This window comes from Bombus flavifrons, chromosome 18 (genome assembly GCF_040668555.2).
Source record: "Bombus flavifrons isolate JBK064 chromosome 18, iyBomFlav1_principal, whole genome shotgun sequence".
NCBI classification, from domain to species: Eukaryota; Metazoa; Arthropoda; class Insecta; order Hymenoptera; family Apidae; genus Bombus; species Bombus flavifrons.
In genome coordinates, this window is record NC_138459.1 from 4,422,268 (window position 1) to 4,550,536 (window position 128,269).

At 37.2% G+C, this 128,269-nt stretch overlaps 1 protein-coding gene and 2 long non-coding RNA genes across 3 annotated transcripts; 2 read left to right on the forward strand and 1 right to left on the reverse strand.

Moving 5' to 3' along the window:
• The first annotated feature begins 26,741 nt into the window (after positions 1 to 26,741).
• LOC138189095 (uncharacterized) lies at positions 26,742 to 27,610 on the forward strand. The gene is made up of 4 exons (XR_011175890.1): positions 26,742 to 26,771; positions 26,860 to 26,950; positions 27,044 to 27,265; positions 27,339 to 27,610. It is a non-coding gene; the product is annotated as an uncharacterized LOC138189095 (long non-coding RNA).
• Positions 27,611 to 49,322: 21,712 nt separating this feature from the next.
• On the forward strand, positions 49,323 to 117,953 carry LOC138189015 (homeotic protein proboscipedia). Its single transcript, XM_069131167.1, has 3 exons — positions 49,323 to 51,248; positions 114,476 to 114,618; positions 114,711 to 117,953. Exons 1-3 carry the CDS (start codon positions 50,720 to 50,722, stop codon positions 116,592 to 116,594), a joined length of 2,556 nt encoding a protein of 851 aa, XP_068987268.1. The 5' UTR covers positions 49,323 to 50,719; the 3' UTR covers positions 116,595 to 117,953.
• LOC138189053 (uncharacterized) lies at positions 85,226 to 88,026 on the reverse strand. The gene is made up of 3 exons (XR_011175839.1): positions 87,335 to 88,026; positions 87,040 to 87,275; positions 85,226 to 85,941 (listed from the first exon to the last, which is right to left on the reverse strand). It is a non-coding gene; the product is annotated as an uncharacterized LOC138189053 (long non-coding RNA).
• Positions 117,954 to 128,269: the final 10,316 nt, after the last annotated feature.

A 128,269-nucleotide genomic window follows, 5' to 3' on the forward strand; every position in this document is an offset into this window, starting at 1 on the left:
ATTTAAATAACAATAATAATAATAATAATAAAAATAATACAATACTAATAATAAATAATATAATAAATAAATTAATAACACATAAATACATAAATAATATATATATATACACAATTTATATTAATATAAATATTCACTTTTAACATTTATAAAAATAATAGTAATAATAATACAATTTTACTATAACTTTTAAAATTAAATTAAAATCCAATAATCTAATTCTTTAAAAATCATTCAATTAAAATATCAATATATAATAAATAAAAAATTTTAATACATAAATTACTTTAATATTTACAATTTTAATATAATGCATGGTCGTTCATTTCGCCTTCTTCGGATCATTTACAAAAATTTCATGGAAAGATTCATTAATAAATAATTACGTAAATAAATAATTGGAGAAATCAATGGAAGTTGGAAATAGTTGTGTTAGTTCTTTCACGATCAAAAGATTCTCCAAATTGAACCATTATAATTCAAATACACAGGATAAACTCGTAACTTTGATCCTCTCACTGACACAAGACTTTCTTAAGATTTTCTTAACCTCTTCAAGAACAAAATTAGAACGAAACAAGCTAAACATTTTTTAATTCTCTATATAAAATAACAAGCAATCGTTACACGTGAGAATTAATTACTTACATTGTACATTTCGAATAACAATTTCGCTGAATCCCTGCAGAATATTATTAAACATTGCATAAACAAGTTCTCAAATGAATTCAATCGACGAGCCTTCGAAACGCACGCTCAACTTTCTTCTTAACTCTCGCGCATCTCTAATTACAAATTCCAATCGTTGGAATCTGAAACCAGGTCTCGTAAGATGCTCTGCGACTAAATCAAAGACATGAGAAAGCGAGTGTCGAAATAAATCATACAGCAAGGCGACTTGAATACTTCGATTCGCATAAAATCAATAACCAGCGCTCATTATCCGCATTCACAACGTTCACTTATCCCTACCACTGGTTTCCTGCCGGCGAGCAAAATTTCCCGATCGGCCTGTTAAATGTCGCCTTCGACGTGGCAATCTAGATTTCCCAATGACCGGTGGCGGCTAGCGCAGAAATCGTGCAACCGCGCGAAATCGCTGGCTTCCTGGCCACGCGCAATTACGCCTGCCGTGATTTCAGCAGGAAACCCGCCTTGCAGCAAATCTGCGTGAGAAAGAAAACCGTGTCTCTGGTAGAAACACGCGACTCGCTATTACCACCTTTCCCTTCGCCTCTCTTTCCCTTCTCTCTTTTTCCTATCTCTGTGTTTCTCGTCCCTGGTGATTATTGATAATTACGTAACGCGAAGTAGCAGCGTTTCACCTTGGAATTCCGTTACAAAAGCTCAGCAGAACAAACAACAGAGAGAGAGAGAGATAGAGAGAGAGGCAGAGTGACAGAGAGAGTGAGAGAGACGGGACTCGTGTCGGGCAGCGTAAAGAAATAAAAGTGGGAAAGAGAGGGAAATAGGAGAAAAGGATAAGAAGGGAAAGGAAAAAGAGAGAGTCGGTCGCATTTGCAAGTAGATTATCATTCCGAAAAGAGCCGAGACTTCCTTCTGCCTCGAAAACAACTGGGCAACGTCTTTGCGGCTGACGTTTGACAAATAAGAAACGGGGTCCAGCCGTATCATTACCCATCCTTCGCGGTGGATTCGTCCCTGGCCGGAGCCGAGGCATCCTCAAAAACTCTTTCGGCGATCTAATAACGTCGAGGACGCGCCGCCTCATTAGTCAAGTCCGAGCTGCTCACCCTCCGGCTCTCTCACCCTATTACAGTTGGGCCGCGTGTAACCGGTACCACGCTACAACCTGTATAACTCGTCGCACGAGCGGATACCTCTGTCTTTTTCCTTCTGGTCTTCTGTTAGTTTGCTATGGTCTCTTTCCACTTTTCCTCTTTTCCTGCTCGAAGAAAGTCCGCAAGATTTTGAATAGACCATCAACAGTATGAAACAGGTTGCTGGGAAAATTGTGATTTGACATGGTACGATAGGGTTTTAGAGTGGAACAGATCATTGTCCGGTTTCAAGGATACTTTTCGCAACATTTTGACGGCTATTGAGAAAGATAGAAACGTTTGGAGGTAATACTGTGATTTAACCCTTGTACGTTAATACGTTGCGTATGGCGCTGAGCGCGCTTAGCGCGCCCCCAGGACCCACACTTTTTTGAACGCTGTAGGAGCATGTTTGGCATGCAATTGGATGCAAATATGCAGATTTTTAATTTGTATTTGGTTATTATATTTTTTATTCAGTCTTTTTCTATGTCTGATCGCATCGCTTGATTGAAGAACGGTGCTGCTATCACTGAATTCATTTTCGTCGCAAGTGCTTCCGCTTGCTGAAAACCAGATAACTCGTGACTCGTACGCAGTGTGTTAATTTGTCTGCAATTTTTGTAAAATACTTTTCAGTAAAATTGTATATTTTAACTTTAATTAGACGAGAAGGGAGAGACGCGATCTCAAGGAAGTGCGTCAACGGGAGTCGTAAATTCCCGTTACGATTTTATTATCGACGCCGGGAAACTGATCGATGATCTATTTTGTTTAAGATAATAGAGGTAGTTGAAACATAATATACAGGGTGGTACAAGCGGAAAGGGGGTGATTCTAAGCGAAAAAGAAGTCGAAAATATAGAATAAAAATTTTTTTTTTTTTTTAATTTTTTCCATCGAGACAACGATCTACAGCGAGATCTGTTATAACGTACCGCACGCGTACCGAGCGAAAATTCAAAGTCGATTTTCTCGAAAACAAAGCCTCAAACGAAAAATTTGTATTCTATATTTTCGACTTCTTTTTTCACCTAGAATCACCCCTGTTCCGCTTGTACCACCAGTTACCAACCACCCTGTATATATAGAAAATTTATATTAATATAAATATTCATTTTCAATGTTTATAAAAATAATAATAATAACAATATAATAACTATTAATAATATAATTTTACTCTAACTTTTAAAATTAATATAATAAAATTGTCTATTAATTTAAAATTAACTGTCTAATTAATTTAAGCTCAATAATTTAATTTTTTAAAAATAATTAAATTAAAAAGCTAATACATATATTATAAATAAAAAATTTAAATAACAACAATAGTGATAATAAAAATAATATAATAATAATAATAAATAATATAATAAATATAATAAATAATACAATAAATAAATTAATACCATATAAATACATAAATAATATATATATACAAAATTTGTATTAATATAAACATTCATTTTTAATATTTATAAAACTAATAATAATAACTATTAATAATATAATCTTACTATAACTTTTAAAATTAATATAATAAAATTGTCTATTAATTTAAAATTAACTGTCTAATTAATTTAAGCTCAATAATTTAATTTTTTAAAAATAATTAAATTAAAATACTAATATATATATATTATAAATAAAAAATTTAAATAACAACAATAATGATAATAAAAATAATATAATAATAATAATAAATAATATAATAAATATAATAAACAAATTAATACCATATAAATACATGAATAATATATATATATATATACAAAATTTATATTAATACAAACATTCATTTTTAATATTTAAAAAAATAATAATAATAACTATTAATAGTATAATCTTACTATTACTTTTAAAATTAATATAATAAAATTGTCTATTAAATTAATTCGTACTCAATAATTTAATTCTTTAAAAACAATTAAATTAAAATACTAATATATATATATATATTATAAATAAAAAATTTTAAATAACAACAACAATAATAATAATATTTAGATATTAAATATTCTAATTTTTATCTTATATACACCCTACAAGTATAATATAATAAATTAATACCATATAAATACATAATAATTATTATAAAATACCCTTAATTAAATACAAAATTATTCCATAATAATAATAACAATAATAATAATAATAATAATAATAATAATAATAATAATAATAATAATAATGTCCATGAAAGAGAGGGGCGCGGTTGTCAGGCGGAAAACCGCGGACAGGAGCAGAGGGCGAGAAATACAGGGGAGAAAGGGAATGCAACGACGCGTAATCCGTAATCATAATTCAAGCCAGCCTCCGTGCTACCAGTTCCGTTGTAACCGATGACTGCTCGCTGGTCCGTCACGTTTCCCCGTCCATCTCCTGAAATCACGGCTCTCGCCGGAATTTTATGTAAAATCCGATGCGGCTGTTAGTTTATGCGGCCAGCATACATTGGCGGCGGTCCCACGGACGTGCCCTACGTACCAAACCCAGCTCTTTTCCTTCCTTTTTTCCCTTTTCTTCCCCTTTGCCACCCTATTCGCCACCTCCTGCTCACCTTCGCCGACCCTATCGTCGATTTGGGGCATCCTCGATATTTCGCCACCGACTGCATCCAGATTTAACCATATTTTGCAAAAAATTCAGCATCCTTTAGTTAACATACAAGAGATTTATATTTATTTCATGGATAATATTTTGTTTCCTTGAGAATAAAATGTTTTGTGTTTCTTAAAGCGTAGGAGAAAAATTGATCAATTTATCGGAAATGTAAGGAAAAAAATAGTGGAAATTATAATTAAGAACGTTGCATGTTTTTCGCAAATTTTTCAACACCGGTTTTATTCCACGATAACCTATTGTAAATATGATATACTGTATGTGTAAGGAAAGAAGCTCAATCTTTAGAAATCTTGTAAAGAAAGAAATTGAATCCCTAGAAATCCAATGATTTGGAACAGAATTCATTGGAGATATAAGAAAAGAAATTTTCAGAAATCCACTAATTTTACAACAATTTGTATATCATTCACTTTCACAAATAAAAATACAATCAACTCGAAAGAAATCCTCTCTATGTTGGCAGCAATCGTCGGCTAACTTCTCGTAGTTTCATACTGACGAAGTGATCGTATCATGGAAGGGCTTGAATTTCCATGAAATTCAGGCGTCGTAAAGTAGAGATTACGCAATCGGTTGCGAATCGGTCGCGTCACGTAGCTGCCGTATTGCAGAAGCAACGGCCGTGCTTTTTAATTGTAAACCGCTTCGAGGTGGTATTCTCCGGCGAACAGAGGGTGGACAGAAGCGAAACCTCGTGGAAAAAAAGAGGGCAAGGAATACGGAAACGGGACGAACGGGATAGATGGGGGAAAAGGAACAAAGGGATGAGGGGGAGAACGTCCCATTCGCCACGATCTCACCGGCCGGACAGACCGACGGATAGATGGATGTGAATGCAATTGTTTAATTGGGGAAACGCTACGTGGCACGTATAGACGAAACTGTTCGAGCAGAAGCCCATCCATCACCTCGAAGTCGCCGCCGCGAGCGTCGATGCCCATTCTACGTGGCGTCTTCCGAGCCTCTGTCTCTCCCGGGACGGAGATCCGAGAGAGTAGTTCGAATTGGATATCAGAGATTGGTTACTTTGCAGAAGCTATACAAGATCGTTGATGCAGGTTTTATAATTGATAGTGAGAAGTAATAGTAGAGATATTATTGGGTTGGTAACTAAGTGATTGGTAACAAAGTGACAGACTTTGTCAATACCATCTAGTGACAAAATCCGCAATCACTTAGTTGTCGAACAGGTAATTGTGTTATTAGTATTTCAATTGGTAAATTATAGTACAAAGATAACTTGTGTTGGTCGTAGTTGTAAAGAAGTCAAGGTTTGCATATATCGACTTGGAGAAAATTAGTCAACTCGTTAATCGGAATCCCAATCTCTTAAGTGTAATATTATAATTACGTACTTGTTGCAGAACCAATTTTCTAGTTAACAGATTGACAAACATGATGCAGATGTAGAGAACATATTAGTTTGACACTCATTCGGTGTCGTATATGATATTAGGTTGGCAACAAAGCGATTGCGGATTTTGTCATTAGGTGGTATTTGACAAATACGCAATCGCTTAGTTGCCAACTTAATATATCCTTCACACGAATAATTCTCGTTTGGTATTATATTTATTATTTGGCATTGGAAAATGACGATTGGATGAGTGGAATTTTGTCTTTGAATTGCAAAAATATTCCTTGGAATTTCATGTAATATTTAGTGGTATTGTGGTTTATATCAGTTTCTATGTATTACGTTCAATCTGTTAGGTTGGCATCTAAGTGATTGCGGATTTTGTCATTAGGTGGCATTGACAAAATCCGTAATCACCTAGTTGTCAACCCAATAAATATTTGAACAAGGTAATTGTATTATTAATATTGTAATTGCTAAATTATACTACAAAAATAAGTGTCCTGGTTGCAGTTGTAAAGAAGTCAAGGTTTGCATTCATCGACTGGAAGAAAATTAGTCAACTCGTTAATCGGAATTCCAATCTCTTAAGTGTAATATAATAATTATGTACTTGTTGTATAATCGATTTTCTAGTCGAGTTAACTCGATTAACAGATTGACAAATATGACGCAGATGTAGAAAATACATTAGCTTGACATTGGTTCGGTTTCGTAAATAATATTAGGTTGACAACTAAGTGATTGCGGTTTCTGTCAGTGCCACCAAATCACAAAATCTGCAATCGCTTAGTTGCCAACCTAATATACTCTTGCTGTTTTATGTATATGTTTCTATATATTTGAATATGATTTCGCTGAAGGATGTTATCTGTATAATAAGTAATCGTTATTACGTGTAGAAAATGGGAATTTTCGACCACAATTTATCGCAAGATTTAAAACCAGGCGTGCAGTTTTAAATAAACCATATCGCGCAAAAGTGACATATTTCTTGACATAACCTTACTAATGCGTCCGGTAAACAGTTCAGATATTTCATATATTTTAATGTAACATATATTTTAAGATATTTTCGATATAAATGATTTTCATGCGATGCACAGAGTATTTTGAATAGACAAAAATCGAATGAAGAGGGCGTTAGAGAAAAAAAGAAAATTGAGAGAGAGCAAGAAGGATCGGCTTGACGTTTGACGTTGGCCGCCGGCCACTGACAGTGCTCCTCTCCCTTTCCAATCGTCTGACAGGTCGCCGTTAAAAATGATGCGCCGTCAGTGGCTCGGCTAAAGCACAAAATAGTTTTTCACTCTCGGAAAAACACGGTTTTTTGTCCACGTCGACGGCCCTGAATCTGTCTCTTCCTTTCTTTCTCATCGTTATTCTTGAATCATAGGGAAATTTAGAAAGAAGAAATAGAAAGAAAGGAATAAATTTATGCCAAATTCAATGAAATATCATTGGGAATAAAATAATAACGTTTTTACCATATGAAATATCTTTTTTATTAATTTAAGCAGCTTTCAAATTGACCCGAAATCTCGAGGGGAAAAAAGCAGGCAAACAGGGTCGTTTCTCTGTTAAAGTTTGTCTCGCTGGCGATTCCATGAATGGCACTAGAGACCGAGGAACCCTTCCGGACAGACATTTAACTCGCTCGCGTTAAATACACAAAATTAATGCGGCGCCTGGACACGGCTTGACTCGGAAGAAAAGAGATTCCAGTAGCACGCACTGCGCGCAAGCTTTCACAAAGATAGGGTGAATGAATCTTTCTCTTCTAATAAAATTTCTCTTTACGAACATTATCTACAGTTGCTTTAACTTTACAAAAATTAATTTGATATTCTATAATTATTTCCAGGAAGTGAAGAAAAGTAGAGCAAAACTTTTGTGACTAAATAATTTTATTGTTAATTCTCCTTGAAGCATAGTCGTAGCAATGTTAAAACTGTGATTAGGACAATGAGACCAAAATTACTCTCAAATTCTGTTTGTAATTTCTACCTGCGATAATTCTTGTAATAAAAACTTCCTTTTTTAACATCAATTTTTGTCATTTTACAGAAATCAACAACACCAAATATTCTATGTCTATCCTTGTGCGAGAGAAGAAAATTGAAGAAATTCATATGACTAAATAATTAATTAACTTTTACTACTTTCTACCTGCGATAATTTTTGTAATGAAAACTTCCTTTGTTAACATCAATTTTTGTCATTTTACAGAAATCAACAACACCAAATATTCTATGTCTATCCTTGTGCGAGAGAAGAAAATTGAAGAAACTCACATGACTGAGTAATTAATTAATTAATAATAACTAATCTGTTTACTAATTTCCTGTGATAATTCTTGTAATAAAAACTTCCTTTTTTAACATAAATTTTTATCATTTTACAGAAATCAACAACACCAAATATTCTATGTCCATCTTTGTACGAGAGAAGAAAATTGAAGAAATTCATATGACTAAATAATTAATTAACTTTTACTACTTTCTACCTGCAATAATTCTTGTAATGAAAACTTCCTTTTGTAACATAAATTTTTGTCATTTTACAGAAATCAACAACACCAAATATTCTGTCCATCCTTGTGCGAGTGAAGAAAATTGAAGAAATTCATAATATGACTAAATAATTAATTAATTAATAATAACTAATCTGTCTACTAATTTCCTGTGATAATTCTTGTAATGAAAACTTTCTTTTTTAACATAAATTTTTATCATTTTACAGAAATCAACAACACCAAATATTCTATGTCAATTCTTGTGCGAGAGAAGAAAATAGAAGAAATTCATATGACTAAATAATTAATTAATTTTTACTACTTTCTACCTGCGATAATTTTTGTAATGAAAACTTCCTCTTTTAACATCAATTTTTGTCATTTTACAGAAATCAACAACACCAAATATTGTATGTCTATTCTTGTGCGAAAGAAGAAAATTGAAGAAATTCATATGACTAAATAATTAATTAATTTTTACTACTTTCTACCTGCGATAATTTTTGTAATGAAAACTTCCTTTTTTAACATCAATTTTTGTCATTTTACAGAAATCAACAACACCAAATATTCTGTCAATCCTTGTGTGAGGGAAGAAAATTAAAGAAACTCACATGACTGAGTAATTAATTAATTAATAATAACTAATCTGTCTACTAATTTTCTGTGATAATTCTTGCAATGAAAACTTCCTTTTTTAACAATACAATTTTGCCATTTTGCAGAAATCAACAACACCAAATATTCTGTCAATCCTTGTGTGAGGGAAGAAAATTAAAGAAACTCACATGACTGAGTAATTAATTAATTAATAATAACTAATCTGTCTACTAATTTCCTGTGATAATTCTTGCAATGAAAACTTCCTTTTTTAACAATACAATTTTGCCATTTTGCAGAAATCAACAGCACCAAATATTCTGTCAATCCTTGTGTGAGGGAAGAAAATTAAAGAAACTCACATGACTGAGTAATTAATTAATTAATAATAACTAATCTGTCTACTAATTTCCTGTGATAATTCTTGCAATGAAAACTTCCTTTTTTAACAATACAATTTTGCCATTTTGCAGAAATCAACAACACCAAATATTCTATGTCCATCCTTGTGCGAGGGAAGAAAATTAAAGAAACTCATACGACTAAATAATTTGTGTTTTGTAATTGCTGGACAGTGATAGCAAAGGGTGAAGAATGGAAACAGCCACGGGCCGTGGACAGAGGGATGAGGATAGTGGGAAGGGTAGGTGCGGTATTTCTTGTCCAGTCCAGGCTGCTTGCTCTCTGGTCAAACAGTGTGTCGCCTTGGGTATTTATCGGGTAAGTTCTCACCTCAGGCTCATTTGTCTTTTCGCCGCGGGGAGTTGTCCAAGAGGGGTTAAACCTAGAGGTGAGAGTTCTGTGGCAGCAAAGAGAACACAGGTTATTCCTCCACGTATATCTGCTATTGAAATTCTTTGCTTACTATCCTCTTCAACAATCTCTTCTGTATCTCTGATTCAAATTCATCTTTACAGAAATGGCATCGAAACAAGACAATTTAGAAGAGCGAGACAATGTACAAATTATACAAATACTTCAGCGAAGATGACGATTAGACGAAGTTGGAATTAATCGCAATCACTCGTCTGCCTCGTGGTTACCAACAGTCGCTTACTATTGAAATTCCTTAGTCTTTACAATACAAAGATCTAGACAAAGTCTAGTAAAAATCTATACAAAGTCTAGTCAATACAAAGATATTATTTCTTGAAGTAGAAAAATAATTTTTCACATAAACAAGATTAATTATTACCGCGTGTTAAAAATATTAAAAATATCAAAATATCAGAGTGCAACGAGATATTTAATGTCAAATATATAATACAATATAGAATAGAAAAATAATTTTTCATACCAGCAAGATTAATTATTACCGATATTTGATATTAAATATCTCCTTGCACTTTGATATATCAATATCTTTTATATTCCATATTTTTAATATTTTTAATACGCGGTAATAATTAATCTCATTGGTGTGACAAATTATGTTTCTATCATATATTATATTATATATTTAATATTAAATATCTCCTTGCACTTTGTTATTTCGATATTTCTAATATTTCTAATACGCGGTAATAATTAATCTCATTGGTGTGACAAATTATTTTTCTATCATATATTATATTATATATTTAATATTAAATATCTCCTTGCACTTTGATATATCAATATCTTTTATATTCCATATTTTTAATATTTCTAATACGCGGTAATAATTAATCTCATTGGTGTGACAAATTATTTTTCTATCATACATTATATTATATATTTAATATTAAATATCTCCTTGCACTTTGATATATCAATATCTTTTATATTCCATATTTTTAATATTTGTAATACGCGGTAATAATTAATCTCATTGGTGTGACAAATTATGTTTCTATCATACATTATATTATATGTTTAATATTAAATATCTCCTTGCACTTTGATATATCAATATCTTTTATATTCCATATTTTTAATATTTTTAATACGCGGTAATAATTAATCTCATTGGTGTGACAAATTATTTTTCTATCATATATTATATTATACATTTGATATTAAATATCTCCTTGCACTTTGTTATTTCGATATTTCTAATATTTCTAATACGCGGTAATAATTAATCTCATTGGTGTGACAAATTATTTTTCTATCATATATTATATTATATATTTGATATTAAATATCTCCTTGCACTTTGATGTTTCCATATCTTTTATACTCGATATTTTGAATACGCAGTAATAATTAATCTCATTGGTGTGAAAAATTATTTCTCTATTTCAAGAAATAACATCTTTGTATTGCGAGGTATAAGGAATTTCAATAGTAAGCGACGCTTTGAGGTTATACATTGATATTTCGATATCTTTGTACAATTCTTATATAGAAAACTTGCGACTAAATATCGAAAGTATCTAAATGTATTATAAAACGGTCACATTGGAAAAAATGTGAAGCCGCGTACGCGTTATCACACGCGTCACCTTGTATCTTATCGAGGCGAGCTCGAGCGCATAAACTCGGCTGCTCGCGCGCATGCAAAGCGGCTGGCTCTTTTTTTCCCAAGGTTTCACTGCTTAGACGTAGCTCGCGCGCATAATGTACGCTTGGATGCGAAGGAAAAAACAGATTACGCGGCCGTGCCGTGGACGTTATTAATGACACGCGCGCCGGCCGCATAATATTCATTACCACAAATAGTTGATTATGTACGTTGGCTCATATTTTACCAACGGCCGACAAAGGACGTTGCTACGCGGCGGAGGCCATGACGAATTAATCTACTGATTAAAGCAATCCCTCTGACACCACTGGCTGCTACCACACATTTAATACGTCACCGGGAATCAAATCTCGTCCGCCCTTGCCGATTTTTTGCCAGCATCCGCGGTCAGCATCTCGCTTCTTCCTCTCCGCTCCACGACCACGCGAATTCCTTTCTTCCTTTGAGAATCGAGTCTCGGCCACTGTTCGATCTCGTTAGCCTCGAGAGAGTACCATCGCCTTATCGCCATTAACTCGCGCCCGATTCCGCCGCGTATCGTTGGATAGATTTTCCTGGCGAGGCGGTGGAATGTTGATACCGAGACGCTGATGGCGACGTGCAACCTTTGATCGGTAAGAGAAAAATGGTGATCGATGACGACGAGGATGCGTGAGTGAATGCACTAGGTGAGTCGAGATCGCGTTGAGATTCGCCGTGCATGATGATTGCATCATGCGTTTGCTGGCCAGATGGAATTCTGTTTAGATCCTTGAAGAATCGTGGAATTATGCTGTTGTAAATCGTTGCCGCGGTATTGTGGCTCTCGGAATTGCTATGGATATTTTATTGAACGAAGGAGAGGAAGGTAGTTGATAGATATAGGTACATAGAATGATGAATTGAAAGTACACGAATACATAACCTAACCGTAACCTAACCTCAATGATATACATTTGCAATTTAGGATTTATATAACTTTTTGTAGGATTGCAACCAGGTATAATTGCGTAAATGAACGATGCTAGTTAACGCTTTAATTTACGACCCTGTTATAAAGATTCTTCTTGACAAGACACATATACAAACGTATTGTAATGTAACAATTTGAATAGTATAAGGTTTAAACTAGATTATACTCTAAACTAGATTAATTAACATTTAAAAAATTTAGAATGGAGAAATTGTGACGGGGGAATATAAAATATGGAAGATGCAGTGACCGATTCCTAACCTAACTTTCCTTTCGCGCATCGCCAATTTGCGATATCAATTAACAGTTGAAGCTTGCAATTTGCAGGATTTGCATTGGAAAGGTAGAAGGGAAGGCTTACAAATCGCTTTTAAATGAATGAACTGGCGGCGCGAGACAGAATCCGCCGGGCGGATCGGCCACGAAATGTCCGTTTTATTAAGACGCGCAGCGGGATAACTTATTACAATTCACGTAACAGATTCCGTCAATGTTTATAGCCGGCGAGATTTCATCCATCACCATTTTTCAGTATATCTGCGATCATCCATCACGAACGCTCCGGAATCCCGGGGTGGGCTTGACGCGCTAGCCTGCCCTTCCGAGCTAACAACTTGTTCCTGTTGACACTATCGAAAGCGTAGCCACTTATGGATCATCATACACGATTTATCTCGCGACTGATCACGATTGTCCACAGGAGCGGTCAGTCTGCATCGAAAGAAATTCGTTCGAATCGATATCACACGCTGTGATAAAAACCTGAGAAGTTTGTACTACTGAAAGTTTTCAAAGATATGAGAGGTCTGCAGAATTTCTCGTTTCATTGTTACATGTTGTTTCATTGTTAAATGTATTGATACTTTGTAAGATTGTTGGAATAACTTTCCTCGTTACAAGGGAGATGTTGAAGTAATTGCTTCAAGAAAACCTCTACACCTTTTTCTTTTATATTGCAGTGTCCTGGAGACTGCTGTTAAGAAGAGAATAGAATATAATGAAAGGAAAATTCAAAACAAACAGATGTCCATATTATTGTGGCCTTGAATATAAATGTTGTTTTGGGTTACAAAGAGTACAAACAAAACAGCTATAAGTAGATTTCTATTGTTGTTTCTGGTAGCCTTCAGCTAGAGTTACACACCAAGATTAACTTTTTGGTAATGTCCTTTGCTTTAAATATATCAACATGCTCCCTATTATATTCTTTTGTATTGTAACATTGTATTGTAAAGAGTGAGGATGTGGGTCAGCATAGACTATACCTATACTTATACTTATTTCAATACATTTTTCTACTACAAATGCATCCACTGGTTCCTCTATCAGTTAACCTCAACAATATTATGTATTAAATTAATAAATAATGATAACAATTTATTTGATTTTTACCTCATACACTATACCTGTGCCTATACTTATTTCAATACATTTTTCTATTACAAATGCATCCACTGGTTCCTCTGTCAGTTAACCTCAACAATATTATGTATTAAATTAATCAATAATGATAACAATTTATTTGATTTTGACCTCATACACTGTACCTGTACCTATACTTATTTCAATACATTTTTCTATTACAAATGCATCCACTGGTTCCTCTATCAGTCAACCTCAACAATATTATGTATTAAATTAATAAATAATGATAACAATTTATTTGATTTTGACCTCATACATTGTACCTGTACCTATACTTATTTCAATATATTTTTCTGTTACAAATTCATCCACTGGTTCCTCTATCAGTCAACCTCAACAATATCATACATTAAATTAATAAATAATGATAACAGTTTATTTGATTTTCACCTCATACACTATACCTGTGCCTATTCTTATTTCAATATATTTTTCTATTAGAAATTAATCCACTGGTTCTTCTATCAGTTAACCTCAACAATATTATGTATTAAATTAACAAATAATGATAACAATTTATTTGATTTTTACCTCATACACTATACTTGTACCTATACTTATTTCAATATATGTTTCTACTACAAATTCATCCACTGGTTCCTCTATCAGGCAACCTCAATAGGAGACAATAGTAATAACGTAAGTTAATCCACTGTTATTTCTCAGAAAATAATATCCTGCTTCTGGAATAATATTAGGTTGTCCCAAATGTTTCTTTCGTTTCATAAGTGAAATAATAGATGCACAGCATGTTTTATTTTATATTATTTCATTGATTTATGTGTGATCCATTGTGTAGTAATAGAATAAAGTGGATTAAACGTAATTCAATAAAATAATATAAAACAAAGAATGTTGTGCTTCTACTCTGCCCTTATAAAACGAAAGGAACTTTTGGGACAACCTAATTTATAAAAATTTATTGCATTTCGTTGGAATCATGAAAACGTATCGAGCTAAAGAATAAAGATATATTATATAAGTAAATATGGAACAATACTTTTCACTTACACCATTATAACTTTCAACTCGTTATAAATTTATGCATCCGAAGAGAAGAACTGAAAATTCCTCTAATTAATATGTATCAATACATATATGTATCAATACAATATATCATACAATATAAATAATACAATAAATTAATAATACAATATTAATATCTATCAATACATATATGTATCAATGGAAAGAATTTTCTACCTTTAATAGAGAAGATAATATACTTTGACCTTGGAGGAACAAATTTCTTTAAAAGTCCTTTAATCATAGATGTCTATCAAGAACCACCTAATTCCCGTCTAACCAATCAAACGTCCTTTATCTTCCTAATATCCAGCCAAACGCATTATCATTATCCTATTAATTTCAAACCGAATTAATCACTAGTACCATACCAGTGGAGAATCAACTTTCGTTGCCGTAGAAAATTAAAAGCATCGATAGGACCAGGTGATAACGGTAGGGAACAAGGTGACACCCATTTTGCTATCGAGCCGGAATCGAGGAAAAATTCGTCGGTTTGGCGATTAGGCGCGATCGTTAACACCGACGAACGACATTTTCGACGATCTTGACGCGAGAAATAGGGTGGGAAAGGGGGGGCGGGTGGAAAGGCGAGTCGGAAGCGGTGTCCTTAAAGCTCCACCGCGAGAAAAGAAGCGCGTGCACACGCGAAAGCGCACTTAGCGTCACGAATTGATATCGAGTCGCGGGTCACGTGACTGGAAACATCAAAGCTGCACGCCGTGTATACTTTATATTGGAGTTGCCTCTGAAAGCCGATTGGTCGAGCCGGCGATTCGCGTAGCGTATCACGTGGCACGCCTTCTGGTCACGCGAGTCGTCTTTGTTTCAACTTGGAAAGGGGGTAAAAAGTTTCGTGCGAGCCAAGCTACGTCCTACACCCCTACTCTCGAAGTATAGTTACACGGGGTGGGCGATCGATTTACCCTCCAACTTGGCAATTATTGAATTTCAAAATTCATTTGAAAATTGGGCAACATGGTTTCCTACTTTTCTCTTTTTCATACGATATTTCAAATGTTTTCATCATCCTGAATCGAACACAGTGTTTTATCGGTTTATTTTTTCACAATAAGCAACCTTCTTGGCGAGAGTCAATTTTCAAAAGTTATTGGAAATTATCATTCATGAAATAAGAACGCTCGTTAACACTTTGTCTGCCACGTGGGTCATATATGATCCACGATCTCTCCTCTGAAGCCACGGTGGTCATTGGTGACCGGAACGCTCCAACTTCTTACAATTGTAAAAATTATATGAAAATTGACAGTTAGAGCATTCTGAATATAACCGATAAATAGAAGATACTTTGAAATAAAAAGTGCCCCATTGAACGATTAAACATTTTTATTAGAACATCAATAAAAAACAAATGAGGACAAATCTTGCATCTAACGGTGCTCTGTGTTTGCATCCATATGCATGTTGAAGGGTAATCTACAAATATTATTATAAACACACCTTAGAAAATAATTGTGAATGCTGCTTTATAATCATATAATTGAGGTTAGAAGTGTGAATATACCTTACTGTTATATATAGAATGAGCTTCATCTTCTTACAATTGTAAAAATGGAATCAAAATTGACAGTTAGGGCATTTTGAATATAACCTATAAATAGAAGATACTTTGAAATAAAAAGTGCACCATTGAACAATTAAACATTTTTATTAAAACATCAATGGGAACAAATCTTGCATCTAACGGTGCTCTGTGTTTGCATCCATATGCATGTTGAGGGGTAATCTACAAATATTATTATAAACACACCTTAGAAAATAATTGTGAATGCTGCTTTATAATCATATAATTGAGGTTAGAAGTGTGAACATACCTTACTGTTATATATATAACGAGCAAATACTGTTTACTAATATCTTCTACACGTTCAACAATATATTCTGCACGTTTTGCTTACGACGAAACAACGAATGCGAATTGTTTGTTGAAATAAACGAAGCCTTGTTATAATATGTCGCTATCAACTGTTAGCAAGGCGCCACGGTGGTCACCCGAAACCATCAATAAGATAAACGGTCCATTGGGGAAGCACGTTGTCTTACGTCATCAATTTATTATTAGTTTGCCATTACATGCTTTGAATAATAGAAATACTCCCGTGGCGCCCTCAGCGAAACGTGTGATTTCAAAGTGTTAAATTATTTCTATTGCTACTGAAGATTTAGAAAAGTTACTAGAGCTACATACGACATCGTTGCGAAGTTATCTTCAATTCGTCTTGATGTCGCTTAAAACATTATATACATGATATAAGAAATAGATATTGACACGCAAAACTAAATTGATGGCCTTGAAATTATCTTCAAGGTATTCTCACAGATACTTTGTAGGTTAGTTAGATGCTGAATTTAAGCGAGACCCGGTATATGAATACGTGAACAAGACAGGCATGATATTGTCTGAAATTAGAGCAACCGATAATTACTAAAGCAGTACTTTTGTCCTTTTATATCCGCTTCCTCGAATCCTTTGCATAAACCTCGAAAGCACGTTGCTTCGTACGAAACCGATGCGGAAATCCAAATGCAATTGGCAGGCGATTTTCACATAAGAAAGCTAAAGCCGTGGCGTTCTAAGCAAAACATGTGATTTCCGCGTGGCAGTCAAAGTGTTAAATGAAACAATGCAACTCCACTCTTCTTTCTGATCTCTCTGTATGAACTTCGACGCCTAAGGTTCCTAACCACAGAGAAATTACAGATAGAACTTGTGATCGTCTTGTGCGATTAATTGCGCTATGAATTGATGGTTAGGTTGGCGAAGTGGAATTCTGGGAAGTGACATAGTCGTCGCTGAATGGGTACCTTTGAATAAACATTTGTTTGGAAAAGTTTGAGAATTACAGAAATGCTACTATACTAATTATTCAAATACCTTCGAGTGCCTCTCATTATATTTATTTATATTGCGAAGATCACGCCTGCCCGAAGATTATAGATGCAACAATAAACAGTAATTTAAACTATCGTTTTTCCAAGCATTCAGGCACCTTCGATATCCCAACGGTAGGGAAGATACCAATGCCAAACAAACCTTTCACGCGGAAACACTGGCTAAACTGAATAATACAAGCCATTGCAATTAATTAGCCTTAACAAGAATTATAGGAAGAATTGCAATTATAAGAGACAAGAGAGCAATTATAAGAAAGAAAAAGAAACAGAAAGTCCAAAGTGTTAAGAAAACTTGTTGAAAAATTTGATAGAACGTTGTAAAAGAAAAAGAGGCACCGTGTTTGTATTTCTAGTGGTAACTTTATCCTGTCCGAGTGCCTTAAAAATATTCCTCCGCCGCCTCTTTCAACGACTGTAACGTATTCGACGAATATTCGACGAACCTTGTTATTAGCTGGTATCGCAATCTCGTGATCGAGTGTGTGTCGGTTGGTCCTCGATGGGCTGAAATTGCTCGAATAACAAGCAGCATAGCTCGTTTCCGTGGCCGAATGGTCTTCCACATATAACACAAGCCTGGGACGATAGACGCGTAATTATATAGCGACCAACGTCCCACCCCGTCGTATGTATTGTATTACGCGTGCGATTCCGAAAAACAGATATTAGAAAAACGGCTGGCTCGCGATTCCAGATAACCGGCTAGCACCGTTGACAGCTCGACTTTGTTTCATCCGATATATCTAGCTTCTCGTTAACAATCTTCTTCCATTTTGATATTGATATGTAAAATTTCCTTGTTCCATTCAACGATGGAACAATTATCTGTTTATTAAATTTGCTCATTTGAAGATCATAGGAAGAAAACACGATAAGCACATTTTTGTAGATTTTCTCAGTTTAATGTCACTTTATAGTTGAGCAACGTTAAAAGATGTAAGTTTTTTAAAGGTTAGCTGACAAGTTGGTGAAACTTTATGTAACGTTATAACGAGGCAAAAATGTATTCGAATGTTGAGAATTTTGGATCTTAATAGCCGAAATAATAGTATAGGAACACTAAATTTACTCTTAGAATTCACATTAGAATAGTTATATATTTATTTGATAAGCGATTTCAAAGATATTCATCGATACACACTTGTACGCGTCTCGGTACTTTCTTCCATATTCGATTGTTAACCGACTGAACAGTTCACATTCATTTGTTTTCGAGATGCACACATATACTTCCACACACTGGTATTCACATACAAGTGTCACTACTACGCAGCTAACCTAGTCTAGCACATAAAATTATACATATCTCAATAGTGGTACAATGTCTTCTGTTTGTAATATCAACTTTTAGAGAACGTTGAAACGAAGATTGATATAAATTTCATTCTGTGTCTTGCATTTTACGATATTTTCACTTGTATTATGTCATATCCACTGTTTCGATAGTATTAGGTTGTCCGGAAAGTTTCTTTCCTTTCAGAAGGTGATAATAGATGAACAACAATTTTTGTTTTATATTTGTTGAGAGTTTTGGATCTTAATAGCCGAAATAATAGTATAGGAACACTAAATTTACTCTTAGAATTCACATTAGAATAGTTATATATTTATTTGATAAGCGATTTCAAAGATATTCATCGATACGCACTTGCACGCGTCTCTGCACTTTCTTCCATATTCGACTGTTAACCGACTAAACAGTTTACATTCATTTGTTTTCGAGATGCACACATATACTTCCACACACTGATATTCACATACGAGTATTACTACTACGCAGCTAACCTAGTCTAGCACATAAAATTATACATATCTCAATAATATTTTATTGAATTAGGTATGATGCTCAAGGCTCAATAAGGCTTAATAAGTAATCATTCATTCGATTCAAACTGAAGTTTGTCGAGAATCTTGAAATAAAAATTAATATAATTTTCATTTTCTATGTTAGAAGATTTCTGTTTCCTTGCATTGTGACAATGAACAACAACAACAATGTGAACAACAATGTCTTCCGTTTGTAATATCAACTTTTAGAGAACGTTGAAACGAAGATTGGTATAAATTTCATTCTGTGTCTTGCATTTTACGATATTTTCACTTGTATTATGTCATATTCACTGTTTCGATAGTATTAGGTTGTCCGGAAAGTTTCTTTCCTTTCATAAGGTGATAATAGATGAACAACAATTTTTGTTTTATATTTGTTGAGAGTTTTGGATCTTAATAGCCAAAATAATAGTATAGGAACACTAAATTTACTCTTAGAATTCACATTAGAATAGTTATATATTTATTTGATAAGCGATTTCAAAGATATTCATCGATACGCACTTGTACGCGTCTCTGAACTTTCTTCCATATCCGACTATTAACCGACTAAACAGTTTACATTCATTTGTTTTCGAGATGCACACATATACTTCCACACACTGATATTCACATACAAGTATTACTACTACGCAGCTAACCTAGTCTAGCACATAAAATTATACATATCTCAATAGTGGTACAATGTCTTCTGTTTGTAATATCAACTTTTAGAGAACGTTGAAACGAAGATTGGTATAAATTTCATTCTGTGTCTTGCATTTTACGATATTTTCACTTGTATTATGTTATATTCACTGTTTCGATAGTATTAGGTTGTCCGGAAAGTTTCTTTCCTTTCATAAGGTGATAATAGATGAGCAACAATTTTTGTTTTATATTTGTTGAGAGTTTTGGATCTTAATAGCCGAAATAATGGTATAGGAACACTAGATCTACACTTAGAATTCATATTAGAATAGTTATGTATTTATTTGATAAGCGATTTCAAAGATATTCATCGATACGCACTTGCACGCGTCTCTGCACTTTCTTCCATATTCGACTGTTAATCGACTGAACAGTTCACATTCATTTGTTTTCGAGACGCACACATATGATTCCACACACTGATATTCACATACGAGTATTACTACTACGCAGCTAACCTAGTCTAGCACATAAGATTATACATATCTCAATAATATATTATTGAATTAGGTATGATCCTCAAGGCTTAATAAGGCTTAATAAGTAATCATTCATTCGATTCAAATTGAAGTTTGTCGAGAATCTTGAAATAAAAATTAATATAATTTTCATTTTCTATGTTAGAAGATTTCTGTTTCCTTACATTGTGACAATGAACAACAACAACAATGTGAACAACAATGTCTTCTGTTTGTAATATCAACTTTTAGAAAATGTTGAAACAAAGATTGGTATAAATTTCATTCTGTGTCTTTCATTTTACGATATTTTCACTTGTATTATGTCATATTCACTGTTTCGATAGTATTAGGTTGTCCGGAAAGTTTCTTTCCTTTCATAAGGTGATAATAGATGAGCAACAATTTTTGTTTTATATTTGTTGAGAGTTTTGGATCTTAATAGCCGAAATAATAGTATAGGAACACTAAATTTACTCTTAGAATTCACATTAGAATAGCTATATATTTATTTGATAAGCGATTTCAAAGATATTCATCGATACGCACTTGCACGCGTCTCGGTACTTTCTTCCATATCCGACTATTATCCGACTAAACAGTTTACATTCATTTGTTTTCGAGATGCACACATATACTTCCACACACTGATATTCACATACGAGTATTACTACTACGCAGCTAACCTAATCTAGCACATAAAATTATACGTATTTGAAATCCGTTTGCTTCTAAAAAAAAAAATAGAAAATCTGACTTATCGTGTTCTTTCCTCGTAGCCTACATTTATCACGCATTTACATTTAATGGAGAAAGATAATAGTTAATCGATGGTGGAGTTTTCTTGGAAACATATTAATTCAAAGAGTAGCTATATCATAAATGATAATGCATGAAAAGATATACAGGTGAATTTAAATGGAAGAAAATATTGCAACGTGTCACGCTTGAACTGTGAGACTTGCATCTGCTTGCAATTTTTTCTGCAGAACCCGTGCTTAAGCAGTCGATTTATGCAGGGTTGGATGCTTTCAACGTGGCCGTGCTCCGGACGGCTCTCATCAGGGCAGATGTCTTCATTTTTCTGGCCAAAGGCTATTCTTATATCGACGTTATAATCACGAATTTCGTCGCTGAACGACGCTGAACTTTTAATGTGCGCATCTGCCCTCTTGATTGTATAATCACCTGGTTATAAATCGGCCGCGAGCACGTATCATCACAATTTCAGGCTGCGTGTAACTCAAAAACATTACGACGAATTTATTCCCCTTTATAATCTTTGGGGTTGAGAAACCTTCAAATTGATATTTCTTCTAAGAACAATGATTTTCAATTACACGCCAATAGAATTCTAAACTCCTAGACAACATCAAACCTATGCAATTTAAATAAATGTTCTTTCATTGGGAAGAGATTCACAGTTTTGCAAATTAAAATGAGAATTTGTTTCTTTCATATGTTTCCCACACATAATAAACTTTCTCATGTTAGAAAAGCACAATGACAAAAAGAAGTCCCATAGAATACAAATCTTCCCCTCAAATTTAATCAATGTCAAGCTCTATCCCAGAAGCTGTTTGATATTTAAAATTCCTCCCAAAGAAACTTACATTTCTTAACGATAGGAGACCACCTTTTCTATTTCTCATAAAAAGAATTTCCTAAATCTACATTTTCCCACACTCGGTCCAAACCACCTGCAAATAGAATCAGAAATAATGGGAAAAATTGGTGAAAAAAGGTCAATCAGAGACACAAAGAGCAGAGAAAATTCCGCTAGCCTGGAGCAAGGACGATAACACGGGGGCGGCTGACGGGGATGGTCGGTGAAAAATACTGAAACCGTTTGGAAACGATACGTTTCTCGTGCGCAGCTCTCGTACGGCCAAAGTACAACTTATCTTTCCGCGGGCTAATAGAATAGCGAGCTGTGTACCTTTAGCAAGGGGTGGGGGGATCGACGCGTTCTCGCGGCAAGGCGAGCACCGGCTGGGGCTTCTTCGCCGCGGTTTCCCGTCCCCGTTTTGTGGCATTCGAATTGCAAATACCAGAATGTTTGCATGTTGTTGTCACCGCATCGGTACCCGGAGGGGACACGCAGAGAAGCGGCATACAGAAAGAGCAGAGTAGGAGGAGGAGGGGGAGGAAGAAGAAGAACAGGGAGGCTGAGACGGAGGAAGAACTCCTCAAGAGGAAATGGAGAGGAACCGACTCAAGTCTCAGATAAAGACGAATAAAAATAGGCGAGTGAGCGGAGAGATAGAGGGTGCAGGATGGAGACGGTGTTTCCTGCCCGAGGAACATTAGCGCCCTCGATACTCACCCCCCAAACTCTCCCTCTTCGTTCCGCCACCCACGCCCGCAGGACCAAGCTCCTCTGCCCAACCGTGTACCTCTCTTTTCGTCCGCCTGACAGATGCACGACCATCCTCTCGATCCTTAGATTGTTCTATTTATTTCTCTACCTTCTTGTGTATTTTATTTCTGTATATTTGTTTTCTCTCGGTAATGAAGAAGCTGCACTTGTTTCGTTTAGTATTTCTTTTTTTTTTTTGTGTGTGAAGGATACAGAGTCGCAGGATTTAACTGTGATTTTAAGTGCGTTCGTTTGCGGTGGATCAGAGGGCAGACGATGGTAGGAGAAATAAGCAGCATTGTTTTAGATTTATTAGGTTGTTCGAAAAGTTTCTTTGGTTTTGGAAGGTGGTAATAGATGAACAACAATTTCTGTTTTATATTATTTTATCCATTTCGTTATATTTCTATTATTATGTTCGTGCATAATTAAACTAATATAAAACAAGAAACTATTATTTGCCTTTTGTATAATAATACAGGGTGGTTGGTAACTGGTGGTACAAGCGGAAAGAGGGTGATTCTACGTGAAAAAAGAAGTCGAAAATATAGAATACAAATTTTTCCTTCGAGGCTTTGTTTTCGAGAAAATCGACTTTGAATTTTCGCTCGGTACGCGTCCACTTTATCGCGTCTCGTTAGAACGGATCTCACTGTAGATCGTTGTCTCGATGGAAAAATTAAAAAACAATTTTTATTCTATATTTTCGACTTCTTTTTTCGCGTAGAATCACCCCCTTTCCGCTTGTACCACTAATTATCAACCACCCTGTATATTGTATATTAATGTTTATTATTTGCTAATGTTTATTATTTGACAACCTAACGATTGATTGATTCGATTTTATCGAAATGGTTCAAACGAATGGATTAACACGTAAATAGAATATTTCATATAGTTTTCAATATTATGTTCAGTATGTATTCTGCAGCCATAAATAAATAACCATCGAATTTGTTGAAAAGAATGATTTACCATAACGGGGATCTTTGAAAATTATCACATGGCTTTGGTATAGAAATAGATGTACTTTCGATTGACAGAGACACTTCCATAGTAGTTTCAAAGTATTTGGTATTCATTTCTCTGAAATACACAATACCGTAATGTACACGTATTTTTCAGTGATTTAGGCTTCTTGTTTGAAGCTTCGCTGATAAAAAGAAATATAAAACTCAATTATTTTATATTTGTATCTTCCCTCGAAAATTGGCGTATTTCGTTCGAATTTCTTTTTTCGCCCGAACAGTTGATCGTGTTTGGCTGAATGAAATATTTGTGCAATGTCTTTACTTATCTCGACTGCAGTGAAATCGCCTGTCGTTACTGGAGAATCGATAGGGAGGACGCTAGTTTTTAACGAACTTAGCCATCGCTAAGTAGAAACGAAACCATGCTACAATCTCTAAACATCAAAGTCACTAAACACCAAAGTCACTAAACACCAAAAATTCTCACTTTTATTTTTATTATTTCACTGAAGAATCCATAGACTGTTTTTTAGAAATCGTGGATATAAACGATATTAAATATAACATTTCTGAAAACTATAAATTTTATGCTTTCTCGTTTGACGAATATCAGAAAGAGAAAGAGAGAGAGAGAGAGAGAGAAAGAGCAGTGGAGGGTGTCGGCCAAGGAAACCGGATGTCTCGCGAGATCCAGTCGCACGATTTGTTTCGCTGTTGCTCGTAGCCAAGTTATAAAGTTCCCCCTATCTGCCAGAGAAGATACGTCTTTCCTCTTTGCCTGGGGAGCGTTTATCGCGCGATTCCATATTGAAAAGCGCGGATACGCCAGGAAGGATCTCGCACCAAGTCTCTTTGAACTTCTTCGCGACTACTTATTGGGAGATCTAGATGTCGCAGTTGAACAGACTCGTGCTCGTTTTTTACGAGATTCGCCGTATGTTCCTCTTCTGTGTATATAAATAAAAATGTATGTACATGTATATGTATTTCAGAAATATTCTCTCCATTCTTGAATAAATCATTATATATGATGAAACTACGTGATACGAAAAGACAGCATTTTTTGTTTCTTTGATCCTTTTTTTTTTTTTTTTTAGGTTAGCTGGGTTTTGATCTTTTGTTATTACGATGTTTATATAGACAGCTAAGAATATTCGGAAATATTTTCTCTATCCTTGAAACCATTACGCATAAAAATGCTACGTGATACGATAAGAGATATTTTTAGCCTCTTCGATCTTTTGTTATCGCGATATGAAATAAAACAGCTAGGAACCTTAAATCCCCATAGCATGAACTCACAAACAGACCTATCAAAGCAAAAGTTGGCCGATTAAACGAAGCGAGTATACGAGGCACGGAATTCTTTCTAAAATTTCAGTAAAATTCCCGGTCGTGGCACGATAATCGCACGGACAGGATGCTGCGAGGTAAACGCCGGATATCTGGCGTCTGTCCCTATTATGGCAGCCATTTCGCTGGCCCCGGACATGCTGGTCGCCGCATTACAGTAATACAGCCTAATAATAGAGTGGCTAAGAAACGAGAAAGATGAAAACAGGGGAAAGAGAGAGAGAGTGGAACTATGTCGTGAAAGAAGAGAGGCCCCGATTGGATGCCCCAGGCCCGTAATTGCAGCCGTACGATGATTATTGGTGGCGGAGGGGCTCCGATCACGATCGAGAGACTCCGCAAGCTTGGATCTCGGCCGATCGTTTCTTCCAACCGTCCCTTTCCAAACGTGCACGACCGGCTAAACACACCCATTACACTGAAAATGCGACTTTGATGATTGGGTGCGAGCCTCTCCTTCGCGTGTTCCCTTCATGGCGGACGCTTTATCGCCGATTCAAACCGACGATCGCTGTCGTTCACTCTTACTCTTTTGGTATCGTGTTGATGATTCCGCCGGTGGACGTGGGAGGGCTCTCGGTGAATTGTTTCACCACCATGGTGGTACGGCATTTTTCTTAATGCTTTTTACCTCGTGACGTAATCGGTGGATCATTGACTGACGGAGGGAGCCGGAGGATGGCGTTTGTTCGACGAGTGCTACGTGTGTTTGATGAGCTCGCTAGATAGTAGAAATTACACAGCTTCGGGGGGAAATGCGTGGAATGGGTTTGTAGACTTTTCTCCGAGTCGCCGTTTTTTCTACTTTGTGACGTAACTGTTGTGGTATTAGGTAGTGGGAGGAGCAATTGAGTCATAATTTGGTGGAACGATCGTTATTATAGAGAATCAATTTGTTATGTTCTTCGATGGAATATAGAAAGATACATTGAATAGAAGTTTCTTTCTTTGGAATATTTCAAATTTTAACCGGCGTTCGAACATCTCACGTTTACGTTACTTCAGCTTTTTTTCTTCAATTTACTTGACGCTTAAGCGTTTCACGTTCTATTGAAGTGAAACGATTTACGAATACACTGAAAATACCGACAATTTGTGAATCTAAAGACGAGTCAATAGTGAAGAAATGATCATAATCGTGATTTCTGTAACTGTACAGGACAATCAGAAGATAAATAAATAAATTCATATCATGCATAAGCCGTTGAGGAAAATATTAGGTTGGTATGATCATTAGTTCGTGCATGCAAAGTTGGTACGACTTCTAACCACGTTCTTTTGTTTTGGCGTCCGCCATGTGTTAATTATCTAAGAGTGTCCGGTGTGTTCATATGGCTTAATCAATCAATTAAATATCGAACTCTAAAACCTGTTTAATAACATAAGCGTAGCAAAATAAATTAGAATAATATGATAAAGATTCTATAGTTGTGGCGGATACAATGCAGTTTTGTCAAAAAGTGTATCGTAATTATGAAATAATAGACTGAGTGAAAAGTGCTTATGACTTATAATTATAACAAGTAATATTTATAAACCGAAATTTTAATTTTAGAAACTATACTAATACGTTTTCATCGAACTTCAAAATTATTAAATGCTATGAATTTCCAGCAAAAATGCCACTTACCTTGGTGACGTCGAGGGTCAGTTACCTTTCGGTTTTCGCCGCCTTAACGTTATTTTAACGTTTGTCCGCACAACAGGCCAGTTGCTGCAAGTTCTTGCTTTTATTACAGGTCACACGGAAGCGCGCGGTCAACCTGCAATTAATTTCAATTATAAAAATATCATTGCCTTTTATGGCAGTGGCAGGTGCTTAGCGGTCAGAGGTTAGGTTTTTGCTTGAACTGTTCTCATGGTCTCCGTGTGTCTTTGCCGAAATCACGCTCGAGAACCCGTTCTCGTTACTGAGATTAATTTCGCACGGGCTGCTTCCAGAAAAGACGACTACTTTCCCAGTAAGTTTGCTTTTTCTCGAAAATATTTCACTGGAAAATCCTTGTGTTTTATTGATAATAAAAAAATTTCTAGATCGCGTTGGCTGACATTTCGAGGGAAATTCAGAACACGTTACGATGATCGTTAAGATAAGAGGAAATTGAAGGATTAAGGCAAAACGTATTTTACATTTACATTTTATGCTTACGAGTCATATTTTCATAGAATATTTATATCTTGTATATAACATAATTTGCATTCAAAATTACAGTCAGTTATTGTACCAAAAGTTTCTTTCGTTTTATAAGGAAATAATAATTATAAAATAATAATTAATAATAATAACATTTTTTCTTTTGTATTATTTTATTGAATCGCGTATGATCCTTTTTGTTCCAAAAGAATTTTAATCGCTCACCAACGCAATAAAACTGGATCACATATTATTCAATAAAATAATACAAAACAAAGACTGTTGTGCATCTATTATTTCCTCATAAAACGAAAGAAACTTTTGGGACAACCTAACGTGTTCTGTGTATGTTACAATTCACAGAACGACTGTTTACATTTTCTAAATGAAAGTTGTTACGTTTTTTTTTTCTTTTTTAGGATTTCAATCAATTTCCAAAGTGAAAATGTTTGTTAATGCTCGATTGAGGTTAGGTTAACTGAATTTCACGTTCGGATGTGAAATGATTATTTTAACGAGAAATCGCAGCCAGGGAGAAGAAGGAACGAATTGCTATTAAGACGAACTCCAGATACCTGAACTAATTATCCTCCTTCCACTATAATTAATACAGTTCTACCGTTATTTCTGTATTCTAAATATCGCCAACATGCTTGGAGGAAAATTAAATTACGAATCTCCGCCACTTTTTACACCCTCGTCCTTTCAACCCCTTCGCAACGATGCTTTAAACCAATCTACACCTCGGATCGTAGTCCGCAGTACACTCCCTAACTGAAACTCGGTGAACATTTACTTTTTCCTGGCTTTCAAAGCGAAACAGACGAAAGCAAGGCGGCAAATTAACCGCTTAAAGTCCGTTTGCTACAATCGCTTGGGGGTTTCCAGTGAACTGGCGTTACATCGATCCCATTGTCGTCGAAAGACGGCCCTCACCGGCAAGAAAAAGGCTCCATTGTTCCGCCGCTAATAGTCCGTTAATTCCCGGCGTACATTGTGCGCGATATTCCTCGGCGGCTCTGGGGATCGGTTAAATCGAATCATAAAAGAATCATAATTAACCGGTCTTTTGTTGCCGCGGTAGAGACGCCGAGACGAGAAACCGCCTCGCGTTGCCGCTCTCTCTCCTCTTCTTCGTCCGCCAAATTGCCACTTCCGACTTTCGCTGGCCCGCTAATTTTGAATAATATCTCGCGCGGTCACCCGTACCGGATGTAGATTTATAATCATAAGCGGCTGATTTGCGGCTGGACTACGACGGAATTGATGAACGACAATCTTTTCAACTTTCTTGAACTCCATATTCGCTTTCTCATATTCTGTAACCTTATTTCGATATTCCTAACCTATATCATCTATCCTGATTGCCATAACCTATATCTCCATTTTACGTGTAACACTTGAAAATTCCATATTCTTCATGCAATGTCCAATATCTGTTAGCGCTGGAACTACCACACTAGTCAAATCAACTGGTTTTACAATTTTATTTTAAAATTCCTACTTTATGTTATATGTTTTTCCACAATGATGTAACGACTTTCGCATAACTAAAAGAATAATGTAATGAATTTTATATTGCTTTTTGTGTATTCAAACTGAAAATAATTTTGTATCAAGGCTACTTGTACCTGATACTGATACTTGTCAAAGTGTAAAAGGGTACTGCAATCTGTTTATCGAACCCCAATTAACCAGTTTTCTCGTTTTGTACAACTTGCCACGCGTTTTTGCAATTTTTACCGCGTATCATTCGATATGACGATGTCAGTTATCAGGAAAATTCCAGACAGATCGCTGGATGTTGACGCTAGAAATACCACACCAGTGGAAATGACTGGTTCTACAGTTTCATGAATGTGTCGACCCTCGTTGAGGGATGATGGTTCCAGGTGGATTAATAATACGAAAAATGTACCGCATAACATGGAATTGCTGCTGTGAGAAAGTAATAAATCAATAAATATAAAAATATTCTATTAGGTATTTTTCAAAGACCATTTTGACTGGTTTTTTTGTAGAAATAGCTTCGTGTTAACTATCTAGTTCTAGTATCTAGTTCTAGTATCTAGTATCTAGTTCTAGTATCTGTTTCTAGTATCTGTTTCTAGTATCTGTTTCTAGTATCTGGTTCTAGTATCTGGTTCTAGTATCTGGTTCTAGTATCTGGTTCCAGTATCTGGTTCTAGTATCTGGTTCTAGTATCTGGTTCTAGTATCTGGTTCTAGTATCTAGTTCTAGTATCTAGTTCTAATTCTAGTTCTAATTCAGACTATAATTTGAATTTGAAGAAACTTTCCGTCGTAAAAGCACTAACAAATTCACAAGTATTTCACGTCATTTCCAATTTCCTCTGATTTCTCCAACTATTTATTTACGTAATTATTTATTAACGAATTTTTTCATGAAACTTTTATAAATGATCTGAAGAAGGCAATATGAACGACTATGCATTCTATTCGAAGAGTATTCACTGTCCAAATAACGGTATATATTTTCTTACTTCCGCACCAGCACTGGAAAGCAACTGCGTACAAAACTGCGCTCTAGAAAGAACGAAGAGAGAGAGAGAGAGAGGGAGAGAGAGCGAGGCCGATCGAAATAAATCCGAGGCACGTATCGTTGAACCCGCAGCGTCTGTACTTTAAAACAACTAAAAGAGGAAAGCGGTCGCGAAGCTCCGGGGCCCATTTAAATCTGTTGAATGGCTGGAAGGAGCAGAGCAACCTTCTCTTTCAGCGCGGGGATTCGGCAACAAAGGCAGAGGTTTTACTTTTAAATTTAGTACACGCCTGGCTTCCTCCGCCTCTCCGCGGCGCTCGCTGCTCCACCGTAGCCTTGCGACCGGTTGGTAAGTAAAATAGGGATTTAGATCCTGCTCGAGTTTATTACTCGAACTTAGTCTGCCGGTTGAATACGATAAATCAGCTTTCGGTAAATTGTCTGCAATGATCCAGGCATGAATCAGGATCAGCCTTGTCATTGTTTTTAACCTGAAGATCAACAAATTATGCGAACCCTGCAGAAAAATAACGAGATAAATAACCTATACCTTCTTATTTTTTAAGAATTAATTAAATAGTTAGTAAAGTATTAAGGGTTCATTTTGGTATAGTGTGTACAATAATATAGTCTGATATTATACTGGAAAATTTAGTGTTGTTTTAGGCAAGGTTTTTTCGCAAGGAATGGATCTAGTGTCTCTTTGATTTCAATTTCGTATCTGTAAGTTTCATACAATTTATAGCTACCCTTATTTCCAATGGAACATCCCTCCATCAAGTTCATTTCATTTTCATGGCATCAAATTTCTGTAGTGATATAGAAGTACTGCTAAATGATGCAGGAATTAATATAACTGGATGTAATTAATTAGTATGTGGCTGCTATAATAAATACAATAATGCACTATGACACACTATACCTGTACCTATACTTATTTCAATACATTTTTCTACTACAAATGCATCCACTGGTTCCTCTATCAGTCAACCTCAACAATATCATGTATTAAATTAATAAATAATGACAACAATTTATTTGATTTTGGCCTGATACACTATACCTGTGCCTATACTTATTTCAATAGATTTTTCTACTACAAATTCATCCACTGGTTCCTCTATCAGTCAACCTCAACAATATCACACACTAAATTAATAAATAATTATAACAATTTATTTGATTTTGACCTCATACACTATACCTGTACCTATACTTATTTCAATCCTTTTTTCTACTACAAATGCATCCTCTGGTTCCTCTATCAGTTAACCTCAACAATATCATGTATTAAATTAATAAATAATGACAACAATTTATTTGATTTTGACCTGATACACTATACCTGTACCTATTCCTATTTCAATACATTTTTCTATTACAAATGCATCCACTGGTTCCTCTATCAGTCAACCTCAACAATATCACACACTAAATTAATAAATAATTGTAACAATTTATTTGATTTTGACCTCATACACTGTACCTGTACCTATTCCTATTTCAATACATTTTTCTATTACAAATGCATCCACTGGTTCCTCTATCAGTCAACCTCAACAATATCATGTATTAAATTAATAAATAATGACAACAATTTATTTGATTTTGACCTCATACACTGTACCTGTACCTATACTTATTTCAATATATTTTTCTACTACAAATGCATCCACTGGTTCCTCTATCAGTTAACCTCAACAATATCATGTATTAAATTAACAAATAATGATAACAATTTATTTGATTTTGACCTGATACACTATACCTGTACCTATTCTTATTTCAATACATTTTTCTATTACAAATGCATCCACTGGTTCCTCTATCAGTCAACCTCAACAATATCATGTATTAAATTAATAAATAATGACAACAATTTATTTGATTTTGGTCTGATACACTATACCTGTGCCTATACTTATTTCAATAGATTTTTCTACTACAAATTCATCCACTGGTTCCTCTATCAGTCAACCTCAACAATATCACACACTAAATTAATAAATAATTATAACAATTTATTTGATTTTGACCTCATACACTATACCTGTACCTATACTAATTTCAATCCTTTTTTCTACTACAAATGCATCCTCTGGTTCCTCTATCAGTTAACCTCAACAATATCATGTATTAAATTAATAAATAATGACAACAATTTATTTGATTTTGACCTGATACACTATACCTGTACCTATTCTTATTTCAATACATTTTTCTACTACAAATGCATCCAACTGGTTCTTCTATCAGTTAACCTCAACAATATCATATATTAAATTAATAAATAATGATAACAATTTATTTGATTTTGCCTGATACACTATACCTGTACCTATTCTTATTTCAATACATTTTTCTATTACAAATGCATCCACTGGTTCCTCTATCAGTTAACCTCAACAATATCATGTATTAAATTAATAAATAATTATAACAATTTATTTGATTTTGACCTGATACACTATACCTGTACCTATTCTTATTTCAATATAAGTTTCTACTACAAATTCATCCACTGGTTCCTCTATCAGACAACCTCAACAATATCATGTATTAAATTAATAAATAATGACAACAATTTATTTGATTTTGACCTGATACACTATACCTGTACCTATTCTTATTTCAATACATTTTTCTATTACAAATGCATCCAACTGGTTCCTCTATCAGTTAACCTCAACAATATCATGTATTAAATTAATAAATAATGACAACAATTTATTTGATTTTGACCTGATACACTATACCTGTACCTATACTTATTTCAATACATTTTTCTACTACAAATTAATCCACTGGTTTCTCTATCAGTCAACCTCAACAATATCACACACTAAATTAATAAATAATTATAACAATTTACTTGATTTTGACCTCATACACTGTACCTGTACCTATTCTTATTTCAATACATTTTTCTATTACAAATGCATCCACTGGTTCCTCTATCAGTTAACCTCAACAGAATATGAAACTAACACCGACTAATCTGTGAGCAGCTTCAAGGAGTTAAATGTAAACTTCAGTGCGTTGCGCGATACAAGAATGGATCCTAAGATTATGTTAAACAACACATCCTTGTCCTTGACGAAACAGAACAGAGTTTATCCTAAATGTGGCCCCAAATACATTATCCTAATGAATTAGAAGCCGGCCGAGCCGATTCGAGCTACGGCCGAAGTTCAATTAACTTTAAGAATCAGGTGACATATTTAATTTCCTTGGAATAATGAGAGTGGATTCGGGAAGGGTGAGCAGGCGAGATAGAGCGAGCAGGAGTGCCGGAAGGAGACGCCCGGTCCTTCATGCCGCTGTGTTGGCTGGAGAGAGAACAGCTGGAAACTTATCGCCGTGCAGGAAGAAACCCTGCGAGACTTATTTAGAAAATGGGAAACGGTCCTGTTAATCGGACCGCCGTTGTTACTTCGTCAAACCTACCAGTCGTTCAATGCGAGAATTTGTAGATTAAAATGGAGCTCGAGATCAGTTGAAAAATATTATAGACAATTATAAAGAATTGTTTCCGGAAACGTTCATGGTGCACAGATGGTTTTGAAATTTTCATTAGGACTAAAACTGAAATTGAAAACAAGTTTCGCAAGTTTTTTCGAACCATTAAATGTTGCACGAAAGTAAAATTCTTTGTAAATTAATATTTATAAAGTTGGTCACAAAAGTCTTCTTACATTTCATAAGAAAACCATTTTCGTTCGCATAAAATGATACAAAATTTTACTGCTAAATTAGTGCACTCTGTTAGGTTGGCAACTAAGTGATTGCTGACGTTGTCAATACCACTTAATGGCAAAATCCGCGATCACTTAGTTACCAAGCCAATATTTCAAAACAATCAAAAGCAGTTCAATTCTATCTTTATAGGTTAACAAATAAATACAGCGCCTAGAAAGCTTACACATTTTCTTACTGTTCATCGATATCCGCTTCATCTGAACTAAAATCACTTCTTTCCAAGATGCGGCGAAGACCTTCGTATCTCACTGTATACACACGTGCACGACTTATCTGCTCTAAACTAAAACTTCATTCTGCGTAACTTCAGTCTGAAATACTATTTTTCCCTATATAATACTAAATACTAAATTCCCTATTCACCATACACTAGAGAGAAAAGGACAACTTGGCCAGTTGAAACTCCCGGCGGTAAGTCAGAGCGGTTTTTGTGCCAGATGGAAGTTCGAGTCGTAAACTTTTTTGCGGGACGATTAGTCGCGGGAGAGAAGCAACACGGTCGGGACGGCGGGATCCGCTGTCACAGCAGGATTTTGTCAGGAAGCTTTTATCCCTTCGCAAGGAGTAAATCGTGCGGTCGCCGCGTACATCTATTTGTCACTTGGCCCGCCTCGTGGACGTCACGACGTGGAAGACGGCAGTGGCGAGGGCCAAACACCACGTAACCTTCCTCCAGGAGGCTCGCCCTCACCCCCTGGGACCACTCCATCTTTCCTCCTCCGGTTCGATCCTCCAGCAAGAGGAATTGGTAACCTTTCGTTAAAGAGGTAATTTGTGCCAACGTCGATCGACCGTCTTCGCCAAACTTTTGTACACCTTCGTTCTACCTTGTTTCTCGTCCAACACGTTACCTGGTCAGTGACTGGCTGTGTATCCAAATGTATTTATACAAATGCATTTTGTTTATGAATATGAATTTTATATGCAGTTATATGAAAAGGAAAGTCTGAAGGTATGGAAATGCACGTTATATGTAAAAATATATAAGAATAGTACTTTCTGTATGTTTCTTTCTTTTATATATTTTATTAATTAATATAGTATATGTATTTGAGTGATTAATTTTTAGATTAAATTCAATAAGGTTTAATTTTATTTTAGTAATTAGTTTTAAGTTAATAATACTTATGTTTCTGGTAATATTAATTAGTTGGATAATTTGAATATACAAGATTAGATATATGGATTTAAATAATGAATATTTGATTAATCTATTTTATTATTTAACATTGTTATTTTTAATATTAATAATTTTGTCCATTTCAAGATCTAATATATTAACTTTATTATTAGGATAACACAGTTTAGCTTTAATTTCTCATTATCAAAGAATAAAGTCATTTAATTCCGCCATGTTTACAGTTATTTTAAATCCATTGGGAGATTCAAGTTTATTAACAATTATTTCTTTTATAATAATTTCAGCAAGATGAAACCTCGTATCTAGCAGATAAAGTTTCTACCTAGATTTCATCTTTTTAATTATGCACATGAAAATATGAATTTGCATAAATATCCATACTCTATTTATCAACGTAAAAAGCGTGTTAAATGTAATAAGAATTATCCCACTTCGGACAACTGGTATTGTAGGCTTTCTATACGATTCTACGTGCTTTGTATCAGAAACTAACCATAAAACCGCTCGTTAAATTTAATTCTATGTGCAAACGATGCTTAAACACATGTGTATGTCTTAATCCTTTTACATGAATTGCCCCAGCCTTCATTTACATTCTTTGTTTTTATTTACATTTACTTATTATTATCTTATTTATATTCTCTGTCTATTTTTATTTATTCTTTACTCCTATCACTCATTTACATCAATTTTACTCCATCGTGCAATCCACTTGGCGGAATCTCAAATTGAACAGACCAAGACTAACAATAGGAAAGTACATTCCACGATTGACGATTTTATTTTCCAAAGCATAGACAAATGGACCTGTGAATCGGGTGAACAACGCGAACGCGTGGACCAGGGGGCGATATATCGACGCCGTCCCTGATGCCAAGTCACGAGCGTGCAAGTCACCAAGCTCCATGAAGGGACGATGAGACGACTAAAGTAGAGCCGCACTGCTGGGGCCGCGCATGGATAACTTGATACACCTAAACGCGCCAACACGAATCATGATTGCGTGTATCTGACAATCGATTCGGAAAACGAGTGTTCGAGGGTGGCCGATTGCGATGGACGAAAGCAAAGAAGAAATCTGATACTTTGGATATTTTTTTTTTTTATTTGCAAAAATTTTGTAATCATTGATAATTATAAGCAAATTATTCTGGCGTCGTACTGTAACGTGAATAATAAATGTTTACCATTTGTTTGATTCTAGTTGAATCTAACCTTTAAATCCAGAGGATAATGTAATTAATTTAAGTAATTGATTTAAGTAAGATTAATTTAAGAATTAGAAGAATTAGAAGTAATTTAAGATTTTGATTTAAGTAATTGAGTAATTAGTGGGTGTTAATTCTTATGTTATATCTATCACTGAATTTGGATATTTCTTCTTTAACTGTGTATATCTTAATGTCGCGATGTATTGCTCCGCTGGTAACATAGCAAGATGCATCTATTAAGGATCCTAGAGTTTTTAATTGGAATCGTTGAAGAATTTCTATGTTGGCATTACTCGCTGTTCCCTATAGATGACTTTGGATATTCGCTCGATAAGTAATTTTTTACCTAAGTGTTGAGGTGGTATGTCGTGATGGATGCGTAAGGAATACTCAGATGTTTAACGAACAATAGTTTATTAAGAAACGATTTGACAGATACAGTCAACAAATAACAATTAACAGATATGATCAACAAATAACTGGTAACGATTAACAACTAACAACTGACACGAAGAGTTCAATCGACGCGTTTGCTACGCAATGGTACTGAGGACTTTTCTATTTCACGGCTCAAGACAGACTGACTGTCCTTTTGTTCCGAATCGAACGGATTCTTCCCTTTCTTGCCCATCGATATCCCCCACTAGCGTGCATTCATTAGATGTGCCGCCGCGGTTGCACGTGTATGCTCTTCCAAGAATTCGGCGGAAAGAGCGTGAAGATATCGATGGCGCATTGGGCACGCGATGTTGCCGCTTTGACGGCGTAGCGCTTTGTCTCCGGAACCGTTGGAAAGTTCCGTGCCGCCAGTGTCTTTGGTAATAATAAACAGTAATTTGGTAGTGTTAAAAGGAATTTACACTTTTGTTAATACCTATGAATATCAGGTTGTCTATGTCATAATTTACATCAAAATTTTATGATGGTTCTTTATTATTTTTCTTTCAATGGTCTTGCTAACTTTATGGTTCTCTTAAAAACTTTCAATGATCAACAACATTGTAACTACGTATAATATCTTTTATAATTTTAATATAATTAAATATAATTAATATCTTTTCTATAAAATCTTTTTACGTTGCCGACGAAATTTGTTTACAGTTGAGGACGTTTATTATGAAGCGGCTGGTTTACGTCTATTTTTCCGAGCGATAATCTTATACCTATTTATTTATATTATTTATAGTAAATTAAACAGTATTATGTTTCTGATGAAAGAGAATTGGAGATCTTTAGCGATGATTCCTATTTTCCGTTTAACCTAAACTCTGCCGATGGTCGAGCCAGAACCAAGTTCAGTTTTTCAACGACATTACCAGACGAATCAGCAAGCTTTTTATATATTTTGTATATTTTTTGTAATAGCTTATACATGATGCCTAAAAGATGCAAAAGGTACATATTCGATAACGATATTATTGACGACGAATATTATTTTGAATCTATTGGGTTGGCAACTAAGTGCCAACTTCAGTTGGTTAATTTGGCATTTATTTATTAAGTTAAGTTGGCACCTAGTTGCCAACCCAATAACAAGATGGAAGAACAGACCAGCGTACAGCTACATACTGTTTAATGCGAAAGTGGCAAAACTGGTAGGGAAAATTATTTCTTTGAGGCTTGGAAATATCAACCATATGTTCTTACCTATTGTATAACGCAAACCAGGAGAAACAGAATAAAAAGAAAATAACGCATTTGCCATACGTACATCGCTTAGTTGATCAATTAGTTGGAGATTTTGTATCTCCATCAATTTTTGGAACAGTAGAAAGGCTTCTACACATCATTCGGCGAGATGATACAGAAAGAAGTAAAGACTGTGTGGTATGTTGCAATCGAAAAATCAAATGTGAAAGAAGCTGGTCAACGTACCATTGTGCTACTGGTTCGGTTAAACCAGACTCGCAAATAGACGACTGTTTCGAGAGATACCACACCGTGCAGGAATATAAAACGAGTCATACATTCACTTTATGGAAATTGGATATTATTTTAGTATTATTATTATTTCATATATTTATTATTTTAGTAGTTTTCTTAGATATTATTTTAGTATTTTTAATATATACATACCAGGTATGTAGATATGAAACCGGAATTTTTGTATAGAAAATACACGTTTATTGTATGAAAATAATTAAAAATATTTAAACCCCTCAAAGCACTGTGATTTACCAAGAGCATGCTCACCGTAAGCTTCGACAAGCATTCGATGCGATTCTGCAGCAGTTTTCTTCAAATGGTAACAGAAAAACAATGCTGTCCGCAAATCGTAGTTTCCAGGCACAAAATTTGACATGTTCAACGCCATTACAAACTGTGCTGTTGTATGAAACTTGTATTGTATCCGAGTCGAAAATGTTTGTGAGATGTCAACAAAGACTTTTGGCGTCAATGACGCAGTTTAGTAATAACTACATTATCGGCTAGGGCCATCTATAGGCGAATTCCGGTTTCATACTTACAGACCTGGTACACGCTTTCTAATTCTTTCTGATTTTCAACGAAGCATGAATCTCTAAAAATTAGTCATTTCATATGCTACAACCTAAAATTTGCAATTCTAGCCGTTGATTGCAAAGGAAATTGGCTAGTGTCCCGCAGAACGCGAAATGCATTTCCATGGAAGGATCATGCAAGCCAAGTGCGGGTTGGTTCAGTCGCGGCATAAAGGATTCATTGGATTCGAGGAACGGATTATCGAGGCCACAGCGAGTCCCGCGGGCTGAATATACAAATTTCCACAATTATTCGTCGACTTACGACGTCATTATATTGCAATCTGGGAACACCAACGTGGATAGACCGGCGAGTGATTTCGCCTAATATCAAGCACCCCCCACCGCACTTTCTGATACCCCGGTATACCACTTCCATTCGTGTCTCGAACAGCACGCTGCAATCGACGGAACTTGCTAATCGTACTGCTTCGAACTATGCTTGCATGAATTCTTAAACAACCTGCGAACTATTCTCAGCGTTAGTTGAAATTTTCCCAAAATGCAGAAATTGTCGTACATCGTCGTCAATTTTCAGAGAGGTTATTGTCATCATCAGAGGCTTTATGCAAAGTAATCTATCCGAAAAGTGTTTTCACAAAAGTGCACCTTTATACAAATGTGAAAAAAGTCGTATAATTAGTGCTTTCATTAAGTAACAATTGCCTGGTATAATATCTAAACGGCGAAACAAACATTAATTTAATTTCTATTTCTTTAGTTACGTTCATAAAAATTCGCAATTAATTTGTGCACTTCTGTTGTACAATTTTATAAAATGTTTTATAAATTGTCTAGACACGCGCAAGCGATAATTTGCTAACTAATATTATTAACGAATTAACAAATTGTACATTACAGATGGACTGTTCAGAAATCACGTTATATACAAAGATATATAAATTTTTAGGTTATCCGGAAAGTGTCTTTTTTCCGCAAAAGTGTTTTTCACAAAAGTGCACCTTTATACAAACGTGAAAAAAAGTCTGTGAAATGTCGCGGTGTTTATCTCAACAAAACAAAATGGATCGTACGTAATTTTGAAACTTTCCGGATAACCTAATACAATAAGATAAACGCAAGAAACGATATGTATTTTTCCTATGTGTATATATGTATGATTCCTATCTTTCGAGTCTTTATGACAGTAAGGTTATGTTATGTTTCGAAACGTAACGATTTCTGTACTGCAGTAAATCTTGAATAAATATGTTTTCTATGAGAATCGATTCGAACACCTTGTCAATTGTTTATTCCCAATGGATTGTTCCAATATTGTCCCAATGGATGGTTGTTGGAATGGATACAAGTGAAAAAAATTCGTTTTTGAAGAATTATTCAGATTATTGGGTTGGCAACTAAGTGATTGTGTATTTTGTCATTAGGTGGCATTGACAAAATCCGCACTTAGTTGCCAACCTAATACGAAGAAAAAAGAAAACAACAAAGAAATAATCGCGAAGAATAAATACAAAACGGTATTGAATCGACACCATTAATTACCCTTGCTCATCACCGGCTATCGAGTTCCATTAGCCGGTGCCTGGTCGACGTAATCGCTCGCAATTTATTTAATCGAATAAAGAAGGGTTTCTCGGGTACTCGAGTTCCGGGAATGCGACACGGTATTCGCATTACGCAACACCAGCCTCCGGCCACGTTCCTCCGAGCGACAAGTGCGCGCACGTTACGGTTAAGGTGGCCGGTTAAGGACAAAAGGGTTTCGAGGGATTCAGTGACCACTGAAGAACGGGTTGAAAACTGTACAGAGGGTTGAGTAGCAAGGAAACATTCTGCAATCTCGTGACAGCATTTGCTTCTGAATAAGTTCGGTTTTGCAAACGTTTTATCTTCATTCTTAATTTGTTAATTAAGTCGATTCGTTATTTTAATTATCTTAATTCGAACTTTCTGGAAATGTTAATGCAAGTGAGAGAAAATTGAAACTTTTCACGGAGAAAAATAGAAATTTGATTGGAACGAAATGCGAATGGAATTAACTTGCAGTGTAAATTAAATTCACATCGAATAGGATAAAACTTAATTAGAAGAAAATTCTTGAAAATTGAACTATCAATTAAGTTCACGTCTTGTAAGGTAAATCATCGAATCTAAATACGAATAACACAATTCCATCTCTTCCCAACAAGTACCGACAACCAGAACCCTTACATTAATCTCGTACAATAAAAGTGATTCGGAGAAATTGAAGATGGAGCTGGGAACACCATCATCGATGTCTCATCAGTGTGCACGCTGCACTTATGAGGAACTAGCTGGTCACAGTTAGAAACGAACGAGGCGACACGCGCGGCGTGGCAAGAGAAATACCAAAAAGGTTTCGGGATGTGCGGCGTGTCGAGGGTTTACGAGAGGAACGCGGCCACCGCAACACACGCGGTGGCCGAGAGCAAACCAAACCAAAGATTAATGCACTACACTTACTGGGGCAATTTGCGCCAAGTGTCGGCCCTAGACCTGCTCTGTATACCTCCGGGGTAGATTTGTTCCAGGGTGGCGTTCTCGCGGGGAGATCCCTCTCTCTTTTGTAACAGTCACCCCTGAGAAGATTCTCCGGTGGACCGTTTCTTTCTTTCCAATGAGGAAGCATGAGACTTGCTGAATCGATGACTATATCGTCGATCGAAGATGTTTACAAGAATGTTAGTGTAGTGTAACACGAGTCAATAGAAGATTCGAGTCGCGAGAGACTCGTATTGTTGTGCTTCGAGTGGCAACGCTGTTTTGATTTGCTGGATTCAAAGGTAAACAAACTCCGGACAAAATATTATCGCCGCTATTTGTAATCGTCAACCGGAGATACATTCGAACCTTTACGATACTATAGTTCGATACAAATATTGGGTTGGCAACTAAATGATTGCGGATTTTGTCAATACCACGTAATGATGACTTAGCCGCAATCACTTAGTTGCTAACTGTTACGCCATGCGGCTTGCCATAGGCCATATTCTTAACCGTCGATCGTGGCACTACAATATCGCAGACGAATCGTCGCGTCTGCCCGACAAATAAACATTGTAGTGGCAAGCGCATGGTTCATTAAGCAGGGCGACTTCCAGAAACGTCGACTCGTGGCCGTTATTTTACCTCGCGTAAAAGAATGTGGCGTGATCCGAACGTAGTGGGGGTCGTCTTCCAGAAAAGACGAAAAAGATCGAAGGGCGATCGGAACTGTTCGAGAAGTCGAACCGTCAACACATGTCATACGTCGCGCATTTATATTTTTGTTCTATGTATATCTCTCTAGTTAATAAGTTGTTGGATTAAACATTAATTTATTTGTGTTAAATCTGTGCAATTTTATTGAACTACCCTTATTATCATAATAGAAATAAGGGGATCGGTCAGTTCGTGGCGTCGATTATTTAATCGTAACGGGAAGTTACAACTCTCGTTGACGTGCTATCTCGCGATTGGTCGAAACACTAACCTAATATTTCGCAGATTTTCAGCGTAGACGTTTGGAAGAACGTTCGTTTAGAAATGAGGAAAATTGAATAATATATTTGACGAAGATTATAGTTAAAGTGTTGATGTCCATATATTTATTCGTTAGAACTCAATATAAACGCAACGTTTTTCTGCAGCAATGCCAATTCTTGAATATTAGGTTGGCAACTAAGTGATTGTGGATTTTGTCATTAGGTGGTATTGACAAAATCACTTAGTTGCCAACCTAATAAATGAACGTGCTCTCTAGTACAATTAATATAGCGAGTCATAGAGTCGAATAGCGAGCGTATAGTCGAACAGTAGCATTGATCGAGCGACGATTACGACGCCACTATCTCTGTACTTGTACTTAAAGTGATTTTAATATAATCGTCTATTGCTTTATTATTATTTTGTAACTGGTCACTTTAATTAACCACCTAATTAATATGACGATTTATTTGGGAGTGGTAATTTACGTATAAGTAAATTGCGGATATTTATGCGGTTATGAGAAATTGAAATATGTAATAATATAATAATGAAAATATATAAAGTGAAATATCAACTTGTAGCATTCAGAGGATGAAACGAATTTCTATGTGTATTCTATCTCTTTAGTTACTTTTATGAAAATATATTACAATTTTAAAAATATTGTACTCTATAAAAATATATTACAGGATTAAACATTATATTAATTGACATTAATATTCATAAAATATTTCACAAGCAAAGATTTTTATAAATATTCTGAACGAATCTGAAATAAGAATTCTAACAATCTTGAACAAATATATTCTGCATTGGAATCAAGTTAAACTCATGTCACTAAATCAAAGCCTCTAGACAGCATTGTAAACGAGGCTGCTAACGTCACCAACTAACGGTTTTTCTCAATTTCAGCTTGGAAATCGAAGCTCGTATACCCAATCGACGAAGTCTGGCATGGAAAAGAGAGGAAAACACGTGATGGAAGGACGAAGACGAGAGACAGAAAGACAGAGGAGGACCCCGGTTGAACGGGAGTGGCAGTTCTTGCGATTAGCGAGCGACTAGGGGAAGCTCGGTGCCAGAGTCTGAGGTTTTAATTAAGCATTCACTGCGGATGATATCGCATGCCTCTTTATACTTCATAGCGGCCAGATGTTGCTACGAGGACCTTCCTCGCCTTAGGTCCTCCGTGCCCCGCCACCGCGCCACGCAAGGAACGTCGCTATTTCGTTTTAATTATGCATGTTTAATTTGCTTATATCCTGGCCGCCGCTGATACGCGGCGCGACTAGACGTTTCTGCCCGAGTTTCGCCACAGTTTCTCCTTGCAACCCTACTGACAAAGATTTCTCGTGACCTGACGATTCATGGTAGCTCTGCTCCACGTTGCACCGTATTTTAGGAAAATTTGCAATCGAAATTTCCAGGTAATTACATGGAAAATTACGTTGTATAATTTATTATTAATGTGGATACTTTCTAAAATGTTTAATATAATTTACTATTGCTACGTTATATATTACAACGTTATAATTTTATAATATTATACATATTCTTTTTTAATATTTTAATATATGCCTTCTCACACAACCATTCAATTTAGGTTATGAACGCATATATGCGTTCTCACATAACCTAACATTTTTACCATAACATTTTTAGGCTAAAAGTGGCGTGATAAAGAAGACGTATGGATGTTATCCACCTGACATTCTGATGATTTCGTTGAAAACAAAAATTAATTATCAAACTGGCGAAGCAAAGCGAAAAGCAAAGTGTGTGGCAGACCACAATGCCTCGATGGGCGCAGTCGATAAAATCGATATGATTTTGAGTTCACTTCGCTGTGTTCGAAAAAGCGCAGAATGGTATAAAAAATATTTTTTCCACCTCTTACACCTCGCTATATATAACGCATATATTCTTTACAAAAGTGCTAATAATAAAACTGGAACATTTGACAATTTTCATCTGCTTCTCGTAAAAGATGTTTTGCAAAAATACCCACCACTCAGAGTGGGGGCTAAAGGAGGAAGAGTTCGTTCGGGCGGCCTTCCATTTCGGTTAACGGAGAGGCATTTCCCTGCATCCTGCGTAACTAAAGAAAATAATAAACATTCTTCACGACGAAGATGCGCTGTTCGCACTAAATAGAATCGCAGGACTGACTCGCGTTACCAATGCAAAAAATGTATCATTGGCTTATGTATGGAACTCCGCTTTCAGATTTACCACACAATACGAAATTATTAAATTTTCAATTTAAAAGATATAATTTCAAACTTTGATATTGTTCATGTTATTAGTGCTTAATGAAATAAATGGTTATTATGGCTTTTCAGGTCACTACATAATTTATTTTAGTTACAATCGATATATTTTGCAATGAAAATTCAGTCTGCTCAACTTGCGTTCTTTTGTAAAAAATACGCAGCCCACGGTGTGCTTCTTCGTAAAGAGTGGACAGTACACGGCGCACGCTTAACGTCGGACAACGCAGCGCTCAAAGGGTTAAGGTCTGTTGTTTCAGTCGTATACTAATTACAATTTTCAAAACGTTACTTATCGACGATAAAAACCACGTAATTTTAGAAAATCAAGTGTAGAAGAAACATGGAATACGATTCTATTGAATTTGAACATTTTTAACGCTTATTCACAAGCTCACGTAGGATAATTAAAACACATTGGCCGTGCAGCCTGAAAGGGAAAGGAATGACAATTCCACGAAGTTCGGACGTGGAGAGCAACTGAAACGTTTGCTGTGGCATGCGAGCGAGAAAGAAGGAATAGAGAAAAAAGGACAATTTTATTTGGAGTCTTTAACGAGTTCGCTTTTACCTCGAATGTCGAAGAGGAAAAAGTTAGAAAGGATGGCGGGGAGTCGTGTTTCATGAACGAAGGGCGAAAGTTTCCTTTGCGGAGAGGACTCGTTTCAGCGATCCGGTGATTGACAGATCGAACCCCGCTAGCAGACCATGCTAAAATGGCGACGAAAGATGGTTTATTTTTAATGGCGGATGTGAACCACATTGAAAACTGTGTTTTAAGACTCACGCTCATGATGCCGGCTAAGTCGAAACAAAGCATCCGATCCTGCCCTTAATAATTTCTAATTAATTGCTTAATTGTCGTAAAGAAAGAAATAATCTAAAATTAGAATTCCAAATTTAGTAGATATAATAAATAAACATTCATAAATAAATAAATAAATAAAATCAAATAATAATAATAACCTAAGTTTCAAATATTCAAGCTTCTCAGAAAGAATTTTATAGCAAAAGTGAACTAGAATATCAATCACTCATAAATAAATAAATAAATAAAATCAAATAATAATAATAACCTAAATTTCAAATATTCAAGCTTCTCAGAAAGAATTTTATAGCAAAAGTGAACTAAAATATCAATCACTCATAAATAAATAAGTAAATAAAATCAAATAATAATAATAACCTAAATTTCAAATATTCAAGCTTCTCAGAAAGAATTTTATAGCAAAAGTGAACTAGAATATCAATCACTCATAAATAAATAAATAAATAAAATCAAATAATAATAATAACCTAAATTTCAAATATTCAAGCTTCTCAGAAAGAATTTTATAGCAAAAGTGAACTAGAATATCAATCACTCATAAATAAATAAATAAATAAAATCAAATAATAATAATAACCTAAATTTCAAATATTCAAGCTTCTCAGAAAGAATTTTATAGCAAAAGTGAACTAGAATATCAATCACTAAAAAATCAATTTTTTAGGAAAAATTCAAAAGTGTGTAGAAAAACGAAAGATCGAAATGAAATTCCATGTACGCAAAATAGTTTCAGAGTACAAGGCACTCACTAGGCAAATCCATTGAAAAAGCCGCTTGAACACTGTACATGGGTCTCTTTATGCCACTCGATAGCCTATATATTAGGCGTCTTGGCGGAAGGTATGGCGGTGTCAATATATATGCAAACGCCGACATAACGATCTATCGGTACGTAAATATATAAGGGGTGCGAGGAGCAGAGTGGAGAGGTCGGGAAAAAAGAGGGGCGAAGGGGATGAGCGAGCGCAAGAGCCGAGAAAGGGAGAAGACGAAGGAAGGAAAAGGGAAGAAGAAAGAGGAAAGTCGAAGCTTAATATAAAACTTCATTTCGCAATCGGTGGCAGCCGGAGGAAACGGAGAGAACTGACAGACAGAAATTCCAGTACCGTAAAAAGGGGCCTCGCTTGGAATCTCCCATTTTTCTAGTATTAAGCTTGCCCGAGATAAGATAAGCGCGAACGTTCGTGGATTCGAGCACGCGGCGTTACTGCGAAAAAAGAGGAAATTTCTCAGCTGAAATAGAATGGCGGGACGGTGTCGATGAAAATTCTTTTCCATCTACGTTTTCGAAAAAAAGAACCCTGGCAATAGGATGGACCTTGATCTCGGTAAAAAATATTTGCAATTATTCTACTATCTAAGAATTTGTTTAATTCTACGTCTATCTTTCATACTACTCTAATACACCGCAACTAAATATCAATTATATTATTATAATACATTAATATATAATATTAATTATATTACTGATGCAACTTCATTTTAAAATACGACACATAAATTTAATACTCACAATACTATAAACTTGTAATACTACAAACACTCACAATCTACCTATCATAATCCACCATAATCTACCATTGTGCCTCGATATTATATGGCAAGGGATTGAAAAGGATATAAATATAAAGCCATAGTAAACAGGATAATTCAAATAAGAAGGGACATTCATCAGCTACTAGCTGCAAAAAGCAATATGTAATTTAAAACTGCTATTTAAAATATAAAGGCGAAGCACCGTTTTACGAAGCGAGGTATCGACGCACATAAGGAATCAGAGTTTCGAATCGATCGCAAGAAGAAAGATCCTGCGAGTCTCCCGGGACTCTGCCACCCCTTGCATCCGCCGTATTCCTCCTTTGGAGAACTTTTCGTTCGTATATTTCGAGCATCCTTGCTATATTCTTTCGGTGCGCAGCAGAAAGAAGGGGTCGAAACGGAGCGGCACGGTGCGCGCGATGAAACTTTTAATAAATGGCGGAGTCGATATGAAGTATAGGACTTTGACATATCGTGTGTCTGTAATGTATAGTTAAATCTGGCGGCAGATGTGGCGCTGCTCGCCTCCCTCTCGCGCTCTCTCGCTCTCCTACTCCGCTCTGAGCCATCCGCGCCCTCGTTCGCGTTACGACTCGGCTGTCGCCCTTTCAATCTCACTCTTTCTCGCTCTCTCCGTGGCGAAAATTCCCGATTCTAACCTAACCCGCTGCTGCATACATCTCGATACATATTCAAAGCATACGTTTCATAGGTCAGATTTGCCGAGTACACAAAACATCAATTTTCTGGACAACTGCCTATTTACGATAAATGAATATAAATATAAATTTACAATCTAAATAAAATGAAATTAATATCTAGAAGACTAATTGGAAGGATAGATTTTACTGGAATTCAAATTTCGAATATTCATTTACCAGGCGTTTAGAAACTTTGATCACACAGTCGTGAAATTAGGTTAGGATGAGTAGAAACGAAAATAATTTCCCTTGCTATCATCTATCATTTTTTCCCCACGTAATAAAAGATTTCTGTAGCTACCTGAATTTGCAGTGTGTTCTGATCCACCCTGAGAAAACGCATATTATTCCATGGTATCTTTAACGCAGCAGAAGCAGAGAAAAAAAAGGAAGTAGCAAGTAGTAGAAACGAAAATAATTTCCCTTGCTATCATCTATCATTTTTTCCTCACGTAATAAAAGATTTCTGTAGCTACCTGAATTTGCAGTGTGTTCTGATCCACCCTGAGAAAACGCATATTATTCCATGGTATCTTTAACGCAGCAGAAGCAGAGAAAAAAAAGGAAGTAGCAAGCAATTCATCTATATCGTAGGCTGCATCGTGCAACGAGGGTAGTGGCACGAATTTTTTGTTCCTGCAAAACGGTGGCAAAGTTTTCGATCAAACCGGCTGTCTAAATGAGAGCTTCTCCACAAAGCGGATCAGGGTAATCTGTCATCAAAACTGCCCCATGGCAAGTCGCCGTAACACCAGCCGGTGCCCCCAGCGGCCGGAAACCGTGGCGACAACGTCGAATCCGCACCGTTCCATCCCTCAATCTACTATCGAATTTACTACCCTCGTAAAATTCTCAACGATTTTCTCGCCACTTTTAGCGATTGCAGCAATGTTTTCACAGTGTTAAACGTCAGACGATCGCATTCCATAATCTCGATGGACTGTTTTGCATAGATTTTTCCCTGCGATTATATTTCTATTCAAATTGTACCATTGGGAAATAAAATTCATTGTTGCTGTACGAGAAATTGTTGCTTGTATCGCTCGTCCTTGTTTCGGAAAATACGAAGACAGGCAGGTAAAAGATTGGACTTGTTAAAATCCATTTTAACAAAAGCCGCTGGCTATTTACCAAGAAAATTAGCATTACAGGCGAATGAAGAAATACGTGATGTTAAACACGTCACTAGATGGTCAGAAACGCTGGGGAAGGGAGAATAAGTAATTAGCGAAAGCAGATTTAATGGAAAGAAGAGGACATAATGAAACAAAAGTAGGGTACTACAGGTAGCGACGGATACTCAAGCCCAGGAGTAAAAATAACAATTGGCGGATAAGTGGAACGGTACAAAAGCGATATAACGGTAAACCTATGCGTTTAAGAAAAGAAAAAATGTTTTAACCCAAGCAAATTTCTTTACAATACAAACGGTCCTCGTTTGCTTAGGTTAAGTTAGGTTAGGTTAGGTTAGGTTAAGCTAAAGCCTCGATTCATTTACAACTTTATTGCTGCAGTAGCACAGTTATCTCGCCACGAATTCACGAAACAATTTTTCCGCTATTCAAACTATGTCTTGTGAAACGTATAAACTGGAAACAAAGTAAAAAGCTCATAGCTGATAATTAATTCCCATGAAAATAGGCCGATCACTGGACGCGAGAATCAGATTCTTACGATGGAAGTTAGAAAATCGAATATGGAAAAATCACATGGAATTCTTTCGGAGAAACATATTGCAAAACGTTCCACAACCTTTACCACTCACAATACTCATCCGCATGCCAAGAATCCATTTCACGGAACGAAGAAGACCCGATGGCCATCCTTCGACAGTCGGATCTTTACCTTCTCCTCGGCCGTTCCCCCGAAGGAAGTGGAACCGCGTGGTCGAGCACGTGATAACGTCCCCTCCACGTCGCGTGTCGACGGAAGTGGCGCGCTCGCGCGGCCCGCCCACAGTTGCGCCGGAATCCATGACCGCCCAAGTCGGCCTCGTGGTCGTGGCAGCGAACAGCAGAGAGTCGGTCGGCCACACTGCCGCGTCGAGGCGAGCAGAGAGGAACAGCTACGCAGTGTCTGTTCGTTGTACCCTGGCGGTTCCGTGCCCTCGGACCTCGATACGGCCAGCCCGCCTACGACGCCGGAGGGCTGTGCCTCCGCTGCCGCGATACCGCTACCCCATTGGTCGATCCGTTCTACTGGCACCCGGTCACGTGTCTCTCCCACAAGCACGGTGGCACACAGCGGCGAGAAAGAGTCGACGCTCGACGACGCGAAGAACCCTTGGGCCACCAACCGCCGAGGCCCCCTGCCCCACGGAGCAAACGAGACAGCAGTAACAACAGAGACACGCCACGGAGAACATTGGAGAAGCGAAAAAGGCCACGGTGGAATTCGTCGGGGTGCCAGCCTCGAGTGGAAGTCACCGAGAGAGTCTCTCTCTCCTCTTGCCCCCTCTACACTCCTCGTGTACCCTTTGCTTCCGCCACCATCGAACTCGATCCTCCAAGGCGACTCCTACCTATCCTTTTTCTCCCACCATTTCGCTCTCTGTTCCGTTCTCTGTCTCCCCCTCCTCCTTCCTCTCTCGCTCTGTCTCTCTCTCCCTCTCTATCTTCTCTGTCGATTACAGTTTACCTCTGCGGCGTTGCCCTTCTCGAGCCCCCCACCTCCGCTTCTTTCTCCTCCTCCATCACGTCACTCGGCAAGTGTACATTGCGCTCGCTGGCTCGCCTGCCTAGCCAGCCAGCCAGCTAGCCTGCCTGCCTGCTTGCCTGCCTGCCTGCCTGGGTTCCGGCCGATCGGAACGCTCGTGGTAGCCGTAGTGTATGCGAACGAGTGCGCGCCAGTCTCAGTGCTGCCGATTTAGCGTAACGTCTGTTTATCGTTGCAGCGATTTGCTCTGTGAAAGTGTGCTTCCGCGTTATGTGGTTCAGCCGCACGGACCAGGTTATGTGATGCTACGAGGTGTGATAGCTACGGGGTGAGTTTTCGCGGACATGCGAGTGTTCTGTGTGCCGACGTGCTTCGATCTGCAGTGAACTCGACAGAGAAATGGCCCCGTGAATGCACCAAGTGGAAGCAGCTGTCGCGAACGACGGGTTGGACCTGGCCAAGGTCCTTCTGTTTTCCTATATTCTTATTCCTCGTGCTAAGTGAACGCGCGATTATGACTCGTGGTGTATGCTGAAACTGCAGTGCGAAGGATTCTTTCAGGATGTAATATCATTCTCGTGTTTCTGATGGCACAGCTAGACCAAGGTCGTCAGTTACGGTGAAAATAGAGACTACAAATAGTAGAAAAATATTGCGCAACCAAACTACCCCATTATCCTCACGCAAGCAAGGAAGAATATAAAAACCAGTGTACCCTCGTCTATGCGAGGCAAGCAACAATTGTCGTCGCATCAGCAAGAGAGCCGCGAGGATCCAACGCAGCTGGACGGTTGCGGCAGCGTGCAGCCAGCCGGAAGGCAGCTCGAGGCGGTGGTCCACGCGGGTAAGGAGATCGCGAGCGTGAAGACGAGGCCGACGACACCCGTCCTGGCGAACGACGGAGGGGGTGGCTTCTGGCTGGCCACGGTGGCCGCGGGGGCAGGTGCCCCAGCCGGGCTGCCCCCGCACGGGACACATCACCCAGCCATGGATCCGACATGCGGCTCCGCGGAGACGGGCTTCATCAACAGCCAACCCTCCATGGCGGAGTTCATGACCGCGTTGCCCCAGCTGGCTGGCGACGCGAGCCTTCAACACTCTCCAGGAACCGGAGGATCCATCAGCCCTGGATCCCATCATCCTGGCTACCACGCTATGATGGACCCTCATGGGGTCGCCGATCCGTCCGTCAACGTGCCCGAGTACCCGTGGATGAAAGAGAAGAAGACTACGAGGAAAAGCAACCAACAAGGTAAGTAAGTGAGAATAGTGAAAATTGGAGATAATCTTGGAAAATGGCGGACTTTTGTCATCGCGAGATTTCGAAGGAAGTGGGAAAATAGGGGCTGTAATTCGAGTTCGAAGAATATTTAATTGCGTAGGTGGAATGATGGAAATAGATTTTAGCCGAGGGAAATGATAAATTTTAGATCATCGTGCCAGTACTGTTAATTAATACCCAATATTTGGCACCCTCTTGTAAATTGATGTATTTATTGTTACAACGGTTTTGAATTATTTAATGGAAAGAAATTCGGGAAGGAGACGAAAATAGACGTAATTTGGTAGTATTTAGAGGTGTTTTGGAGAAATAGATAAAATTGAGCAGAGTTCAATTCTAAATGAGTTCCACATGATGATACAACGTTGTATGTTGAGAGGCAGATGAATGGTCCTAAAAGGCACCCCGCTTGTAATTCGACAGACACGATTACACTGTACCATGTAAGTTACAATGTCAATTACGAGGACCCTACGAACGTTTCAGGGGTTCGTTTGGTCCAAGTCTCGTTGCGGTGAATCGATGAACGTTCGAGTCAATTAACGCGAGCCCATAGGATTCGATTACCATTTTTACTGCACGCGGCTTTACAACCTCAGAAATCCCCCATTTGTGACTCAAAAAGCGTTACAATTATCCTTAATATTCCCCCAGCTTCTCAACGTTATTACAATTGTTATATATTAATCTTCAATCTGCCCATAAAGACTGAGTCAGGAATCAGGCCACTAGAACATAAAATCACCCCTTTTACACATTTACAAACGTGTCATTGTTGAGAAAAAACGTCCATTGAAGAAAGATCAGCGATCCGTCATTCATCAACACCTATCAAACTTCTATTCACTTCGGACAGGACATTTAATGGTGTGCAGTTGTAGGGTATAAATCAATTACAGAAGAGAGCTCGTAAATACAAGTGAAAATAGTCTTCTAGATGCTCTACGTTTGCTACCCCTAACAGACCTCCGATCGGACCGAAAGCTACTCCATTTAACCGAGCAATTACCAACACCCACAAACGTCGGCATAATAGTTTACGGGATAATTGAACCATCGACCAAATAACGATGAATATACCGCGAATGTTCATGCACTTTTAGAGAACTTAGGAATACAAAAATCTGCAGAAGTATAGTCAGTGGAAGTGTAGTCAATGAAGTTTAATTAGCACTAGTGTTATACTTAGTTTTTATTTATTTATAGTACGTAGATTATTTGGCTAAATTTACGATAAATATACCGCGAATGTTCATACACTTTTAGATATTAGGAATACAAAAATGTGCAGAAGTATAGTCAATGAAGTTTAATTAGCACTAGTGTTATACTTAGTTTTTATTTATACATAGTACGTAGATTATTTAGCCAAATAACAGTGAATATACCGCGAATTTTCATGCACTTTTAGAGAACTTAGGAATACAAAAATCTGCAGAAGTATAGTCAGCGGAAGTATAGTCAATGAAGTTTAATTAGCACTAGTGTTATACTTAGTTCTTATTTATTTACAGTACGTAGATTATTTAGCCAAATAACAGTGAATATACCCCGAATGTTCATGCACTTTTAGATGTTAGGAATACAAAAATCTGCAGAAGTATAGTCAGTGGAAGTGTAGTCAATGAAGTTTAATTAGCACTAGTGTTATACTTAGTTTTTATTTATTTATAGTACGTAGATTATTTGGCTAAATTTACGATAAATATACCGCGAATGTTCATGCACTTTTAGATATTAGGAATACAAAAATGTGCAGAAGTATAGTCAATGAAGTTTAATTAGCACTAGTGTTATACTTAGTTTTTATTTATACATAGTACGTAGATTATTTAGCCAAATAACAGTGAATATACCGCGAATTTTCATGCACTTTTAGAGAACTTAGGAATACAAAAATCTGCAGAAGTATAGTCAGCGGAAGTATAGTCAATGAAGTTTAATTAGCACTAGTGTTATACTTAGTTCTTATTTATTTACAGTACGTAGATTATTTAGCCAAATAACAGTGAATATACCCCGAATGTTCATGCACTTTTAGATGTTAGGAATACAAAAATCTGCAGAAGTATAGTCAGTGGAAGTGTAGTCAATGAAGTTTAATTAGCACTAGTGTTATACTTAGTTCTTATTTATATATAGTACGTAGATTATTTAGCCAAATAACAGTGAATATACCCCGAATGTTGATACACTTTTAGAGAACCTAGGAATACAAAAATCTGCAGAAATATAGTCAGTGGAAGCATCTGTGAAGTTTAATTAGCATTAGTGTTATACTTAGTTTTTATTTATTTATAGTACGTAGATTATTTAACCAAATAACAGTAAATATACCCTGAATGTTCATGCACTTTTAGAGAACTTAGGAATACAAAAATCTGCAGAAATATAGTCAGTGGAAGTGTAGTCAATGAAGTGTAATCAAACTAGCACTAGTGTTATAGTACACAGATTATTTAGCGAATAAGCAAAATTAGTACTGAGATGGTATGTTGGTGAAGGTGCCCACAAGAAATACTGTTGATGTTCAACAATAAGTTTATTAATTTATTAACAATCAACAGCCAACAATTAACGATTAACTATCAACAACAAATAACGATTAACTATCAAGAATCAATAATCACATATCTCTAATTGTGTTTGCTTCTCTATGACGCCTAACCTATCGCACATCGCAGCTCAGGGCACAATGAATCTTTGATTCCAAACCAAACGAATTCTTTTCATACCTCCACTACGCACGCATTTATTAGATGTCCGTGACGGTTGCCGCGTACGCGATCTTGCGAATATTCGGCGAAAGAACCGTAGAGATATCGATGGTACGTTAGGAATGCCGGCCTTACGCTTTGAAGATACAGCGCTTTGTGTCGCGAAGCCATTGGAAAGTTGCATGATCGGGTGCCGCCACACTACTTACTTATTTTTGTTACATTTAATAATAAACAATATTTAATGAAACTTGCTTAGTATCTGTCCGCTAATTTCAGTATATATAAAATATATAAAATACGTGAAACAGAGAATTTATAACAATTATTAGAAACGCGAATTTCTATTCGGATATTATTTTTTTAATTACATTGGTAAAAATATAAAATTGCATAAATATCCGCAGTCCACTGATCAAGCTACCGCACTGCCAGTCAATTAACGCTATGATTGCTGTAGCGCGTGTATGTGGAACGTCTGTCCGGCGACACGTTGCGGCTCGCCACGGGGTGCCCGTTGTCCGACGGCTAATGACAGCCAGCAGCCACTCCTTTTCTCGACGGGACGGCATCTGGACCTCGTCACGTGCGAAAACCGCGCGTTTCCCAAGCATTCGTAAACATTCGCCGGCAAATTATGATGTATCGTTGGACGAAACGTGAGCCTGCCGCACAGACAATCGATGGACGGATGGCTAACACATGCGGGAATTCCGAAAACTCTTTCAATTGAGGGTGAATTGTTGCCTTCCGGAACGAGAATCATCGCGTCCACATGCTGCGCAGAGTTTGGAATCCAGTGTCTTTGAACCATTCATTGTGTCATTCGTTCTGGTTTACTCGACCTTTTGGTCAGCGTCGATTAGCTTTTTCGTTTGGTTGTCATCGACATTTGTCGATGGTTTGACGATAATGAAGTATGGTGTATCTTGGTCACGGTTGTCAAATTTCGTACAAAATTAGCGATGTTTTTTTGTTTATTTTAACTGTTGTATGTTGATTGGCATCTTTGTTCGAAAGGTTTAACACCCGAGGAAAAATTGTTATCGAGGACGTTGTATTTGACGTTAACGCAATTTCCTCTGTTGTTAGCAATCGTCGTCTTGAAATTGTGCAACAGGAAACGCTGTAATTCCGAAGGATCGTGTTACGACTGAGCATCGATAGCGGTGTAATTGACTTACTGTTTGTGTCATCCTGACCTTCTGATGAATTAATGGAATTGCGAAACGTGCGATTTTTGATATGAACTTTCTTCTCGAAACATCGAACGAAGTTGTTAGAGTCTGTGCTTTCTTCACATTCTTCGAACGAAATTACAGCAGAAATGAAAGATAAACGCTGCTTTGGTTGGGTCAATCTTCACTAATTAATTCTAATTAATTCTTCATTAATTATTTGAAATAATTAATATCACGAAATATAGGAATATTTTTAAGAAATCCCAGGTGTCTCTTATCTACGTGAAATACGCATAAAATGCACCTATTTATACGTACCATATCAGAACATGTTCTGATTTCCAAGATTTATAAGAAACAACATAACAACAGCGACTTCTTCGCGGTACAAAATTGATAGAATTGAACAATGCAATCGTCCCGGAAGAAATTTCAAATTCTTATCACAAGAATATAGCAACAATAATATAGCAAATATAAACAAGAATATAGCAAATATAGCAAGAATATCGCAATTGCAACATGTGATTGATAGAATTGAATAACGTAAATTGATTTAGTACAAGTAAAATTTCCAGTTGACGTAATGTCAACGTCCTGATTTCCAATTTTCCTAAGAAACAACACAATTACAGTGATTTCTTCGCGGTACAAAATTGATAGAATTGAACAATGCAGTCATCCCGGAAGAAATTTCAAATTCTTATCACAAGAATACAACAATCACTGTTTCGCAATCGCAACATGTGATTGATAGAATTGAATAACGTAAATTGATTTAGTACAAGTAAAATTTCATCTAGCTGACGCAATATCAACGTCCTGATTTCCAATATTCATAAGAAACAACACAATTACAGTGACTTCTTCGCGGTACAAAATTGATAGAATTGAACAATACAGTCATCCCGGAAGAAATTTCAAATTCTTATCACAAGAATACAACAACAATCACTGATCGCAATCGCAACATGTGGTTGATAGAATTGAATAACGTAAATTGATTTAGTACAAGTAAAATTTCATCTAGCTGACGTAATGTCAACGTCCTGATTTCCAATATTCATAAGAAACAACACAAGTACAGTGACTTCTTCGCGGTACAAAATTGATAGAATTGAACAATGCAATCGTCCCGGAAGAAATTTCAAATTTTAATCACAAGAATACAACAACAATCACTGTTTCGCAATCGCAACATGTGATTGATAGAATTGAATAACGTAAATTGATTTAGTACAAGTAAAATTTCGTCCAGTTGACGTAGTATCAACGTCCTGATTTCCAATATTCATAAGAAACAACACAATTACAGTGACTTCTTCGCGGTACAAAATTGATAGAATTGAACAATGCAATCGTCCCGGAAGAAATTTCAAATTCGTATCACAAGAATGTAACAACAATCACTGATCGCAATCGCAACATGTGATTGATAGAATTCAATAACGTAAATTGATTTAGTACAAGTAAAATTTCCAGTTGACGTAATGTCAACATCCTGATTTCCAATTTTCCTAAGAAACAACACAATTACAGTGACTTCTTCGCGGTACAAAATTGATAGAATTGAACAATGCAATCGTCCCGGAAGAAATTTCAAATTTTAATCACAAGAATACAACAACAATCACTGTTTCGCAATCGCAACATGTGGTTGATAGAATTGAATAACGTAAATTGATTTAGTACAAGTAAAATTTCCAGTTGACGTAATATCAACGTCCTGATTTCCAATTTTCCTAAGAAACAACACAATTACAGTGATTTCTTCGCGGTACAAAATTGATAGAATTGAACAATGCAGTCATCCCGGAAGAAATTTCAAATTCGTATCACAAGAATATAACAACAATCACTGATCGCAATCGCAATATGTGATTGACAGAATTGAATAATGTAAATTGATTTAGTACAAGTAAAATTTCATCTAGCTGACGCAATATCAACGTCCTGATTTCCAATATTCATAAGAAACAACACAATTACAGTGACTTCTTCGCGGTACAAAATTGATAGAATTGAACAATACAGTCATCCCGGAAGAAATTTCAAATTCTTATCACAAGAATACAACAACAATCACTGATCGCAATCGCAACATGTGGTTGATAGAATTGAATAACGTAAATTGATTTAGTACAAGTAAAATTTCATCTAGCTGACGTAATGTCAACGTCCTGATTTCCAATATTCATAAGAAACAACACAAGTACAGTGACTTCTTCGCGGTACAAAATTGATAGAATTGAACAATGCAATCGTCCCGGAAGAAATTTCAAATTTTAATCACAAGAATACAACAACAATCACTGTTTCGCAATCGCAACATGTGATTGATAGAATTGAATAACGTAAATTGATTTAGTACAAGTAAAATTTCGTCCAGTTGACGTAGTATCAACGTCCTGATTTCCAATATTCATAAGAAACAACACAATTACAGTGACTTCTTCGCGGTACAAAATTGATAGAATTGAACAATGCAATCGTCCCGGAAGAAATTTCAAATTCGTATCACAAGAATGTAACAACAATCACTGATCGCAATCGCAACATGTGATTGATAGAATTCAATAACGTAAATTGATTTAGTACAAGTAAAATTTCCAGTTGACGTAATGTCAACATCCTGATTTCCAATTTTCCTAAGAAACAACACAATTACAGTGACTTCTTCGCGGTACAAAATTAATAGAATTGAACAATACAGTCGTCCCGGAAGAAATTTCAAATTCTTATCACAAGAATACAACAATCACTGTTTCGCAATCGCAACATGTGATTGATAGAATTGAATAACGTAAATTGATTTAGTACAAGTAAAATTTCCAGTTGACGTAATGTCAACGTCCTGATTTCCAATTTTCCTAAGAAACAACGCAAGTACAGTGACTTCTTCGCGGTACAAAATTGATAGAATTGAACAATGCAGTCATCCCGGAAGAAATTTCAAATTCGTATCACAAGAATATAACAACAATCACTGATCGCAATCGCAATATGTGATTGACAGAATTGAATAATGTAAATTGATTTAGTACAAGTAAAATTTCATCTAGCTGACGCAATATCAACGTCCTGATTTCCAATATTCATAAGAAACAACACAATTACAGTGACTTCTTCGCGGTACAAAATTGATAGAATTGAACAATACAGTCATCCCGGAAGAAATTTCAAATTCTTATCACAAGAATACAACAACAATCACTGATCGCAATCGCAACATGTGGTTGATAGAATTGAATAACGTAAATTGATTTAGTACAAGTAAAATTTCCAGTTGACGTAATGTCAACATCCTGATTTCCAATTTTCCTAAGAAACAACACAATTACAGTGACTTCTTCGCGGTACAAAATTAATAGAATTGAACAATACAGTCGTCCCGGAAGAAATTTCAAATTCTTATCACAAGAATACAACAATCACTGTTTCGCAATCGCAACATGTGATTGATAGAATTGAATAACGTAAATTGATTTAGTACAAGTAAAATTTCCAGTTGACGTAATGTCAACGTCCTGATTTCCAATTTTCCTAAGAAACAACGCAAGTACAGTGACTTCTTCGCGGTACAAAATTGATAGAATTGAACAATGCAGTTCGTCCCGAAAGAAATTTCAAATTCTTATCACAAGAATATAGCAACAATAATATAGCAAATATAAACAAGAATATAGCAAATATAGGAAGAATATCGCAATCGCAACATGTGATTGATAGAATTGAATAACGCAAATTGATTTAGTACAAGTAAAATTTCGTCCAGTTGACGTAGCATCAACGTAAACAGGAGGCTGAATAGGACCACCGATCCATTTTCCAGCAACTTGTTGGCTATTGTCGTCCCATCGAGGACCAATAAATCTACGGCGGAGGACCCCGACGCGGTCGTTCGACGCAAGGTCGCGCGATCAAAGGGGTGGCCAGTAGTTTATGGGCCAAACGAAGCCAAAACAAGCACCGTGTTCTGTTTCCATTTATCTCGAGGCCATTGCTCTGTCGTCGGCTCGGTTATCCGTGGAAAGTCGCGGGCCGATTCGGTCGCGGGACACGTCGGAAGATTAAGTGTTCGGCAGGAAGGTTAACCAGTCGTTGGCCAGGCGGTAACACGCGGAATCATCTGTAAATTGAGCCCAGGGCCAACGGGAGAGAGCGTCGGGACGGCCATAACTCACGGGGCCTGCTCTCTGCCACCGATCCTCTCTTCGTCGTCTCTATCTACCTCTTCTCCCTTTCTCTGTCACTCTATTTCCCTCCCCCTGGCCGCGTTTTGCCTTCCAACCCTCTCTTGCCGGACCTTATCGTTACGCTGGACGATACCCCTTCGCGATGACCCGACCTTCTATGTGGAAATTTTAAGATGTAAAATATTTGGCACAGAGACGAAGTCGATTACAAGTGGATTATGAATTTTTACGCGTTTGTGAGAAATTCAGGCGTGGAAAAGTGTGAAGAATACTCGTAAGATGTAAAAATGTACAAAATGTTCAGGGTAGTGTGTTTGTTATAATATCGTTAGAGGGTTGGTGTCCTCTTATCTGATGTAGTTTTTTTTATTATTAATTTGATCACAAGATACTGTTAAATAATTTTTATGACTCTTCATTGTAAGTTTTAGGCAGAATATTGTCAGAGGGTTGATTTTCTCTTATCTGATGTAGGTTTTTACTAATAATTTGATCACAACATACTGTTAAATAATTTTTATGACTCTTCATTGTAAGTTTTAGGCAGAATATTGTCAGAGGGTTGATTTTCTCTTATCTGATGTAGGTTTTTACTAATAATTTGATCACAACATACTGTTAAATAATTTTTATGACTCTTCATTGTAAGTTTTAGGCAGAATATTGTCAGAGGGTTGATTTTCTCTTATCTGATGTAGGTTTTTACTAATAATTTGATCACAAGATACTGTTAAATAATTTTTATGACACTCTCTTCATTGTAAGTTTTAGGTAGAATATTGTCAGAGGGTTGATTTTCTCTTATCTGATGTAGTTTTTTTTATTATTAATTTGATCACAACATACTGTTAAATAATTTTTATGACACTCTCTTTATTGTAAGTTTTAGGTAGAATTTTGTTACAGCATTGGTTTTCCCTTAGACGTAATTTTTTATTAATAATTTGATCACAAGATACTGCAAAATAATTTTTATGACACTCTATTCGTTGCAAGTTTCTGATACATTTGGCTATTTCTTCTATTTAATCAATGAATAAATATTTTGAATATTATGACGCAGAGTGAATTTGATATCTCACACTGCAACTGTTAGATAGTCGCAATAGTATTTTGCGAACGAAATGAATCTCAGGTTAGGTTAGTTACATTTAGAAGGATCAAAGAAGCGACCAATGGTTTACGAACGAAACAGAATCAAGTAGGTTGGGTTGTTTAGGTTAGTTACATTTGAAATGAATCTCAGCTTAGGGTAGTTACATTTAGAAGAATCAAAGAAGCGACCAATGGTTTACGAACGAAACAGAATCAAGTAGGTTGGGTTGTTTAGGTTAGTTACATTTGAAATGAATCTCAGGTTAGGTTAGTTACATTTAGAAGAATCAAATTAGCGACCAATGGTTTACACGAAACAGAATCAAGTAGGTTGGGTTGTTTAGGTTAGTTACATTTGACATGAATCTCAGCTTAGGTTAGTTACATTTAGAAGAATCAAAGAAACGACCAATGGTTTACGAACGAAACAGAATCAAGTAGGTTGGGTTATTCAGGTTAGTTACATTTGACATGAATCTCAGCTTAGGTTAGTTACATTTAGAAGGATCAAAGAAGCGACCAATGGTTTACGAACGAAACAGAATCGAGTAGGTTGGGTTGTTTAGGTTAGTTACATTTGAAATGAATCTCAGCTTAGGTTAGTTACATTTAGAAGGATCAAAGAAGCGACCAATGGTTTACGAACGAAACAGAATCAAGTAGGTTGGGTTGTTTAGGTTAGTTACATTTGACATGAATCTCAGCTTAGGTTAGTTACATTTAGAAGAATCAAAGAAGCGACCAATGGTTTACGAACGAAACAGAATCAAGTAGGTTGGGTTATTCAGGTTAGTTACATTTGACATGAATCTCAGCTTAGGTTAGTTACATTTAGAAGAATCAAAGAAGCGACCAATGGTTTACGAACGAAACAGAATCAAGTAGGTTGGGTTGTTTAGGTTAGTTACATTTGACATGAATCTCAGCTTAGGTTAGTTACATTTAGAAGAATCAAAGAAGCGACCAATGGTTTACGAACGAAACAGAATCAAGTAGGTTAGGTTAGTTAGGTTAGTTACATTTGAAAATTCGTTAATTAATGATCTATTGGAAAAACATTATGAAACAAGGTGAAGTAAGTTTGTTAGGATTTTATGATAATGACAAATAGTTGAATCGAAAAAGATTTGTTATTTCTGCAAGGGGAAAGGTTCTCTGTTTGATCCTTTCAGAGAGGCTCATTTGACTCTACACTTTCCCGTTTCTTTCTGCCACACTTTCCCTCGTTAGTACATTTTCATTGTTTCCATGTACTTCATTGTCACGGACTTTGTAATTAGACAACAAAGTTAGATCGTGAAGATGCGATGAAATGTCAAGCAATGCGTTTATGGCTCTTAACTACCTGGAAATCTGACTAAAGAATTATATCCAGTTTCTTCGGGTTGTCTCCATTGTTAACTGGATCACAACTTCGATTGTCCTTCGTTTAATTAAACTCTTGGAAATTCACGCTTCAAATAATCACTGTCGATGAAATAATACAAACTTACATCTAAACAATTTACGAGTATTAAACAATTATGGAAAATTTGAAGACGCAAAATATGCAATCGAAGACGAAACAGAAGTCGAAGTGTATTTCTTCAATTCTGTTCATAGATTTACCAATAACATTTCAAATCATACAAAGCTTCATCACCATCATTAATCATCATTTCTCAGAACTATTATACATTCCATACAAAAACTAAGCGAACATATGCACGTTCATCAAAATCCACTTCTTCCAAAAGCATCTCTTCAACCACGTCACTTGTTGTCAAATTCTTCTTCGAAGAGATTCTTCAAAACTGTCACACGACGCTCGAATAAGCCACGGAAGAATCGCGTGAACACTGCGAGTATCGCGAAGATATTAATTGCAAAAGGGGTGACGACGAGTAGCTTGTCTGCTTGCCACGAAGACAACATCTCCGTGGGCGCAGGAGGAAGATACCGTGTCTGATCGTCAGGGTGGCACATCCTTGGGAGGAGATAGCAAGGAGGGTAATGATAATCCAGCCTCTAGCCTAGTCGTATCCCGGGGGATGCAGGGATTAATTGACACATCGGCGTTTCGAAGGAGAGTCTTGTGGGCTGGCGCCTCCGCTTTGCTAGCCGGCGACGTGACTGATGAGACGCCTGGAACAAGCCATCGTGAAAAACACCGTTGGATCCGTGGCCTTTTTTGCCAGCCATGGATCCGCCAAGAATTACCGAGCAAACCATCATCGGTTGGCGGCTCCTTTCGCGCCCCCAGCCGAGTAACTCGTCTAATCAGACGTCGTCCACCCTTCCCATTTTCTTCGAACGTAGCCCAAAGCGTGGAAACGAACGCACGTCGATGTTACAGATTGGAATTTAATGCGAGCACGGTGACGCACACGGAAAGCAAACTAGGGTTGTCTTGAGAAGAGAACGTGCCTCCAGGAAGAGTCCTCCAGGAACAGCCGGCGAGGCTTCTAATTGAAATTTTCTGATGAAGATTTGCAGGCGGATGATGGGGGTTGTGATAGTTGACGATGCGATGGAGGTAGATCTTTTTTTGTAAATTTAAAATGCTTGCAAGGCAGAGCAGATGTCTATTAGCAGCTGGGATTGTGGGTTTAGTGTCCAAGTTTAGTTTTTAGAATTTAGATGGAAAGCGAGACAGGATGTTGCTATGATTAGGTACGATGAAAGGAAATTTGAGATTGAAAAGGAAGAAGGACATTTGCAATCGACAGTTTTCATTTCTGAAATTTGCGTACAATGAATCTGAGATTAGAAAAGAAGAAAGACGTTTGGGACTGGTGCTATTATATTGGCTTGGCAACTAAGTGATTGGGGAATTTGTCATTAGGTGGCATTGACAAATTCTGTAATCACTTAGTTGCCAACTAATTGTTTGAGTATTTAAATCTTACACGTATTGAGTGTTAGTTTTAAATGTGATACCGAAGAGAGAAAGAGAGAGCTGCTGTGATTATCGTTTTAGAGTCTGAATTTTACGTATGGTGGATATTTCTGGAAAATTTGAAGTCGAATAAGTTGAAGGATACTTGGAATTGCAATTACGATCCTATTGTCAGTGTATTGAAATTTTAAAACAGTAGAAATTCATTTCTTCTTTTGGGATTGATGAAGATAAAAGTGTTCATCAACAAAATTGTGTTGAAGATCACATGCAAAATAAATATGTTAGAGACTGACAGTGCACTGTACGTAATCAGTAGATTCACAGGAAAATCAGCATGGAAACAAGTAGAAATTCTTTTCTTCTTTTTTGAAATGATGAAGATGAAAATGTTCATCAACAAAATTTTATTAAAAAGTCACATGCAAAATAAATATATTAGAGACTGACAGTGCATTGTACGTAACCAGTAGACTTACAGGGAAATCAGCATGGAAACAAGTAGAATTTTTTTTCTTATTTTTGGATCGATGAAGATAAAAGTGTTCATCAACAAAATTTTATTAAAAAGTCACATGCAAAATAAATATATTAGAGACTGACAGTGCACTGTACGTAACCAGTAGACTTACAGGGAAATCAGCATCGAAACAAGAAGAAATTTTTTTCTTCTTTTTGGATCGATGAAGATAAAAGTGTTCATCAACAAAATTGTGTTGAAGATCACATGCAAAATAAATATGTTAGAGACTGACAGTGCACTGTACGTAATCAGTAGACTTACAGGAAAATCAGCATGGAAACAAGTAGAACTTATTTTCTTCTTTTTGAGTCGATGAAGATAAAAGTGTTCATCAACAAAATTTTATTGAAAATCACATGCAAAATAAATATGTTAAGAAACTATACGTAACCAGTAGACTTACAGGGAAATCAGCATCGAAATAAGTAGAACTTATTTTCTTCTTTTTTGAAATGATGAAGATGAAAATGTTCATCAACGAAATTTTATTAAAAAGTCACATGCAAAATAAATATTTTAGAGACTGACAGTGCACTGTACGTAACCAGTAGACTTACAGGGAAATCAGCATCGAAACAAGTAGAAATTTTTTTCTTCTTTTTGGATCGATGAAGATAAAAGTGTTCATCAACAAAATTGTGTTGAAGATCACATGCAAAATAAATATATTAGAGACTGACAGTGCACTGTACGTAACCAGTAGACTTACAGGAAAATCAGCATGGAAACAAGTAGAATTTTTTTTCTTCTTTTGTGAAATGATGAAGATAAAAATGTTCATCAACAAAATTTTATTAAAAAGATACATGCAAAATAAATATTTTAGAGACTGACAGTGCACTGTACGTAACCAGTAGACTTACAGGAAAATCAGCATGGAAACAAGTAGAATTTTTTTTCTTCTTTTGTGAAATGATGAAGATAAAAATGTTCATCAACAAAATTTTATTAAAAAGTCACATGCAAAATAAATATGTTAGAGACTGACAGTGCACTGTACGTAACCAGTAGACTTACAGGAAAATCAGCATGGAAACAAGTAGAAATTCTTTTCTTCTTTTGTGAAATGATGAAGATAAAAATGTTCATCAACAAAATTTTATTAAAAAGTCACATGCAAAATAAATATGTTAGAGACTGACAGTGCACTGTACGTAACCAGTAGACTTACAGGGAAATCAGCATCGAAATAAGAAGCACGTGAAATCGGAGGGAAGAGATATTGCCGAAAGAAGGTAGCCGAGGTTCCAGTCGATTCGGTGATAAAGGTGATTGAACGATTAGGAGTCTCGGAAAGAGGAAAGCACTGGTGAAAGAGAGAGGAGCATCTAATTTAAAGATTCATTGGCAAGTAAATCCGCGGCGAATTAAAGATAACTCTCCTAGGAAATCCCAGCCAGCAAGCTCCTTAGAAGCCACTGCGTTTGCTCGACGAAAGAGAAAAAGAAGAAAGATGAAAGGGACGCAGAGGGGTGGTCTTAAGACTATGATATCACGTAGAACGTATTTAACCGAGGGATAAAGCACACTTTTGAAAAAGAACATTCTTCAGAATTTCTTCAATAGTTATTGAACACGTAATTAAAGAAACAAGTAAAAAAATACAATACTTTGATTTAACTCAAAATGATGATACTCTTTGTTTCATTGTACCAAAGAAAGGAAGAAGACTATGGTTTCTGTGAAATTCGATTTTTCTAAATTTGCAAAGATCGTGGGTGGCTGAATCGTCGAAAACAGAAGGCCAGGGTGGTTGGTTCGGTCATAAAATCCAACGATAGTTCTTCAATCCTTCGACGTAAATCCTCGTGAGCTCTTCTTATCAGCTGCTCTACAATGCTGTACAAAGTAGAATGGAAAAGTTTCAGCGACTCGTATCAGAGGGGAGATTTCTTCCGCGTTCTCGTTGCCAAACACGTCTATTTAAATTCCTGCTGTTCTAAATTAATTCACTGATCTGTTTCTTCAAATATGCAATTTCAAAGGTACACGTAGTTTTGTCAAAATTTATCGCAGTCTCAAATATTAAATAAAATTAATTAAAATAATAAATAAAATTGTATAAACTGTAGTAAACAATTGTACATACTATTAGTATATGAAAATAATTTCTATGGAATTCAATGGAATCTCTCAATCTGACATTCTGATCTGATTGAAGAAAATCCTATTGCCGAAAATAACTAGAAAAATAAAAAAGCGACACTCAACTTCATCGAATAAGAAAAGCACTCGACAAAATAACAGGCTGCGCCATGAATCTGCAACAAATAAAATTACAGCAGGCGCCCTATAAGAAGAAGGAACACCCTAACAAATTTACGAGAACAGTTACCGCAGTTCTAACACTTGGCAAACGTCGGTAAAAACGGGAATCGGCAACCTATAGATATACCACGTTACAACGAGCAACTGCACATCTGCGTGAAACCGGTGCTTGAATAATAAACACGGTATAACAAATTGATAATCCGGAACCCCATAATCGTGCGCATATTTCGGCTCGGGGAATCTGTGGACCGACACTAAAAGAACTTTCCACGCTCGTTGTTGCGCCAAATGGGCCGCTATAAAAGCGTGGGGGCGCTCATGGCAGCCCTCTTCCTTCCCGATTCCGTTTCACCCTCGTCGTCTCCGTTTCCGCCTCGTCTCGTGCCGCTTTCTGCTACCGTCGCGTGGATCAAAGTGTCCGGCATACGATTCTCGCCTTTTCGTTCTCACTTTGTTCATTTTATTGTCCGTCGCTCGGTTCCGATCTTTCGAACGAACGATAAAAATGTTCGATAAAAATGTTTCGACAACCGCTGTCGAAGATTGACAAATGGCGGAAAAATGGCGGGAATCTGATAGAAAAAATGGCCGCCAGTGAGATGTAAATAATAGCAGCGTGGATACACTGTATGGTGCGCGAATGGTTTTTCCAAAAGAGTATTCGATCGCTGGCTGTGTAAATCGCTCGTTTGTTGCATATTTTGTAATGAATGTGGTTTGTAATTGTTGAAGTTGAAGTTTGTAGAATCTTTGGAACACTGGTTTAAAAGCGAGAACCTGTCAGGAACATGTGACAGTATTTGTGAAACGATGGCAATTTTAGGGGTTCGATGAAAAAGTGGAAAATTTGTGTCAATTTTTTCAAATTTCATAAATATTGGAAATAATAATATCGGTGTTTGCAAGATTTAATTTCTGAGCCTCTAGACGTCAGCAATACTTTTCTATTAACAAGATTTTACTTCCAATGACTCGTGGACAATATTTATTTATTCTGCAATGGTCGTTCTTTAATTTTTCATCCGAGTCTCAAATAAAAATTGAAGAATTATACCGTAGCAGTGTAGTTTCCTTCACATATACGCAAATTGTTTGCAAATTGAGACAAAGCACGATCGCTAGCTTTAGTAACAAGTTGATGGAAATATTCGAAGGCAACGGAGACATCAGAGCCATATTTTCGTTCGCAGAAAACAGCCACCCCTGGTGAGTAACTCATCAAGTTTTTCCTCTGACTTTACTCTAGCGATTCGTAAATCGAGGATAGATGTTCCTTAAAGAAAAATTGTCACAACGAGGGAAATTTCTCTTGTCTATAGTTAAAAGAAATTTGTGTTTGTGTTGTAAATTTTTAAAAGAAACAGAAACTTGAAACGCTGCAATACGACAGATTCGAGGACATATTAAACGGTGCTTGATTTTCTATGCTTCTCTCTTAATTACACGCTGCTATTCACACTTTCGCTGAATTTCACCGATTAGATCAGCTTCCACGAGTGGTGTGAATTATGCTTTCGCGATGGTAACTTGCATACAATTTTCATTTATCTATTCGAAATCGTTGGATTGTAATGGAATATACAATGGCAGAATTTTGTCATATACGGAAGGGAATTTAATAGAGATCTGCATGCAATTAATAGACTGTGGATGTTTATGCACTTATGGGACATTTAAAGTTGCAAAGACTGCATAGAATATGCTACAATATAAACAATGTGCAAAGTACAGTACTCGTTGGAGGATGAACAAATAGCCATCTCTTCTATTAATTTCTTCTATTTATTAACTTGGCAACTAAGTGATTGCGGATTTTATCATTAGGTGGTATTGAAAAATCCGCAATCACTTAGTTGTCAAGCTAATAAGTATTTAAATAAGTTAATTGTATCTCTTGATAGCCCATTTTGAAAATATTTTATTAGGAAGAAATTAGTGTTGCATTTGAGTGAGACAAGTTTGAGAAGTGTAAAAGGATGAAGAATAAGGAAGGGGTGCACTTATAGGACATTTAAGGATGCAGGGATGCAAAGACTATATAATATGCCAAAATATATACAATGTGCAAAGTATAGTACTCGTTGGAGGATGAACAAATAGCCATCTCTTCTATTAATTTCTTCTATTTATTAGCTTGGCAACTAAGTGATTGCGGATTTTGTCATTAGGTGGTATTGAAAAATCCGCAATCACTTAGTTGTCAAGCTAATAAATATTTAAATAAGTTAATTGTATCTCTTGATAGCCCATTTTGAAAATATTTTGTTAGGAAGAAATTAAAGTGCTGCATTTGAGTGAGACAAGTTTGAGAAGTGTAAAAGGATGAAGAATAAGGAAGGGGTGCACTTATGGGACATTTAATGATGCAGGGATGCAAAGACTATATAATATGCCAAAACATATACAATGTGCAAAGTATAGTACTCGTTGGAGGATGAATCAACAGCAAAGAGATCTAGCCAAGCCATCTCTTCTATTAATTTCTTCTATTTATTAGCTTGGCAATTAAGTGATTGCGGATTTTGTCATTAGGTGGTATTGAAAAATCCGCAATCACTTAGTTGTCAAGCTAATAAATATTTAAATAAGTTAATTGTATCTCTTGATAGCCCATTTTGAAAATATTTTGTTAGGAAGAAATTAGTGTTGCATTTGAGTGAGACAAGTTTGAGAAGTGTAAAAGGATGAAGAATAAGGAAGGGATGCACTTATGGGACATTCAAGGATGCAGGGATGCAAAGACTATATAATATGCCAAAATATATACAATGTGCAAAGTATAGTACTCGTTGGAGGATGAACAAATAGCCATCTCTTCTATTAATTTCTTCTATTTATTAGCTTGGCAACTAAGTGATTGCGGATTTTGCCATTAGGTGGTATTGAAAAATCCGCAATCACTTAGTTGTCAAGCTAATAAATATTTAAATAAGTTAATTGTATCTCTTGATAGCCCATTTTGAAAATATTTTGTTAGGAAGAAATTAAAGTGCTGCATTTGAGTGAGACAAGTTTGAGAAGTGTAAAAGGATGAAGAATAAGGAAGGGGTGCACTTATAGGACATTTAAGGATGCAGGGATGCAAAGACTATATAATATGCCAAAATATATACAATGTGCAAAGTATAGTACTCGTTGGAGGATGAACAAATAGCCATCTCTTCTATTAATTTCTTCTATTTATTAGCTTGGCAACTAAGTGATTGCGGAATTTGTCATTAGGTGGTATTGAAAAATCCGCAATCACTTAGTTGTCAAGCTAATAAATATTTGAATAAGTTAATTGTATCTCTTGATAGCCCATTTTGAAAATATTTTGTTAGGAAGAAATTAAAGTGTTGCATTCCAGAGAGACAAGTTTCAGAAGGATAGGTTTGATGTAGTTACTCATTGCTTGATATTGTTTTACTGTTTGTTGTAAAGCAGGTAGAGAAATTTCACGTGGAATTTTTTTAATTCAAGTGACTATTTGTATTGGGTTGGCAACTAAGCGTCGTTAATTAAAAAACAATTGATTATGCTACCTTTGTACAGTTAATTATATTACAGCCATTAAATTTTCATCGTTGGGCCTAAAATTAAAATCAATAAACCAGGTTTTTGTTAAACAGGTGAACATATTTAATTTGTCTAATTCCTTACTTATATTAAAACTTATTTATTTAACAAAAAGTATTACTAATCTAATCATTATATTTAATTAAAATAAATTACAATTTATTTTTTTAAGTAAATAAATACATATATAAATTCATTAATAATTTAAACAAAAATTAAATCTTTAATATTTCAATCACCTAATATTTAATATTGTCATCACCTAATGACAAAGTTCGCAATCATTTAGTTTCAACCCAATATATACACAAATTATACTATTTATATACATAACACAATTATGTACACAAATCACGTGTCATTAGGTCGTCCGAAAAGTTTCTTTCGTTTCATAAGGCGATAACAAATGAACAACAATTTCTGTTTTATATTATTTCGTGCATAATTCAATAAACTAATATAAAACAAAAGACATTGTGCGTCTATTGTTTCCTTATAAAACAAAAGAAACTTTTGGACAACCTAATATAAGCATGTGATAGCTATAAGAAAAATATTTCATTTATTTCATCTGAGTTACATAAACGTAGACGAAGAGGGGGAGTATAAGGCACGCGAGCGCATTTTTCGTGTTAGTTTTGAGCAACCTCCGGCTAATAAATCGCCGGACCGCCACTGTTTATAAACCGTTTAACCGTTGGCAGGTTTCGCGAAGTATCACGGAAAAGCTACGGCGAAAAAGTGGGAGAAACGCGTGGAAAGTGAGCGAAGCAAAGGGAACGAGAACTATGATGGATGAGAGTGGACGACGAGCCCAAAACTCGTCTCGGTCTCGTGCGACAATGGAAACAAATTATTAATTGTTTACTTAGCTACACTTTCGGTTCAATGTTAATTACCGCGAATCTGATAATTTTTCGATTTAGCATTTCGATCTTAGCGTTTAAGATAGATTCTATAATATTGGTAATATTAATCCGAAAAGTTTCTTTCGTCTCATAAGGTGATAATAGATGAACAACAATTTCTATTTTATATTATTGTAGTATCGTAGACTATTATAATTAGTTTATTAATGATGAATGGATTAAACAGATGTTAATTAAACAGAAAACAATGGTTATTCAACATGAACTAATTGCAACAAACGTATAGTAATTAAAACAACTGGATAATTAATTAACAATTCTCGTCAACGCAAATTCAACTTTCTCTTAACAACGCTAACAACACTACAATTCGACAACATAACCCGCACTCTCCGACTTCTCAACTCATACTGCTGTTAATTCGTTTACTGTCCTTTAGCAATGGCTGCCTTTCGTCTTAACCTCACTACGCACATGCTCAACAACCGCTTGTTTACAATCCGCACGACACCCCACAGACCCCTCGTTCACGATACTACATTACTTATTTTATATTATTATATTCGTGCATAATTCAATAAACAAATATAAAACAAAAACATTGTGCGGTTATTGTTTCCTTATAAAACGAAAGAAACTTTTCGGACAACGTAATACCTTCTGCTTCGATGGTCCTGCATCAGAGTGTTGAAAGAGCTGCGTCGTTACATGTCGACGAGAAAATGATCGCTGATGTAATAATTTCCCTTTGTCATTTATTACACTATACACATTATATACATTTACGATTAGACGTTTCTAATTATATCTTCGCTTTATGATCTCGCTTGTATATTTTTCTTTTAAATTATGCTTTTGTCACTACACTCTGTTCATATTGTTCCTATTGTCCTTGTGTTTCCACTATGTTCACATTACTCTGTTCTTTTTCAAATATACACAGATTTCCTTCGTGCACAGTTCTTCCACTTTGTCTCCCACCTTAGTGTACTTTTTAACATAGGTATTTTTTATACAACTTTTGAATTCGTTATTTCTTAATTTTTTAAGTAAAAATAGAGATTCAAAGCTATAAACATTGTCTTCTAATTTGCAACTTCCATCACTTGGTGGCAGCAAAAGCGCAGCCCACAGAAAAAACGACTGAACCTTGGTATTTTTTTACTCAATTTTTCCTTTGCCTATTTTTCCTTTTGTTACGACCGTTTATGGAGAGACGCGGTCGCGAGGAAAACGCGTCAGCGAGAGGCGTAAAATCTCGCTACGATTCGGATAACCGACGCCGCGAATTAGTCGTTCCCCTGTTTCGATTAAGATAACAGAGGCGGTTCAAATGAGTTTAACACTGAATTAACAGGGTTAATGTAGATTTGTATATTTAACAATATTTAATATTATAACGAGCACATCACAAATTATTTAATGATAAATACAATTAGTTTGATACAGGAATTCGACCCGACTTTATGATATTTCTCAATGTATTCGGTAGACTAAGCGACTTTAATTTTATTCGTCACAACCTCTCGATACATTCCGTTTGAATCCTCAAATAATACTGATTGCCCTTCGATCTTTTCTTTGTCTTCCCTGGGAGACGACCCCCACTACTCTCGGGTCACGCCACCGTTCGCGCCTATGATCACGTATGCCACCTTCTTTGTGTAGATGAAATAACGGACCAAAGGCGAATCGACGTTTCTAGAATTCGCCGCTTGACGACAACTATGCACTTATCGCTACATTGTATATATATATCGCTGGTCATGTAAGACGATCCTTCTACGACACTGTAGTACCACGAGCGACGGTTAGGGACACGGCCTATGGCAAGCCTCGTGACGTAACATCTTTGCTGCTAAATGAAAATACATCTTCCAAATTATCGTGCAAAACAATCATCGTGCTGAAGTTCTAATATTCTAACGTCCACTTTCTTCGTCACAACAAAAACACACGCAATCTTCCTACAGTAAACAGTGGAATAACGACGATTAAACTAGCGGCTATCGATTTCCAAATCGTCCCCCGTCGATTCGACGAGGGAGATCGGAGAGAACAGCGCGCGTGGATCGTGGTGTTCCACCCTCCGGTCGATCTCCCCGAGCGCGATTCGACGTAGCCGGTGCTACCGGGGGAAAATAATGCATCAGAAATTCAGATGACCGACGGAGAAGATCGTAGCGCGATTTATCAAATAAAAGTGCCGCTACAGTCGAATGCCTGTCTGCGTTGGTCGTTGGAAGCGACAGTTCATTTTTAATATAAAACGAGACTCGCGCGAACGAACGGGAATAGAAAAGAAGATTCCTCGGCGTGACGGCAAAAAGGCCGGGGCTGATATCGTTGCCGATGTTCGCCAAGCGACTTTCTCAAGGAAAAAACCGTGATTCTCAGCGGAGATTACGACTCCCGACGATTTCTCGAGCTCGCGGCTCGTTTGGTCGATACTGGACCATGAACGGTATTGTTTTTCTTTAACGACGATTATGGAAGATGTCCTCTGCACTTTTGGTGGTCTCGTGGTGGCAAGGCTCTGATGTTTCTTCGCTAATCACGCAGCAATGGAAGGAACAGTTTTTTCACCAGCTAACGTTCCGACGAGTACGCCGGAGAGTAGCTGCAGCTGCTCACGAAACTATTCGAATATTTGCAAATATTCTTTTTGGTTATATCGTTGCGTGTCTTTTAGGAAACGTTAAAAAATTTGAATAGCGCTGTAATGAAACTCCACTGTTATGTTTGAAATATACTGAGAATATACAGGGTGGTTGGTAACTGGTGGTACAAGCGGAAAGGAAGTCGAAAATATAGAATAAAAAAATTTTTTTTTTATTCTTCCATCGAGACAACGCTCTACAGTGAGATCCGTTATAACGAGACGCGATAAAGTGGACGCGTACCGAGCGAAAATTCAAAGTCGATTTTCTCGAAAACAAAGCCTCGAACGAAAAATTTTTATTCTATATTTTCGACTTCTTTTTTCGCGTAGAATCACCCCCTTTCCGCTTGTACCACCAGTTACCAACCACCCTGTATATCTACAAGATATTCAATACTCAAAATAATTAGGGGGTGTCTTTCCATGTAACCTGGACTTTTATACTCGTTCCTTATGTTAATTTAATTTTACTTTTAATGTGTGTCTTTAAACCAAAATCATATCAATCTATCAAGCTTATAGGACAGCCTGTCTTTCATTCGTTTAATTGATATCATAGAACCATTGGTAATTGCAATTCTCTAATTGTATCCAGCAGTATATTAAAATGTAACAAACCTAATATACCTTATACAAGGTGAAATATTATTACTCGACGACGTACAAAGTACACTTTCGAAAATCAACAAATCATTTTCCTCCAAAATACAAAACTAACTGAAAGCCAAACAGCCAAATAGCACCATTCGCATATGATTGGAACTCTGCCAGTTATTCAAGCGTCAATCTCAACGAGAGAGTAGCAAACGTAGAAGTTCCGGTGGGATACACGTGAACTAAAGTTTGCTTGCAGAAGTGCAGCACATCTGAAAACACACTAAGAGGTAACCGTTAAGCGTCGCTGTTTATAAAGACAATGTTCCTGTTATATTCAAAGCTATAAGAATCTTTAGTGCAATAGGTCGGTTAGAGATGCGCTTAAAGCAGGATAATCGAGAAACTAGCGTGTCCCCGAGGATCGTGCAAAACCTGTTGCCCGCGACGGGCCTCACAACGCGATAAAAAGTTGACTTCGCGGGAGCTTAGTCCGCGCGCTTCTTCGACGCGAACAGTTTAGCTTCATAATGCAAAGTCGCCAGTCATTCACCGATCAAAGTGTTAAGCCCCTTCCTCTGACCGCCTTCGCTCGACAGCGCCGCTTTCAAAGGCCCTGCCTGCTCTGATGGCCGTTTGATTCGTCGTCGGTTCTGCGCGCAGGACGTTGACACGAGGAAACAACGAGCGAAAAAGAACGAAGGTCCACGAGCGATAGCGGCCATTCCTTTTGTCAAATCTGAATGGGGATGCAGAGGTTGCAGCGGCGAGGCAGGAAGTCGAGCCAAAAGAGAGCAGAAGACAGTTTTTGTGGATGTAGAAAGCTGGCTTGCAAGATTGTTTCTCGGATAGTTTAGTTTTTTATTTAGAGTTCAGGATATATTCAAATTGTGACTTAAACAGTGATTGATATCACATTGATATGATACGTCGAGAAATAAACTGATATTTTGGATGAGTGTGAGCGATCGCTAGATTGAGGGTGCTTGCGCCATTTGTTAGGTTGGCAACTAAGTGATTGCAGATTTTGTCATTACCATCTAATGAATAAATCCGCAATCACTTAGTTGCCAATCTAATATAACGGAATTTACGTAATATACGATTTTAATATAAAATTTTTCTCTAAATTTTCGATAAATACTTCGTATATTACGTAAATTCTGTTATATTGGATATTGTTATATTTGAGGTTAGGAGAAATAGGTTTCTGCATAGTTGAATTTAAGAAAATAAAAATTGCATCGACTTTGCTTGTTTATTATTTAATATACGAAGTACTCGTTGTGAAATTTGTGAGACAAAAATTTCTCTCTAAATCCCATTTTTTTAGCTGCATTTATAAAAATATAGAAATTGCGTGAATAGTCGCCATCTATGTAAGTACGTGACCACGTAACATCTGTCACTTTTTTTATCTAAAAACGGTGAAGTTTTCTAAAGAATATCCGAGAAAAGAAACTACCAAAAAATTACAAAATACAAAGATCAGTATAAAGGGGAATCATTAAACGAGAAAGTACCGTATGTATAACTATTTCGGACTTCTTCAGGCAGTTCAAGATAAATACAAATGACAAGAGGCTGATAAAAGCCCGAGACAATTTGTGATTCCTCTGAAAGCAAGCGAACAATAGGAAGAATCGAGCGTGGCGTGGAATAGGTGGCTTTAAAACCAACTTAGCAGCGATCGTCGGCAACGTTACAAGCGGCTACTATTATAAGCACTTTACTTTTAAGGAACATTAGCCGCGCTCCCTTCTTACGCGTCTTTTCTTTCGCGGAAACTGCGCCACGCTGCGAACGCCGTCGCCTCCAGGGAGAAACGGAGACGCGCACCATGGTCATGGGGGTGGGGGGTGGGTGACAGTGGCAGGAGAGGGGATTGTCTGAGGTAATTAGCCGATGGTTGCGTTGAAAGATCTCCCAGTGGCTGGCTCGGCTTGTCGTGACGGGTCATGTCCAGAATACCGAGCTATTCTGTTTAGAAAATGTCAGGCCACCGATAAAAAGTCATGCAACATGAACCATCCAAAGAGAGTATAAAAAAGGGGAGCGAGAGAGTTTCGTAATTTAATTATCGAAGCGTGATCACCTTGAAGGCCCCTGCGTTTGATATGATGGCGTTTTGAAAGAGGATTCCCGAAGGGTAAAGTAGCTTGAGAGTAGGATGAGAGCCGATGATATAAAATGTAGAGGAAGGTTATTTTTCCCTTGGAAGATGTGTCATTCGACATTGTGTGTTTTTTTTTCTTTTAAATAGAAAATGTGGTGGAAAAGTGTTAAAGTCACCGAATTTTCGATTTGTAATTATAAATTGTTTTCTGTAAAGGAAAATCGTATTATATAGAGATCAGGATATTGATAGAGCTTTCTGTTGTTTGAAATATCCGAGGACTGAGAAAATTATAATTCGTTTTAATTGGGTAGTTCAACCATGTAAAAGCTCAGATTTGTAATTATAAATTAATTTATGTAAAGGAAAGCCGTATTATATACAGATCAGGATATTGATAGAGCTTTCTGTTGCTTGAAATATCCGATGACTGAGAAAATTATAATTCGTTTGTATTGGTAGTGCAACCACGTAAAAGCTCGGATTTGTAATTATAAATTAATTTATGTAAAGTCGTATTATATACAGATCAGGATATTGATAGAGCTTTCTGTTGCTTGAAATATCCGATGACTGAGAAAATTATAATTCGTTTGTATTGGTAGTGCAACCACGTAAAAGCTCGGATTTGTAATTATAAATTAATTTATGTAAAGTCGTATTATATACAGATCAGGATATTGATAGAGCTTTCTGTTGTTTGAAATATCCGATGACTGAGAAAATTATAATTCGTTTGTATTGGTAGTGCAACCACGTAAAAGCTCGGATTTGTAATTATAAATTAATTTATGTAAAGTCGTATTATATACAGATCAGGATATTGATAGAGTTTTCTGTTGTTCGATATATCTGAGGACTGAGAAAATTATAATACTTTTAGATTGGTAGTGCAACCACGTAAAAGCTCGGATTTGTAATTATAAATTAATTTATGTAAAGCAAAGTCGTATTATATACAGATCAGGATATTGATGGAGCTTTCTGTTGTTCGATATATCTGAGGACTGAGAAAATTATAATTCGTTTAGATTGGTAGTGCAATCACGTAAAAGCTCGGATTTGTAATTGTAAATTAATTTATGTAAAGTCGTATTATATGCAGGATATTAATAAAAGTTTATATTGTTTGAAATATCCGAGAATTGAGAAAATTATAATTCGTTTGTATTGGTAGTGCAACCACGTAAAAGCTCGGATTTGTAATTATAAATTAATTTATGTAAAGTCGTATTATATACAGATCAGGATATTGATAGAGTTTTCTGTTGTTCGATATATCTGATGACTGAGAAAATTATAATACTTTTAGATTGGTAGTGCAACCACGTAAAAGCTCGGATTTGTAATTATAAATTAATTTATATAAAGCAAAATCGTATTATATACAGATCAGGATATTGATGGACCTTTCTGTTGTTCGATATATCTGAGGACTGAGAAAATTATAATTCGTTTAGATTGGTAGTGCAACCACGTAAAAGCTCGGATTTGTAATTGTAAATTAATTTATGTAAAGCAAAGTCGTATTATATAGAGATCAGGATATTGATAAATGATATTGTTTATGTTGTTTGGAATATCTGAGGACTGAGAAAATTATAATTCGTTTGTATTGGTAGTGCAACCACGTAAAAGCTCGGATTTGTAATTATAAATTAATTTATGTAAAGTCGTATTATATACAGATCAGGATATTGATGGAGCTTTCTGTTGTTTGAAATATCCGATGACTGAGAAAATTATAATTCGTTTGTATTGGTAGTGCAACCACGTAAAAGCTCGGACAAATCCAATACTCTCAAAAGCATAATCCGTAGATCCATGTATTACTACCAATACCTATCACAAATTAGAAACAACTAAACACCGAGATGAACCATTTACAAAGTGCTATTCAAAGAGCAACAGTAATCTTAATCAATTTTACAAGTGTGAAACACATACGAACCGAATAGAACTTCACGAAACCGCAATCCTCTACACAAACTTGAAATTTGAATAGCTGAACGACACGATAGGATGAAACACACGATTGCACCCAAAGCAATATACAAATCCAACTCTGAAACAACGTAAAACCTTCGCAACTCGAACTTCCCCTAACCCATCTCCGTCTCCCTCTTTGTTCACCGACACATAGGAAAAGAAGAAGCGGAGAAGCGTAGGTTAGCGGCACGGATCGATTGTCAGGGGCCCCGGTAGTCGAAGCATGACTCGCGGATTCGTAGGTAGATGCGTTCCTCGCGCGAAACTCCGTACGCGTTGGACGTGGCTGACCAGCCGACCAACCGACGGACGGCTGACTGCCTTTCTGATTGATGATCGCTACCGGACTCTCCGCCGCCATGCATACCCTATCCTCGACCTCCACCTACGCTGCTCACCATCCCACGAGTCAACCCTTCGCTCGGCCAAGCGGAGAAATGCCGGCCGATTCGTTCGCAGAATCTCGCACCTCCACCCCCTGCCGCCGCTCTTCTGTTTTTCGTTGTTTTCGTCGTTACACGAATTCAAGGCTTGTTTTCCAACCAGACTACACGCGCCGTTTCGTGAATCTAATCGAGGATTTTCCGGTTCTGGGAAACGCGTCGCTAAGCACCTGTCATGAGTTTACTGGAAAACGATCGCAATTCGTGAGAGCTTCGTGAAATTGCTGGAAAAGGGAGAAAATCTTTGCGGCAGATTACCGACGCTTTCGTTGCTCACGAAAACTGTAGAAGGTATTTCTGTATAGTGCAGCACAGTATAATGTTGGATTGGCAACTAAGCGATTGCGGACTTTTTCATTACCACCTAGCGACAAAATCTGCAATCATTTAGTTGCCAACCTAACAGATTGAACGTAATACATAGAAACGGACACAAAACACAATACCACTAAATATTACATGGAATTCCATGAACTATTTCTGCAATTGAAAAACAAAATTCCACTCATCATCCTCGTTACAGCTTGAAATTTATTCATCATTTTCCAGTGCCAAATAATAAATATAATACCAAACGAGGATTATTCGTGTGAACGATATGTTAGGTTGGCAACTAAGTGATTGCGGATTTGTCAATGCCACCTAATGACAAAATCCGCAATTACTTAGTTGCCTACCCACTAATTTAGGATATTTCAATATTTTTATATATTATAACTCAAACTTTATATTATAACTCAAATTCTGCATATATTGGGTTGGCAACTAAGTGATTGCGGATTTTGTCGTTAGGCGGTAATGAAAAAACCCGCAATCACATAGTTGCCAAGCCAATATATATATAGCGAGAGTGTAGAAAATATTGGGAGTCTGAGAATAATTTGAAATATAAAATATCCGAAAGAAATCGTTTGCTGAGATTTTTATTGCTGAGATAATTGGTGCAAATCTTTGAAACTTTTTCATTTTCCATAACCTAACCCCAATCTAGTTTCTTAGTTTTCTTGTTTGTCCATAAGAATTGGAATGGAAATGATATTTCTAGAGTATAAAGTGAATCAGTAAAAAATGTGGAGATTCTTGAGTTTTCAAGGAAATTTTTACTCTAATCGTTAATTTGTAATTAGTCCATAAGAAACCAAATTGGAACAATTTTTCTAGGATGGGTATACTATGAGAAAAGATGTCAAATAATTGAAAGTATTAGAAGAATAAATTTTACAAAATAAAATTATCCAAGTAGTAGAGTTTCCAGGTTTTTAAACAAATTCGTTGTCTTCTTGTTATTCCAGAAGAGATAAAATAGGAATAATTCTTCCAAAGTATAATCAGGGAGAAACCATGGAAAGAATTGAAAGTTTGAAAGCAGTCGATATTCCGTGGAATGTTATTGTTAAAAAAAAATTCCAGAAGTTTCTGCGTGAAAATTAATTAAAAGTTGAATCGATTCGAAGACTCTACTGTCATGAAGAAATTAAAATCCTTTGGAATCTCTTTTCGCAATGAATAATTGGAAACTTTAATTGAAGAAACTTTCTAAAAATGTTGTGGTAGCAATGAATGTTAAACGTCCGTATAATTACGTGAACAGTCCATTATTGATTATCGTTGGCAATGCTGTGATATCATCGGATCGATGTTAAAATAATGAATTGGAATAAGCAACGAAAGATGGGACACGATATCGGAGTGATGAAACGTGACTGGACGAAAATCGAACTTCCATCGTGTTTTCCTAGCTAACAGCCCTGTACGTCATGATATAACAATTTCCACTCCTGTACTTCCACTGTAACCATCGATTCTTTAACAATACTACACGTTGAACCACTTAAAAACACATTTTGAAAAAAACTGTACCCAACCATGTCGATTTATCATCTACCAAATTCAAATTCCGTCAGTTCAAATCAGTTGAACGAAAAGCTATTGAAGAAATCTATTTATATTTCTAACCATTACTTTTTTATACATATTTTATCATTTTTATATCAAATTTCTCAAAAACAATTGGAATAAATTACTAAATTCAGCAGTTTGTTATTTACCAAATCTATTGGCTTGGCAACTAAGTGATTGCTGATTTGTCAACACCATCTAATGACAAAATCCGCAATCACTGAGTTGCCAACCCAATAAATCCACTTAAGAAAACTGTAACCTACACAATGTCTGCTTTCATAATCGTCGATTCATTAAAAATATTTTCTTATTCCAACAAACTACCAAATTCACGTACCAGATGTAAAATTCCTTCGTTCTGAGGACTGAATTTTTCACTGAAAAAAGGTTTAAGAAATCCAGAAAGGCTGAACGCGTAAGATGCAGCATACGATGAACCCAGATGAAAGTTCTATCGGAAAGAGAAACACAGGGCGCTATTTGTTGTCGAAAATATTAGGTTGGCATGATCACTAGTTCCTACATGCAAAGTTGGTACGACTTCTAACGACACTCTTTTGTTTTTGGCGTCTGCCACGTGTTAATTATCCGAGTGTATCCAGTGTGTTTCAGTTAGTGACTGTGCATGGTGGTGAAATACAGAATATACAAAATTGAATCTGTGTGGATCAATTAAATATCGAAATCCAAAACCTATTTAATAACACTATTTAGCTGCTAATCGAGCAGAATGCGTACACGGATGACCTGGCACGACCTAGTCGAAGAAGAAGAGCGGTTACGAGGAAAAAGAATTCGCTTCCTCCCCGGGGGCCAAGCGTCGCTCGATCCTCTTCGTTCGCCTACTTCCTTTCATTCGGGGCAATATTTCTTTTCGCGAGTCCCCTCACAGTGTCCTTTATCTAACAAGGAGCAAATCATTTCCCTATTATTTGCTCGCTATCGCGTTCTCACTCCTTCGAGGCTTCCTGGTCCGGCCTCGTTTCGCTTTACCGTTCGAGTGTTCCAGGCTGACTCGTTTCTCTCGTTACGAGAGCCAAGCTTCCTCTCTCTTCTTTCTTTCATATTCCATTTCTTTCTAGCGCGCTCTCTATCGCCCCCGTTCTTGTCTCGCTATATTTTTTGGAGGCCGTCCAAAGTCTATTCATCGCGTTTCATGTTCGCTTTCGAGCACGAGATACAAGACTCGCGCTCTTATTCTTTTTTTCGCCTTTCTATTATTTTTCGATTTAGTCTACGACGATATCTTTACGTAGTTTCTCAATTTCAAGTTTATGACAGACGATATTTTTCTCTTGTTTTTTTATTCCTTTATTAAAATATTTAATAGAAAAAGAATGGTCAGTGTCGAGTGTGGTAATGTAGTGAGTGACGATATTGGTCGACTTGATCGTAAGTGATATTGTGTATGATATTGACGTGAATATAGGACACTAACCAAAACACATGAAGTTGTCTAAAAATATTCCATAGCGATTCGCAGCAAACATCTGTGTATAGTTTTACAATATGGAAACAAGTATCGTACGAAAGTTATTTGCTAGTAAATAGCATTAAACGTAATGAATAACTACGAATGGAGAATTTATGGTTAGGTTTATTGGGAGATTTAAGTGTGCAAAAATACATAGATCTCGCGCAATAATTAAACAAATACATTAGATTATTCGAAAAGTATCTTTCTTTCGCAAAAGTGTTTTTTACAAAAGTGACCTTTATACAAACGTGAAATCAAGTCTGTGAAATGTCGTGGTGTTTATCTCAACAGAACAAAATGGATCGTACGTAATTCGAGAAAATACTATAAAACAAGAAACGTTGTGCGTCCGTTATTTCCTCATAAAACAAAAGAAGCTTTTCGGACAACCTAATATGTGTATCACTAATAGTGTTGCTAACCGTGTCCCACTACTAAAGAAATTTCAAAATATATTAATTAGCACATAGAATGCAGAAATAAAACTTTTCCACAGCAAATATTCGAATACTATCGTGAGCCTCCACAGACATATTTACTCTCAGAATATGTATCGCTAATAGTATCGCTAACCGTGTCTCACTACTAAAGAAATTTCAAAATGTGTTTCTACAGGCATATTTACTTTGAATATGAATATGAATTTGTAGAAATGTACGAAATGTAATCGTAGAGGAGAGGAAAGAAAGTTTTCTGAAAGAATTTCTGCAACCGCGACGGGACAAGCAAGACCAGCGTCCATCTTTGGGCGATTTATTATCGGCCTGCCTTCGAAGTTCGCCACGGGTTTTAAGGGGAGTAATTTAATCGTAATTAAGTACCTACACGCTTGCCTCTAAGTACATAAAGTTTATACACGAACGCGCGACGCCCGGAGCGACCGGCCTCGGTCCTTTCTGCTAAAAGGGGTGGCCAGTGGTCGGTTTAAACAATTATCACAAGGGTTGCAGCTTGCACGAGTTGACAAGGGTGATAAGTTATAGCGCGTGTGGGGTTGCTTAGGAAATGCTGCGTGGTCAAGTGCCGCCGGCCACGATGAATTACATCTATTACGGTAATGCAACTCTCTTTCTCTTTTTCCTACTCTTCTTTCTTGTCTTCGATGCGAGCTTTTCCATTTAATCGGAACGAAATGACGCCTCGCATAATTTACTCTAGGCCACGGTGTGGCGTGGCCAATTAGCCTGGAAAATGAAATTCTCGCGAAACCGCGCCCCCTCTCTTTCTTCTTGCTAAACCTTTTGCCGTGTTCAACAGCCGCGAACGGATCTCTGTATATCGTCAGTGACTGTGAGTTAACCGTGAAGGTCTTCGTGTATTATGACCGACTATGCTCGATATGAGCACGAAACAGGGCGATCATACTTTCTTAGACAATTTACGGTGAAGGACACGGGAACACGTGTTGTGGTTACTTTGAATTATCGCGTTAGATATACCGTCCTCTTTAGTTGAAATATGCTATCTAACATTTTTTCATTTTTCATGATAATTTGAATTATTTGAAGCTTCCTGTATTTCTTAACTGAAGCTAGTTTTCTTTTTAAGTAAAGTTATATCGTATAGGCTGTTACGAAATAACGAATGAATGAAGAAAAATAGAGATAGTACAGAAAAGGTAATAAAATTTAAAAATTTCTTCGATTTCATAATATGGAATTATATTAATATTATTGTTAAGAGAAATTGTTATTCAAGTGATTCTTGACTATTATACAGTCAGTGCAGCTGCATGCTACAGTAGAAACATCCATCGTAGTCAGACAAAGACATCGTAGTAGACAAAGCTGGCATCGAGTTTCAGAATTTTTCTGGTTGGAAAATGATCTTGTTTTATAAGTATTGTTTCTCAGTTCTAATTTTAGATGCACGTACAATAAACTGTTTTGGGAACGACTAATGCTTCCAAAAACTTGCATATTATCAAAGTTGTATCCATAAGTAAACTACGATACCTAACCTCAATCATCAATTACAAACGTTGGAATTACTTTTCAAGATGAGTTGCAGCGGATGCTTGTACATTCTGTGGAAAATTTAGGTACGTAAAAGTGTACAAATTTCATACAGTGTACGAAAACATGCAGAATATACAGATTCAAACACCTGTTACAATATCTACACTAGAAGCTTCCTGAAATTGAAACTTCACAACAATACGTAAAAGTGTACAAATTTCATACAGTGTACGAAAACATGTAAAATATCCAGGTTCAAGTACCTGTTACAATATCTAGACTAGAAGCTTCCTGAAATTGAAACTTCACGACAATACGTAGAAGTGTACACATTTCACACAATGTACGAAACCATATAAAATATCCAGGTTCAAGTACCTGTTACAACATCTACACTAGAAGGTTCCTGAAATTGACAAAGCACGCAAAATATCCAGATTCAAGTATCTGTTACAATATCTACACTAGAAGCTTCCTGAAATTGAAACTTCACAATAATACGTAAAAGTGTACACATTTCACACAATGTACGAAACCATATAAAATATCCAGGTTCAAGTACCTGCTGCAATATCTACATTAGAAGCCTCCTGAAATTGAAACTTCACAATAATACTTAAAAGTGTACACATTTCACACAATGTACGAAACCATATAAAATATCCAGGTTCAAGTACCTGCTGCAATATCTACACTAGAAGCTTCCTGAAATTGAAACTTCACAAGAATACGTAAAAGTGTACACATTTCACACAATGTACGAAAACATGTAAAATATCCAGGTTCAAGTACCTGCTACAATATTTACACTAGAAGGTTCCTGAAATTGACAAAGCATGTAAAATATCCAGATTCAAGTATCTGTTACAATATCTACACTAGAAGCTTCCTGAAATTGAAACTTCACGACAATACGTAAAAGTGTACACATTCCACACAATGTACGAAACCATATAAAATATCCAGGTTCAAGTACCTGCTGCAATATCTACACTAGAAGCTTCCTGAAATTGAAACTTCACAAGAATACGTAAAAGTGTACACATTTCACACAATGTACGAAAACATGTAAAATATCCAGGTTCAAGTACCTGCTACAATATTTACACTAGAAGGTTCCTGAAATTGACAAAGCATGTAAAATATCCAGGTTCAAGTATCTGTTACAATATCTACACTAGAAGCTTCCTGAAATTGAAACTTCACAATAATACTTAAAAGTGTACACATTTCATACAATGTACGAAACCATATAAAATATCCAGGTTCAAGTACCTGCTACAATATCTACACTAGAAGCCTCCTGAAATTGAAACTTCACAATAATACTTAAAAGTGTACACATTTCACACAATGTACGAAACCATATAAAATATTCCTATTCAAGTACCTGTTACAACACTACACGATGATCGCTATTTAAATTCCATTTCTTCTGTTGTATTTATAAAACTGTAAATTTACATAATCACCCACATCATACACGCAATTACAAGTAGCTGGAAGCTTTCTAAAATTGTAAAATAAAATCTTCACAGCAATTAGCTTAACACATCGCTCACACACTACATCAACACTCCAATAAAACTCTGCTAACTAAAATCCTGTATCCCCCAACACTATGAGAAATATCTATAATTTCGCGCAAGTCGAATCGACAAAGAAACTCTTCTCGAAGGATCACAAATTTTCGGCAGAAAACTGCGAGAGGGCAGGCGATTCAAATAATATTTTCATTCATAAGCGATCCGCAGGCGGCTTGCACCCTCCATGTCGCTGAGGAGCGTTACATAAGAATCGGGCGCGGAAAGGAGCGATCGTAAATCTGGTGGTGGCGCGTGTGGGGGGTGCGAGACACGGGCCGAGTGTCCTTTATAGCATTGTTAACAACTAATGTATGCGGCCCTCGAAACCCTCGCACATTTAACATTCTTTAACATTATTATACACATGGCGACCGTCTGAGCCGCTTGCCATCGGCCGGTGTCTTCGTGCCTTGCCATCCAAAAACGACCCTTCGCGCCCTCCCCGGGGAAGATTTTTGTCGGTTTTATTTAACTGCAACCTCGGAACCCTTTTCCATTCTCCTTCTGTAAGTCTGCTACCATTCCCCCTCCCCTTCCTTTCTTTTCCCTCCGCTCTCTCTTTTTTCCTCTTTCGCTCTTCCTCTCTGTTCGAAGGTTCAAGTTTCTGTCGTTTGGAATCTAGTCACGTTTTAAGACTTACGATCGGCACTGTAATTTCGAAGAACAAGTGCCGCTTACTACTTTCTGATACGACTTAAGAGAGGATGTAGGGGTAGAAACGACGCGTACAAGTGCGTCCTGGTCCCCGAGTGTGATCCAGGTTTACAAGCAAAGGCTGAATTGAAGATGACAAGTGAAATGGATCTTGGAAAATGTTTCATAACTGGATGCACGGCGTTAGTTCGAAGTTAGTTAGTTTGGCCTTCTGCTTGACATACTTTGATAATTTTCCAATTACTTGCGACTAATTTCTTTTTGGCTTGATTTATAGTTACTTTTGTAGTATCGTGGACATATTGTCTAAAAAATATCGGGTGAATTATAAACAATGTTGCGAGAAAAAGTGTTGCCGAAAGGGTCTGGAAACTTCAATAGACCGATCGGTCCTTCAGTTGAATAATTACGCGGGAAAAAGGCCTAGTAAACATGGCCGCGGAAGAAGGAAGAATTAACAGTCAGTAATTAATTGAGAAGTCAGTGTTGCCAACGTTGTCGAGAAGGAGAGTTGTGAATTAACTATTTAGTTATCTTAATTATAACACATTATTGTATTTAGTTCACGTTAAATAATCGTTTTCTGTTTAATCCATTAAAAATAGATCCATCGATCGATAAAAAGATCCTACACTTTCATGAAAATAAAAACAAATTTTAAGTAACCTCGAATTCCGCTTTATTTCAAATGGACTATAATTTTATAAATTTTGCGAGTTAATCATCGTCGTTATAATATATCAAATAATTTGGTAGAAAGAAATTCTATTAATCAATAATGAGGACATGGAAGAGAAAGCTAGATGGCGTGCGAGGATCGAAACCCAATTAAAAATAATTAGTTTACGTCTGGGAACGTTAAGTACGATATTAGTTCATGTATCACGATGTACGATAGACTCGTACTTAGAATAGACATCGCAGTGCCGCTTTTCCTCGCCGGAATCATCCGAAGGATTTATTACTGCGAACGCAATAATTCAGCGTAACGCGATTAATGAAGCATACCGTGAACCTTGTTTTGTCACGTATACTCCCCTTTCTCTGTGTATCGTTCTTAGTATGAATTCTATATAGTAACATTCTACCTACCTCAGCAATCGTCCCTAACTTCGATATTTCGATAGGTGCAGATATTCAGATTTCCAATTTTCAATATTTTCCAATGAAATTAGAGGTATGGAATTGGGGTAACCTAACCCCATTTTTCTATTTCTTCGAACCATGTGTCTCAATCGATAAGCAAAACTATAATAATAGTTTGAAACTCTAATACATACTTGACATTTTATGCACAAATTTGTTTATTTCGAAAATGTAAATTGTGCCTTAAAATTAAAATTATATTAAGAAAATTTGTAACTGACACAGGTATGCGGTTACCTACACGATTCTTAATTCCATTTATCATTCGCCAGTAATAACAAACTTCTATGTAAGATATTTACACGTCGGCCAATTCACTCGCACTGGCACCTGCTCCATCTGAAGTGTAACGATACAACCAAAACTTTAATAAACACTGAGCCTTCCTTTTCGAATAATCATCACCATGTTTGCAGCATCGAAATTACGTAAACATAACCAGATAACAATCTCCAGATATTACTTCGATGTTCTTAGTGTTATACAAGATAATAATCGTCGTTCAATTGGCACAGACATTGAAACTAATACGTTGATTGTCAGGTCTTTGGTAGTCGCAGCGAAAGGCTGGCCAGCTGACGAACGCCTAATTGCGTGAATATCGATCGATGTGATGCTGTACGGGACATCACTTTCTCGCTGACGATACGTGAGAATCTGTCAGATAATAAGACGCGCGTGTAATTTGCAACGAGATGAACGTGGCGACAGAGAGCGACGAGTGTGTTGGCGCGATGATTACGCAGCTTGGACGATTGCTCATCGAGGCGCTGGCAAACGCTCGGACGATTAGCGACGATTACCGCCATGACTATCGAAACGGCGCTCTTAGCTCGATCTTCGATCGATCGATGATGCAGCGGTGAGCTATTACGTGAATATCGTAGGAGTTGGTTTGATGTAATACGTAAGATCGTGAGAAGATGAGAGGAAAGGAAGGACTAACCTTGGTATCTGTTGGATACCTCATTTTGAAAATATTTTTTTAGGAGGAAATTAAAGTGTTGCATTCGAGTGAAACAAGTTTCAGAAGTGTAAAAGGATGCAGGATAGGTTTGATGTAGTTACTCATTGCTTGATATTGTTTTAATGTTTGTTGTGAAGCAGGTAGAGAAATTGTGCGTGGAACTTTTTTTGATTCAGCAATCACTTAGTTGCCAAAATAATAGAATTGGAAGATGATCAACAGTCGGTTTGATGCTGTTGCTGCTATAAAATAGGTGGAGGAATTGTACGAAGAATTGTCGAAATTCAACTAACAAGTTGCAGAATTGTAAGATGATCGAAGAGAAGATTGATATTGTTGCTACAATAACACAGACAGAGGAATTGTATTAGAAATTGCTATAATTCGTAACGTGTTGTTATTTAAAACGGTTAAAGACATGTTTGATATTGTTGCTGCAATAACACAGACAGAGGAATTGCTATAATTCCAGTGACAAGTTTTGTTGTTATTTAAGACAGCCAAAGACATGTCTGATGTTGTTCCTGGTATAAAACATGTATAGTAATTGTACGAAGAATTGTCGAAATTCAATTAACAAGTTGCAGAATTGTAAGACGATCGAATAGAAGTGATATTGTTGCTACAATAACACAGGCAGAGGAATTGCTGTAATTCAAGTGACAGGTTTTGTTGATATTTAAGACCTCCAAAGACATGTTTGATGTTGTTCCTGGTATAAAACATGTATAGTAATTGTACGAAGAATTGTCGAAATTCAACTAACAAGTTGCAGAATTGTAAGACGATCGAAGAGAAGTTCGATATTGTTGCTGTAATAACACAGACAGAGGAATTGCTATAATTCGTGACAAGTTTTGTTGTTATTTAAGACAGCCAAAGACATGTTTGATGTTGTTCCTGATATAAAACGTCTATAGTAATTGTACGAAGAATTGTCGAAATTCAACTAACAAGTTGCAAAATTGTAAGACGATCGAAGAGAAGTTTGATATTGTTGCTACAATAACACAGACAGAGGAATTGTATTAGAAATTGCTATAATTCGTGACGTGTTGTTATTTAAAACGGTTAAAGACATGTTTGATATTGTTGCTGCAATAACACAGACAGAGGAATTGCTATAATTCGTGACAAGTTTTGTTGTTATTTAAGACAGCCAAAGACATGTTTGATGTTGTTCCTGATATAAAACGTCTATAGTAATTGTACGAAGAATTGTCGAAATTCAACTAACAATTTGCAGAATTGTAAGACGATCGAAGAAAAGTTTGATATTGTTGCTGTAATAACACAGACAGAGGAATTGCTATAATTCGTGACAAGTTTTGTTGTTATTTAAGACAGCCAAAGACATGTCTGATGTTGTTTCTGGTATAAAACATGTATAGTAATTGTACGAAGAATTGTCGAAATTCAACTAACAAGTTGCAGAATTGTAGTATGATCGAAGAGAAGATTGATATTGTTGCTGTAATAACACAGACAGAGGAATTGCTATAATTCGTGACAAGTTTTGTTGTTATTTAAGACAGCCAAAGTCATGTTTGATGTTGTTCCTGGTATAAAACATGTATAGTAATTGTACGAAGAATTGTCGAAATTCAACTAACAAGTTGCAGAATTGTAAGATGATCGAAGAGAAGTTTGATGTTGTTGCTACAATAACACAGACAGAGGAATTGTATTAGAAATTGCTATAATTCGTGACGTGTTGTTATTTAAAACGGTTAAAGACATGTTTGATGTTGTTGCTACAATAACACAGACAGAGGAATTGTATTAGAAATTGCTACAATTCAAGTGACAAGTTTTGTTGTTATTTAAGACAGCCAAAGTCATGTTTGATGTTGTTCCTGGTATAAAACATGTATAGTAATTGTACGAAGAATTGTCGAAATTCAACTAACAAGTTGCAGAATTGTAATATGATCGAAGAGAAGTTTGATATTGTTGCTGTAATAACACAGACAGAGGAATTGCTATAATTCAAGTGACAAGTTTTGTTACTTAAGACAGTCAAAGACATGTTTGATATTGGTGCTACAGTAAAACAGGTGGTGGAATTGTACAAGGAATCGTCTTTTCCACAAGGTGGAGAAAAAGTTTCAAGGGGATATCGGAGAGGTACAAGCTAAAAAGACGCGAGATTTGCAGGGACGGAAGAGAGTGGAGGGGTGGGACCGTTCGAGGGGCGGTCGATCTTATTTCCCGTCGTGACACTTTGCACCGCTGCCAGGAGGGCCGCAGAGGATTTAAAATTTGTATAGATTAAAATAAACTTTTTATCCGACTACGAGTTTCCGATGTTCAAGGTGGGACGAAGGAAACGACAGGGGATGTGGTGAGCGAGACACAAACTTTCAGAACGAAACCTGGATGCAACGTTGTTGAAACGGCTAAGAACTTACGGAGCGCTCTCCTTTCTTTGCGCACCTGTTTCACCTGTTTTCTTTCATTTCTTAAATTACAAATCGACTTTTAAATGTTCAATTATCATTGTTTTTCAAAGGAAACACGTCTAACCCTCTGACAGATGAAGCATTCAGAATGAACAATTTAGAAACTAATTATTTCTCTGCTGTCAAGGTTTCTTACACTTCTGACACCAGGTATAAAAAATATGCGCTTTCAACTTCTTATGGAAAATAAATATTAATCATACGAATAACCAACAATTACATATGATGAAATTTATGGTATGTTTCTGATATATTTGACAATTCCCTCAAATAGCATTTGTGCTACTCAATGAAATAATTAAAAGACAACAAAGAATAACAAAAAAAAAAAACATTAATAACATTCCAATATTATCTGATTAATTGCATTATCTTTGAAATCAATAAAATTCAATCAAACTCTTTTTTTTCAATTTTCTTCAACAAACGCAACAGAGACTTTTGACAAAAGAAAAATAAAAAAAAAAACATGTTCGCGTTGATGTCACGGCGGGATAAAAAATCGAACAGCATGAAGACTGATTAATAATCGTTCGGAAAGTGTGCGAGCGATTATCCGCTCGCTAAGGGGAAGGCTTATTTTTCTATGGACGCCGCAGCGCGGTCTTAATGGTATTACGGGGATGAAGCTCGTCCGAAATTGGCCGGCCCTTTGTATTTTGATTATCGTCGGATTATTTTAATCACATTAGCGATCTGCGCGGTAACGCCGATCCGCCTGTTACAGTAAGGAGCTTCTCGCAAAATCAATCTCGCGTCTAATGGGAAGATGGCGCTTTTCATCCCCCAGAGACCACTCCCGTTTTGCGTACCGACTACCCTTCGTCTCCAGAATCGTTTTCCACCACCCCCTACTTCCTCGATACAACGATATCTCCGAATGTTCGAACGGTATCTACTAAATGTTCTCAATTAGAATAGCTTCTCTTAACTTTGGACGACTAGAAAAATGTGCGGAAGAAATTATGTTTTCTTTCTTGTATTTCTTCTATTTAGATGTCATTTTTTTTTTAAATCATTTTGATAAAAATATGAATTTGTTTACCATATGTTGGTAATAATGTATACGTTTACTATAAACGACAAATGAAATTTGTCTTTTTGACCAAATAGCTGTACATAATATAGATGACTATACAAATAAATATAAGTAGCTATACATAGCTATACGTCAGCTATACATATTTTCGCGACATACACACGTGTACATTTATTCTACAGCTGAACATAATCGCTGTTATTGACGCATACACGCGTTATCAGAATCACCTCATTCACTACGCGGTTTTTGGCTTCTCGAGGTTACGCGCTCCAACGAAAATGGTTACCTGTTATGGTTATTGTCAGAAACTATACGAATACACGTAATATTGCGTGAATCATCTTCGAAAACTGAGAACGATTATCCCAAAACGTGACACGTTATCAAACAGCGGTGTAGAATACAGATTCAAGAGTCCAATCCAAAAGTACAGTAGTCCTGCACTTTTCTCGTGGTCCTCTCCTAAAATCCAGCCACGTAGGACTCGATTCGCTCGTATAAGAAGATCAAACGACACTGCATTCGCTTCAAACTATCATACTCAACCCACCACTTGCGCAATAATCGGCAACAATTTCAATATTCAGCAGCTACGTCGATGACAGATCTTCTACGAGCTGCCTTCGAAACAGAGAATTCGCAACGCGGAAGCAATAACAGTGTTCGACTGGTCGACCACGTTCCAAGGTACAAGGTGTACGTAGAATCTAGCGGACAACTGAAGGATTTGAAAAAAGAAGGAAAAATAAAAGAAACGAACGCGAAATTGATCGCGGCGCGTTCCGACGTCCCTGCTGGCGGCTGCGATTAGAATATGCCGCGTGTACCTGTAATTAGATAGCAGCTCGAGGACGACTCGTACAAATCGCCAGGATTACGGGTGAGCAGTGTTTCTAGCTGTGTATCCGCGGGTATTAACCGGCGCCTCTATCTCGAAATACCGCAAAAATTCTGACGAATGGCCACGATCGGTCATCCGTCCGCACGCTTTCTTCCCAGCCGGCCGAACCTTCCTATTAGCGTGCCTTGGTCATTTGCTTATTCTACCGGTGTCGCGAATGTTTCTTGCGTCACGAATCTATTTGCTGGGAATCGCAGTTTGTTTCACAGTTCACTTCGTACAGGTGTTGTTCCTTCGTGCAGAATATTAATGATCGTTTGATTTTTATTTTGGCTTTCCTTGGATGGACAGTGTTCGTTGTTCAGTGGATAAGTTGGTACGCATTGGTTAAGGAGGGTCATGTTCGTCGATGATCGTGTGGTGTCGTTTGGCTGAGTTGGGGAACCTGATGAAAGTTGTTGCAGCATTGTAACGGTTCCAGTCATAGTTTGTGGATTGTTGTTTGACGTAGCTGTGCTTGATACTTGATGAAGGAGCACTCATCTTAGACCTCGTATCGTGTTTAGCAGCAATATACGAAGCAGTGTAAGCAGACTGTGCGTGCTCTGATCGATTGATGACTGCTCTTCTCCTGCTCCCTCTATTGACTCTCGTAATATTGTAACGGTATGAACTTTACAGTAGATTTTGCTATCCAAAAACGTGATACACTATCGATCAGTACCTTTTGTAATGTGACAAACCATCGGTAAATTTGTATCTCTTCTTAAATCCCACTCATCTGAATATTCCAGACTAATGAAACTAACCCACGCAAGGATATCAGGTAGTGTCCAGTCAGGCTAAATATAAGGATATTATTTACTGTTGAGGTGTCAACACCACCTAATGACAAAATCCGCAATCACTTAGTTGCCAAGCCAATAAAAATAGTCACTTGAATTAAAACAATTCCACGTGAAATTTCTCTACCTGCTTTACAACAAACAGTAAAACAATATCAAGCAATGTGTAACAACTACATCAATCCTATCCTTCATCCTTTCACACTTCTGAAACTTGTCTCATTGGAATGCAACACTTTAATTTCCCCCTAACAAAATGTTTTCAAAACAGGGTACCAAGAGGTACAATTACCTTATTCAAATATTTATTGGCTTGGCAACTAAGTGATTGTGGATTTTGTCAATACCACCTAATGACAAAATCCGCCCAGTAGTATCTATGCAGACTCACTCGATCCACCGTTTCAAGATTAGGGGCAAAGATCATCAACCATCCAAACCGCATCCAACGAACTCAAGCCTGGCCAACTCACAAAACACCAACTACTGGCAACGATTCGACAAACCACTGCGTGCAAACCTTTCAAGCCAGCGCCACGCCACAACTTGCCCCACACGTTGGTATATCAAGGATCAAAGAGCAGCGATGAATTATTAGTGAGTGGTCTGCGTTTGCGGTGTCGTGACGTTTATCTCGACCGGTGGTGCACGGCGTGGTATAGTAATTTCAGAGGCGTGCAGAGTCGATCGTGAGCCACGGCTGGTAGCGGTCGTGCAACCAGGCAGCTGTCCTGGGTCGCGGTTTCGTTGCTATTTGCCGGTGGTGGTTCGCGTGATCAGCCGAGGGATCCTCGTGCATAACGTTGGCTGCGACGCCGCCGGTGCCGCGAGCACAGATTTGTTATCGCGACGATGCAGATAGAATCGAAAAAATGAAACGGCCGCCGTGTAACCGGCAATTCTCCGAGCTGCCGGCAATGAATCAAAGCGACGTGGCAGCGCGGCGCGGCGTTCAGATCCGCTTCCTCGACGCGTGCATTTTCCCCGATCCCTGGGTCCGCTTGAAAACCTGCGATCCACATCGATATATCCTTTAGTCGTAATTAGCGCGGCCTCGGCTACAAGGTCCCTGAAACACGTTCATACATTTTTATAAGAACCTACAGTTACTTGGTTGATGAACCGAGTTGCAGGCGGAAGAGGGTGGTTTCTTCCACCAGTCGTTTGCATTTCTTTGCTCGCTCCGTTGCCTAAGAGGAAGCCTGATCGAATTGCAAGTACCTGTTAGTTTTTGGCTGAACATTGCCATGAATTTCATCATTTCCACAGAAATCTTTTCTAATACCTGCAACATATTCTTACAATATTAAACTTAACGATGAAAGTATAGCATCAGATTATCAGAGCATAGAATCATAACGCAAATTTTCATCCAGTCGATTAAGAATCTTGCACTTGGTTCAAGTACCATTAACTTTTAAACCATCCTGTATATTTAAAATCTTAATTTTAGATCTACCAATGTTATACATAAAGAGATGCCATATACATAAACATAGTGTTCCAATCTCTCACAAATACGTAGTTTCTCTCTGCTCATTCCAGTAAGAAAACAAATGATCTGCCAAAATACAGTATCCGAAAACCAATCTGCTCGGTATCCTTGGAAGAACACGTCCGGCCCCACCCAACGAACAAGAGGCCCCGAGAACATCTCATCCGAAAAACCGAATGCCCATCCATGGTCTTCTCTCCAACCCTATCATCAATTGCCGCATCCCTCGTATCAAAGCATTGCCTTGGAAAAAAAAATGCGGTTCGCGGTACGAAGGACAAGGACCGCGCGGCCACGAAACGAAATTCGAAAAGAAGGAGGGACGACAGCTCGGAGGAAGGTGGCTGGTGGAAAGAGTTGTGGTGAAGGAGCCGAGAGAGGCACTCACGGAGATGCACGCACGGGTCGAAGGTGGTCGCTCCACCCCGATGATTGCAGGTTGCATCGGCACGCCTTCGGACTCGGCTTGGCCAGTGTGGTTCGCGCGCGCGCGCTCCGCCGCACACACGTCCCCTTCGCGGTCTCCGGCTCTCTCTTTCTTCGGTGCATCCAATTTTCTTGCAGGAAGAAGGGCCTGTACTCGTCCGCGGCCACCATAATCACGTTGCACGTGATCCAACATGGCCGCCGTAGCGGCAGCTGCAGCGCCGCGCTTCTCCTGGCTCCGCGCCTTTTTTCCCTGTTTTCGCCTTTTCTGCCCTTTCATTAATTTTTCGTCGCGGTTTTCCTCTTTCTCGGCCCTCCTCTTGCCTCGTTTCGATGCGCGTGTTTCAACCTTCTTTCTTTCTGTCTCTCTCGTTTCTCCTCTCCCCACCCCCTCTCTCCCTCTTTCTTCCGAATATTTTTCTCTCTTCTTTCATTCCTGTTATCTCGCGATTCCTCTTACCGGTTCGTTCTCACTAACCGTGTTTTTGCGTCACTCGTACTAGAACGAAAGGAACAAAGCGACGAGAAGTTATGCTAATGCGAGCTTCGAGTTCTCGGAAGAAGCCTCGGTTTCGCGAAAAATGCGATGGCCACACGGACACGCGAGGGGGTTGTTGTAGTCGAGCGCAGGAAGCAGGTAATAACAAGGTGCGCCCTGTCGTTACGTGCTTCTTGCATATGGTTTAGAGCGGATTACGAGCAGCGCGAGGACATCACGCGTGTGCTCCCACTGAACTTGCTCTAATGAACGAAAGGACTTCCCCCACCCCGTCTAATGAAAGCGGCCGTCTGCACGTAAACCTCCGCTGGGTAAACGAAACGCCATTCGTATCTTCCCCCTCGATACTCGCGCTACAATTTCTTCATCGTTTTCACCGACTCGACCTGTTCCCTGATCTCCTGCTTTCGTTAAGAGCTGATGGTGGTGGGAGAAGCTGGAATGTTCCGTGGAATGGACCATCAGGGTTATTCAAACTCGAAGTCGTGAATCTACATAGGAAACTTTATGTCGATGTCACTTGAACATGTAGATACTTTGAGATAAGATAAGTTGAGGATGAACCGAGTTTCTTCGGCTTTTTCCTTGCGAATTTCTTTTTAAATATTCTTTTAACTTTGTTCATATTTAACTATTTACAATGTTAGTCTTATTCGCTTTAAAAAGCACTATACTGTTACGTCACGACGCTTACCATAGACAGTATCCTAACCGTCGCTCGTGGTACTACAGTGTCGCAGACAGATCGTCTTATATGAAGTATACGAAATATATATGTAGCGACAAGCGCATAGTTGCCATCGAGCAGCGATTTCTAGAAACGTCGATTCGCCTTCGGTACGCTATTTCATCTACACAAAGAAGGTGGCATACGTGATCATAGGCGCGAACGGTGGCGTGACCCGAGCGTAGTGGGGGGTCGTCTCCGAGAGAAGACAAAGAAAAAGATCGAAGGGCAATCAGTATCATTTGAGGATTCAAACGTTATGCATCGAGAGGTCCAGACGAATAAAATTAAAATCGATTAGTCTAACGAATATATCGAGAAATATTATAAAGTCGGGTCGAATTCCTGTATCAAGCTAATTGTATTTATCATTAAATAATTTGTGACGTGCTCATTATAATATTAAATATTGTTCAATATATAAGTTTATATTAACCCTGTTAATTCAGTGTTAAACTCATTTGAACCACCTGTGTTATCTTAATCGAAACAGGGGAACGACTAATTCGCGGCGTCGGTTATCCGAATCGCAGCGTTTTCCTCGTGACCGCGTCTTTCCGCGAACGGTTGTATCATATACTGTGCTAAAAAGTTACAGAATTAGGACTTGTGTCACATTAATTTTTATAATACTTCTCGCGTCTGTGTTTTAATAATAATTTTTCAAATATTCTAAAAGTAATATTTTGAAATTTCAAAATGAAGATTAATTAATCTCTACCATAATATCGTATAACTAACCTAACGTGTCTACAAAACAGTTGTCCAGTGTTCTTCTCATAATCAGTTCCATAGAACCAATGGTAATTAACCCTCTTATTAATCCTCTAATTGTTTAGAACAGTATACTTCACATCTTTTCCAAATTCTTTTTCAAATTCACTGATCCACTAACTTATAATTAATTTAATTGTTATAATGTAACATTTTGTTATAATAGTATAATTGTTTGGAAAAAATGAGAGAAGTCGTTGGTATACTGTATGTAACTACTACCAGGAAAAATTGTACAAAGATCGTTTGCCATCGACAAGAATCGCGATACGAAGGTCTGAAAGTGGGCAACAGTCGGAGTGGCTGGAAACTGGAGCAGCAAAGTGGGAAATATTTTGCGGACTGCGGTGGCCAAGCGTGGTTCTTGCCTGGCTTGCCGTTAATTGATTATGGCTCGTACGGGCCGCGAACCCCAAAAAGCAAAGCGACCATCGCGGCCATTCCGGGTAGCGCCACCCTTCGCGTTTAGTTTTGTTCGTTTCCCTTGCCGTTTCCAGGCTACGCCTTCGTATAAATCTGTAATGAGCCACAGTTTACGACGATTCCACCCCCACACTCCCCTTTTCTCCCCCATGCGTTTCCTCCGGCGATTTATCCGCCACAAATTACCCGATCGCCCGTACACCCCGTCATCAGCCAATGAATAATTTTTCCATCGTTAGATCAAGTTTCTCCAAATACGTCTCACAGTCGATAATTATCTGTTTGATCGACAGAGTTTTTGAAGGTTAATCTATCTTTCTTTCTCTTTTACTCTTTTTTCTTATTATCGATTTTTATTATTGAAAAAATGAATTCCTTTTTTAAAAATTAGAATTATCTCTTGCAAAATCCCTCGATGATGAATTTTGGAAATTAGGAATTACAAGTAACGAAATTGCCAATAAAAGAATGACACTCTACGAGTAAATCTTACAGGTTATTAGTTACAATATTCGATTGAGTGTAGAACTTTGAAATTGTAAATGCATAATCTACGTCACTTTACTAATATTATTAGAATGAATTATTGAATTTTATTATTAGAATGAATTATTGAATTTTATTATTAGAATGAAAATTATTGGAATTGTTGAAGTGGTCATCGCTTCTAAGAAAACTACATCTGGTCTTTTTAGTTTTCTCAACCACTGAAGCCATCGACAGCGTATAGACAATAGACTGGGACGAAGGCAGACCATAGACAGTAGACAGGCGACGATGGCTTCATGGTTTTCAGTTATAGGGTGACATTGCTAGCATGCACCAGCTCAAATTATATTCCTACTTGTACTTACACTTCAATATTAAAATATATTTTCTACTTTACAACTTAACCTCAACCGAATAACCTCAACGAGAATATTATTAGAAAATTATTGCACATGAGGACCCTGAAGAGAAGACTGTCTGACAATTACGTTCGGTAAACACGTAATCACTTGAACCATTCAGAAGCCAATTCAATTGCTCAATTGCTTTGTTTTTTAAAAACGTCTGAATTTTAGTATGAGAATGGCTGATTGTATAATAAGTACTTGAGAGACCAAGCGATTAATCTTGACGAGGCTGGTCCATTCAGCTTCCGTGTAACTGATTTGCGCTTTTGATGCCGAGGGGAAAGTTATGCTCTTTTCAACAACTAGCTACGCTATACTACTTACAATTTTTTTCGAAATCTCCATCTATAAAACATCAATATCAAAAGATCAGAAAGAACGAAAGAAAGTTTCTCAGCTAACCTTATTTCAACTTTCACCTTTCGAATTAACGAAAAATGTAATTTCTAGATAATTTCATCGCCATATACGAAATCGAAAGATCAACCTATAGAGTTCAATAAACCGGTCACTGTGAGAGTTAATGGAGAACAGGCGATGGCGAGATTTCACGCTGACCCGAAGCGGTCTAGAATTTCGAGCAGTCGAGATGATCGAGGGGTTATCGATTAACTGCGGATGGGCCGCGTGCTATCGGTTCTCTACCTGTTTCGGACACGGAACCGGCTGTCTCCTCGTTTGTTTCCAAGTCTCGTCACTCATTTTTCATGCGTTTACGCGGTCCTCGACGTCGAAAGGAACAGAGCAAGAGGGATATACTAAAGCAAGAGGAAAAGGAAGCGGCTCTCTTGTTCACGTCAGTCGATAGAGCGGCTCTTTCCGTCCTTTGTTCTAGCCCGCAAGTTTTCTTCCTGCGGGCCAAGGGGAAACAAAAGACAAATTACAAAGACGGCCATCATGTGACCCTTCCCACCTGTCTATAGGCAACTGGCCCGGCCAACGAGCCGAACCAGATACGAAGAATTCCAAGCAGGACCACTTTCTCCATTCGTATTCTTCTCTCGTTTTCATCTACTTTTTAGTACTACGAACAACAAAATTTGCCAGTATGACGAGTTCTGAATTTTTTGTTTTTACGACTACAAACGCTTTTGACAAAATTAATAAGTCGCGTGTGGCGCTGTGCGCGCTTAGCGCGCTCCCACGACCCCCACTCTTTTGAACGATGCAGGAGCGTATTTGGCAAGCAATTGGATGCAAATATTTGCAGATTTTTTAATTTGCATTTGGCTATTATATTTTTTATTCAGTCTTCCTCTATGTCTGATCGCATCGCTTAATTCAAAAATGGTGCTGCTATCGCTGAATTTGTTGTTCGTTGCATCATCAAAAATTAATTAAATTAATTAAACATAAATCATCAAACAACGATTCACTTTGACTTTTGTTTTTTTTACATTTATGTGTCATTTTTATAGAATTAGAAAATTATTCTATTTCATAGAATAATTTTTGTTAGAAATTATCGGTAACAGATTGAAAATGGAAATGGTTTTTAAACAGCTGTTTCCTTAGGGATTAGAACACCAACTTTGAAATAACAAAATGTACAACGATAAAACACTTCATAAGGTGTGCTAGACGATCGGCACAGATCTACCGATGCACTGGCTGTACCGACTGCTTGTTTCTACATGCTTGGAATGTCAACATTCGGTTGTTTTGCTAATCATTTGTCAGAAGAATGCGCGAGGCTTCATTACCCTGGTAACGTAACAAAAACATTTGTCTCTGGTTGCTTAAGTCATCGATTCGGTCGAAAAACATGGAAACGTGATATCTCGTGACCCGGACACAACGTTCGGTTTGCTAAAAACCAGACATCTCGTGACTCGTACGCAGTGTGTTAATATATTTGCCTCTATTTACTTTGTTATATTCATTGTATTATTATAACCAAACTAGTATATTTAGAAACATACATATTAAAAATTGATAGTTTCAGTGTTACAAAATACCTGGAGGATGTTCTTCCATCGATTGCAACATAGTCGTATGGATTTTAAATTCAAAATTTGGATGTAAAAAATTGTTTCTTGGGACAGTTAGAGGGAACTGTGTTATTAGGTTGGCAACTAAGTGATTACGGATTTTGTAATATCACTTAATGACAAAATCCGCAATCACTTAGTTGCCAACTCAATGTGTTGTATTTTTTAGAAAATTTAATTTCTGAGGGAAGATTAAGTTTCTTTTGTATCATAATCGCAAAGCTTTCAATTTCTTGACCCATTTGGACGAAATCTAAGAAATTCCATATAAATCTTCCAAGAGAACGAAGAGAAGAAATAAAAATGGTCGGATGAATGGTGACGTAGAAATTCTGATTTTCATGAAGGAGCGTGTCATTTTGTTTTGCTCAAAGGAAACTGCAACTGAACTGCTCAAACAACTGCTCAAAGGAGAATGTGCGAAGCGACGGCCGACGGCCCGTACTCGCTCGATGAATGACGAAGACCGCTTTAACAAGACCACAGTTATTTTAATACAACTGTCTGAAACTCATTTCGATGTCACTTACCGTCGTTATTTTTCAATCGTGAAAAAGTTTCCATCTCGAAAACGCTGCTGCCTTTGCAAATTGTATTACATAATTTTTTTTATTTTATAATTAGAAATTCGAGCCGCTCTATGAGCTTTTCAATGTACAGAACATTTACTATAACATAAATAGGTATATTGTAATATATAAATTTATTATAATCTTAGTTAACAAAATTCTAGCTACAACTTTAGAAATTTAGAATTTGGAACAATTTATTTTGCAAATTTAATTTCTCTAAATTCCATGTTACATTCGAACGAATGTTCTGGATTTCAAGCCCTGGGCAATTTTCACGAGAAATCAAAGGTAGGAAATTTTTCCTGTAAGGTGTTGGAGGAAGACACAGAGAGAGAGAGAGAGAGAGAAGCATTTTCGAAAGCGTGTCACAGTATTTCGAAATATAAATTCTATTTCTGTGGCGCGTGTTGCTCCACGCTCCACCGTTCACGCGTCACTCGCCGCTGTTCATTCTGAGAGCCAAAACCTGACAGTCCGTCATCCCCTTGGCCACTCAAGACGAGAATGAGACTCGACGTTATCGACCATGGTATTTTTGTTGCCACCGAAAGTAGCCATTCCGGCTGTTATTTCTGTAACGCAGACGAATGGTCAAAGTTCTATCAAAACTTTGCGCCTCCTTGCGAATAGTCAAGAAACTTCCTTAATTTTCTTCCTCTTTTTATAGATATTTCAAGCTTGACAAATTTGGAATTGCAAATTTTATGTAATTTTTTAAATAGAACTCAAATTCTGTGTATATTGGATTGGCAACTAAGTAATTGCGGATTTTGTCATAAGGATGGTATTGGCAAATCCGCAATCACTTAGTTGCTAACCTAATATATCGTTCACACGAATAATCCTCGTTTGGTATTATATTTATTGTTTGGAAAATGATGAATAAATTTCAAACTGTAACGAGGATGATGAGTGGAATTTTGTTTTTGAATTGCAGAAATATTACTTGGAATTTCATGTAATATTTAGTGGTATTGTGTTTTATGTCCATTTCTATGTATTACGTTCAATCTGTTAGGTTGGCAACCAAGTGATTGCAGATTTTGTTGTTAGGTGATATTGACAAAATCCCCAATCACTTAATTGCCAACCCAATATATGCAGAATTTGAGTTACAATATAAAATTTGAGTTATAATACATAAAAATATTCAAATACACTAAATTATTGGGTTGGCAACCAAGTGATTGGGGATTTTGTCAATATCACCTAACAACAAAATCTGCAATATATGCAGAATTTGAGTTACAATATAAAATTTGAGTTATAATACATAAAAATATTCAAATACCCTAAATTATTGGGTTGGCAACCAAGTGATTGCAGATTTTGTTGATAGGTGATATTGACAAAATCCCCAATCACTTAATTGCCAACCCAATATATGCAGAATTTGAGTTACAATATAAAATTTGAGTTATAATACATAAAAATATTCAAATATCCTAAATTATTGGGTTGGCAACCAAGTGATTGGGGATTTTGTCAATAACACCTAACAACAAAATCTGCAATATATGCAGAATTTGAGTTACAATATAGAATTTGAGTTATAATACATAAAAATATTCAAATATCCTAAATTATTGGGTTGGCAACCAAGTGATTGGGGATTTTGTCAATAACACCTAACAACAAAATCTGCAATATATGCAGAATTTGAGTTACAATATAAAATTTGAGTTATAATACATAAAAATATTCAAATATCCTAAATTATTGGGTTGGCAACCAAGTGATTGGGGATTTTGTCAATAACACCTAACAACAAAATCTGCAATATATGCAGAATTTGAGTTACAATATAAAATTTGAGTTATAATACATAAAAATATTCAAATATCCTAAATTATTGGGTTGGCAACCAAGTGATTGGGGATTTTGTCAATATCACCTAACAACAAAATCTGCAATATATGCAGAATTTGAGTTACAATATAAAACTTGAGTTATAATACATAAAAATATTCAAATATCCTAAATTATTGGGTTGGCAACCAAGTGATTGCAGATTTTGTTGATAGGTGATATTGACAAAATCCCCAATCACTTAATTGCCAACCCAATATATGCAGAATTTGAGTTACAATATAAAACTTGAGTTATAATACATAAAAATATTCAAATACCCCAAATTATTGTTTTGACAACTAAGTAATTGCGGATTTTGTCAATACCACCAATGACAAAATCCGCAATTACTTAGTTGCCAACTCACTCTAATTTGCCATATTTAAATATTTTTTCCAAACGTATGACTCCCACGAACCGATAACATTGGTGTTCTACCATTTATCTTCTACATATAACCTACAAAATCGTTGCTATGAATAATTTTATTATATCAACGAAAAAAAAATAAAATCCTGGATGTTAAATAGGACCACACAGACTCTGATGAAGTGCAGAAATGACAAAATTTCCATGGCCCGATATGTCAGCTCTCGAGTGAAAATCTAGTCGAGATTACCAGAGATTTACACGACTTTCAAGATCCACTATTACATCACCGGCGAATCAAAAGATGTGTTCAATACAGAATAACCTCCGACATGCCATCAGCAACAAAAGAGGCAGCAAGTGCCGTCCGACAGAAATCATTCGAAACCGTCTTAGCGAGGAGAAAAAAAATCAGACGTCCAAACGGCGACGAGCGATAAATCACGTCTTTTGTACCGACTTCTTATTTTCATTCCTTACGGACACTTACGTCATCGATGACTAATATATTCCCTGGGTGGTACGCGAGGAAAGAATCACTTAGTGAGGCGGCTCTCCCCGCACGTTATTTGTTATCGCGCGATTTAGGACGCGTTTCGTTCCATCGGTTGCAACAAAGGTTCGCGTGCGACGCGTTTTCTGTCCGTCTAATACATCTCGATGGCATGGCGTCGTGTTTCGCGGACACACACCGCGCCAAACCGTCATTTATTTCTAGTGTGTGAAAAACCGCGCTCGGTGCAAAAGGTTAATAGCTTTCGCCTCGGTAGTTTATATCAGTAATTTCTTGTCCATCGTTTCGTCATTATCCACCAGGTTTCCTCTTTCGTCGCGAGCCGCCTCTCGTTTCTTTCTGAACTTTTCCACACGTGTTCACGCAATACCTGAGCAAAACCACGATATATCGTGGCCCTCTAGGCTAGTTTCAATCTAACTGGCACAGTTTCCAAAGATCTTCGATTATAATGTTCATGGCGAGAGATATTTTGTAATTTTGAAAGAAGTAGAAAAGTTCATGCTCAGTTGCAGGTCTAAATACGAAGATAATTTTGGTAATATCAGGCTTGACGACGCGGTCAATCTTGAAACTGTAGTTTTGTAAAAAATAGGAAATTTGACGTGTGTTCTTTTGCTATAGTCTTCGTATATAATATAATATACCCTAGGAAAATAACAAATTTTAATATTAAAATTTCAACTATCGATATCCATAAATTGTTCATATGAGAAGATCTGTCACGTTTATATTTTTATCATGTAACACGGTATATTTATAAATCCATCAGTTTTGCGTTAGAGAGCAAAATTATTATTTACGTGGCTATCAACTTGGCCTTAGTTTTACAACAACACCGGCTTACCTTCAGTCGTTTTGCGACGCCACAAGTGGAAGGTCGTACTGCTTTCGCGAATAATCGCATATCTTACGTTAAGTCAGCCTTATAATGTCTTTGCAATGACTCACCGACACATTTCTTTGTAAATTCTAAAACGTCTCTGCTCTAAAGTTGACATTTTTTCAATTATACGATATATTGAAAATCTGGAGAATTTTTGTCGAAATTAAACAACCAAAATGGCACAAAGATTCGGCTGAACGGTGGTACAAACGTTTGCAAAAGGGAGCACAGAGTAGCACGAGACACAACCAATAGGCGTGGAATATCGGCTGATTGACAGGTTCGTCCAGCCAATCGCGAGACCGAAATGCTGATGAGGCCCACGTCAATCACGCGATACTTCCATCTCGCCCGGCACGCACCCCTCTAACCACCCTTATCCTCTGAAAAGCCCACGCGCGGGATTTGCCGAGTTTCGAGCACGCCACCCTCTCTTTTCTGCACGCTCTCGTTCTTCCACCATCGCCCCTCTACCCTCGGCCACAGCCATTCGGTTTCAATAATTATGGTTCGTGCGGTTCCAACCAAGACAAGCTGCGATTTCGCGTTCAAAATGTCGATCGGAGATTGTTCTTTACTGTCGACGAACTTTTGTGGAATAAAGTGGAGGATCGAGGATTAGGTTGCCAACTAAGTGATTGCAGATTTTGTCATTACCACCTAATGACAAAATCCCTAATCACTTAGTTGCCAACCTAATAATTACAATAAGGAATTACTTAAAACAATGTTATTTGTTGCAAATTATTCTTATCGCACACTGTGTATCTAAAAATCTGTCAGCCATCAGCATCTCATATCTTGTTTCACCCACACTACCTTCCCCTTAACTTAATTTTCAACGAGCAATAAATATCCAAATATTAAACTCACCGTAGAAAATTCAACTCTGGATAAAATCAAGAAAGGAAACAAATCAAACTGAATTGCAGTAAAAAGCTGCGTAAATCATTTCCAAATACTATAATTATTCTACAAAATTCCTTCTACGAAAGTATAAAAGAAAACTAACTGAAGCCAAATGGAACTATTGGGTCGGCAACTAGACAGATATGTGTAGAAATTGACGAAAGTTGACATTGTGAGTTTTACATACACTGGTAGTCGTTAAATTATACATTTATTGACAATAAAATATCTTATGAATAATATTTTCCAAATTAATTGTGAAAATAAAAATTCCTAGGTTTTCATAGATTTTACCTTATCAGTTATGGGTGAATTTGAAAACATTATGGAATCCGAGTAATTGGACTGTGAATAAGCGGAGATTTTCTGCATCCACTAAATACCATAGTGAATACTATACATATATCAGATATTTAATATATCATTTCATATTGTTTACATCTCTTGAATTTTTGCGGTTTTACATTAGGTTGGCAACTAAGTGATTGTCAATGCCACCTAATGACAAAATCTGCAATCACTTAGTTGTCAACCCAATAACACAATCTTAAAAGTGAATTCTCCTTTCATAATTGTGAAAAACAAAATTGTTTCAATAATTGTTGTGAAAAAAGTTTACCATCTAATGATAAAATCCGCAATCACTTAGTTGCCAACCTAATACTTCGAAAGAGCAGAATTGGACGTAGGCAGTAGCGAAGATCGAATAGGTGAATTTAGCTCTGCTGTGTTTTATGGATCATTCTGAACTCTCGATCGAGTTATTTTTTTATTGTTAAGAAATTTTAATTAGTAGTATTAACGCATAGAACGCTGGTCATAGATATTATGACAACTGCTAATATTTATTTAATATTCATATTCGATTTATTATAAATCTGCTATCTTCTCAATGAAATAAAATTGGTAAAAATTTTCTAACAAATGGAATAAATAGATGTGTTGATACTTGTGATCGACAGTGTATGCAAAGATTGACAATATAGAAACAGGTATTGTATAAAAATGATCGTAGGTAATAAAAATCAGATCCGCCACAAACGTGTTAGAGTGGATGGTAGGGGCAAGTTAATTGAGATTGTAATTATTTATACAGGAAATGAAGACATTATAGAGCTGGTAGTACGGTTTAATGATTATTATCAGTTTCATGTTCTCTGAGAACCATGCGGTAGGACGATTACGAGATACACTGATAATATCAATTGTCAGAAAGAATATTATACCAGTAATGGCAGGAGTGTAATTATACAGCGGTATTTTTTACCGTAAGAAGTCAGTGTACTTGTTAATTTACTACGCCACCACACTTCTCGCCGTGAAAAGGTTGCTCGAAAAAAATATCACAAAGAACGTGTTTAACCAAAAAAGGTATCCTTCACGCCTGATCATCAACGATTAACCTAGATACGCCTATCATGCTTACAAAAGAATTATTGCAAGCTACCTAATTTTATTTTACTCAGCACTGTCCAATAACCTTTCAGAAATCGACTAACAATGATCAAAGACTTAATTCGTACATTGTATTTAGAAATCAAAATCAACTACTCTGAGAAATATCAGAAACAAAATTCAAGCTTATTTGACCGAAAAATAATTCTTTATTTTCCTTTGTATTATATTTCTTAATAAAAAATTTGCTCAGCACTGTCCAATAACCTTTCAGAAATCGACCAACAATGATCAAGAACTTAATTCGTACATTGTATTTAGAAACCAAAATTAACTACTCTGAGAAATATCAGAAACAAAATTCAAGCTTATTTAACCAAAAATATTTCTTTATTTTCCTTCGTATTATATCTGCCAAGAAAAAATTCTATCACAGTTGTATGTCGCAGAAACTAAAATTAACCCACCTCGAATTAATTGTTCTTTATCGACTGTTGTTAATTATGGAAGCTTTGGTTACGAAACGGCCGGTTGATAAATGATATTGAGTCGACAGAAAGCAAAAACGTTTTTTCAAAAAATTCTACTTCGTGACCACGATCCACGCCTTTACTACTTAGCAATGAATACAAAAATTTCCACGCTATTACGGATCGTTTCCCGGAATCTCTGGCGCGTTATCGTCGTTCGAGCAATATCGAACCGCGTTCCGATGCGAGTCGCGATAACGATGCCGCGTGATACTTAATGGGACGAGAAAACGCGATCGATTCACGACTGTGGAACATCGAAAAACGAGAAAAGGAAGAAGGAGGTAAAAATAGAAAGAAGAAGAAAGAGAGAAGAGCGAAATGGAGAGCACAGAGAAATCAGTGAAGCGTGCCGCGTTAAGTCAGACTTCACCTAAAGCTCGTTTTATCGGAGTTCTATAAATTCTGGCCGCGCGGCGCGTAGGCTCCGCCAGTGAATTCGCACGAAAACAGTGCTGCTAATTTCATAGGAGCCCGGATGATTTATGGTCGGCTGCAGCGTTCCGTTATTGCACCGGCCCGATGGAACAAGGATACGTCTCCGGCGCTGAACGTAAATGTCGGCTGGTGACGCGTTAATAGGCAGCTCGACCTTGACTTTTAAGCAGCGTAATTAACGAATCCGCGACACGCTGTGAAAGAAGAGGAAGGATCACGTTGCTCGATGGGATCTACGATTCGTTGCTAATTTACTGGCCTGTGTATTTTGCCACGTGATTAGCTATATTAGAATTTTCATGTAACAGCAGAACGTATACTTTCGTTCATAGGTTAGGATTTATGATTTCTAGCAGATTTGATAATATATATTGCTAAAAGTAATAATTAGAATCGGTAATTACAGATTTGAAAAATGAGACAGTATTATGAAGGATTTTATTGCATCAACCAAGACACCAGAAATGAGAAAGCCTTACGAACTACCAACTTTGTAGCTACCAAGATTATTATGATATTAAGAAAATGTAGAAATAACAAATGTAATACGCTATGCTGCAATTATTTCGACCAGTTTATATAGACGACGAGAAATTTCTTATTAATGCAAGTTGCCTAGTGTAAGATAAAAAGCAAGTAAAAAAATGCTGATGACAATGGATACACTGGAAAAGAGACACTGACAAGGTAATCCTACTTACATTGAATTCACCCCTTAAAACCACAATTGAGGAAGGTAATGGATACCCTTTATAACCATTACACACTATACTTCATCCCCACAAATTCATCCTTCAGGATAGTAATATATCACTGAGAAATACCTACTCGTATAACAACTTGGATATCGTTAGACCATGGCATGCACCGTATTACAATTGATGCGTGTTCTGACGAATGGAACGTTTGAAGAATGACACAGCTACCCTCGTAGAAATCTATACGTTTGATTGTTCGTTGTTGGAACGTTAGTTTCTTCGGAATCTGGTATTAGGTTGTCCGGAAAGTATCTTTCTTTCGCAATTTGTGAATTGCGTAAATATGTCTAAAAATTTTTAGGGATTTTCGGATCTTACAGATCTAGTAAATTTCTGAATTACGTAAACACGTGGAGAAATTAGTGAATTTATAAATAAATTTGTATATTATTTCAGTTTTAACTTCCAAGAGATTGCGGTTACTTTTATATAACTTTTTTAGCTTCCTAAAATTCTAGTAATATATTAGAAAGTGTCTTTCTTTCGCGAACGTGTTGTTTACAACAGTGCACCTTCGTACAGTGAAACGACGTCTGTGAAATGTGTTTATCTCAACAGAACAAAATCGATCGTACGAAATTCGACAAAATAATATAAAACAAAAATCCTTGTGCGTCTATTATTTGTCATAAAACGAAAGAAACTTTCCGGGCAACCTAAAATCTAAGAGGTTAAGTACTAATATCGTATAATTAATGCTTTCATGAAGTAACAATTGCCTGGTATAATATCTAAACTGTGAAACAAACATTAATTTAGTTTCCATTTCTTCAGTTACGTTCATAAAAATTCGCAATTAATTTGTGCACTTCTGTTGTACAATTTTATAAAATGTTTTATAAATTGCCTAGACGCGCACAGGCGATAATTTGCTAACTAATATTATTAACGAATTAACAAATTCTACATTATAGATAGACTGTTGAGAAATCACGTTATATACAAAGATATACAAATTTTTAGGTTATCCGGAAAGTGTCTTTCTTTCGCAATCGTGTTGTTTACAACAGTGCACCTTCGTACAGTGAAACGAAGTCTGTAAAATGTGTTTATCTCAACAAAACAAAATCGATCGTACGTAATTCAAGAAAATAATATAAATCAAAAAACATTGTGCGTCTATTATTTCCTCGTAAAACGAAAGAAACTTTCCGGGCAACCTAATACAATAAACTAGAAAATTACCATCTGTTGGTAACATACACAAAAGGTGTGCATACAAGGCAAGCACAAACAGTGTCTTGAAAGCGATCAGATAGAAGTATCGACGGTTCGCCACGGCAAATCCCAAGATGGAAATATCGATAAGGGCCGTGTCACTCACGCGACGCTCCCACCCCTACTCTCGGTTACTCTATGAAAACTCCACGTGCAGACTTAGCTGCACCCACCCCTTCGCGGCGTCCATCCTTCACCCTCCGCAAGCGCTTCTTTTTTATCTGGCTCGTCCCTTTCTCGGTCTCTCCTTCGACCCCTGACGACTCATCGCGGCGCGGAACCACCCTTCGCCCGCCGATCCACTTGCACGCCATGGGGTAGTTTAGCATCTCAGCCCTGCGAAACGGAACACCCCCCCCCTGCACCCTCCTACAGCGCCACGTCCTAGAACGCCAGTTCTTCGTCCCTTTTTCCTTCTTCTCCTTTTTTTTTTTTAATACTGTTTTTACGTCCGTCGTTTTTGACAAAACAAACTCGTGTAATAATTGCGAAATACTATCGAAGGATGACTGATACGATGTTTGGAAGGACGAGAATCAGAAGAAATTAGTTTTCATAAAAGACTGTACGGTCGCCTTTCCTCCAGTTGTAGCAGACAATGAAATTGTAATTTAATCAATCATGAATGATACTTCGAAGTACCTGAGGAAATTCGAACTCTCAGAATTTTGCCTTGCGCCATCTGTTAACGCGAATCGTTCCATAGGTATAATCATTTCAGAATTGAATTCGTAGAGGAAGAACGTAAAATACTCGAACGTTAGATATCTATCGTGTACAATATCGTGTCAGAGATACTGCAAAATCTCACATCCTTTGAATTCTCCAGCATAGCAATCAAAGATCCTGTCGCTTCTGGGACACGATACGACGAAAAAAGGAAGGGGAAAAATAGCGTTCTGAGAAAGGAACGATTCAATTACTCTGGCGACAGTGAACAATCGTAAACGCTCTAAACGTCGTGTCCAAGGCGAGCCACTTCTAGCCAGCTCGATTTTCATACAAAGCGTACCGGCGACTGTTACGCGAGTGCTATTTCGTCATCGTCAAAGAAAAAGGAATTCTAGACGAAAAGGATGGAAAAAAAGCCACACAAGCAGGAAGAAAAAAAAAAAAAAAACAGTGAGAAAAATCGTCCTGTTGCTGTTACAACGTGGATCATGTGGATCGCGTTGATGGAGGTGGAAAAATCGATTTCAGCGAACGCGTTCGGTTAATTGCCGTTGCTTTATCGGCCACACGCTTTCCCAGCTGAATTTTGCATTAAGCCGTGTGTCGGCCATTTAAATATTCCCTCCTTTGCGAGGTTCTCCAGGTTGGCTGTATGAACGCGCGAATGTGCAAGCATATAGACTTTGATTGAAATATTACCCGCGTGTCAGCCGCCTGGTAAAATCCTGTAATTACGATAGCGGACTATTAATGATTGTTTACATCGTTGCAGCACGTAAATTACTATACGCCCTTAACCAGGAAGAGCAACATAGAGCCGTAATAAACGTTGTTTCTTACTTTGAAACCCTTTTCAGATGATCGCAAACCGTACGTGACTTCCTCTTCCTTCGTCGCGAAGCTTCCCTCGTTATCTCACGACAAGTTTCTTACCAGATAATAATTACCAGAGATGTTTCGCATCGACACGGAATACCGCCGGCTGAGAACTTAGCCGAAAGTTACCAAGGAACGATGAAACTCGATGGAACGTCGAGCGAAACAGTGGCGACGTCTACATGGGGCGTCTTAAACTAGCGCATTGTTCGCGCCATCGGTTTCCGCCGTCGCCCCTCGCTCACACGCCTAAATAATCATTAATTAAGCTGGCGTTTGAGTGTGTCGTAATCGAGCAAAAAGCGAATGTTCGCTTTTACTGGATGCTATGTTAACGTTCAATGGGTGTTCAGGGGTGACGATGTTTACGAAGCTCGTTTGGAGCTTCATCCTTTGACTCTAATCTGCAGAGATGGAAAGAAGTAGTGTGAGATAGCACAGGGACAAGAACAGTGTTTTGCTTTACTTTAATTCTTTTCTTCTTTAGTTATCGTATCTGATATTCTTTCATCAATTCCGCATGTGTTGAAATATTTGAAATTAACCGTATTTCTTAGCTTGTAAATATAGTTAAATAAAGAATACATAGGAAGAATATAACTGCTGAGAATTTTGGATCTTAATAGCCGAAATAATGGTATAGGAACACTAGATTTACACTTAGAATTCATATTAGAATAGTTATGTATTTATTTGATAAGCGATTTCAAAGATATTCATCGATACGCACTTGTACGCGTCTCTGCACTTTCTTCCATATCCGACTGTTAACCGACTGAACACTTTGTTTTGGAGATGCACACATATACTTCCACACACTGATATTCACATACAAGTATTACTACTACGCAGCTAACCTAGTCTAGCACATACAATTATATAGTTATATCTCAATAGTGGTACAATGTCTTCTGTTTGTAATATCAACTGTTAGAAAACGTTGAAACGAAGATTGGTATGAATTTCATTCTGTGTCTTGCATTTTACGATATTTTCACTTGTATTATGTCATATTCACTGTTTCGATAGTATTAGGTTGTTCGGAAAGTTTCCTTCCTTTCCTAAGGTGATAATAGATGAGCAACAATTTTTGTTTTATATTTGTTGAGAGTTTTGGATCTTAATAGCCGGAATAATGGTATAGGAACACTAGATTTACACTTAGAATTCATATTAGAATAGTTATGTATTTATTTGATAAGCGATTTCAAAGATATTCATCGATACGCACTTGTACGCGTCTCTGCACTTTCTTCCATATTCGACTGTTAACCGACTGAACAGTTCACATTCATTTGTTTTCGAGACGCACACATATACTTCCACACACTGATATTCACATACAAGTATTACTACTACGCAGCTAACCTAGTCTAGCACATACAATTATACATATCTCAATAGTGGTACAATGTATTCTGTTTGTAATATCAACTTTTAGAGAACGTTGAAACGAAGATTGGTATGAATTTCATTCTGTGTCTTGCATTTTACGATATTTTCACTTGTATTATGTTATATTCACTGTTTCGATAGTATTAGGTTGTCCGGAAAGTTTCTTTCCTTTCATAAGGTGATAATAGATGAGCAACAATTTTTGTTTTATATTTGTTGAGAGTTTTGGATTTTAATAGCCGAAATAATGGTATAGAAACACTAAATTTACTCTTAGAATTCATATTATAATAGTTATGTATTTATTTGATAAGCGATTCCAAAGATATTCATCGATACGCATTTGTACGCGTCTCTGCACTTTCTTCCATATCCGACTGTTAACCGACTGAACATTTTGTTTTGGAGATGCACACATATACTTCCACACACTGATATTCACATACAAGTATTACTACTACGCAGCTAACCTAGTCTAGCACATAAAATTATACATATCTCAATAGTGGTACAATGTCTTCTGTTTGTAATATCAACTTTTAGAAAACGTTGAAACGAAGATTGGTATGAATTTCATTCTGTGTCTTGCATTTTACGATATTTTCACTTGTATTATGTCATATTCACTGTTTCGATAGTATTAGGTTGTCCAGAAAGTTTCTTTCGTCTCATAAAGTGGTAATAGATGTGCAACAATTTTTGTTTTATATTTGTTGAGAGTTTTGGATCTTAATAGCCGAAATAATGGTATAGGAACACTAAATTTACACTTAGAATTCATATTAGAATAGTTAAGTACTTATTTGATAAGCGATTTCAAAGATATTCATCGATACGCACTTGTACGCGTCTCTGTACTTTCTTCCATATCCGACTGTTAACCGACTGAACAGTTCACATTCATTTGTTTTCGAGATGCACACATATACCTCCACACACTGATATTCACATACAAGTATTACTACTACGCAGCTAACCTAGTCTAGCACATAAAATTATACATATCTCAATAATACCAAGTCCATTTTTATTGGGTTTCTCACTTTTATGTCAGTCGATTATAGGAGAAGAGAATTTCATAGTGGTACGAGATGATTGAAGAAAATATTCATGCGACTATAAACAATTAGTTAGGGAAGAAGAAGATAATCTGATAGATTTGAGAATACATATCAATCTTCTAAAAGTAAGTAAGATATTAAATAATTGAAATCTGTTGATCATAGACGAAAAGAATGATTAGACAATGACAGATTGTCGAGAAATGTAAAGCTCAACCCTATCGACGATAACAATGGAAGAATCGTATTTTCCCCGAAAGATCCGCATAGATTTGTTAACGCACTATGAGCATGAAACGCAATTACAATTTCTAAGCAATTCCCATTAACATAGCGATTAGATGATTAATTAGCGGATCCGAATGTTCGTAACTTATCCGACGCGATGTACACCTGTCAAACGATCTAAGATTTACAATTCGATAACACGCTTTATACTCGACGGAATATTTACGCTCTGGTAAAGTACTCTCCCATTTAAACGTTCTCGATCGCGAAAATATTGTGGAAGAATAAAAGAAATAAAAGAGACAATTTTCTTACGTTGCAGAAAATGGCCTGCCAAGAAGATTACGGACGGCGTACACGAACACACAGTTGCTCGAGCTAGAAAAAGAATTCCATTTTAACAAGTACCTGTGTAGACCGCGAAGAATCGAGATTGCCGCATCCTTGGACCTGACGGAAAGGCAGGTAAGAATGTTTAAAAAGAAATCCTCAGTGTACAGCCTTTCTGTATCAACTGGCTTCTAGCGTAAGCAAACCGTTCGTTCCACTGATTGCAGGTGAAAGTTTGGTTTCAAAACAGAAGAATGAAACACAAACGCCAAACACTAAGTAAAGAAGACGGTGACGAGAAGGATGGCTCGACGTCCGACGGAATGGAGAAGTCGAAGGGCGAGAAAATGCTGGCGATAGACAGCGACGAGAAGAAGAGCTGCCACAACTGTGATATATCTGGCGTGAGCGACGTGGGCAGCACACTGTCTGGTGACGTGACCGAACTGAGCTCGTCGGGTCGGCGAAACAGCAGTAACAATAATAACACGCCCACAGCAACGAACAATAACAACAACAGCAATCCAGCTTTCAACGCGAACAGCAATGGAGCCAGCAGCGTTGGTAGCACGAACAGCGTGTCCAGTTCGTTCGAAAAGATGATAGCAGACGATGACTCGAGATCACAAGACGGTAGTGAAGTGACATCCCCGAGCGTGGCTACCAAGAAATTGTCCAGCGACGTCAGAGTAAAAGTGGAGAGCGGCCACAAGAGCCCGAATCCGGGCAAGCAGCAAATTTCCGTCAGCAAGAAGTCTCCATCGGCGAATACCAAGGAACTCTGCTCGGTAAACAGCAATGGTGTCTTATTGGCAATGCCCGATTCGACTGTCAGTACGCCTGTACTGCCTGGTCAAAATTCTACCAGAAGTCTCACACCGTCTTCAACGCCTGGGACGCCAGTATCCGTTCAGTTGCAGCAGGGAAGTCCTCTGGGGATTCAAGCTACACACGCAGCATACATGCAGAGACCAAGAAGTTCTCCTTCGTCTACCAGCTCCGTGGCTACTCCCATGATGCATGGGTCGACGAACGCGGGCACGATGTCTCCTCACGGCGGCAGGAATATCAGCAACAATCAACAAACGCACTTCCCGCAACAAAGCGTGTACCAATCGACATCTGCCATCGAATATAGAAACGGAGTACCTAGTAGACAAGCTGTTCCGGCAGCCGCGCAACAAACTCAATCGCAAAACAATTATTGCTCCAGGGATACCTATCAACAACCTCGAATCTCCTACCCAGGTGACGTCCATCCCCTGTACGCCAGACAAAACCAAGTCCTAGGATCCCGAGTGGGTCATCACGTCCGTGCGACTACGGGCGCTGCCTCCAGGACGATGTACAACTCCAGCATGCAGTTTCATCAACAACAAAACCAATACGCCAACGCTGCAGGGGAGTACAACGGCTATACACAAGCAGGCCCGCCCTATCATGCGCCTTATCATCGAACCATGCAAGGTAGCAACGCCTACAACACCAGCCAAGGTTACTCAGCTCAGCACGACCAGACAACCGAAAACTACATGACACCGGGTAATTACGGCTACCCTAACAGCGGGAACTATCACTCCAGTAGTGAAAATCTTGCCTCTCACGGCCACGCTGCTGTGTCTGTTCAAACTGCGCAACATTATTACAACGACATCCAACAGCAGCAACAACATCAACAGCAACACACGGCAGAAGGTTACGTCACGCATCAGCCTCCCATGCATCCAAGTTCCGCAGACTATCGAGCAGGCACCAAGTGCCACCCAAACGCTTACTACGAGCAAACCAGTCAACTGCACGTCCATCAGGGCGGTGAAGCGTCCAACATTCCCAACAGTTACGTGTCTTCACCAGATCCGTTTCCAGCGCCAGGGATGACCACTACGGCAACCGCGATCGCCGCAGCCACTGCCGCTGTCATCACTCCGCCAGGTAGCGCCACCCAAGCGGAGGGCAACGCCGATTCTTACAATTACGGCAACTTCTACGCGGAACCAGTGCACACATCTGCCCCGCCACAATCCGCGGACAATAGCAACAGTTCGTCAGACTTCAACTTCCTGACGAACCTGGCCAACGATTTTGCGCCGGAATACTATCAACTCAGCTGAGTTCACGAGACCGAGAACCCTTGTCAGCTGGACTGGAGCGACGAGCAGTGTCTCCTGAACGCGTTGTACTGATGGCGCTCCTTGTGATCGTTGCAAGTGTTGGATTAGTAGGCAGTGGTTGTTGAGGAAGATTCGGATTTCAATGTAGGTGGATTAGAGTGACGTGAAACGAAAGCAGCCGTGGAATATGTGAATGTTGTGTGGGTGGTGTAAGTGAATTTCTGCGAGGTAGAAATTATCATAGTCGAAGAAGTAGCAATGAAGATTGTTTCTTCCTTTTTGTTTTGTTGAAAGAAATTTTAAGAATGGTATTGATTAAAAGCTGAGATTTTCTGTAATAAACCGAGCGACTAATTCATTATAAATATTTCCCTAAATAGAGTCGATAGGCTATGACCGTGTAAATAGGGTCTCAGGATCAGAAACAATTTGTTGCAGCCGCGAGATGGACTTTTGTTTCTTCGATTCGAATCGAAGTTTATGTGTGATGGACTTTCTAGATATTAATGAAACCATGATTATTTGAAAATGTAAATAATATTTGGTAGATACGAAGGATCCAGAGTTTCTAACACAAGACTCGATTTAAACAAATGCAAATAGAAACGTGGAGAGAGCATTTGACTGGATAATTCGATAACGAATTTCAATAAAGAGGAAATGGAGCGCATTCAATGATCTTCGTACCGGGCACTTTAATCATTTCCGTCCGTATCAATGATTGCTTCACCTGTACCGACCATCAACTGGAAGAAGTTGAAAACGCGTGGAGAAGACCGACGAGTGATTTTCAAACAGTGCGATTTCACGTTCATGTGACAGAGTGTGTGTGTGTGTAAATAAATTAGAAATTTAGAAAAATAGAAAAAATAACCAGGTGCAAGTGCAATCTTTCTAACTTAAAACAAACACGATTTCTATCGTGTAATAGATAATTCCATGATGATCGCACCGGTCTCCAATCGTTCGAGTTCGCGTGTGCTTAACGCGACGCCATATTGTTGCGTAAACGAAACAGCAACCGTATCGATAATGCTATTTCCTTACAAACCGTCATAACCTGTTCGCCTAACGGTTAAAAGGAAAACACGAAAAATATTTCAAATACTATAAAATATTTGGCAAAGTGAATTAGCAAATTCACGAGCAATAATTCTTAGTGGAATAACGCGTGTACATATAGGAAGCTAGTTAACCAGAAGATTTGCAGAAAATGAAATAAGAAAGAGAAGGTCGATAGTGTAGATCGCAACACAAGATAAGGACAGAAGACGGTAATCGTGGAAGCGTAAACGCTTTACAGGATGATGAAAGGTGTACTCGTAGTTTTTCAAGCAGATTGAGAACGTTTCGTGAAAAAAATGAATTTTTTTTTCACATTAAACGTCACGAAAGAGTTTGAACGATCCATCGAACGTCGACGAAGTTTCAATTCGTACACATTGCACGCAGTTATACTCTTTCGACGTTTATTTTCGATTGTACAAGGAAAGACAGATTTTTCTTTGCTTCTGGTTCTAGACTATGCGAGATACGAACGCTACGATGAGAACTTGATCGTTTCTTCGCCAGGATCATCCATCTATTTCGTCGTAATTTCTACTAGACTCTACAGATGTAAGCGAACCAAATAAAGGGACTCGCGTCGTTATCGGAGAAACAATAGCATAAAACGGTTACGAGATTAGATCACGTAGCTAGCGACGCGTGAAACCTTGATTTTCACCTCGACTCGACAGTGGAATATATTTAATAGTGCGCCAGTCGTCGTATCTGGTTTGTATAAAAAGAAAAAAAAAAAAAAGAAAAAGTAAATAACAAATGGCATTTAAGGAGCCACGATCGTTTACACGAGGACTTCTTTGTACATAGCGCGCTTACGATAATCGTACACACGGACACATGTACACACGGACACGTACACGCATATACATAGATACATGAGAAATACACATTGTTTATTCGATTCTGAATGTATGAATAACCACGCGATCCGAAGATTCCATCTTCTGAACGTGAAATGGAGAAAAAAAAAAAATGGAAAAGCGACAAAAAAAAAGAGATAACTGTAAATGGGAGGCGATCATTGTGTACATTCGTTCATACAAACTTATAAAACAGAGAGAATTGTTTCATCCTATTCTGACCGCTCGCGATTTCGTTTAACCCCTTTCGACGGATTAAGCACTAAAGCAGATGATAAGTGGACATGGAAATGGATGATAATAAAAAATATCATTATAAAATTAAACAGGATTCGTCTTCGTTTCCTTTATTTCTCCTCTCTTTCCTCCACCTTGTCTTTGTTTAATCTTGTCGATAATATAAATAAAGCGAATGCTTTATTACCATCTATAGAATATTATGTCAGTGATTAATTGCTTAAAAGAGCGACTGCTTCGAAAGTAAATACATTTCGCTTACTACTTAACGCAGCAGTTACGAATAGGTTATGTTCAAAAGAAAAATTCCACGCTCGATTCCTCTTATGAGAAAATAATTACTTGTACCTTCGTTTTAGCCTACGTTGCAGGAATTTACTTTTAATACACATGTTCGAAGAGTATACACTGGTCCGACGTTTTCGTATCGAGGAAACAGACGAGTCTCGCGTCAGAAAACTACAGACGATTGGTCAAAGAACACGATATACGAAGACAGCGCGCAATTTGCGCGCGCGAATCAATTTTAATAGGGTGATAAATGCGGCGCATCGCCTTGGTAAAATATGGATCGTGCACGCCGCTCCAGAGAACCGCGCTAAAAATAATATTTCAGTTCGATTGCTCTGATATTTCGAGTCATCCATCATCGTCGCTCCCTTCGCTGACACGGAGCTCGCAGGAAACGCCGATCCGAATACATACATTTCGGCCTGCTCCTCCTTCCGCCAGCACAGCTAAGGGATCCTCGAAATTCAGACGTTCCTCCAGGCATCCTATGCGCAATCTTGTGATCATCGTATCAGTGATAATTGAAGGGGGTATGGTCAAAAGTAATCATTCATTCGATATAATGTCTTGTGTTTGAAATTGAAGCTTGTCGAGAATATTGAAATAAAAATTAATATAATTTTCATTTTCTGTGTTGTAAGGTTTCTGTTTCCTTGCATTTGCGATACAATGTCTTCTGTTTGTAATACCAACTTTTAGAGAACGTTGAAACGAAAATTGGTATAAATTTCATTCTGTGTCTTGCATTTTACGATATTTTCACTTGTATTACGTTATATTCACTGTTTCGATAGTATTAGTAATTTTTGTTTTATATTTGTTGAGAGTTTTGGATCTTAATAGCCGAAATAATGGTATAGGAACACTAAATTTACACTTAGAATTCATATTAGAATAGTTATATATTTATTTGATAAGCGATTTCAAAGATATTCATCGATACACACTTGTACGCGTCTCTGCACTTTCTTCCATATCCGACTGTTAACCGACTGAACAGTTCACATTCATTTGTTTCGAGACGCACACATATGCTTTCACACATTGATATTCACATATGAGTATTACTACTACGCAGCTAACCTAGTCTAGCACATAAAATTATATATATCTCAATAGTGGTACAATGTCTTCTGTTCATAATATCAACTTTTAGAGAACGTTGAAATAAAGACTGGTATAGATTTCATTCTGTGTCTTGCATTTTACGATATTTTCACTTGTATTATATTATATTCACTGTTTCAATAATATTAGGTTGTCCGGAAAGTTTCTTTCCTTTCATAAGGTGATAATAGATGAGTAACAATTTTTGTTTTATATTTGTTGAGAGTTTTGGATCTTAATAGCCGAAATAATAATATAGAAACACTAAATTTACTCTTAGAATTCACATTAGAATAGCTGTATATTTATTTGATAAGCGATTTCAAAGATATTCATCGATACACACTTGCACGCGTCTCACCACTTTCTTCCATATCCGACTGTTAACCGACTGAACAGTTCACATTCATTTGTTTTCGAGACGCACACATATACTTTCACACATTGATATTCACATACGAGTATTACTACTACGCAGCTAACCTAGTCTAGCACATAAAATTATACATATCTCAATAATATTTTATTGAATTAGGTATGATCCTTAAGGCTCAATAAGGCTTAATAAGTAATCATTCATTCGACTGAAATTGAAGTTTGTCGAAAATCTTGAAATAAAAATTAATATAATTTTCATTTTCTGTGTTAGAAGGTTTCTGTTTCCTTGCATTGTGACAATGAACAACAACAACAATGTGAACAACAATGTCTTCTGTTTGTAATATCAACTTTTAGAAAGTGTTGAAACAAAGATTGGTATAAATTTCACTGTTTTGATAGTATTAGGTTGTCCGGAAAGTTTCTTTCGTCTCATAAAGTGGTAATAGATGAACAACAATTTCTGTTTTACATTATTTTATTTAATTTTATTGAATTATTTCTATTATTATGTTCGTGCATTATTCAATAAAGTAATATAAAATAAGAAACATCGTGCGTCTATTATTTCCTTATAAAACAAAAGAAACATTTTGGATAACCTAATATCATACACAATTTGTATTCGACAATCCACAGTCTTCTAGAATTAACGTCAAAGCTAAAATTAAACTTTGATACAAGTACAGCTGCTATTTGTATTTGATTCCTGATTCCTGATAAATCTTAGACTAAATTATAGGGTCAAGATCTTTCTTTCCTCAAAAATAAACAAAATAGAAACCAACTCCAAAACTTGATTGATTATAATCTTAATACATAATACCTTACCTAGTTTCTAAATATCTTTCGAATACAATCTACATCCTGATTTCTAACCCTTCTACTGTATTAGCCCCATGATCCAATCCTATTTTTACTATAATAAAGTTCCTACTTCGAATTTTACTAGAACCAAATCTCTAGTCTACTTGAAGGCTCTTTCACATGTATAAACAATTGTACGCAGACATCTCAGGCCCTCTGTCTTCCATTGAAGTAAGAAACAACAGACAGTACCTTTGAATATTTGTGGAAAAGTGTCTATGAACAATTGTTTGTGAGTTTTGACAGACCTAAAACATATACTTATAGACATTAATTAACAGACACGTAAATACACATATACACATAAGATCTACAAATATCTAGTTCTACAACATGTACAGTAGTGCTCAAAATAATTACTCGCTGGGATGAACAGTTTTATTGTAAACACAAGTGAAAGAGGCTTAGCGAGGACGAGCCTTATGGACTTGATAGATTGACATGCTATTCACAAGATACTGCTATAAAAGTTATCTCTAAGGCAATCGTTAAAGACAATGAACAAACACAATGAACAAACATAAAAATCAAATTGACATGGAGAGCTATCTTCCAATTGTTTCTACCGTAGAAACACGATATGCACGATACGACTGTACAACAATCTGCACATCAATCTACCATTTATCAACAATATCTACAACCATACACATATTATTTACATATTATTTACGTGTTTTATAATTCACCCATTCAACTGTTCTCTCGAAAAATATACACAAACATGATCCTCTCACAATTCCTCTTGGAATTCAAGAAAAACAACGATGCAGTTAAAGCAAGCTGAGCTTCGAGATCCCGTTTGAAGCAAATCGGGCTGATAGTTGTGCGTACGCTTCTCCACTCGAGCGAGGTTCAGTTTCGCGGGAAATCAGAGCTGGAGGAAGCCGGTTGACGACGCGAGAGGGAAGGAGAGGATCTCTCGAATCGAGAGAGTCCCGTATGCGCGTTCGTAGACCGGACGAACGGCTGTGTCAGTGAAGAGACTGACAATGATGGATGACTGCGCGTGATGCGTGTGAGTCAAGCCCATACGATGCCAGCGAGCTCATATGTGGCCTCCTGTCCGAACGAGCCGACCGAACTGTTGCTATCGTTGCATCTGTGCAGAACACCCCAGCGAAACGCAACCCCCGATCAACGATCACCCTTGGCTCTCCCCTTGCTCCCCCACTCTCTGCCGCTGAAACCATGGATCCTCTACGGTTCACCTCTCCCCTGCTCCCTGCCACCTCTCTCTGTCGGGCTAATTTCTCCACGCTATTAACTTTTTCTCAGCGATGGAAACGCCGCCCTTCCGTCGGCTGGCCGGCCCTAGAAAAAACTGGAAAACCGGGGAATCGCACTTTCGACGAATCCTTAGATATCACGGTTTTTGCCAGCATACTGGCCTTCCTGCTCTTTCGATGCTTCTTTTTTTGCTTTTTGTGTTTCTTTGCTTTTGTTTTTGTTTTTTTTTTTTTGGAGAGATCTTGCATGAGATGGGAAAAAGTTTGCGAGGCAATTGTTTCGGTGGAGCTTGAAATTGAGCGAGCAACTGTTGTAGAAATGGCGATACTGAGGAAGTGTTAGTTAATGGAATTTCACAGTTCAAGTTGTCCAATTCGAATTTTTATTTTTGTAGGCGATTATCTTAAAGATCGGAGTTACACGAAGATCGTATAATACGATGAAATAGCTTGTCCGAAAAGTTGCTTTCGTTCCATAAAGTGGTAATAGACGAACAATAATTTCTCTTTTGTATTGTTTGTTTCTTGTTGGGATTGTTATTTCTATTGTTGTGTTCGTGCATAATTGAATAAAGCGATATAAAAGCAAAAACTTTGCGCGTCTATTATTTCCTTAAAAACGAAAGAAACATTTCGGACAACCCAATAACTTGGAATTTCGTACAATTTTTGAAAATCTAAAATAATGGAAAAATTGGTTGTACAATGTAGCAAATAAACAGAATTTTGCAGGTTTTTTTCTGTAAATTTAGGACGATGATAAGATTAGGATAACAAACCTTACATACGAAATAGGAAAATATCTAATTTCCAGTTTCACGGTGAACGTTTTCAAAAGACATAGAATCGTCGATTAAATAAAGTTTATCATTTTAAGCTATATCTTTTATTTAAACTTAAAAAAAATGGAAATTACTATTAATTTTATTTAATCTATTATTAATTTATTAGTTTAAAAAATTTAATATAGTTAGAAATATTTAAATAGAATTAGAATGGTTTATGGAATTTTTTAAAATTTAAAAAAAATTGATAAATTTTATAAATTTAAAAAAACATTTTATAAATTTAAAAACATAAAAAGTTCTATTATATATATATATAATTATTAATTATTAATATATATATTTATAAATTTAAATAATAAAAAAAATATATCGTTTGCAAAAAAATATGGACAAATAAAAAATACCATGTAAACGATGCAAGTACAAACACAGTTTATCTTCTAGAAAATGATTATAGCTCATACAAGCAGTCAATGTCTCCTTCAATTACATTAAAAGAAAAGCTTCATGGTAAGAATATATCTTATCGTACAAAGTACTCATATTTTTATCACGAGTCATACGACTACTATCACAACCGCATGGAATCGCAGGGGGTGGACCACGAGAAGTCAAGGGTTACTAGCCCCAAGTCGAGCAATGTTTGGCCTCCCTGTCCAACCGTCGCGACCATAAATCTTACGATCGTCAAGGGACGACTCATTCACGCCACTTTGCTTTCCGACCGATATAGCTGAACACCGGAAAACTCCTGAATTCCAGCGACTTTTGCTTCGAACAAGCTGTCAACCGACTTACTTTTTCATCAATTTTTCTTTTCCCTATCTACAGTGCAGAATTTTTCAATCGAAAAAATAAAAATATTACGCGTCTCTTACACTGAATTATATTCTACACAATTTCACTCGTTAGTCCTTCAAGGTTATCGTGGATGAAAAAGTTCAACGCAGCAGGTCTTTTCTAAATTTAAAAAATAATAAAATTAGACACAGTTATTATTCAATAGCAGCTGAAGAGTAGACAAATTATTATTCGTAGTGGTTATGAATAATGACATTAAGATGATAATGATACAATTAATAATACATCACTAATAAAATAATAAACAAAATAAATAATAATAATTGTTGTTACGTCTTTATTCAGAGGTAGGATCACAATAACTATTATTTTATTCTATGGATAAATCTATCACACCGTTCTGAGCCAAAATAACCTTTACTGCACATTCTAACCTGAACTAGGGATAAAAACAAAAGAACGTCTTAAACCTATCGATTAAATCTATCGATTGTATCTAGAACTATCTTCTAGTTATTTTTTCATGTAACTAACGGATCTGCATATGGATGGCGAGCACGAACTCAAGTTGTCATTTTTAACAATAATAAAACATAATAACGATGATAAAACAAAAACACTCACGACAGTCTTCATGGATCAATCGAATCTTACGGTGAATTATAAAATATAAAGCAAGTCCCTGAATGTTGCTAAAAAATCTCTTGAAATTTTATTTCAAAAATGTTCTACCTGAAATTTTTAGTACTTCGGAGAGTCTAAATCGGAGAGAAGCTAAGGTACATTGATTTTGTTCGTTTCTAAAATTTGAAACGAAGAATCTGGAAGCGTTGAACAGGAGAATGCGACGCGAACGAAGAAGCGAGATTGACGAAAAGCAAATGTCGGCCGGGAGAAAACGGCCGGCTCTCGGTTCGACGTTTAGTGTCGCGTAATTGTAGGCTGGCGCAAAAACGTAAATAACGAGGAACTCATTTCACAGAGAGGTGAAATCTCGCGGCGCAGTGGCGCGGTGATGAAACGCCGGGGATTTCATGTAATGTAGAAAGTTAAACTGCAAAAGACATAATGCGGCCCCTGCAAAAACTCGCTGCTCGCAAAAACCGCCTCGTGACCAATTCGATCGCGCGCTCCGTAGTCTCGATATTTCGATGATGAAGCATCGCGCGATTGCTATACTTGGAAAGCACAGATCATAAACCACCTTTAACGTCAAACTATCCGAAAACAGCGAAATAGTAATCAATAAAAAGAAATCAATAAATCTATCGACAAAAATGACACAGGAAGACGATTTGGAAAATTGCTGCCCGATAATGTAGTTACCTTTATTATCTAACATGGCCTCCCTCCACTTTGACACGCTTCATTCTAACGTACAATGACACTCGAATGATGATGATGACAATGATACTCCATAAAGTGCTTTTATGTCATCCAGGAAATCAGTTTCTTCGAGTTCTATAAAATAACTGTTTATTGTATTTTAGCTGGCAGTTTGCAGTCTGATCAAAATTATCGATCGACAAGAAACTTTTTCAATTTTACGTAGTAGCAAATGGAAGTGTCAGAGCGCTGAATCTACAGAACACGTGGAATTAGAAAGCAAGTGGAACATCGAATGCAGCAACTTGAATATGCAGCGTTATTCCTTTTCACTGCTCGTGTAAATAGTACTATACTTTGTTCAGATTAATTTCTGCAGGAAACTAATCAACGAATCAGCTTCGAACTTAGACCCTTTAACGGTACAGCCCTAAAGAGACTACTACGAATTTTATGATGCAATTCATACATGATGCAATTATTACTATTTATTTGCTACAAAGGAAAGTACGCATGTTCCACGTCCTTATATAAGAAATACAGAACATAGAAAAAAATGATGAAGAATTCGACATATTTCATTTAAACTGTTTATCAAGTAGGAGGTTGGCAACTAAGTGATTGCGGCTTTTGTCAATACCACGTAATGACAAAATCCGCGATCACATAGTTGCCAACCCAATATACATATCAGTAACATTTCAAACTGTATAGTTGCGGCATCTACATTTTATATACTTCATGAACTTTCGCGAATTACAGCGCGATCTCTAACTCCGTAAATTTTGAAACGGTGCCCCGAGAGAAAGAGAAGGTGCAGGTTAAATTAAAAGCCATTCGATTTATTTCCAAAGGCGGGAGATCGCCGCAGGCAAAAACATCGTGACAGAGTTGCTCAAAGACGAGTCGAATTTCGTGTTGGAGAAGCTGTCGCCCGAAACGAAAGGAATCTCGAATCCGGGTGAGGTGGCGGCTGGGGGCGAGCAGCCAGCAACGGACGGTTCCGGTTTCTTCGATGCCCCGTGAACGCCAGAGAAATGTCGTTAACGCTTAAATGTTAATAAATGTGGAGGGAGCAGGAGAGAAGAGCAGATCCCACGTAGCGGACAGGTAGAGAGTCTCAGCTGAGACTAAGCGTAGAAGGCAAGAAGTCGCTGCCACGCTGGCGGCTGCTTTTGAGCCTCGGTTTGTCATGGTTCGCATGATAGATGAAGGAAGCGGCAGCCTCCACGCTCTACACAACCTCTACACCCTATATATACGGTGTTAAGTTTTCACCGCGGGAACACCTTGCGCATTCGACTCTCCGCTTTCGAGGTTAGTTGTAGCTGATTCTCGTTCCTTCGTTAATTCCCGCCGTGGTTACACCGCAAATAGAATCTTACACGCCACGCGACCGTGCACTGGCACATGGAAAATTATGGATCTCGCTTCTACTCCGTTTCTTCCATGAGGAACACGCGAACCACCATTGCAAGCAAACGACAGAACTGTGTCGAGTTTTCTATGGTGGGCGGTAGATGTGTCGTTCTTGGCTATTGATTGCCACGGTCGTAAAGGTTGACATATAGTTACGGTAGCTGGCAAAAAGATTTGCACACTTACCATCAGACGCTTTTATATATATCATGCGTGTTACACATATACATTTCGGCATTTCATTAGTACTGTGATGACACACGTCTGTCGCGATCATATTGCTTTCGAAAATGTATATATTCGGTTGGCAACTAAGTGATTGGGAATTTTGTCATTAGCTGGTATTGACAAAATCCGCAATCACTTTACTGACAGTTAGCGGTTCAACAGCATACGCACGTCCGACCGGCAGCTCAGGTCTAGATTCTCCATGGCGCCGGTTCTGTTTCGATTTCGACTCTCCAATACCATTCTTTTCATTCATCGCGAACGGTAAGTTTTTCAAATTGGTATAAAACTGTGGGAGCTTACAAAGCAATGTAACTGACGCAACTGAGCAAGATACCTTAGTACTGAATAACAAATTACTGCTCAAATAATGAGAAAGATTGTCGGCGACAAAAAGCCGATTAATAGGCTATCAGTCGATAAGCGTGGGCGACAAAAAGCCGATTAATAGGCTATCGGTCGGTAAACGTCGGCGATAAAAACAGATTAATTGGTTATCGGTCGGTAAAGTGTTAATATATGTAATGAATAATGATGTTAAATATATAAATAGGTGAGTAATTAGTGCTACAGATGCAGTCTCGCTAGATATCGTAGCTCACTGGTATACTGAATAATTGACTAATTCAAATACTTTTATGACTCCTATAAAGCAAAAGAAACGAACGATATTAGTACTAACCTGCATAGCTACTGTCGTTAACATTTCTTAAACGTTGAAAGAGACGGCAAAGAGAAACTATTGAAATCGAAATCAACAGAAAAGACAATATATTAAATTTTCAAATTGCTCGAATGTAATAGGCGAGAAATACGATGTATCAAGTTTTAGTGGTACTTCGTAGCCTTTAACGGATATAATTTAAGGAAGGATGATGCAGCGTACACTTTTTTTCATCGAGGTAGTAGCAGTACATAATAGCAGTTGCAGTCGTTAACGTGGTACTACGTGGTGTTGACGGAACAAAACAGCGTAAGTTGTAACGTTTTCTTCAACAGATACGTGTAGAAAATGCTCTATCGATAAAATCTCTTTCATGAAATGTCAGTGTATAGAATCATTAACGTAGTACCAGGCT

Excerpts from the sequence above, each read along its gene's own strand:
- LOC138189015 (XM_069131167.1), top strand. The coding sequence starts at position 50,720 with ATGCGAGGCAAGCAACAATTGTCGTCGCATCAGCAAGAGAGCCGCGAG. Across the intron at positions 51,249-114,475 it reads GAGGAAAAGCAACCAACAAG|AAAATGGCCTGCCAAGAAGA; the intron begins GTAAGTAAGTGA and ends CTTACGTTGCAG. Across the intron at positions 114,619-114,710 it reads TGGACCTGACGGAAAGGCAG|GTGAAAGTTTGGTTTCAAAA; the intron begins GTAAGAATGTTT and ends CACTGATTGCAG.